The sequence below is a fragment of the Notechis scutatus genome, chromosome 3 (assembly GCF_049901735.1).
Source record: "Notechis scutatus isolate UNSWTSFEM ecotype Mainland chromosome 3, rNotScu1.2, whole genome shotgun sequence".
NCBI classification, from domain to species: domain Eukaryota; kingdom Metazoa; phylum Chordata; class Lepidosauria; order Squamata; family Elapidae; genus Notechis; species Notechis scutatus.
Genome location: NC_142011.1, coordinates 51,878,118 through 51,981,581, shown reverse-complemented (window position 1 = coordinate 51,981,581; position 103,464 = coordinate 51,878,118). Strand labels below are relative to the sequence as shown.

The 103,464-nt window shown below is 38.6% G+C and overlaps 2 protein-coding genes across 4 annotated transcripts; one reads left to right on the top strand and one right to left on the bottom strand.

The window, feature by feature from the left end:
• Window positions 1-21,010: 21,010 nt before the first annotated feature.
• BAK1 (BCL2 antagonist/killer 1) lies at window positions 21,011-51,733 on the bottom strand. 2 transcript variants are annotated; one of them, XM_087959860.1, is made up of 6 exons: window positions 51,527-51,733; window positions 41,953-42,063; window positions 31,594-31,729; window positions 31,370-31,513; window positions 28,646-28,826; window positions 21,011-26,639 (listed from the first exon to the last, which is right to left on the bottom strand). In XM_087959860.1, the coding sequence occupies exons 2-6, from the start codon at window positions 42,029-42,031 to the stop codon at window positions 26,535-26,537; spliced, it is 645 nt and encodes a 214-aa protein (XP_087815986.1). In that variant the 5' UTR covers window positions 42,032-42,063; window positions 51,527-51,733; the 3' UTR covers window positions 21,011-26,534. The 2 variants fall into 2 exon arrangements, with proteins under 2 accessions (XP_087815986.1, XP_026533596.1); XM_026677811.2 differs by lacking the exon at window positions 51,527-51,733 and adding an exon at window positions 51,042-51,476.
• On the top strand, window positions 38,482-80,514 carry LOC113419011 (uncharacterized). Of its 2 annotated transcripts, none has more exons than XM_087959857.1 (7): window positions 38,482-38,706; window positions 61,614-62,039; window positions 63,518-63,630; window positions 64,433-64,530; window positions 72,398-72,525; window positions 75,639-75,735; window positions 78,796-80,514. In XM_087959857.1, the coding sequence occupies exons 1-7, from the start codon at window positions 38,552-38,554 to the stop codon at window positions 78,805-78,807; spliced, it is 1,029 nt and encodes a 342-aa protein (XP_087815983.1). In that variant the 5' UTR covers window positions 38,482-38,551; the 3' UTR covers window positions 78,808-80,514. The 2 variants fall into 2 exon arrangements, with proteins under 2 accessions (XP_087815983.1, XP_087815984.1); XM_087959858.1 differs by lacking the exon at window positions 38,482-38,706 and adding an exon at window positions 60,216-60,293.
• Window positions 80,515-103,464: the final 22,950 nt, after the last annotated feature.

Below are 103,464 nucleotides of genomic sequence, written 5' to 3'. Positions count from 1 at the left end.
AATATACCACAAATGGCTATGTTAGAGAGAACGGGGAACAGTGAAATATCCTGTCTTGTAAAATTAAAAGTAGATTTTTAAAAACAAAAAAAATAATCCAATAAGCCTTTGTAAGCACATTTCAGCCTATCTAGCTCAAGTTTTTTTTTCTAAATGAAATGTTTTATTTTTTTTCTTCAGTTTTTCTGTTTAATTTTCTGTTTAATACTTACAAAATGACTGCCAATGTTCAAGCTTCAGAATTATTTAGCAGAATTTCCACTGTACCAGCACTGATTAACAAGTAGTACCAGGACTTGATTGTTGGGATGTGTAGAACAGTCCTGGTGCATTTGGTAAATTGCATTGCTGGTGTGGGTTTTGTTATAAAAACTGGTAAGAACAAATGCTAGATATATACCAGTAGATAGCAACCATCTATATATATTGCAGCGTAACCCATTCAAGGTCCACATTGGACCATAACTCCCATAATTCTAAGCCAGGTAGCTGGGGATCACGATATTGGTTGTACCAAAAATCTAAAGGGCACTCTTTGATTTTATCTTATTAGGAAAAGTGTTTTTTGTTTATTTTTTAAAAACAATATGAAAAACTTTTGGCACAAAGTTTTTATTGTTTTTTCCCTTCAGTGTTAACTTATGTTTAAATTCCAGTATCCCAAAGCTATGACTGTCACATTTGACATTTTACAGAGGAATTATAGGGATGGGAATCCTGAGCTGCTGAGTGATACTCTTCCCCACCCCTTCTTGTGTCCTTCTGGCCTGCTTTATTTTTGGAAACTCTTGACTGCTGGATTAATCAGGGTCCCATCATTCTTACTGCTTTAACTTTCACTGGAGCCAGCCAAGCCTTGCAGATCAATGTTCAGCTTTAATCTTATCTCTGGAATGTAGATCTGGGCTAGAAGTTTTCTTTCCTCAGCTGCTGCTGAGCTCCTTTTAGGGCAGAACTCGGCATTTGTACAGACCGACCACCAAGGGCTCTGCCATAGAGCAGCCACAGATGTTACGTAGCGATGCTAAGCTTTGCAGATCAAATGGTATATTTCATTCTATACAAACACAAAGCTAAGCTTATTTGCAGACATAAAAGGGTGCACGTGCACGCATACCGCACCCTTCTACCCCTTCCCCCCCCACCCAATCTATTAGAAATAGAAAGAATTGCAAAACAAAATTAGGTGATTCATCTTATGCCTGGTATAAAAAAAAAGAGATTTTGCCCATTGTGTAAGAAAGTATGTTCTCTTCCCCCCAAACCAGAATGGGGAAAGTATAACAAGAAGCAGAATCCTGGATTTTCCTAGCCCAGTTATAATTAAGAAAGTCTCTTGATTGAAGATGTGGAAAACCGTAACATGTCATTGTTAGCCACAGTTTGATCCAATGTGAGGCAACTGTCTATGAAAACCTTAGGGTAGTGGTGGCTCACCTTTTTCGGCTCCCATGCTGAAAATTGTGCACACTCGCGTACACGCACTCACGTGCCAGCACCCAGAAGGCAATGCGTGCGGGGAGGCCCCCACGCCCCTGCGTATGCGTATGCATCTCTGTGCATGTGCATGCGACCCCCCTGTGTGTGTGCACCACGCATCTCTGTGCATGCGTGCATGATCCCCCTGCATGTGCTGCACATCTATGCGCATGCATCTCCCACGCACCCCGGCACATGTGTGCCAGATACCCAACAAGCAGGTCAGGCGCGTGGCATGCACACATGCACAGTAATGCTCTTCCAGGCAACCTCTTGCGTGCCGGCAGAAGTGGCTCTGCCATAGGTTTGCCATCACGGCCTTAGGGAAATTGATGTTCTCAGTATGGCTCTACAAGCCATTTGTTAAAATAGTGGTGATCCTTATGCAAAACTGTCTTCTATAAACTGGCATTCTCTAGATGTGACGGACTTCAATTCCCATAATCCCTTACAAATCATTGGCTATGCTCAATAGGGATTATGAGAGCTGAAGTCTAGATATCTAGAGCTAGAGGATATAGAAACAGCTGATAAAAGTTTTCCCCCCTAGGAAATACATATGAGACAATATACTTAGGTGTTCTATATTCTGAATATGCAGTAACATCCACATTGGATAACTTATCAGCTTTAATAATTAGGAAATTTAATTTATGTTAGGGCTGCTTTGATATATAAATAAATAGAGTTTAAAAAGAATGGTTGCAATAATTTTCTATAACATACCTTTAATGTCCCCATTTTTTAAAAAAATTCATCATTTTTATAAATTCAATTTGACATGAGTCATTTTTTCTATGACAGTTCAAATGTCACCCTGACACACATGTCTGATCCAGTTATGTCCAATATTATTCAGTACTTCTATATTGCCCTGCCAAAATTGTCCTGCAATCTGTCAAGTTTATTTAAAAAATGCAGGGATTCTTATTCTTTTTAATGTTCAAACATATTAAAACAGTAACAATCTTAATTTCTACTACCTATAAGGCTGGTCAATCACAATTTATGATCTAGTCCTAACTCCACCCAGTATGATTAAAGCTAGCTTTTATCTCATTGTCTTATAAATATTGTGCAGCAGTCAAAATTGCCTTGGCTCTATCCATTGACCGCTCTCCTTAAAATTATGTTTTTGTTTAGGATCTTTTGTCGATCAATTGTTTAAGGGATGCTTTGTTGGGTTGTGTGCCTATGTTAGCATTGCTAGATTTCCAGCAACCTACCTAGGTTATTTTCTAATTATAAAGAACTCTAAAGAGCAACAGCCTCACTGGTACAGGATCAGAAAATACTTAGCTGGCCAAAGGCAAAAGTGAAATAAGACACTGTATCATGCAGAGACGAGGTGTGCTCTTTAGAATAAAAGGGACAGCTGGTTATCAAAATAAAACGTATCCCTGGATATGTTGTATGGCAGTAATTCCAAAGCTTCACTGTCCCTTTCTGTGTAACTATTGCAAAACAATAAACAATGAAATAGTAAAGGGGGAGGGAACGTCCTTTGTTTTTCCAGCTTCATAGGCCATAGCATCTCTCTGCCCCACTCCTAATTCTTTGGAATTTTTCCAGGAGTGTCAGGGATAAATTGATAAGATTTCATAGCTGTCTCTACATTTGGTCCCTATTGTAGAACCATGCTCATCATGGAGTAGCAGCAACGTGGGGGGAAAAAAATCAAGGGGAGAGATGCTCATGTCATATGACAGCTTGCATTGTCTTTCTAGAATTAGTTGGATTTTTTCCCCATACTTATCAGCATCCTTAATAAGATTTTCAGAATGCAAGGACACCTGTAGGAGATGACAACATGAGTTAATTCAACATAGTCTATTGCAATAGATATGCTTGAATAATTTAATAGCTAGGTATATTTTATAAATGGGTGTAAACTTAGATAACCCATTTATTTTATGGAAATCAAAGAGTTCTGGGACATAAGTTTTGACTAGGCAATTCTGTGAGACATGAGAATGGGAAGTAGCAATTTACCATTCATCATACTTCCCATTCCTGCTTGTTTGAGATTTCCATAACTAAAGTTTCAGAAAGTAAATGCTATTGCATAGAACATGGGTGTCAAACTCGCTGCGTCATCTTGCCATCACGTGATGTTTCATCACTTGTTTTCCCATTCGTGGAGCTGGGGTGGGCGTGGCCTGCACATGATGCATCTGGCCCACGGGCCGCCAGTTTGACACCCCTGGCATAGAACAAAAAATTACAGATAAATATTACAAGCACATAAGTTTTTAAAAGTTGTTTAAAATATTTCATTTGTACCTCTGTACATGTAACGGTGTATTAAAAGTTTTCCATTCTGTAGACGAAGTAGGTATGAAATAGGCTGTGCTTCCAAGTATGCTTTTGTTCTGGTTATGCTCACTTTCTTCTAGTTCTATGCAAACTTTCTTTTCTTTCTATCTTGCCTACAAAAGATTTCAAATTTTATTCCTGGAATATATCCAAGCCATGTTGGGAAAAGTTCCTGCTTGAAATTCTAATGAGCAAGTGCCTCTCCGTTTAGACCAGTGTTTTTCAACCTTGGCCACTTTAGGATATATGGACTTCAACTCCTAGAATTCCCATAGAGTTGAAATTCACTCATTTTAAAATGGTCAAGGTTGAGAAACACTGCCCTGTGTGTTTGCAAAAGATACCAAAAATAATGTTTTGTCGTAAGGAATAATTGCGTTTTCTTCACGTCACTAGATGGTGCTATATGTTTTTAAACCATAGGCTCATAAAGCACTACAGATACAAAGATGGTGCACCGAAGGATTGTCATACAACCTATCTGCAACTCCTTAAAGCAGCCATTTCTTTTCCTAGGACAATGTGGTGGCCTCTATCTGCAGCTGCAGGCTATTATGGGAGAAGATATGCCTGGATTCAGGAAGACCAAACTGGTATTAGATGTACTTCCCACAACCTCCAAAGCAGATTTTTCCTTCTGATTCAAAGCCCTGCTAAATCGAAGTGCATATGTGTATATGTATATATGTGTACATGTATATATGTGTGTGTTTGTGTATGCATGTGTATGTATGTATGCATGTATATATACACATATACACATCACACACACACACACACACATGTATCCCATAGTTCTACACGCACACATGCACTGCAATCTAAAGACATCCACAATACTGAATAACAATCATAAAAACAGTATAAAAAGAGAAAATGAAGGTGGGAAGGATAAAATCAAGAGAACAACTATTTTTTAAAAAGCTTCCGAAATATCAACAAGGAATGGGCTAATTTGATCTCAACCAAGAGTTTCTTCCACAAAATCAGTACTGCCATGGGAAAACAGTTCCTGTTTGTTTTAGACTCCTGAAACGTTAAAAAATGTGAGATTAGTAAGGTTCTCTGAGCTAATTAACTGGCTGGTCCTGATTGGAATAGTTGGTCCTGCAGTTAGCCAGGTGCCAGCCATAAAAGGGCTTTACAAGTTAACATCAGCTCCTTAAATTGTACCCCGAAACCAATGTAATAAGGTTTGTTATATGCTCCCAATGACAGGTGCCAAAAAAACCCAAAACATGTTAATGCACAGTTTTAGTCAGCTGTCCCATGATCCATGCAATGGTGAAAAATAGCTGAGTTACAAAACAAAATAAAAAAAAAACTTCTGGCAAGGTAATGCCGCTATTAGAACAAGGCACAACCTTTAACTAGCTTTTGAGTTATTTAACTCTTTGTCAGGCTGGCACGAAATAGGAAGTAGGGGAGCAGAGCGTGGTATCAAAGCCCCACATTTGCAGTTTATAATGGAAATGCAGGAGCAACTGTATACGTGTAGGCTTATGCTGCAATCTTATGTTGCCTTGGAATAAAGCTCATGGAATTCAAAGGGATTATTTTAAATAAGCTTAAAGATTCCCTTGGATGCTGAAAAGATTTCAGGGTATATCAAGGGCTTCTGGAGCAAAGAAGGGATAATAAACCTTCTCTTACCTTTTCAAAATACAAAATCTACAGAATCTGACTCCAGCACTGAACTGAATGCCTTTGGTTTAAACAGCAGTATCTCTGTACTGGAAAATTTCTCTCTCTCCCCTCTCCCATTCCTCCCCTCACCTTGTACTAGCAAAAAGGCTATTTTACTGGAAATTACTCCTGATCCATTCCAAATATTTGAATCTCTATGCATTTTATGAGATGGAAACCCAGCTACAGCTTTGTGGTTTACATCACCACCCACTTAAAGTGCTTTGGGAAAATCATGGCTGTCAGAGCAACTGACTTGAAAACTCAGGGCCAAGTTATCTATCCTTCGTACGTGTCCCAATGTTTTCCCTTCTGAAATTGTCCCCCTTCTGCTTTGCCAAGATAATTGAGGTGAGAACATGTGGAAATCAGGGTGCTGGTATTTGGAAGAACAGACTTGCTTAGGATATTGTATCTGTGCTAAAACCTTTTCACTTTTGTGATAACCTTTCTGATAACTTGGGAGTGAGAGAGTAGAGTGGGGAATGTAGAACAGCTTGCCAGCTTTTCTTATGTGTGTCATCATTCCCATGATTGACAACAATTGCTAAATTACAGCCTAGGCACACAATAATCCAGCCCTAAGGTTTGGCCTCCTAGGGAGGGTGTGTCTCCTTTTCAGAGTTTTCTCCGCCCCCTTAAATACTAGATCATGTGCAGTGATTGCAATTAGATGTTTGTTTAGTTGAGCCCACTGAATCTGGCAATATTTTAAAGAAGGTGATCCTTTTCCTGGAATTTCAGACTTGTAAAAAATACTTTTAACCCTTAAGAGATACAGGCTGGATATTCGTGCATTGCATATCCCAAATTACCTTTCCTCTTTTGAGTCTCGATCAATGCATAATATCACAAGAAGTGTATACAGCAGTCTGGCACATGGATAAACCCACACACACCAGGTGAGGTGACAATATTAAAAAAAAAACCTTTCTAGTTCCCAATTCAGTGTATTTATTAATTAATCCAACAGAGAAGAATCTGAACTGATCAATTAAAACAACAGATATTTTATAAAAGGGAATTGATTAAATATATCATGGTTTTCAATCAGTATGAATCAATTTTGGATTACCTTTAGCCAGTGATATCCCAAGACTTCTGGCTTTTATACTTCTTGAAGACAAAGCACTGAAAGGATTTTTTAAAAAATACCTTCCAAGAAGAGAAAGCAAATATAACGCTTAATGTATTGGATTTTCTGATTTAGTGTCTTCCAGATGTTTTATACCATGGCCAAGCATAGTCACAGAACTTTCAGTCTGGAATGAGAATTTAGATATATTTTGATCTGGACATGTCTGAGCACAGAATAGTTCAACAAGTGATCGGTCATAACCTTTGCCCCAGTTCAATCTGCAGAAACCATCTTTATTACCAATGTAATTTAGTCCAAAGATTGTTTATTTATTTTATTTTTAGAGGATAGTTGTTCTTTAGTATGTCATCTTTGAGTTGAGCTCACCTCTTGATGAGTTAGTTTCCTTGGCATAATATAAATGAGGGCTGCTATAGCTTCTGGATTTTTTTTTTAAACTTCCAAGTCAAGCTTACAGCACTGGACTTCCCAGCTAGTCCTTCATCTAAGTACTAGCCAAGAAAGATCCTACTTAACTTTGCAGAACCAGCTAAATGATACTTTATGCGGGTAAACAACTTGAACATTTAGCTGGATAAATGAAGTCCAGTTATTTGCAGTTAGATGTTGAAAATGGATAAAGTATTTCAGTATTTATAGCTAATTATGTGATACATTTCCCCCCCAAGACATACACTGAATTTGGTTCAAGGTTTTGTGCAAAGGTAATATTCCAATCAAACCAAGAGGTCAAAAACACGTGCAGAAAACAATTCCCTGGTTCAGTTGGAAATTATACTTTTGTGTCAGACTCTGGCAAACATGTCTAGGTTTGAAGAAAAATGGGGTGTCTTTGAGAATTCTTCCAATGACACCCTGTGTGTACAGCAAATCTAATTGCTAGAGGAATAAAAAATGATATTTAAAATGAAGCAAGTGTGAGTTTTCCATACTAAGATTGTGAATAAATCAACTCTTCCCATTTACACTGCTGTTTACTGGGTCTTGGTAGAACAATGGCATTGGGCATTGTTGTCTAAGGAAAATAATGTTATCAGAGCCATCATTTCTTCCTGGCTATTCCCTTGGTTAAACTGAGTTATGAAACTTCTCAATGACTCCTCTGCTCTTTCCTGATACATTTAAACAACAACAAAAGTTAGATTTGTTTTTCCTCTGAAAAAGTTTCCACATTTCAGAGCAGACTGAAAGCCTAGCAGATGTCTAGCTAAAGATTTATAATCCAGGCATCAATATTAGCTATAAATTAAAAAAAAGATTCTTACTGGCTTCAGTTTATGAGCTCCAAATATAGGAGTTTGCTTAGTTTAGGAAAAATGGAACTCCTTGGCTGTACGGTGAAACACCTGCTCAGTTGCTGAAGCTATTCAAATCCTTCCACAGCAAATATGAAGAATTGTTGCAGAAAAGCAAGTCAGAACTTGGCGGCTAATATCCTCTTTAAGCCCAACTTCCAAAATAAGCTTTATTCCAGTTAAATGTAACTTAGAACAATGATGCTACAGTATGGCACTGCTGAAATTTTATCTATAGATATTTCAGAGAGAATACAAAACAGCAGAAGAAATTTAAGGATTTAGTGGCTTTCGTACCTTGCTGCTCATTTCTTCGTATTACTAGGATTTGCTTTATATCCCAAAGCTTATTACTCTTTGCCTTGAACAATCATCGAATGACTTAGTAACCATTCTAAACAACCCAAGGCACCTGCAATAAACAGTATCCATCATTCTGAGATTTATAGCAACTAACTCTATCTTCCAAATCCAAGATACAGATAACTGGAGTGGGTATCCTCATTAAGTGAAGGTATTAGTTTCACTGCAGAATCTACCTCTGGGGCAGTAAAACAATGGCAACTTCTCTCAGTCTGATCTTATATATGTTTTGTTAAACATGAGTCCTGCTGCATATTCTGTTTTAGAAAAATTGTCTTAGAATAAGCCCAGAAATGAACAGACCATTTCACCTCATGCTTGCTTACAGTATAGTCCAAGCAATGGCAATATTTATTGGATGAACATCATCTTTTCTTTAGTCTTTCACACCAGATTCCCAAGTAGAAATGTTGCATTGACAGAATCCATGAAGCAAGCTGGTCACCAACCATGGACTGCTAGCAAGATATACACATTTAAGTGAGCCTTCAAGCTTGCTTCCTTTTTCCTTGCAAAGGCAGAATAGAGTTATCCTTTTTATTTTTTCAAGCAGATTATTGAACTGAGGCAGATTTAACAGATAATCAGAGTTGGAAGGGACCTTATAGGTCATCTACTCCAACCCCCTGCCCAAGCGGGAAACCCTACACCATTTCTGACAAATGGCAGTCCAATCGCTTCTTGAAGATCTCAAGTGTTGGCGCTCCCACAACTTCTGAGGGCAAGCTGTTCCATTGGTTGATTGTTCTCACTGTCAGAAAGTTTCTCCTTATTTCCAGGTTAAACCTCTCCTTGTTCAGTTCCCATCCATTATAATACATTATAATACTCCATTATAAGGCATTATAATACTGTATGATGTTCCCAAATGGTTTACAGTTTGTGCTTTTTTTGGGGGGACAAATTTTATTAATTTTTAAAGACATACAAAGCATAAAACATAAGAACATAAAACCTTTTTTCTGAAAGTTATTTGTAAATTCTAAGCAAATAAAACATTTTATACGTCATTAACACATCTCCTTATAGACACATAAATATCCTTTCATATTCCTCATTATTTCTCCCTATACTTTCATTCAATTATATTTCTTTTCTATATTTATCTATTTTATATGTTTTTATTCACTATACTTCTTTTTCCTTTCTGGCTTACTTTATTCTCTTCTATTTTTTATTCTCCATTAGCTCAATCAAAGATAAACACACAGAAACACAAAACATAGAAACATAAAAAACCTCTTTTCTGAAAGTTGCTTAGTCCCGGGTTAAAACTCTTGGTACAGACACAAATTCAAATTCATATTCATTTTGTATATCATTCCATATCTTATTAGCATTTTCAATTTTCTATATAGCTTCTCCACTCTTTTAAATTTTCTTAATTTTATTTTATTTATCTCATCTCAATTCAAGTCATAATATTTATTATTCTTTGTCTGTTCTATTTCCAGCTATCCATTTATCTTTCTTCTTTAAAGAAAAACTTCTCCTGTACCCTAATTGGAGTATGATGCCTTTATCTCTTTCCTCTATATTTATAGTACATAATATAGAATACATAGCTTACATTGGGATTCTGTCTGGTACATTCTAAAATTATACAATATTATCAATACCAATACAAATCTATTCATTAATATTAACATTCATTTATATCTTATACACTTAGCACATTACTTTTCAATTAAATCACATATTTTTATGGGAGCACCTACTTTCCATAGTTATTCCCCCCCACATCACATATTATAAATCATTAATTCATTAAAATGTTCCCCCTTCTCCTACTTCAAATCTCTCATTTCACAAGGAATTTCACTAGGATAACATAGTCTAATCATTAATATTGACAATCATTTATATCTTAAGCATTTTACCCATTTCAATTAAATATCATACCTTTATGGGAACACTTATGCTTTCCAAAGTTATTTCCCCCCCCCACATCACATATCTTAAATCATTGTTTCATTAAAGTATTCCCCCTTTCTTAACAAAAATTTCACTAAATTATACTAAATATTTTATCACGTTTTAAATTGCATATTATTTCCAGTTTTCTAAAGTTATTTCTAAGTACAAATGTAAAAATACAATCTTATGTACCTTTCCAGAATCCTTTTTTCAATAAAGTTTACCCATTATCTCTAAAAGACTTTTGTTTCTTTGCATCTTGCTCCCCACCATTAAGGCTTCTCATCCCTTCCTTTCTCCCTTGCTTATTCTTCTCCTTGTCTTCTTTACCCCCTTGTCTCTCCTCCTCCCTTTTATTCTGCTTTCCTCCTTTCTGTTGTTTTCTAACATAATATCCCCTTTTCACCTCTTTCTTCTCCTTTTTGGCTGTTTTTCCAAATCTCAAAGTCTTCTTTCCTTTTTCTCTTTCTCCTTTCCTTCCCCAACCAAAGTCACTTGTTCATCAAAGATGGCTTCTTCTTTGTCCCAGTCATCCTGTTGCACGTTCAGTTTTACATAAGTACAAACCGCCATTTCTAAAAATTGAAAAAGAGGTGGACTTCCGGTTTGTCGGCTTCGCGAGCGGCAGGGATTTGCGGGCGCGATCCCTGCCGCGCTAGCCGTTTTGGGGCTCCGACCCAGCCGGGTGCGGAGCTAGGCTGCCCTGCAGGGGCAGCTGAAGGTAGGGGATCCGGAGAAGGGTTTGGGGGTGCTGCAGACCCTCCTGGCCGGCAGAACCCCTTTTCCCAGGACGGTGCAGCGGCGGTCCGTAATGGCCGCCACAAAGAAGCTGGCAGCCGGGTAAGAATGCGCAGGAGGAAGTGGAGAAAGTGATTGAGAGGAGAAAGTTTTTCTTGGCTCCTAGGACTCTAAGACATATTTAATAAAATTCCTGAAAAGTATGACTTTCTGAATAATACCTGCCAGAAGAGGAAAAAAGCGGCTGCTTGAAGGTGCTGAAAGGATAGCTTTCCCTCTTTTCCTACGGAATAAATAACTGGATATTAAGAAACCTATTTTTTTAGGTGGAAATTGGTTTTAAGCGATGAGTGGGAAGAGAGAGGATTAAAAAGAAAATATTTGTATGCTAAGATTTGTTGGAGCAGATGCCTTAAGGATTTGAAGACTAGAATATATTGTAACAAGACTTTAAACAGATTTGGACTTTCTTTCTCTTTGATTGATATCACCCCAGAAGGAGAAAGTGAGAACTCTGCCTTGGTTTGGACTGATTGATAACTTTGGGACTGTTTTATCTTTTTTATTTTCTTTTGAATATTCTGGTTGTTGTAAGAAGAAAGAAGGAGAAAAGAAAAGAAAAGATTTATAATGGCTCTTTCTGTTGAGGAACTAAGAAATGGTGTGGAAGAAGCTTTCCTTTTCTTAGAAATGGCGCTTACTAATTATCAACAAAAATTACAACAGATGAAGACAGCAGAGGAACAAGAAAGAAAGGAAGGAGCCATCTTTAATGAATCTCAGAATTTGATCCAGAAAAAAGGAAGAGAGAAAGAAAAGAAAAGAAGAGAAAAGAAGAAAACTAAAGGATTTAAGGACTTAAGATCTAAAAAACATTTAAGAAAGGGAAAAATAAAGTGCAAAACCAATATGATGATTGTAAACAAAGGGGAAAAGAAATACGACAGAGAAGGGAAGCCGGTAAGGCAGAGGCTAGAAGAAGGGGGTAGAAAGGTTTGTTGGGAAAAGAAAGAAAGGGAAAAGGTGGAGAAAAGCTACAACGTTTTGAAATTAAATGGAAAAAAGGAATTTTTAGGGATAATGGATAAAGTATAATTTTTTTTTTTTTTTAAAAAAAAGATTTTGCAAGGTACATAAGATGAGATGGTAGTATTGCAATGGTTTAAGAGTTGATAAGAGATTAAAATGTTAAAATGTTTAAAAATGATTGGTTTTAAAACTTAATAATAGGAGAGGTTTAGAATATTGTTTTAATTAAAGAGTTTAATAAAATTATGGTATTGATGTTATTATAAAATCTTTATTATAGTATTTCTTTTTAATATTTGGATTTATTCTCTAATTATGCACTTAATTGTGTTGGATGTATTAGTTAGATAGAATGTACCAAGCAAAATCTGATTGGGTATTAGATATTATTTTAAAGATTAATTTGATTAACTTAGGGGAGATAGAAAGGCATCATACTCTGTTTAATGATTTCAGGAGAAACTGATTTTCTTTTTTTTTCATAAGGGATGAGACAAAGGGATGATAAAAAATAGACAAAAGATACAAATATAATGATTTAAACTAAGATGATTAATTAAGGTAGAATTAAGAAGTGTGAAATATGTGGAGAAGTTAATATAGAAGGCATAGAATGGTAAATAAAATAAGTAATGATATGTAAGATGAGCATGAATATAATTGAAGTCCATGAAGAGAGAGACACCTGGGTCCAAGTTACTTTCCAAAAAGATATTTTTTTATGTTTTGTGTGTTGTGTGTATATGTCTTTTTGGGGGAGAATTGGTAAAAACTTGTAGAAATATAGAATGAGAATAATGGTAACTAAGTCAGAAAGAAACAGATGAAATAATAATAACGATATTGAATAAGAGTAAAGAGAAGTAAAGAGAAATTGAATAAGAGGTTTTGGTATATTATATGGAAATGGTTTAAAACAGAATCATAATTTATCTGACTTGTTAAATTTACAAGGGAAAAAAGTTTAAACATGTAATGAATAATGATAATTTGTGTGTTTTAAAAATTAATAAAACTTGTTTAAAAAAAAAAAAAAAAATTGAAAAAGAATGCCAAGAACATCCTTCCCTTCTTGCTTTTCTTTTTCATATTTTTGATATACAAGTTTCAATCCATCCACAAGTGCTGCCATTGTATAGAGAAAAAGTTTTTCCAAACAACCACCCAAGTGCTTTCAATCAAAGAGAATTCTCAGAGGTTTCAGAATCAGCAAACAATCCAAACAAGCTGTTTCCCTTAAATACTTTCTCCTTCTTCACTTTCTCTTTCCGGGGCTGAAGTTTAATCACAGAGTTCCATTTAAGATATATCTTTTAGAAGTCTTATTGATGTTTAATAATTCTTTAGAATTTTAGGCAATCTTCTCCTTATTTTCAAACTTGCTCCAATTTTTTTCCCCTCTCCCTTCCCACTCACAGCCAAAAAGATTTTTTTTTCTTTTAAATGTTCAGAAATCCTTATCTCTTCAGCATTCAATTACCTCCAATGTAGATTTTCGGATTTCTCTTATGATTCCATCCGCTGTCACTTTAGGAAGGAGAGTGAAAAGAAAAAAAAATACTTTCCCTTTTAGGATATTCGCCGCTTGTAACTCTCTCTGGAAACAATGTATCCTTAGCAATCTTCAAAATTCCAGGACACTCTCTCTTGCTTTGTCCCGGTCAAAAACAACTTTCAAAGCTCTTCCCACTTTCTCCTCCTGCACAATCTTGTCCGGCTGCAGGTTTCTTCGTGGCGGCCATTACTGACCGCCGCTCCTCCGCCTTGGGAAAAGGGGGTTTTGCCGGGTGGGGAGGGGGTCTGCGACACCCCCAAGCCCCTATCCGGATCCCCCCTGTCTTCAGCTGCCTCTACGGGACAGCTATATCCCCCAGATCCGAGCGGATCGGGGGAACCTTGGCAGGGAACGCGGCAGGGATCGCGCAGTATTGCGAATCCCTGCCGCTGCCGAAGCCTTGCAAACCGGAAGTCCTACAGTTTGTGCTTTTATAAAGAAACCTGCGCCCAGTTGACTGTTCCTGGTGTTTGTTGCTTGGAAAGCTGAATCTAGGAAGGTGACATTGGATTGGAAACATCAGCTAAGCTGGTCCCTGTAGTTATTAAGATCCTGCCCATTTGAAAAATAATTTAGAAAAAGTGCTCTAGACTTTTAGGGCCATCTGTTAGTTGACTTCTAGGATAACCTCTTGCTTATTTCTACTGACAGTGGCTCAGCAATGGCTAAGTAACCGTATATGGTTTGATTTTTTTTAAAAAAATGCTCTGCTTGTATTCCTATGTTTATAGCAGTATCAGCCCTGAATATGCATTTCAAATAGGCCTGTGCTGTAAACAAACTTAGCTGCATAAACATCTGAACAATTGGATTTGCATTTTAATTACTGATGTTCTTTCCTCATAGCCTTCATTAACTATATGCACTTGGGAACACCTCTTCACCAAAGTTAGCACAAGCTACTTGAATACACAATAACAACATTACAGATGTAGGTTAAATGCAAATAAAAGCTAGATATCCATTTCCATTAGGGATTTGCCAGCAATGTACAGAGCATTAAAACTTCTTCACTTTGTCTATTGATAGTTATTTCATTTTTTACGGCCTTAAAGCAGAGCTGATGTGTCCAGATGGAATTTAGCACTATTGCAATTGCAAAGAATTAGTGTGATGTTTTATGATGCTCAAACAGCACTGAATAAAATTATTTGGTGGAAGTCATTTGTTTTAAGGGGCAGATGTTCAACTCACGGGATTACCCAGAATTTTCTGGAAGTGCTATTAACTAACTGCTTTCAGCTGCCTCTTTAAATATAGTAAAACATATGAATTAAATCAAGAACTGGAATTGTGATACTATGTGCCTGTTGCAAAGAGAAGCTTCCAGCAAACATTTTCTTCAAAAATTTATTTACTTATTAGGGCTGTGTATGCTGCCTACATAACTCACAAATTCCACTGGCTGGCAGCAACAACAAAAGAAAATACAGACATCAACGCAAAGAAATAAAATGTCCAGGGTGAAAAATATAAATATAAAACTGAGCAATGAATTAGACACAGATGTCAACATCACATTAATCCCTCATGCTCTCCAGAAGAGCTCAGTTTTAGTTAACTACCATAAAGGGCTAATCTAGTTATGGAGGAGGTTATTCCAAATTACAGGAGGGTTATCAAAAAGCAGCTCCTTTCACTTCACAAAAATGGGGCACCACCAACAGTTTTTTGAAGAGGAACCTCAGAAGAATCGACTCTGCTTGGCAGAGTTCCTACATGTTGTAAAACAACCAGCCATAAATGGCTTTATGGCTAATAACCAGCGCTTTGGATTGTACAGGTAAACTACTAGCTGCCAATGCAGTGCTTACAATGCAGATATGCTTCCAGCAATAAATGTCCATCAAGAGAGCTGCTGCATTCGGAACAATTTGCACCTTCTGGATGATCTTCAAAGGCAGCCCCCGGAGAGAGCATCTAAACTTCAGGGATAAAAGGCAGCATGTGGATGGACGTATGGAGAGATGGAAGTGGAATGGTTTACAAGGACAGAAATGTATGGAGGCAATAGCGAATGGGATTGGTGCTGACTCAATTCAATTTGCTCTTTATTTCCTGCCTTTCTTTTGTTCATGATTTCTTACCCCTTTTCTGCATTTTGCATAATGTTGCTTTCCCTAAAGGGGCATAGATAAGGTGATGGAAATATATGTACATATATATATATATATACTAGTGGGGAGTCAACAGGATGTTTCCATGGTGCAGACAGAGGCATCCTTTGCTTTCCCAGCCACCATCTGACTGCTAGAAGGAAGATTTTTAAAAAGCCCAATTTCTCTTTGGCTTTTCTGCTAATGGATTCTACTAGAAAGTGGCTTCACCAATCAGCACTGCCACATTATCAGTATTTTCCTTGGAGTTTTGATAGTGATTTTTAAAAATATTTTATTTTGTGCAGTACCGCCAGCACTTTTAAGGTCCTAAATAGTTTGGAATGTGGCTTTTTATTTTTAATCTCCAGGTGTCTAATTGAGTTTGGAGCCACCAAGGGAATAACTGTATTGGCCTCCTGTTGTAGGGGATGCTCTACTGCAGTGTTTCTTCAGGTCAGCAACATTAAGCTGTGGGTTTCAACTCCCAGAATTCCACAGCCAGCATGGGGGATTCTTGGAGTTGAAGTCCACTCATCTTAACGTTGCTGAACTTGGGAAACCCTGCTCTAGACTTTCAACTTGGTGCCAAAAGCTAGAAGGGAGGCCCTACCATGAAGAGGCTGGTGCAGGTTAAAATATATAGGAAATAAAAGGAAATAATAAACATTTTGAATTAATCCTGACGGTCCAGAGCCCATATGGATGCTGGAGTGGAAGATTTGTTGCACTTGTGTCAGCTTAAGACGAAGAAAATGAAACAGATTGCAGACCATAAGACACAGGCCAGCTCCTTCTAGCCACCTCTTCCTGTATTTAATCTGAGTTTAAGAATTCCCCTAGTAAAAAAGTGATGCCACTAGAAGCTGTGCAGGATGGAGTCTGAGGGAACTTCCGGCTGTTGATTCTCTTCTCTATGGCCATTGTCCCGCTCATTTTGCTTTTTTAAAAAACAAACACCAGTTTGCATACAAAAGAAATAGATCTACAGACGCTATAGCCATCACTCTTCACACTGCTCTGACTCATCTAGAACAGCATGTTGGGGTGGGTGGGTAATGTGAGGATGCTTTCTGTAGATTTTAGTTCTTCATTTAACACAATTCTTCCACATAGACTAGTGCCTAAACTTCTGGACCTTGGACTTTCTTAGTCAATCTGCCTTTGGATTATGGATTTCCTGTCTGGCTGCTCGTAGTGGGTCAGTTTAGGTAATCATACCTCTTCAGCCCTTATTCTTAACACTGGTACACCACAGGGTTGTCTGTTGAGTCCCTTACTCTATTCTTTATGTGCATGACTGCATTCCCACTCACACTAGTAATACTATTACTAAATTTGCAGATGATACAACAGTGGTGGGACTCATCTCTGGGGGGGATGAGTCTGCCTACCGAGATGAGGTGGACCGGTTGCTTTCATGGTGGGAGACAATAACTTGGTCCTCAACACCAATAAGACCAAGGAGCTTATAGTGGACTATAGAAGGAACAGATCGGACATCTACCCCTTGCTTATCAATGGAGACCGAGTGGACCAATTAGCCACTTTTGCTCCACTGGGTGTTATCATAAAAGAGGACCTGACCTGGGGTGCTCACATTACAGCACTGTCAAAAGGGTCCAGAAGAGATTATACTGAGACTTCTCAGAAAACAACTGAATGAAAAACTGCTGACCTTCTACTGCTGCACCATAGAGTATCTTAACTTACTGCACCTGTGTATGGTTTGCCAATTGCACAGTGGCAGATAGGACAGCACTCCCGAGGGTTAACATCATTGCCCAGATCATCATTGGTTGCCCTCTACCCTCTTCAGAAGAGCTTTATAGCTCCTGTTGCCATAAGAAAGTTCAAAACATTCTCAAAGATCCCTCTCTTCCTAGAAACCCTTTTTTTGAACTATTACCACCTTGCAGACGGTAGAGGATAATAAAAACAAGGACAAATAGGCTGAAAAACAGCTTCTATCCCAGGGCAGTAACTATTGAATTCTACAGAGTAGTGCAATATTAATGCAATATCAGGGGGTTTCAATTCAATGTATAGAATGTGAAGGATGTGTGTTTGTACGTTAGTCATAATGTACACTGAAGATGGTATTTAATTTTGTTGTACGAGGTGCAGTGACAATAAAGTAAATTAAACTAGCTGACATCCATTTTCTTTCTCTCACCCAGGACAGATAACTACGTTGCTTATGAAGCAGAAAATCAGGAGCAAAGTTGGTTCTGGACTGAAATATCCCTACTCCAATGTTGGCTTCGTTGACAAGACCGTATGCGCAAGCTTTTCTTTTATCATCCCCTTGACAATGGGGAGAGCCAATGTTCACATTAGGAGGCTCAGCAGGGTGGACAGCTGCACTTTTTTATGAGGGCTGTCTGTCTTTCATTACAATTTAACCTTTCTCTGAACAAAGGGGGAAAGAACCTATGGCAGCCGGTGCAGCTGGAAGCATTCTTTCTAAGTCTTTATAGGCCACTGGCCAATCTGCCAACAGGCAGGGCATTAAGAATAGATGATGATCTCATAATTCAAGGACTAGATATAAACTAAGAGTGCTAGAAGAACTACATTGCTCCATTCATCCCAGAGGTTGGTAAATTGCAAGGTAGAACTGAAGGACTTCTTGCTAAAAGTTGTATGATGGAAACAATACTCAGTGAAGGGAACATTTTAGAGCACAGACACCCCTTTGGTAACAATACTCTTGTTCAGTATTGTATCAGCAGAAAGTGTATATATTGATTGTCCTCTTTCATTTAGTTATTGGAACTATTTTCACTCAGCTTTAGTGGTTTTCCCATATCAAGTCTATACATTCTTATGGGAGGCTTAAACTTGGGGGCAACTCTTTTGCCCCATTAGCAAGGGATTGCTGCCCTCTTTCCTTATAACTGGAATATCCAACAAGGTGCTTGGCAACAGACAGTCTCTGTCCCATCTGATTTACCCCAACCTATAATTTCAAAATGGAGGTCAATCAAACATCAGTTTCCAACTTCAGCTTTATTTTTTAAGAAACCTTTTAAAGAAGCCTCTGAATTCCACATGTCTAGAGGCATTTTATAATACAATAAATTCTGGAAGGGGTTAGGCAGTTAGGCTTAAAACAAGCACTTTGATACAGCTAATTTGCTCCACGTTTTGTTGAATTACAGTAAAATGCTTGTTTCAAGCCCATTAGAACTATGCACACTGCCTGCCATCTTTGAAGCACTGGCACAAATGCCCTTTTCCACCAGCATTAAGGTTTCAGTGTGGAGAAATGAGTTTTTGACTGAAGGAGCTTCTTCAAATAGGATTGCTGCAGTAATCAATCCTGAAGTGTCTCCTTGACGTGGAGCTGAGCAGTTTTCCATGGCCACAGCAGTTAGGCAGGAGGCAAAGCATTATAAGTATAAAATTGTCTGAAATAAACATTCTGTGGCCAGCCACTTCCAATTGTATGAGCTCTGAAGAAAACATGTTTTAAAATCTGTTTGTTTTCCAAATTATTTTAGAGATAACTTTTTGTTTTAAAAAAACATTCCCTTGGTCAATGTAGTATCTTCTGAAAATTTTAAATTTTGTTCCTAATTTGAAGTATTTTGAGGTTTTAAAAGAGTGTATAAAGTTTTCTTTCCTGCCTGAAAATAGGAGAGATATACTTTACATATTTGGAAAAAATATTTCCAAATGTTTAACATTGTGTAGAGCAGAAGCCCAAACCTCAGGGGCAACAAAATGAAGGCCTTCAGATCCAAAAGAGAGCTATCTGTAGTAAATAGCTGCAATGTCACTGAGACTGAGTGTGTCTATGCATATTCAGACTGCAAAATCCCCTAGAGTTCTTTGAACAGCTGCAGACACGTAGCTAAATAGCTTCCATAGGAATTACTATTATAAGCCAACAATCAAAACCAGTGACTTCTAAATTTTCAGATATTTATACTCTTCTTTTTGTTGTTTTATATGTTCAACTAGATTGCAAACCAAGATAATTAAATATTATAACAAATACATTGATAGTTTTTCAGCAACAGAGTTTGGCAATGGGTAGAGCTGTGGGAAGTCCAGTTTCCATTACTCCCAGTAAGTTTGGCAAATAGTGATGGAAACTGGAGTCCAAGCATTCATTTGGAGGGACAAATATTGTCTTCTTCATACTATGCAAAATTGGGTACAACGTAATTAGGTTTTGGGGGAATGAATCCCGTGCATAAAAGATTAATGATACAATAATATATATTGTATGTATGTATGTATGTATGTATGTATGTGTGTGTGTATGGTATTCAGCTTTGTTCGGGTATTTTCCCACGTCATTATAGTTGTGCTTTTAAAGTTGTAGCAACGTTTCGGCAGAATCTCATCTGCCATCATCAGGCTTCTGTATTGTGTTTGTCTGTGGCCGATATACATATACATATACATACATACATACATATATGCTTGAAACCAAGCTAATTTTTGTTGGCATGCAATGAATGCTCCCCATAAGATGATGACAATCTCCATTTTTTGAAAAGTGTACAATTGTGCATTCCTTCCTCATCAGACTGATAAATAAGCTTGTTGGAATTCATCAGGCCAATTAATCATCGGCAAGAGTTGACAGCAGAGGTGCTCAATTTGCCCCCCCACCTTTTCCCACTTTGGATAATGCTTCCACAGCCTTTCCAAAAGTCCCTGTGAATTGTAATTTTGAATGTGGAAACAAATAATACAAATATTTGCTATATTTAATTAGGTTTAATAACAACTATGCAAAACATTTTTGCTTTGATCCATCCTAAGCTTGTATGCATATGAAGCATCCCACCCTGAGACAGAGCCTTCAGCCAGCTGCTTTTGGTGATGCTGACAAAGAGATCTTTTTGTGAATGGGCTACAGTTTGTACTCAAAATCGAAACAATAAAGAAAACTGCTTAAGGGATTTTTGATTTTAAATTGAATGAAATTGAAATGAATTGAAATACAGCTTGGTGTCCTTGCCTTGCTTTTTGAAATATGGGTCACTGGCGTGCCATTTAAAGGCCAGGAATGGCCCTCAGCTCCAAAAGGGATGCATCCCCTCCTCGCTGTATCAGATTGCAATATCTAAGTACTCCTTTCTATTTTCCATTTCAAACATTATGGCTATATAAGTTAACTGACTTTTTCCTTCATTAACTTCTGGTCATTCCCAATTCCTTTTAACTGTCTGAGCTCATCAGACTGCCAACATGGAAAATACAATCTTACACTTTAGAAACAGAAAAACCGGAAGAAAAAAAACATTGCACATTCAAGCTGCTACATCCAATCCTGGATATAGCATTATTAAGAACTTTTATGGCATACAGTCATAGGTACCTTTCAGAGCACCTACACTTTTCAATAATTTTCTTAAAACCAAGAGAATATTCAAATGTAATTTGGAACTCTGTGCTCAAAGAATAGAGAAGCATATGAATAAGCAAGTTTTATTTGAATGTGTGTGTATAATATATATTTTACAGACCCTGCTGTATAGCACTTATTTTCAACCAACAATGTGCTAGGCACTTCACAACTTGAGCACCTTTTTAAAAAAAAGCACATAAAAGATTCAACTTTCTGGTAAAAACCCAATACATTTCCCTCATGGGTATGGCATACAATGAAATACAATTATGGTATATGATAAGGCACATTTTCTGTATCTCCAGAAATAATAGCAGTCCCTTCCATTGAGGTTTACTTCCCTTTTTTTCTATGATGGAGGTAGAATGTTGGAACCCACCTGTGGTTCTTTTTTTCCTTAAGACATGATTGATTTGATTATCTTCTTTTCCAACAACAGAAATTTTTCTTCTCCTCGATATATGGAGGCCAGATGAAGCATACCTACCAGCTGCCATCCTGTATTTAACCGTATTTCCAAACCTCAACCCAATGCAAGTAGAAAGGATAGTTAAGATCTCAACAACATCCTTCAAAAACTGAATTTATTCCAAAGCCTGTCTTTCTGTAGTTGGGTTTGATTGTACCTATCTGCAGCTCTTCCAGAGATATTTTGTGAGTAAAAAGCTCTTGCTTTCTCTGGCAATTCAAATTTCTAAATAAAATAATGGGAAAAAGGCGATTCTTGCTGCTTAGCAGAAAGGCTAGTACCTATTAAACAGTTTCCCAGCCAGCATGGGAATATTGGGAGTTGAAGTCCACAAATTTTAAAACCTTAGCAAGTTGCAGGGGTGTCAAACTCGTGGCTCATGGGCTGGATGCATCACGTGCTGGCAATGTCCACCCCCATTTTAGCAAAGGGGGGGAAGGCATGATACGTAATGTGATGACAATGTGACACCACAAGTTTGACATCCCTGCACTATTGTGTTTTTTTAATTCCCTTCAGACTCCTGAGGAAAGTGGGAAATACTTTTATATTAAAGACAAAGCAAAGTCATTCGTTATTATATTCCCTTCAAGATTTAACTTAAAAAACAAAACAAAACTATAGCTAAAGGGGAAAAAAAAACCACAATGTACTTCTTCATTGACTGGACAGTTCTTATTTAGTAAACCATTGGTTTTAACTTTCATGAATGTAAATTCAAATATTATCAGGAATGTATATAATGCTTTAGTGAGGCACATGTTCCATGGTTTACATGGAGAATTTAAATCAAATGATGCTATCTTGTCCTCAAAAAACACTTAATGCCAAGTCCATATTTGCTTTTACTGAGGCTTAAATATGTCTTAAATCAACAGGATGACAAAGATCAGGCTCTGTGTTACATGTTTATATGTTAAAATGCTATACTCAGGTTCAGGGGTGGGTTTCTACTGGTTCTGTCCACCTCTGTAAAACTGGTAGCTCTGAAGAGCAGCAGACAAAGAACCGGTTCTATGTCTGCTGATGTTTTTGCCCACCTGTCCACCCAGGCTCTTACCTGACCGTTATTTCCTGATTTTTTTCAATTTCAGCTGCCGTGCGAGGCACAGCTGCAGTTAAAAAAGCAGGAAAAAAGGGCTTTTTAAAAGGCAAAGGCTGCTTCTCTGCACGCAGCATGCTGATGACGATGTACAGGCACGCGGGGCAGCGTGCAGGGAAGCACATCGTAAATCACCGAACCTCGTAAATGACCGAACTGGTAGTTAACCCTGTCGGATCCCACCCCTGCTCAGGTTACTCACATTTTAAACCCAAAATGAAAAATTTATTAACAGACATTGTTGTTCCCTTCCCCTGCCCCCCCCCCAAAAAAACAATACTGTAGTAACTAGCAAAATGACTTCATTTTTAATCTAGGCTGGGAGTCCTGTCACACCTTCACATCTTAATGGGAAAACTCAGTATGATTAGCAATGGCAGGCAATTGTCTCTTAAAGAGAACTTTCTACCACCTCCATGGTTTTTCCTAGTGGATCAGGCAGAGCGGGATGCGGTGTAAGTCAGCCCTTCAGTTCAGATTGGGTAACAGAGCCAACAAGCCTGGCTAGGACATCTTGTGTGCCTTACAACCTGCAGCAGGATTTTCAGCAGGGTCCTGAGACTCCATGACAGTTATACCTATAATGAGATGTTTAAAAGGCCACATGCTGTCTTTTCTTGGGGGACACCTGACAAAGCGATGTCCCAAGCATCCACAGCTAGTAAAGGCAGAAGAAAGCACCATGCTATACAATAAGAGGCAATTGGACTTCTTCTGGCATATTTACCCATGAGCACAGTAGAAATGAGACCCATATTTTATCCAACTTGCAGGGGAGGACTAAAGGTGGACACACAAACATTTTATGCAGCAAGGCAAATGGTGTTCTTTTAAGCATATCTGCAGCTAGGCATTTATTTTATGCAATTATTTGCCTGGAGTCAATTGAGTTCCTTACGTTTCTGGAAAATGTCCTTGGAAGTCATGCCCAACTTTGTTTTGTAAATCTCACTGGGTGTCCTCTTTTTGTTATTTATGCATTTGTGGGGTCACTTTCTCATTGATATAAAGCATTAGCCCAGAAAGTTTTGTCACCTGAGGCAGAAGAGCAAAATTTCCTGTTGCTTTTCTTGCTTGCAAAGTTAAGGATTATCATTCCAAAACTAGCCAAATTATTTTGACATCCAAGGCAAAATAAAAATAAAAAAAAATCCACAACTTCCAGTCTCCCCTGTTGTAAAAACAAAAAATCAGTTCCAGGGACTCTAGGAGGCACCTAAGGTAGCCTCAATCCTGCCTATAGATAAAGTTAGCCTAAAGCAAGAGAACTGTATGGGAACGATGATGGCCTTCACATAAACCTGTCAAAGACAGTAGAATAATGGCAGCAGAGAGAGGGGAAAACTTTGCTGCTTGGTGTAAATGAATCAACAGGAGGACCAGAATCCTAGATCTTGACAAACTCTAGAGCCAATAACAGAGGAAAAAGCATGGCCTGCTACAATGTCTGTAAGCATATATAAGGTGTTAAGGTTAACTGCACCTAGCTAAAAGATTCCCCTCTCCTGATTATGGTAGGGGCCTTGGTTTCCTTTGGATCCAAACCTGAGAGTTCTGAGGTAGATTCACCTACTAAGTGAAGAGGAACCCATTAGGCAAACTTGAGATAGGACCTCGGGAAGAAGTTACTGAGGCAAAATACCCAATTCATTTGCAGCACCGAGGAAGCAAAATTAACTGCAATAGATGCTTCAAGTATTTTGCAGATCCCCATGTTAATCCTAATATTAAAAAATATGATTTTTTTCCCCAATGCCCTTCCAAATTTCTGCTCTGGACTGCTACGTATTAATAGCTGCTTTAGTACTGGTTTTTGGATTACAGATAAAACTGCTCACTGCACTGGTGAAAAATGGAGTAATGACACAAACTGTATTCTGTTTGCTCTGGTTGTAATTATGACCATCGTACATCTCTTACAAGAAACGTCTGCCTGAACCCCTAACTATAAAGTCATCTTATCTTAAGTTACTTTAACTGTTCAAACATGAAGGTCTTTAGAAGGGGTTCTTTTAGAAAGGATTTCTGGAAATAAGATCCCTAAAGATTATGTTCCAGAATTGAAAGCATTGCCAACAAGCTCCAGCAAAAAAATAGGGGACATCCTTTGAAGTAAGCAGGTATAAGATAAACATGGCAGAGTGCCAGTGAGAAATTCATTGTTAGTATAGGAACTTATCAGGCTCATCATTATGAATCTATATATTGCAATCTGCACAAATTGCAATTCAAAAATAATAATATACAATGTATATATTAAGGAGATGTGCACACAAAAATGTCTATTATTAGAATAAGATATGAATACGGATTTTAAGGAAAGCTCAAGAAGAAAAGTGCATTAAAATGAGTATATTATTCTTCTGCCACAAGAGGTTCAAACATTGGCCAAATCCCCAAACACTGATTCATGTAAAAGGAAATAGATATATTTATCTATACTTTATCACAACAATTCTTTTAAGACTATGATCAGGTTCAGATTGATGCTATCTTTAAACTGAAAAATGCTAATGTTTTTCAATATTAAAAATAAATTGACATATGCATTCAGGAAATCTCTGGAGTATCTGTTTTAAAAAAAATCAGAAATATAAAAATATCCATACTATATTCAAATCATCTGCTTAAGAATTTTTGGTAACTGAATGGCAGAAAAAAACTACTCAAGTTTCATTACTGAATTATGGCTTTATAAAGTGTGCAAAGAGAACACAGTTGTATCCAAAATGTCAGTTTTTCCTGATGTAGTAGTAGTTTTATCTTAGACATCAAAATAAGACTTGGCATTAGGAAAAAACTATACAAAGTAAACATTTGGGAGAGTATTGGAAGAAAAATAACAAAATTAGTTTTGGATTTCTTTTAAAAAAAAATAATAACCTCAAGATTAAAAAATAATTATGTTGAACAGAAAATTTCAGCTTTGTACATTTGCCTGCTCCTTCTCCTCTGTGTTCCCATTGAGAAGTTTCATGAAACAGGCAAGGAAGAATTTAGCTAAGCATGATCCAAACAGTGTTAAGCACTTGTATATTCCACCAATTTCAGATGGAAGATTAAGTACATTCCACTGAAATCAATACAAGATTACAGCCTGATTATATGCATATTTACTCAGAAGTGAACCTAACTTCCTAGGAAAGGGCTTTAAAATTTGCTCAACTTGGCTGGATTTTGCCCATTTTTCATTAGGGAAAGCAGATTCCGATTCCCACAACCGCAGGAAATCACATTTTGTCCATCCTTTGGGTAAAAACAGATTTAACGATTGTCAAAAAATGGAACCTGAAGAAATGTTCTCCATTTCTTTGCTGCCCACTCCCAAACACATATTCACCTTTGAGGTGAACCACAATCATACCTAATCCAAAGGGAAATACAGCACCAACTTAGGACAGCAATTATCAAGTGCATGAAAAAGTGCCTATAAAAAATAATGCAGCTATCACATTATTCCCTTTCTCTGGAATATCTAGATATATATTCATATCTAGCATGTATAACCTTGCATGTGATTCACAGATAAATTCAGAGAGCTCTGCAATTAGTCAATTATTTCAGCCCTTGTCCAGCTCGTAGGAGCAAAACTGCTCAAAATTGGTCTGTACAGATCAAGGGACATTCCCCTTGTGGTTTTACTCTTTCTATGGTGATGAGGTTCAGCTGATTGAGAATTCAATTAGTCCTGAGAATGAACTCAAAGAGGTGGTGTTCTTCTTAAAAAGACCTTGCAGTGGGAAGTGCATCTATTTTTCTCATCTGCAATACCATGAGTACCTGCCTGGAGTTTCCCATGAAGATCTGCTGGTCAATGGCGGCTTGATGGAACAAATTCTGCCTCAGGGTTGGTGCCACTCTTCTTTTAACTAAAGTTTTTGCTTTGGAATCACCACGCAGAGGATTAATAAACGGATGTCCTGGTGGAACAGAAGCTGGTAACATGCATTCTTTCCCATTTTGTTGTTTCTTGGATCTTTCTTTTTTATGCAATAAACCAGCAGCATTTTCTTTTCCTGTCAGTCATTGAAGAAACGCCGTAGAACGAATTGGCCCAGCACAATCACGGCGGCTATCATCAACATGTATTTCCAATAAATATTGCTCAAGTCCAGTGCTGCCACCTAGAGACAGAACAGTACCATTATAGATCCAAATCTGTATTAGCCTTCTCCAAACCTGGTGTTACCCAGAAGTGTTGGTTTTAAACACCTAGCACTGTCATCAGCCAGCTCACTGGGAATGGAGGGAATTACAGTCGCCAAAAGAGAAAGCATTAAGTTGGGGAAAGGCGGCTTTAAGATCTTCTCTCAGCATATTCTTTCAAAAGAGTAATTCCGGAAAGGGTCACTAGTATCTGAAGAACTAAAATGCATACACTTGGGTTTTAGAAGGAAGACAACCCTCCCCTGTGCCTTTCTTCACAATTATTCATCAAGGTCCATGTATTATTTACCGTTTGCTTAGCTGCTTTGCATCATGGTTCAGAGGCAGAATGTATGCTTTAGAAACAGAAAATATTAGCCTCAGTATCCCCAGAGAGTTTTAGGAATGCCCTTCCTGGAAATCACTTGGAGCATTTATGAACTGAGTAGCATATAAATTACAGCAAAGTAATCAACCCATCTCCATCAAACAATGCAAAGCTAGAAAGGTCAATTATTTGACCTAGTTGAAAAGATAGCTTCATAGGTTCCAAAGGTCTCTGGTTCAAATTCCTGTCAAGAGCAGCTATGGATTTTCTTTGGCCTCTTCAGTTGAAGGAACCAAGTAGGATGTTAGGCTTCCATAGGGCCCCTAGAAGCACTAGGCTGAGCCCATCATAATAGATTCCAGTTGCCTAAATGGAGAAGTAGACTTTATACAAACTAGAGGCTTACTAGAGGCAACTGCAGAACAAATTGGACCTCTTAGGGTGGAAGTTTTTAATGATGTCTTATTGGCAGCCAGGATGTTGGACTCATGGAGGGGGGCATTGATTTCGCTGATCCCGAAGGAGGATTCGGATCCCCGATATATAAACAATTATAGGCCCATTTCACTTTTAAACACTGACTATAAAATATTCACTTCTATTATAGCAAGTAGACTAAAAAGAATGTTAAACGTGCATATAAATGAAGATCAAAATGGATTTCTCCCGACCAGACAAATTAGGAACAACTTAAGAATAGTACTAGATGTCTTAGAATTTTATGAAGCCCACCCCGAAAAACAAATTGCACTTATGTTTTTAGACGCAGAGAAGGCCTTCGACAATTTAAATTGGCAATTTTTAATCCAAAAAATTTATAATATGAATTTAGGCACCAAATTTGAAAACATTTTAACAACTATTTATGATACACAACAGGCTAATATTATAATAAACGGGGAATATACCCACCCAATAAAAATAGAAAAAGGAGTCAGACAGGGCTGCCCACTCTCACCCCTGCTCTTCATATTATCATTAGAAACATTATTAATGCGAATTAGACAGAACCCAGATATAAAAGGATTAAAGGTTAAGAAAGAAGAATATAAGTTGCAAGCGTTTGCGGACGATATGGTTTTTTTCATTGAGGAACCAATAGAAAGAGGACAAAAATTGATGAATGAATTAGAACAATTTGCAGCAGTAGCAGGCCTCGAAATTAATAGGAAGAAAACTAAATTAATGACTAAAAATTTAACAGAAAAACAGAAAATAGAATTAGAAGAAGTTATGGGAATACAAGTGATAAAGAAAGCTAAATACTTAGGAATATGGTTGACAGCACATTGTAAGACACTTAAGGAAAATAATTATGATAAATTGATGCAACAGGTAAAGAAGGATTTAGAAACATGGGGTAAGCTGCAACTTTCATTATTAGGCAGGATCGCTGCCATTAAAATGAATATTCTTCCAAAATTTCTATATCTATTTCAGACGATCCCAATTAAAGTACACAAAATTTTTTTTTGAAGAACTTAATAAAATAACTGTTAAATTTATTTGGCAAGGGAAAAAAACCTAGAATAAATTTAAAGGCAATGCAGGATATGAAGAGCAGGGGAGGGCTGGCACTTCCAAATTGGGAGTTATATTACGTAATTAATATATTTCAAAGGATACTCAGGTAAGATGGTTCTTCGGTTCACTTACCCATCCTCCTTGCTGAGCAATCCATCGTGCAATGCGATTGTGTAGCACGAATTCAGCCATGTAACGTGCAATTCTTCTCAGGAAGCCAGTTATGCCATGCTGGTATACATGGATTGCCATCCTGTAGCCGAAGCCCAGCAGCGCTATCACACGCCCCCAATTGATGCCGCTTTCAAACAAACTGGGGAAGAGAAGGGTCCGTTGCAAATTAGAGATTTTCGGTTCTTTGCTAGTTCAGGAAATGCATTACACCGAGGTCTTGATCCCAGCAACTTAACGTCTTGTTCATGCTAATGGTTCTAACGGGAAGAAGAACTGCAGCTTGACCCTGGGAAAACACTTCTGCAATTTAAGGAACTGCTGACAGGTGTTATATGTGTAGCTGTGCACTTTCTAAAGCAAAGTTTCTCAAACTTAGCACCTTTATGATGAGTGGACTTGGCTGTGTAAAGTACCTTTTTCCTCTGAATCTGATGGCTTCCCAGACCAATGATAACCATTATCATGATGATTAGATTTTGATTCCAGCTTTTTTACATATAAAACTCAAGGCAATGCACACTAATACTCCTGCCTCTTTTCCTATTACTTGCATAGTAAATCTAGGAAAAAAGAATGAGATGCCACATGTTTCAATCTCTAGGCTTTTTGAAATGGTTTTGAAAACTGGAAGTTAAATACAAAGATTGGTTCTATTTCAGGCCCACAATCCCCTCGTTTTCCAATCCTGAAACACTAGAAAATTCCAACACCAAAATTTGGTGACAAATCACTGAATATAAGCAGCACAAGTTCATACCAATTTCTAAGGGGGAAAACAAAATGACAAGTTGATTTTTTGGAAAAGCTCAACACCCTAAACAAGGAAAGGGGGGGCCTAAAATGATGGAAAAATGTGAAATATGTGTCAAAGTACAGCTCCCCCCCCCTTTTTTTTTAATGTTTTGCCTGTCCACAGGAAAAACAAAGGCCAGTAGCCTTTTGAAAAAGCATCTTTTGGACAACCATGACGTGGATGACTTATGACCTGGATAAATACTTAAATCTGTAGGATCAGCTCTGATCTGGCTATCCCACCCTGGAGGGAAAGAAGCTGGCCTTTCTTTCTGCTACAATGTCCATACAGGCTTATTCTGCCACCATGATATTGGGCAGCATCCTTTTAAAAAAAAATCTGTGCTAGCATGTGGCTATAGATATTTCATTTTTTAACTTTGGTGTATGGTTGGTTAGAAATCCTTAGCTATCTGATGGGGGTGATTCTGATATCCAATTTTAAAAATCAGCTTTATTACATTAGATGTGGCTGAAAACTGAGCAGGCATAGCATGGAGAGTGTTCCCATACATAGCAACTGAAAAAGAGGAAAGAGAAAGCACAGTAAGTGCTGTTTTACCTCAAGGCAGCAAAATGGTGAAACTTGGCTTCCCAAGGAGGGGACAGCAAGAAAAGAGGACAGGAAAGAGAGTTAGGTAATCTTTAGATGGAACAGGAAAACAATGTTTGTGAATGTAAAGATGCATGTATATACATTGTCACTGTTTTCTCCCAGTTGGTGATTTTTACCCTTTGTCATTTCCTTTTAAAAAAAAATAAAAATCAGATGGAAAGGAAAAGAAAGAAACAGAGGGGAAAACTGTGACTAAATCTTTCCTAAGCGGAACACCATAAACCTCCTTACAGCCTCTTGTTTGGGTATCACTGCCATTATAATCTCCAGGTTCATAACGGTTTTCATTGGCTTCATGCTACATCTGATGGCCTAAGAACCTGAAGAGGAATTCTTCTGAATCAGATCAAAGTCCATTTTTAGTCCAGCATACTCTTTCCCATGTTATCTTGTTCCTAAGATAACACATCTGGCAAGCTTACAGGCAGGTCAGTAGTCTACTCTTGCTGCTGTATCCCAGCAACCAGCCCTAAATTAAGATGGTGGCCACTACTCTGTGTGATTGAAGATCCCACCCTCTTTTTCCAATCTGGCTTGGACCCCATCCTGCATGGAGCTTCAGATGAGAGATATACCCTGGGTCTGATTCTGGGGATGGACTGGCTTCATGTAGCTTCAGTGAGGCTGGGAGACAGCTTCTGAAGTCAGAGCACCTTGTCCAAAGCTGATCCTTTCTCTCCATCTTCACAGGGAGAGGTCTGACATATCCTTTCTTCTGTGGGAACCCTTTCCAGAGGCCACAGAATTACAGGAATGCAAATATGTACCTTTTTATAAGATGCCACAAGGCTGGCCTTACATTCAGAAGATTTTTAAAAAATATTTTTAACTGAAGAACCAATTGCCTTTATGCTTCACACAGAAGTAAATCCAAGATCCTGTTATCAAGAGATGCTGTGTGTGACAGAGAAAGTTCTCCAATTCTCCTGAAGGCTCAAAAACCACTTACACAGAACATGTGTTACTCAAAGTGACAGCAGCATACGATTAAATTAGGGGGTGGATTTTGGAACCAAGGTAGTAATGGGCATATTTTTAAAAAACCGTTTGGTATATCTGATTATGAGAACAGCTTGATGGGTGGAAAGCAAACCCCCCCCCCAAAATAAATAAATAAATAAATAAATATCAGTTTAGATTTGTGATTTTGGTCTGCTCCATATTTGTTATTTGTTTGGTTTACATGCCACCAGGAATCCTTGTCATGTACAAGCAGTATAGAGGTTAACATCAACCACAACCTTAAAAAAGACATAAGCATCAAACTCACTTACCTGGAGGCTATTCTGGTGAAGTACTCATATGCATTGTCCTTGGAAGGCTGCAAGGACTTCAGCATCTCAGAGAACTCCTTATCATACCGTGCATTGATGTCATCACCAATGATAGCTAAGCGTCGACCCACCGAATTGTTGATGCTACACAATGAACAAATAAACTGGTTAAATTGGAACTTGGAGGCAGATTAAGTAAACATTTAAGAGCCTGTGGTACTTACCTATTTGGCTCCTGCTGAATTGCAGCAATTTCTGGATCAACTGGCGCATCCCCCTCAGTTTGCTCCTGCTCCTGCTGGTATCGATGGAAAGCATAGCTCCGGAACACCTCCTCAGTCTGTTCAGCTACCAAGTCCTCTGCAGAAGAGATAACAGGGTCCTTCAGCTATTAGCAGCTTCATTTTGAGCAGAGGTAGGTCACAATTATATAAACCCAAGGCCTTCTCCTCTCAGATCAGGCTACTGAATGTCAAGAGCAAAAACACCAACTTTCAGCAGGACATGTTTTGCCTTCTCCAAAACACTGAAAATGTGTCTCTTAAGCCTTTAAAAGAATTATTGTATCTATTTTTCTTCCAACCTCTCCATATCAACTTTTTCCCAAGTAGTCCAGGCCACAGAGATATGGTTTTCCCTTCTTTATTTGCTTATATTATTATAAAAAAACTCTGTGAAGCAGGATAGACATTTCTTCTGCTTGTAAGTCCATTAGATTTAATAACATATTTTCCCAGCTAAAAGTTGCTCTAACCTGCTTATGGACAGAACATCACCTATGAGTAATGTGCCAAGATCATCACTGATCTTGACAGTCAAGTCAGAACTTGAATCTCATTTTCCTGGTCCAAGTATTTTCCAATTAATTTTTTCTAAACATGTTCAGCAACACTGTCTATTGTATCTTAGATGCTGATGGAAAAAGGCAGCTTCTGCTTAAGGATATTAGCAGAGTTTGACTCAAAATTAATCTTTAAGAAATTCAAATTCTAGGTCTTAGCTAATCTGCAACTTGTTTGTTTATCCCAAAGGTCCTTTTCAAAAGGCAACTGAATTTTCTTGTTTTTTTTCCTTGAGAACATTTTGCTTCTCATCCAAGAAGCTTCTTCAGTTCAAGAAAGTCCAGCTGCTTTTTGAAAAGCACTTTTGGGATAACCATGACAGGGATGATTGAATATCTCCATAGACTCAATGTGGGGGCAGGAAGAGCTTTTCCATTGGTTATCTAATGCTGGTCTTTCTTATCCAGTTTTTGTTTTTTAATCACAACAAATATTTACAACAGGTAAGTTATGGCATCCTGAACTATTGTCTTTACAAACAAAGAAGAACTACTGTTACTAAACAGCAAAATAACTATATTCTTCTTCTGCATTATTAAGAGCAAAGAAACTTCTTAAAGAGAACTCAATCAACTTGAATTTATAGAATTTAATATCGGACACCTAGGAAGAGCAGGAAAGAGCACTGGTGAAGCATAAAAACTGAATGGCTTACAATCTTGCTCATGGTAATTTGGTCACCGATATATTAAATAACAGGAAAAAACAGCAAATCATATTAAGCACAATAGTATCTTAATCTTCCACAATATACTAAGCACCACTTTGTCAACAGCAATTCAATCTACCACATCATCCCAAAGGCCCTCTAAAAGCCATAGCTTTCCTGAATGAAACAGTAGTAGGAATATGGTCATTTTGCAAGCAAGCCTTCTTTTTTTAGTTCAAACCTTCTTTTTTTAGTTCAAGCCTTCTTTTTTTAGTTCATCAGATGGTCAGATTTCACTCAAGGAAGGTAGCCTTGAAGGATCTGAAAGTAAGGATTGGGCTCAAATTTTCAATCCCCCTTCTTCTCCATTAGTATACACTTATGGGCTGAATTCTATACACGTGATCTGTAATCTATAACACTCATCACAACATTGTCATAGTCCATACAGGCTGGAATATAACTATGCACAATTAAGAACTCACTAAACAGAGCAGCAATATTGAAGAAGACAATGCAATCTGCAGAAAAAACAGCTGGTAATAGGATTATTTACCCGTTTGCTTTTCCCTCTACACTTCTCTCTCCCATAACTCTTTTTTTTTATCCATTAAAAACATCCAAAAAGATTTTGCTGAGAAATTTTACTCTGGCCTTGAGAAGGAAGTGGGAGAGGTGAAATGACTCAGCCCTGACAAACTGTATGAGAAAACATGAGAAAGAGAATCTCTTGGCTGTGTTGTCCTTAAAAAAGAGGATAACACAGATTCTGTTAACGTATTCTGCAATAATAAAATAGCCTTCCTAGAATCCCTGTGGTGCCTATTTCTTGATCTGATTTACCTTGGGGGGCTGACAGATTTTAATATTTCATATGCTGGATGAGAAGAAATGCAGAAGAGAAGGCAGCACAGAAAGAGATTAACCCTTTGTCATTGGTTACTATTTTTTCCAAACCATGTCTCCCCCCCACCCCCAAGCTATTTTTAGCTGTTTTGGTAAAAGACCTAGGCCTATTGCCAGATTGTGGCCTCTCTACTCCCGAAATGCAAAAGATAATGCCACAGTAGAGAGGGCTGTATGTACTTTCCCCTCTGTTCCCCTATATTTCAATGGAGAATATGATTATGTGTGCTTAATGGACATTATTTTAGACATTTTGCTCCATTATCTTTCTTTTCAGCTAGCAAGTAAAGTCAAGAAATGCAAACTTTTGTTCATCTCATTTCCCCCGCCAAAAAGCAAGATATTTTCTATTGCACTAAACTATTGTAAGGTAATATTCAAAGCAACAAAGATTCTTTCTAGTTGCAGGATCATTATCATAGGCTAAAGTGGGAGCCAGCACAATGCTAGTAAAATGCTGGATTGTGGAAATTCAAGGTAAAATTAAATCTAGCCCTAAAGCTCATTGATGATTTTAGGACAATTGAGCCTAAACTGTCTTCCAAGATTATTATGAAAGTATTGGGGAATGGCTATGTGTCCTGAAAATTCTAAGGACAGAGCAAAAAACCAGAATGCAGTAAAGCAAATGTATTGAAACTAATGATTATCATATATATGCATACTTCCTTGGAGTAAGCTTCAGTCAAGTTCAATTCCTTGTGATTTTAGGTACATATCCATGTTATTTTTCTTAAGCACAGTAAGAGGACAGGGATGGTTTGCTATTGCCTTCTTCCATGATTCCCCCCCCCCCCAATTTAACTTATAGCCTTTGGACAGGAGCATCTGCAGAATTTGATGAAATTGTCAAAATGACAAAACAAATGTAGTGATGGTACCACATAAAAGTTGCTTCTTCCATGAACAATACCACAATGATTAAGGGATGGATCTTGTATCACAATTGCAGTGTCTTTTGTGATCTGTCCTCCTGTCCCATTTGCTCTGGGATCCTCCATCCAAGAGCTAAGTAAGTAGGTGACTCTCCTTATTTCTTGAGCCCAAACATGGTCAGCTAATCACAAGTCTTGTGGCAAGACAGTGGAGTGTTTAGAATGATCTTGAAAATGTCCTCTTCTACAGGACATCACGAATCATTATGAGATGCCATGCACTTTTATGTTTTATATCTAACAAAATTTAAAATCACCAAAGTTTCATGTAGGTCCTGTATGCTCCTGCCATGCTATATACTTCATACTTCACCATATACTTACTATCATTCCAAAAGCCATTTAAAGTCAGAAGCAAGTCGATGCCATAATTCTGTACATATTGGTAATTCTGTACATATTAGTACTGCTGAACTATGGCCAGGGTGGATTATCGTCTACAATGTTTGGGCTGCACATTTGATATTCAGCTTCTAAGTGGGTTTAGGATTAGTATCTTTTTACTAAACGCAGTTAAGACATCTCGTCATATGTTTGTGTCATGTATGGCCACTGCAGGTTAAAATAAAACATTAATTTTCAGAGGGCTGCAAAGGATAATAGCTATAACCTACAACACTGAATGAGGTTTTGTGGTTAGTGCAGAGCCATGTTCTTTAGTTTCCGGTTAGGCATGAGGTTTTTTTTAACCAACCAATCTGCAATCTTATGAAATATTCTGTGCCCCCTTACCAAACCTTCTCCAATTAGATTCTTTTCTCCTTTCCCCTGCAACATGACAGCACTATTACCAACAGCCATTAGGGGAAAAAATCCCCAATTCTCTTTTTGTCTTTACAAAAACATTACTTCCTTTTGCTATGTGAGATTTTTGATATTTTTAAATAAATCACCTTAGTAGGATTTGTATCGTGAAAGGCAAAATAAAACTAGTATCGTGAATAAAAAAATTATACTCAAGAAAGCTGTCGTGCGGTTAACATTTTTTGTACTATGTCGTTGAACCCCTTGCTGGCTTTCCACGCTATTGACCTTTCCAAGCTATTTACAGCCCTCCTCCAACTAATCATATATTTATACAGTATCTATATTATAGCATGAAGATTGGAATTATTTGGGAATGTTTTTCATCTTTCATTTAAAGAAGCCACTTAATTATTTTCAAGAGCTGAACTTTCATTGGAAGGCTAATTAAAATGAGGTACAATGGAGGGCCCTGATATGGCTGAAAAATCAGAAGAAATCAGTGTCTTGCACCCAATCAGCACAAGTTTGGGAAAGGAGAACAGCCGCACAAAGTAAAAGCAAGTAATTGCCTCATATTCTCACTGAAGCATTGCAAAATCACCCACAAGTTACAAGCAAACAATTAAAAGAAATCTTTCCCCCCTGCAACCTAGCTTACTAAGAATACAGTCTCTATTTCTACCATATCTTAGCACAGTACTGTAAATGAATCCTGAAAAATAAGCAAATAGGAAAATAAGCAAAAGAGCATTTTTGAAAATTATACCAGCTTCCTGCTTAAAAAAAAAAACTTGCAGGAGATTTAAAATGTAAAGTGAACTGTCTCTAAAAAAAACCTGCAAAATTGCATTTGGGTCAGGTATTATTAGACACGTTAACAGAACTTTGATTACCAAAAAATCAGGCAGCCTATTATTGTCTACACCGTTTTGCGTTGCCTTAAGACCATTCACCTCCCACAACCCAAAGAGAAACCTGACAGCACAGATTTTATTATTTTACTTAACTTGCCTGAAAAGCTAAACATTTCATCCTCCTCCTCCTTAGGTGATGTCGTGTCCGTCGTGGAAGAAAGACTCGGAGCCAGTGACTTAGTTTCAGCTCTTTATTTGCTCCGAGATCGGCTAGGCTCGTAAGGGAAAAGCGGCGGCTTTTATTCTTTGGCCGCGGCGGCCGCGGCCAATGACACCGCTTTGAATCTCCCGCGATTAGTTTCCACCAATCGCGGGAGATTTGCGGCGGGCCAATCACTGTGGCTCGCTTGGCCAATCAGCTCGCCGTGCGTCTTGTCCAATCACCGCGCGGCGTTTACGAGTATGTAAATGACTGTACAGAACAGGTGACATCATTCTACCAGCATCATGCCACAGCAGCCCTAAAGGCAGTGAGTAAAAAACCCACAAAAAATGCATCTCCCTCCTCATCTTTAAAGGATTCTAATCCAGAACAGAGAAAGATGTAACTTTCAGAAAAAGAGAAAAACACAGCTCCATGCCATTTTGAACCACACTATGTTTATGGCATTATATAATGGCCTTTTTAAACATGCTTTTAAATAGGCTTTCAAGTTTGGATATTAATAGCCTATTCTTCTTGTCTCATACGGCCATTTGAAATTGTTCTACTGTAATTCACTAACAAATTTCAAATAAAACTGGTAGTTTCCTCCTTGATAGTCTTTCGTGCATTAATCTCCTTAAACTACAAAATGTTGTCCCATAAGCAAACAGTGATGAATAATAAGAGGAGTGATAAATAAGTATCTCATGTGCAGGAAGTCAATGTTAGCTCATACAACAGGATTAAAGGAGGATATGGTTATTGTAGCACAAACAGTAAAGAAATGTGGTTGCTGGAATATAATGAAATGATTCCTAATTTGTACCAGAATTACTTCTCTAGTTTTGTAAAATATCGCACATTGCTAACAAACTTTTGTATATTTACATTTTATAATTAGTCATTTGTTTTTCCACCTGTAAAACTTAAAAGGATAAAAAACAATAACTGAATTAGAGTGCTAGAGCAAATTATGTGACATTATCTAAAAATCCTGATCATGCAATGTATTTTTCTCCATATCATATAATTAAGTCTGCTTTGGAACAAGGCTATGTAAGTTAAATATGCTAGATATTCATTCATTCATTCATTCATTCATTCATTCAATCAATTTCTAAAGCTGCCCAACTCAACCAAGTGACTCTAGCTGGAGTCCAGGATATTTAAGGACACAAAATCACAATTGTTTATACAAAGATTAAAATATAAAGTATATTGGTATAGGTGCATTGGAATGTATAATTTACCATGTTTCTCCAACAATATGCCCCCCCCATAGGAAGACCCAGCATGTTTTCTAGGCATAAAATGAAATTAAGCCCCTTCCCCCAAATTTAGGCCTAGTTTAAAACATACAAAATGGGGGGGGGGGAAGGTGGGGGGGGAAACTTGCCATTAGAAGTGCCCCGCGGGCAGCTACGCCTTGCCATCAGCCGCTCCTAACAGCCAATCATGGTGGAGCACAGAGGGCTCCCTTACCCCTCCCTTACCCGGGTCAGCAGGTGGGCCGTGTCGGCGTGGATGTCCGGCTGCTTCTCAGGCCTCCGTAGCTTCCATGGTTCCCACCGGTGCTGGCGCCTCTCTCGCCAGTGTTGTCTCCAACAACAGTGTCTGAGTCGCTCCCATTTTCCCCCCATCCCCGTAACAACAGGAAAAAAAAACATTTTGAGGTACCTGGGAGCGTCGCGCACTGTGTTTTGGTTTAATCCAGAGTGGCTGGGTGGGTGTGAGAAGAGCCAAGCAAATGTCTCTGTGCTGCTACCCTTGGTGCTCCAGCCTCGGGCTCTGCAAGTTTGCAAAAGTCCCGGTGCGCAGCCCATTCCTGCATTCCAAGCGCCCAGGCCGAGCTGCAGCTGTCCCTCTCTCACCAGTGTCGTCTCCAATAACAGCAGCAGCAGCGGGAACCGTGGAAGTTACGGAGGCAGCTCCCCCATCTGAGAAGCTGCTGAAATGCTTCCACGGTTCCCGCCGCTGCTGCTGCTGTTGTTGGAGATGGCGCTGATGAGAGAGGGACAGCTGCAGCTCGGCCTGGGCGCTTGGAATGCAGGAACAGGCTGCGCACCGGGACTTTTGCAAACTTGCAGAGCCCGAGGCTGGAGCACCAAGGGTAGCAGCAGCAGAGACGCTTGCTCGGCTCTTCTCATGCCTACCTGGCCGCTCGGGATTAAACCAAAACGCAGCGCGCGGCGCACCCAGGTACCTCAGAATCTTTTTTTCCCTGTTGTTACAGGGACGGGGGAAAAGCGGGAGCGATTCAGATGCTGTTTTTGGAGACGGTGCTGGTGCACGGGGGATGGGGGGAGAAATTAATTCACCCCCAAAAAGACATCCTAGCTGTTTTTTCGGGGTTCAAAAAAAAAAAAAAAAGGCCTGACTTTATTTTGTGAGAAACACGGTAATAGGGGGCAATCTTGGAAGGAAAATTATTTTTCCAACAGATCAAAGAGAGTCATCCAAGTTGTTTAAACAAAGTTAAATATTCAAAATTTTCAGAATATAAAAGGGCATATTCATATATATATTCTTAATTTTGATCTCAATGCTCAAATATGTCAACAATTATTTTAATTTTGCACTAATTCTGTGTATTTACTTTTTAAAAATTCAGTAAATAAGCCAATGTGATCCCAAAGTCACTGAAAACACCACTATCATTCATTGATTAGGAATTATTCATAATCATACATTGAGCAGGTGTGTTCTTTAGTACATATTTGCGGCCAGATGATTTCCTCTTTTTCATCTATATTTCAGGCACCCTCTGATAATTTTTATTTGCGGTATGTGTTGGATATCCAGGATAAATCTCTCTAAAAGTAAAAAAAATTCCTCCATTATGTGTAAACTTCACTTCCAAATGTCTATGGAGATTCACAGTCATCCAAGTCATGGTTGTCCCACAAGTGCTTTGTCAAAAGGCAACTGGATTTTGTTTTTCCTTGAAGACGTTTTGCTTTTGAAAGGACTTTTGAAAAACCACCTTTGGGACAACTATGACCTGGATGACTGAGAATCTCCATAGACATTTGGAGCAAAACTATGGAAATGTAAGGAAAAACAATGAAAAAGCACCTTTTGAAAAAGCACCTTTGGGCCTTCGCTCACAAATCGTTGCTAGTAGTCATTGATGTTAGGGGTTAATTTTGCGTTGTTTTGCCAAACATATTTTTATTGGTCAATGACTAAAATAAAATTGATGCCTGTCTGTCTGTCATATACTGTGAAGATTCAGATGATGCAAATGAAGGGGTGGCAATGAAAACATACTCTATGCATTAATGCATACAAAATGATACTGCAGAACTCATATCTCAAGGTTATGCAGTGACATAAGAGCCAAGTACCCTAGTAACTAACATTTTACCGCAGCATCTATACAGAAGGTATCCAGTTAAGATTATTATCCCCATGTGGTTGAGGCTAATAGCAAGCACTTTATCTACAGTTTCTTAAAAATTCCACGGTTTTAAGAGATTTGCATTGAGTACATAGCAATTTTTTTCTGTTAAATCTGCACACAAGATATATGGATGGGAAAGTTGATCCAAATAGCCTATAACCTGCCACAAAATTTAAGAAGCTGCCTATAGGTGGGATGAATACAAATGCCAGTCCTAAGTGGTTTAATGTATTAATGAATATATAATAGCAGCATACTAAGTTTTCTTCTAAGACAGAAATTTGTAAAATTATAATCCAAAGTAACCCTGGACTTGATTCTGAACAATATAATGTCCCATGTGTTATTTGTATGTTAGTGACAAAGCTATGCTTAAATTTAATATTTGCACAGTCTTAGGCAACTGCATTCCTGGGATAGGAAATAAGAACCCACAACAAGTTTAATGAGATGTTAAAACACTCCTAGCACAATATTTGACAATTATTTCGGGAAACAACTTGAATCGTCTGCAGAGTCTAACACAGCAGAACCCCTGGCCCCAATCTAAAAGGTTTCATATCCTGGCAATTCACAAATAAGAACAAAAGTCCCCTATGCTCAGAAAACAAATTTACCTGCTGAGACATATTTTAAGACGGAGCTTACACACTGATCAATTTTTTCTAATGACTATTGCATCTATGGGTGAATGATGTTGAAATATGACTGCCAAGATGAAGAAATTATTCAAAATTGTAGCTGAGCTTCCAACAATCTACCAATAATAATTTTGAAATTCTCTCCTTGGAAGCAGGCTTGTCAAATGAGTAAATTATACCACATATTTATTCATTTCTCCTTCATATCAGAATGCAGTATAATGATTTTTTTTTTCTGGGAAAGAAAGAGGTGCCAATAATTCCTGGGCACAGTCATAAAATACTGCACATAGATTATTCCTACCATGACACCAACAACTCCACATTATCAAGAGCTGATGCAGATGTCATTTTATGGTTCCCATATATCAAATGCTGGTAACTGAATGAAACCTCAGTGGAATTCCCCCCACACCCGCCCCCTATAGCTGCTTATCATGTCCAGTAAAAATTGTTCAAAAGTGACAGCCACTAATAAAACACAAAGAATTATTTCTACCTGATGATTACTCATATAGTAGTCCCCTTTATCTCCTTGATACAAAAGCAATACTGATTATATATACAGTTAGTCACTTTGCAATGGCTTGACTTTGGCGCCCTCCAAATAATAGGGATGTTTATTATCAGTCACCTGGCGGGCAGAAAACATGGATAAGACTTTTCTGTGACCAAGGCTTTCAAAGAGACGTGTAACAGGGATAATGGGGTATGTGGGGTTGTCAATCCAACTCTACCAGGAGCCAGAGATGTAACAAATTCTTGGCCTCCATTGCTGCCAACTTTTCTTGTCGGAGTAAGAAACCAGAAGCAAAAAGAGAGAGGAAAGTGCTTTCTCCACTTAAGCAAAAGGTTTGGATGTAGCTTTTTTAAAATTTGAGAATTAAATAATTGGAAAAGCAATCACCACACACTTATTAATTCAAAGAAAGAAAGACAGAAAGTCCTAAACATGCCTGCTCAAAATCTGAATTCAAAAATCCTAAACAAACTTGCTCCAAATTTGAACCTCCCCATATATCAATAATAGGTGTTAGATTTTAGATTTGGGATGGGGCACACTGGAAGCAGGAGGTGAAGATTGTAACTCTTAGTATATTCAGAGATAATTTACTGCAAGAAGTGAAGGGTTGCTCCCCTTCCTATATATTAATCCACCTTCTGCTTAAATCTTGGTGCTTCTGAGCTGGCATTGGCAGGCGTGTTTGATGTACTCTATGCCATGATCTATTTGTTCTTCTGATCCGAGCTGATCTTGCTACATAAATTCCTACAAAAAGCATTAAAATATGATAGAGCTTTATTCTTAGCAAAAGCTGTTGCTACTGCCATGCTACTTAAGAAGCTTGCCAACTGGTTATTCGTCATCAGAGTCAATGGAAGAGCTGCAATCATGTTTACCTGATGTTTCTTGAGATGATCTGCGCCTTTCTCCTGTTCTTCTCCTGTCTGCTGGGTTTCTGCCATTCCATGAAGCCATGCTGGTGCGTGCTTTGGTAGAACTGAGTTAACCTGAAAAAGGTTATGGGACAGACAAAATAGTCCTTATAACTGTTCCAGGATCACAGGCCCAACTCTCGTTTTCATCACTCAAAAGTCTGCCTCATTTTCTTAGAAAAGCAATCCCCCCCCCCATCACTCCTTCCTCCACAAACATCAATCCTTAACTTCCTTAACTTAATTTTTGACACTATCATTCTCATTATTCTCATAGATATACAGCAAAAACAGCTCCCGAAAAGCAGATTGGAAATGAGAACTTCTTAAAAAATACTTGCAATGGTTTGAATTGATTTATTTATTTAGAAAATTTATATTTCCGCCTACTCGCACATGGATACTCAAGGCATCTTACAAGGATATAAAAACACCATATAAAAGAAATAAACATAATAAAATGATAATTGCTGAGACAGTGTTGGATGTCAACAGATAGGTAATATACCTATATATGCAATACCCATACCTTCAATTCTGAGATTGGCAAATTGATATCATAAATAAATATGTCTATATCTGATGAAGTTGTGCAATAAGAGAACATATTTATAAATAAAATATAAGTATAAAGTAATGATTTAGTCATATATTTGTACATTAGGCTTTATATAAAATGTAAGACTTATTATTAAAACTTAATACTTCAAGTCCTAACCAAGAACCTAAGTATTATTATAGTGCCTTTAAAGAGGCAATTCCATGCAGGGTGTTGTTTTTGTAAAATTAGGGTGTTCAGGTCTTATGAACTCAATAATTACAGATATTGAGGAAGTCTTATGTATCTCTTTGAGGGCTCCCATTATGCTTGGTATAAAACAATAGATTTTTTTCTATAAGTGTTTATTATTAAATTAAACATAGTGCAATTCTTTGCTTTCTTGGCCTCTAAAGAGTAGATGAGCCATGGTCCCATTTCTGATACCTGCTTTCTCCCAATTACAGCTTAAATTAGAGACATTTATATCTGAAGTCCACTCAGTTTTAGCCTTTCTTTCAGCAATTTTGGGCTGTTTTTTTTAAAAGTAATGGCCATTTTGATTTTTTGGCAGAAATAGATGTTTGGGAGTGATTTGCTTATCTGCCCAAACCCATGTTTGCCCAAACTCAAGGTAATATGCAGCTGAAGTAAATGCTTATATGACTAAGCAGAGAATCTGGTGCTGCTCTGAAGGGCTGTCTGACAGGCTGGTAAACAGTACTGTTGAAAGAGGAGGGAAAGAAAATGATGATATTCTGGAAGAGTATGATAAACTCACAATTCAGTGGGTATACAACACAATGGTTGGCTGGATGGCCTGCTTATTTATTTCTGATTAATGGAGCCCAAAAATTCTAATCCCCTTAACAATCCCAAAAATCTGCTCTGGACCAAAAAAACCCACTTTATAATCTAATGAGACTCAAGACCCAATTTCTGACTCTATCAGTTGAATATAGATGTTGTTAATTGTTTGGAGGGCCCCTTTTCTTGCTTATGTAAGGAATTATGTGGTTTAGATTTATCAACCTCTGTGTCTTCCTGGGTCTACTTCTGTTTTCACTGTTATTGGTCGTATGCAATGGTTTCCAAGAATCACCTTAGGCATAATTTTGATAAAGAAAGGGTTTCATGATAGAAGGAAGTTGTTGCTCTTTGTATGCAACTACTATAGGAGTTGGAAAAACAGAAGAGGCAAAGGTCTGTTTTATAGGTAGCACTAAGGATCTGTATGACTTGGACAAACTGATAAGCAGTTGCTTATTCCTGGCTTTGCCTTCTGATGCATCTATTTACTTAGGACTGGTTCTGGTTCCTCTTTCATTCCTTCTGCAAAAGAAAACCACTAGAATTGTGCTGAATTAACTCTTTTCCAATTGGAAGGAAAGAGAAGAGGTTGACTAGGAGTAAGGTGGATGAACAAAGGCAACATGTGCATCCTTGGGAAACTTGAAAGAACAGGTTAGGGATAAATTGTCACGGAGAACATCTATCTATGTGGTGCCTAGGACTCAAAATGACTTGATGATACATCAATCAATCAGCTGATGGATGCCCTGAAATTGCTTGTATTTTCATAGGTTTATTTTTACATTTCTAACATGCAGGATAAAAATATTTTTTAAACTTTTACCTTTTTAAATAGAGACTGAACCAAAAAGAAAGTAAAAAAAAAAATACAACTTCAGATAAATTAGGAGAAAAACGAAAAACATTCCTTATAAATATTTGTAATAGTCATTGGACTTCTAATAAATATATATTACAAAATAGATCTACCTTAACAACAAATATTACAGCATCTTCTGATTAGTAAGGAATACTGGATTTTTCAAACCATATAGATCATGTATTTCTGACAAACATTGCTTAACATTTTAAATAATATCACTTTTCCAATTTCTCAATATGATTCTTCTAGCTCCCCCATGTGACATACCCATAATTCTTGATAAACAAATTCCAACATTTTGGTAAATAGTTCAATCTCATATTAACATCCTTAACATTTAGAGAGTTTCCTATAAATTTGCTTATACATATTAACACATTATTCCAAAAAGATATCAATTTATCCCATGACCATATCATATGGGTCAATGAATCCTCAAACATTTTATACTGCACCTCCAAAATAGAAAATCTGATGTCCATATTTTAAAATATACTCCTTGGAGAGTGCAATACACCCTAAATACATTTTAATGATCTGAATGTACTGTAGGGAAAATCTAACAATTCATTTGCTTCTGATACGCCTTATTGTTAAAAGAGGTGGTAGTCTCTTCGAATTCTGGGATAATGTGACCCTCTAACATGACAAATCATATATGGTTGCATAGGAACTGTCCTTCCCATGAATAAAAGATATTATTTCATTGGGCTAGAGTTTGGCAAGAAATATATTGCATACAGTTTTCTAAGGAGATTCTCAGTCATCCAGGTCATGGTTGTCACAAAGGTGCTTTTTCAAACTTTCCTAGTTTTTCCTCAAGGAAATAGAATGATACAATTTTAGAAAGGAAAACAAAGAAAAACACTGACTCTCATTAACACGTGTGTCTGCAGACAACAGATATATTACAACACTAACACCTTCACAGAGGTGCTGGGGCCATGTACTTAGTTTTAAGACATCAAGTGGATTGCCAATATGTGGCAATAGTTTGCCACATGATCAACAGATATCAAAAGTATTACAGTATGTAGAAATGAGACTCTGGTCCATCTCAATGGGGTCAACCCATTTCTATTCACAAATGTGTTAGGTTTCAATAAAATCAAATTACAAAAACCTTAGTAACCTTTTTTTTTAATAGACCAGATTTCAATGCCTAAATGTAAATATTTTCTAAACTAAATAAACATGACAGCATACAAATATTCCTTTCAGATTTATATGCTGTAATTTAAGGACCTCAACACAGAGAAGTCTTGCAGCACTATTAAGAAATGTAAGCAGGTGGACTACTGGTTTGTAAATTTAGCGCCACTTACAATCCAAGCCTGAATCCCATGCCTGAAGCAACATTTTAAAAGATAGTGCAGCCCCCTCTTTAATTTGCTTGGGACTCTGGTCAACAACTACAGTTTGAGAACCTCTGTATAAAGAAATAACTAATCTCTGCAATAGGATCTTAAATTCTAAATAAATAAGGGTTTAGTCTTAAGCTAGAACATTTTTCTTCCCCTTACTTGAATAAATTTCTGAGTCCTTGAAATGTCATAATAATCCATATTTTTGTTCAGAATAATTCACAGATGGTTAAAAGGGAAAAGACATATCTTCTATGAGGGCACTCAGTAATAAATTACTGGCAGTAATGAAATAATCTGCTGAGTCTATTTTATATTTATATGACCGAACTCTTTGCCACACATACAAAAGAATAGGAAATGCCATGAGAATTAGCCCATTTAGCAAATTGTGTCTATCACTGAATGTATGTGTGTGTATAAAATATTTTTTCAAATGTTATTCCTATTTCATTATTTATTTGGTAGAAAAATGTCGCTGCATGTTGGCAACTAATTTTGTACGATGATACAATTGTACAAAATCACCATGGAGACTACAATGAGCCCTTCATACATCAGTGCAATGAAAAACTAAAGCCATTAATAATGGAAACTGATAAATTACCATTGCATCAAGTTATGACAGCGAGACCAATGTTGCCAAGGAATTTCACAGAATTCTAGATCTTTAAGTTTCCTGAAAGGTTTTATTCAAAATAATATTGGGTTGCACTAGGAAGGTAATTTGTGTAGCATGATTTACCACATTATGCCAGGGCTGAGTACGCCAATTTTTCCTCTATTGACTGTTTACTTGATAATTCATTTACAGATACATAATTCACTTGGCTGTTCCTTTTTCTCTTTATTTGCAGAGAGTTCCTGTTGGGGGGAAAACTGTCAATCCTGGATAATATAGCTTGTTGACTGAAGGCAATGAAAAGTGAATGTAATATAAAATGTATTATTTTGTTCACAGCCGCTGCCCATTCAACAATTCTAGTTGATGGAAGCCTTGATGTTCTGCCTCTTGGTCTTATGTAGAGATTCTTTCCAACACTCTGGTTGTTATTTTCCCCCCTAACCACTATTGGTTTTCCCCCTCAAAACTGAATTAATGGTAGAAATTGAATACAAAGTTATACTGGAGAGGCACAAACCAAAAATAGAATTTGTGCCTAGTCTACTACTCAAATGGCAAACTAAGCGAACACAATATTTGAAATTATTGCTAATGAACTGCTTTTAAAAAACCTTAACAGATTTTAAAGAAAAAATAATATAGTCAGCATGTTTTGATACTGTTTGGACACAGATATAATTCTGATGTGTTTATTCAGAAGATGAATATTCCAATATTCCAATACTTTAGATGACATAAAAACATCATCTAAGTCCAGCATTCTAACTAATATAGTGGTCAATTTGTTTTCAATTGGGAAACTTGCTTGTCTGGACTAGTGTGTGGTATCTTCCTTTATTGGTTCCCAGCAAATAGCATTTAAGGCATGATGCTGATGACTGGGAGGACAAGAGGGTTTTCAAAGGAAAGGCATGTTTACAACAGAATGGGACAACTCGCCACAGCCAACTCACCACGACCAACTCGCTGTAGGACAACTCACCGTGGGACAATTAGACAATTCACATTAATTATTTAAAATAAATTAAAAATATTTTAATTTTTGTCATTCACATTTCATTATGTCCCTCCTTTTGCATCCTTTATTTAATTATTCTATTCCACCACTTCTTTGATATATTAGCATAAGTCTTGCTTTGCAGTGGCTTGTCCCATAGCAAGTTGGCCAGAGCGAATTGTCCCGCACGGAGTTGGTCGCAGCAAGTAAGTGTGGTGAGTGGGCTGTAGTGAATTGTCATAGAGTAGACCCTGCTCATCAGAGAACATTGCTTAATGGATGGGACATGAAGAATATCTGTTCTATCAGACTCTGAGAGATAGAAAGTAATGAAGGGAGAGAAGTGATCCCTCAGACCACCTCTCTCTCCTCATTTAATAAGCAGCCATCAAAATTCCTACCTACTAATAGCCTAATCTGCTATGAACCTGCCCAGTCCTGTTGGCTATTGTTACCACTAGCCTCTTAGCCAACTTTTCTTACCAGGCAGGCTCAGACATACCCAGTCTACAGTCGCTCGTTTTTGGACATGGAACTTATTCTTGCTAGAGAGGCAAATAAGATTCTTCTCCAATTTCTAATTAAAGTTATAATTTACAGGAGGAACAAAAAGGCATAGAGATAACACTGGTTCTAAGTGTTGTCTATTCTCTAGAGCAGAAAAGTTAGCTAAAAGCTGCTCTAAGTTTAATATAGTTTTGTGCTTTTCAATCTGATCTCTGGCAATAAAGGGAACAGCTGGATTAAGAACCACAAAAACGATATGAAAAAAGTGTTTTAGGGATCATGCAAACACCACATCTCTCTCCTATTCAAAAGCCAGCATATATTTCTTTAAGATTCCCCCCAGTCAAATAAGTGCAATTCTGAAAGGAGCATCATCTTCAGGATTGTATGGAAGCTTGAAAAATATTGCTCAGCTTTAATGAAGGGCCTATAATACTCAGAATGGTTTCCCATAAAAAGAAACCCCAAGCATATTGCCTCATTCTTTTCTTCCTTCAATTCCCTGCTATAGCTCCCATATTCCATTGTAATGCAACAAAAGACATGCTGCTTTTAATCACCACTTTTTGTTTCACTGGTTACTCCTGCAGTCATTTTCCTCCCTTTGCCCTTTAATTTTCTTGGTGGCGTTTTAGACAGGACAACAATGCGTCCTGCTGCTGGAGAACTAGGTTCAACAATAACCACAACTGCCAAGCACAGATGAAATGATGCTTCACTAAGTCCATGAACACAATTAGCAAATTAATACAGGTAGTCCTCGACTTATGACCACAATTGAGCCCAAAATTTCTGTTGTTAAGTGAGACATTTGTGAAGTGAATTTTTTTCCTATTTTACATCTTTTCTTGCCACAGTTGTTAAGTGAATTGTTGTGCTTGAAAAGTTAGTAACCTGGCTATTAAGTGAATCTGGCTTCCCCATTGTCTTTGCTTGTCAGAAGATTGGAAAAGGAGATCACACAACCCTGGGACACAGCAAAGGTCACAAATATGAACCAGCTGCCAAGCATCCGAATTTTGATCACATGATCATGGGAATGCTACGAAGGTTGTATCTATGAAAAATGATCATGTCACATTTTTCAGTGATGTTGTAACTTTGAACTATCACTAAATGAACTATTGTTAAGTCGAGGACTACCTGTATAACAACAACAACAACAACAACAAAATCACTGAAGTATGCTGCAGTTCCTCCAGGCAACCAACTGGCAACTCCAGGCAATAAATGTTTCTCACATGCAACTGCCAGCCTTGTGAACAGTAATAATCCCAGTGCACATAATACAAGAATCCTCTTGCTTTCTTGGAGTAAACAATCCATTGGGCCTGCTACACACAAAAGAATTTATAGTCTTCCGTGTTAACTTCTTGTACTGCACTCCTCTGACCTTTTATCATAGTAAATCATTTACCGCACATCCTAGTCTTGGTTTGCCTGTAGCAAGGCTACAGAGAAAATCAACTTGACCTAAGACAGATTCTTAAGAAGTCCTATTTGAACTTTACTGTATCAAACATAAAGGCTATTTTGTTAAACAAATTATTCCAGTTGTTACTGGCCCAAATGCCACCATGTGTTTGGGAAAGTTGTCTCTAAACAACTTAATTATACATTCATTTAACCATGGCTAATTAAATAAACAGCTGATTGAGTTTATATATCCCATTCTTTTTACCACATGGTTTAATTTTAGCTTAGTGTCTTTTGTGAACTCAACCAGATTCTCTCAAATCATGAAATATACAGGAGCTAAAGAGTGTATTAAACAGGCAGGTCATTTTGACAAATCATTAAGTTGGCATCTAAATTTGAAGGGGATGGCGATTCTATTTGTTTCTTTATTCTCTTTCACAGTAAATAGCAAAACTAGGATAGGATTGGTTCTTACTTTAATATAAGGCCATCAAGGAATACCAAGGCACAAAACTCACCCCCCCCAAAAAAAAAAAATCTCAGAAGGTACTAAGGGCAAACCACTTCCCTACCGCTACCAATAAAAACCACACTGATAACAAAACACCAAGAATAAATCTCAACTGAGGACTCTACCTCTGGAAACCAAACAATGTTAATTTACAACTGCATGAGGTATTTAACTGCTTCATTCTTGTCACTTTGCAACTACTGTTACTTTTGTGTATTGTTGCTTATTTAGAGGGAAACCAACTACGAAAGTAATTCTTTGCTTTTTTCTCTCTCTCCTTTTATTCTGTCTTCCTGTTCCTCAGCTATCCCCAAATTAAATCTGCAATGGAACATGAAGAGTTGTGACTGATAGATTAAACTGATGAAGTCATTTTTGATAATTATGAAAGTGAAAGTCAAATATCTCTGGACTATCCAAATTAGGGTAGAAGCCACCTAAAGCCACTCCTATGCTATGTACTTTTTTGTGTGTCCTGGATAACACATGGTATTCATATTTGCGTAGGAGAAACAATGATTAATTGTTAGGTAAAGGAGGTTCAGAAAAGCTTCATTTTCTGATACCTAAGCTGAAACAGTACTTTATATTTATAGTGTGAACACAGTCAGATTTAATAATAGTTTAATCTTTAACGGAACAATTCTAGAACCATATTCCTAAAAAATCCACCTTAAACTAATGCAAATACTTTACTAACTTCCAGATACATGAACTTGAACTCCCTGAATTCCCCAACCAGTATGTCTACTGCTGACAATTCTGAGAGTTGAGGTGCATAGATCTGGAAGTTGCCAATGTTCTAAAGCTATATCGTAAGTTAGATTTTGACAAAACATAATTAAACTATCTACTAACAAACTCCATGCAAATACACGAATTGGCAAAACACAATGAAACTTAAGTTAAAGCTAAACTGGCTAGATTCATGCAACCCAATAAGATCCCATCTCATATGCTTCCTGTTGTGCAAACACACACACATATATATATAAATTAAATTCAGGTGAAACAAATGTTAACTCTGGCAACAGAACACTTAATACTTGTGATAACCCGTCTTGCTGTGGACAGTTAAAACTAAAGGGTTTTTTAGTTATCGCAACGTTATCGGAGCAACCCTTACACTTTCCGGTGCTAGTTTTAAATTGGTTTTTGTTACTCCCAAGAAAAGGCAGCAGTACTTCGTGCAGCCCAACATTATAAGGCACAAGAAATAAGGACCAAGTTAAAACCACCGCCAATGGACATTTATAACTCACCTCGAACATTTGTCATTGTTAACAGTACCATCGCTAAGAGGGGGGAAATGACCGTAAGTCCGTTAGGAAAACACGGACACCCCTTCTAAATTTCACGCCCCGGGTCATACGCACATTAATCCGGAATAACTGACACCCCGCAGTTCCCAACTTACAATATCTATCTTTAAAGGACGAGGGCCAGGTTTTTAGCCCCGGCGATGCACCGCAAAGCTCGGAGGGAAGAAGAGGTGGAGAGTTACGTTCTGCTTTGCGGCAATCTCTCGCCTGGAGGCTCGTCCTTCTCCCCGGGTCCTCCCTGCTTGACCCTCCTGCTCCTAGGAAGCACCTCTAGGCCTGCGGCGCACTTTTGCTCAGCCGAGCAGGCGGCGCTTCAGAGCGCAAAGCGTCGCCAGCAGCCTTGCATCCCCAGCTCCGCATCCAGCCGAAGGCCCGAAGAGCCTTCGAAGAACCCCCCACCCCCGTGACGCACCCAGGAAAACCGCCCCCCCCCCACAAGAGAAACAGATGCAATGTTTCTTCCTGCTTCCTTGGACCGGGAAGAGGCAGAAGATCGCGGCTCCTGCACGGCTCGGGCATCCCACAACGTCAGGACCCGCCTTCGCGCGGATTCCCCGCCTTTCCCGGCCGCGGCACTCACCCCGCTTCTTTTCCACGGGCTGCTCAGAAGAAAGTGGACAGGGCCTCGCCCGGCTCCTGCGCCGCTTTCGTTCTCTGCCGCCCGCAATCTTGCGCTGCTGGGCAAGCGAAAGACCCTTTGCTCCGAAAGGAAGGATGAAGTTTAAAAAAATAATAATAAAAATAAAAATAATCATAGATGCAAAGCAGGTGAAAGCCACGGGACTTCTGGCAGCGCCCTCTAGAGGGCGTGTTCTTCGTAGCCGCCGTATGCTGTGCGGGGAAATGGGGTGGGTGGGAAGGAAATCGCTTCCTTTTGCCCTGCGCAAACGGGGCTCGAAAACGTACGTTCGCACACGTGGGAGGCACACCACTGTATCCCCTGGCAGGAGACGGTTATGCAAAGCGCAGAAAAGGGGTTTGAAAAATCCAAAAGGGGAAACTTGCTAAGTCTACACAACAAGGGTCTTCAAACTTGGCAAGTTTGAAGACTTGTGGACTTCAACTCCCAGAATTCCTGAACTAAGCTGGCTGGTGGAGGAATTCTGGGAGTTGAAGTCCACAAGTCTTAAAGCTGTCAAGTTTGAAGACCCCTGCGTATACAATAATACCATTCGTCCTGTGTGTCCAGTTTTGTTTGGCGGGGTGTGGTTAGCGTTGATTCCTGGGCTAGTCCCTTTACTTTGGAAGTGTTTTGTCATTGCCTCCCTCCTAGGGCTGAGAAAGTTGGCTTCATGCCTAAGGTGGGACTAGAACTCAGGGTTTTCTGATTTCTAGCCTGATGCCTTACCCTTCAAACACCACATCTCCCTATCTCTCTGAAAACCATTTTTTGTTCCTTACCACTTTCTACATTGCCTAGTTTCTCACCTTACTTATTAACTCCATTCAGCTGTGTATTTTTGGAAGCTTCCTTTTTTGCCACTCACACACTTTTCTTTCATATATTTCTTTTGTGACTTGATTCTTAATTCATTATTTAAAATGCACTCAGTGTTGCCAGAGTTCAGCTGAAGCCTGTTATTCCCCATGATCTCCAGACATTGGGATAGAGCATCAGGAGCATCACTTAATTCATCAGGGATAAAGATATATTGATACCTCACCTCACCAAGATATTTATTTATTTATTTATTTTTGTCAATTGCTTACAAGATAATAGATATAAGTAAAAACATAGTTATGAATACATGGATACACATAAGAAAAATAAAAAAAATAAAAGAAACAATAGGACAGGGATGGTAGGCACATTGGTGCGCTTATGCACGCCCCCTACAGGCCTCTTAGGAAAGGGGTGAGGTCAATAGAAGACAGTCTAAGGTTAAAGTTTTTGGGGTTTGGGGAAGAAACCACAGAATCAGGTAGAGTATTCCAGACATTGACCACTCTGTTGCTGAAGTCGTATTTCCTGCAATCAAATTTGGTGCGATTAACCTTGAGTTTGTATCTATTGTTTGCTCTTGTGTTGCTATGGTTGAAGCTGAAGTATTCATTGATAGGTAGGACATTGCAATGTATGATTTTATATACTATACTTAGATTGGACCGAAGTCGGCATAGTTCTAGGTTTTCTAGGTCTAGAATTTCGAGTCTGGTGGCATAAGGTATTCTGCAATGAGTAGAGGAGTGGAGAACTCTTCTTGTGAAATATTTCTGAACTTTCTCAACTGTGTTAATATCAGATACGTAATGTGGGTTCCAGACTGATGAGCTGTATTTGAGTATTGGTCTAGCAAATGTTTTGTATGCTCTAGTTATTAGTGTAATATTACCAGAGAAAAAGCTACATAAGATTAGATTAACAACTCTTAACGCCTTTTTGGCTATGTAGTTAGTGGGCTGTAGCACTTAGGTCATTAGAGATGAGCACTCCAAGATCCTTGACAGAGTTTGGATCATAAACAAGGTCTTGACTATTCAGCCTGTATTTTATTTCCTGATTTTTTTTTTTTTGCCAATATGTAAGACAGCGCATTTATTTGTTGAGATTTGAAGTTGCCATTTGTTTGACCATTCTGATACATAGTCAAGGTCTTTTTGAAGGGTAGCAGTATTGCCTGTGATGTTGAATAGCTTTACATCATCAGCAAAGAGAACGCAGTTGCTCTTGATATGATCACAGAGGTCATTTATGTAGAGTATGAAAAGAGTTGGTTCTAGAACTCTGCCTTGGGGGACACCACTGTTGACAGGTACAGAATTTGATAACACGCTCCTAATTGTGACCATTTGTTGTCTGTTTGACAGGAATGCTTCTATCCAATTATGCAGGTGTCCAGAGATACTGTAAGATTTTAGTTTTAGGAGTAGTTTGTCGTATACCACTGAATCAAAGGCTTTACAGAAGTCTATGTAGATTGCGTCTATTGCTTTGCCCTGATCAAGTTGTGTAGTCCATATGTTTTTGCAGTGTAACAGTTGCAGATTACATGATCGTTTTTTCCTGAAACCAAATTGTTTATTAGAGAGTAGGTTGTTTGTCTCTAAGTGGAGGATGATGGATTGGTTAATAATTGATTCCATGAATTTACAGGTGACGCAGCATAAAGAGATTGGTCTGTAATTTTCAACTAGCCTGGGGTCCCCCTTTAGGAAGATGGGGATGACCGTGGCTTGTGACCATTGTTTTGGCAAGGAACTGGTCCTGAAAGATTTTTCAAAGATTATGCTTAGAGGTTCGGCTATGGCAGTGGATAGCTTTTTAAAGAAGTAGGCACATATTCCATCCAGTCCAATAGATAGAGATGGTTTTAGATTGTGTGGTGCTTTTTCAACATTGTCTTCTGTAAAATCGATATGTATTAGATCATTGTAGTTGTCTGTTCAACTAGGAAATACTGGGCATGATCCATTGCTGTTTACAAATACTGAGCCAAAGAATGTGTTAAAGAGGTTGGCTTTAATGGTGTCATCATTGCAGTCTTTACCATTTGGTCCTTTCAGGGGTGGGGGATGGACCTTGAGTCTTTTAGTTTGTTGTTTAAAAAATTGTAGAAAGCGCAGGTGGAATTTGTGCGTAGGTTTTCTTCTTGTTTAATGTGATAATTGAGTTTTTATCAATTATCTGAGCATTCAGTTTTTATCTGGTGGCATAAATTTTTGTATCAGCTTTTGAAGTTGGCAACGTGACCAGATTTGTTTTTCCGCCAAAGTGATTTCTTTTTGAATTGAAGCTTCCTTATTGTTATGGATAATTTGTTTTTTCTGGTTTTGGGAGTTAATGGTACATATAGTTTGATGACTCTTTTGACTTCAAGTAAAAATATGTTGTAATGGTCTTCTACAGTATTACATCCAGAGAATAGAAATTGCCAATCAAGGGATGAGAGATCGTTGTTTATAAGATCATAGTTGCCTTTTTTGAAGTTATATTTGGGGATTCCGTCATTGTGATGATTTTTGTGTGGACGTATGTTGAAACAAAAGTCAATCATGTTGTGGTCACTGTTGGAAAAGGGTTCTTTAATTTGTATTCCGTGAATTGAATTCAAACTATTGCAGAAGATGAGATCGAGGCAGTTGTTAAGTCTAGTGTTGTTGGTTACTAGTTGTTCTAGTCCCAGATTTGTTTCTGCATTGTAGAAGGTTGCATGTGTGGGTTCAGTTGTACATTTGTTAAGGGTCCAGTTAATATGAGGTAGATTGAAATCACCAAGAAAGATAAAAGTGTGTGGGCAGGATGTTAGTAGTGTATTTAGCTTGTTTGCATGTTCAATGTCATAATCAGGGGTTCTGTAACATAGTAAGAACCGAAATGTGATATTTAAGGACAGTTCACAGACGATGGTCTCAGAATATTAAGGCAGAAGAATAGTTCATGTAGATGTTAAATAAAGAGGTCACTAGAGTTTCCTCGTGAGAAATGGTGAGTTAAGATATCTCTGTGATGGCTAGGAACAAAGAACTGGCAAGTAGATTGGTTGCACAGAAACTTCCTGGACAAAGAGAGGATGGGAAATTGCCCTCTTGTGCTCTATATCAGGGGTCGCCAACTTTTTGGAGCTCAGGGGCCACCAAACTCATAATTTTAAATCCCACGGATAAGAGACCCTGGGAAAATCCCCCAAAAAAGTCTGCGGGAAAATTCCCCACCCTGTTTTCCTACTGATCAATCATTCTTTATTTGGGATCGCAGGATGCTGTCTCCAGCTCCATTCTCAGGGGGTTGGGGAGAGAGAGAGGGGGGAGGGAGGGAGGGAGGGAGGGAGGGAGGAGAGAGAGAGAGAGAGAGAGAGAGAGAGAGAGAGAGAGAGAGAGAATGAGTTTTGGTTTCATGCAAGGAAAGCAGCAGAAGCAGCAAAAGTCTTTCTTTCTCTCCCCCAAGCTCTGCCAGAAATGAGTCTTTGTGAGACTTGTCGCGCCGGTGCAGCCTCTTGGAGCAGGATGCCTTGCAGGGTCCCAAAGACACATTTCTGGCGGAGTTTGGGGGAGAGAAAGAAAACCTTTTGCTGCTTTCCTTGCGTGCAGCCAAAAGCAGAAGTGGAAAGAAACAGAAAGAGGCAGCCCAGTGGCCAATCGAGGGGCGTGGGGCAAGCTTCCCCCCTCTACCCTTTCCCCCTCCCCTCACTACCTTGTGTTTTCGCAATGCAAGGGACGCAAGCCTTTTGTTCCCGCAGGCCATGTGGGCGACGCAGCCTTGTGTTCCCATGCAGCTGGATTAATTGCTTTGAGGGGTGCTTTGGGGGGGGGGAACATTTCTCTGCAGACCACCAAAATTTTCTCGTGGACCACCAGTGGTCTCCAACCCACTGGTTGGCGACCACTGCTCTATATGGCTGCTCCTTGCAAGGAGCTTGCAAGACAGGACAGCGGTTTCCCATGGGTTTGAATGTCAGGTGGCAAAGGAAACCCTCATGCTTTCAACCATGATGAAGTCTAGTCTTGTCTTAGGCATGAAAGCTGGCTGGTGATTTTGGGCCAATCACTCTCTCTCAGCCCAATCCACTACACAGGATTGTATGTGTGTATGTTCACTACTCAAAGGTGGGATAGAAATGTAACAGATTAAATAAAATTGTATAAAATGGGATATACAGGTAGTCCTCAACTTACGACTACAGTTGAGCCCAACATTTCTGTTGTTAATTTGTGTTGTGTTGCCTCATTTTACAAGTTTTCTTGCCAGAGTTGTTAAGTGAATCACTGCAGTTATTACATTAGTAACATGGTCGTTGAGTGAATCCGGCTTCCCCGTTGCCTTTGATTGTCAGAAGATCAGAAAAGTTGATCATGTAACCCTGGCACTTTGCAACCATCACAAATATGAGCCGGTTGCCAAGCATCTGAATTTTGATCACGTGACCATGGGGATGCTACAATGGTGGTAAAGTGTGAAAAATGGTCATAAGTCACTTTTTTCCTGTGCAGTTGCAACTTTCCGTGGTCACTATATGAACTGTTGTAAGTCAAGGATTACCTGTAATACAAATGGCAGAGAAACCTGTATGTAAGCGGTTGAAAGGAAACATTTTAAAATCATGCATAATTGCCTGCATTTGGTAGCTGACATGCACACTTTTTTGACTGTATCTGATAGTTTGCATTTGACAGTTCTGCAACAGCTCTCCTCCCCCCCCCAAAAAAAAGACAGAGAGAGAGAACAGCAAAGCACTGTAAATGGTGAATCTTAATCCTGTGACAATTTCTATAAGAGCATAAAACATCTGCAACATACAATAATAAAAAAACACAATCATATATCGGAATGGGCCTCCTTGAAAGAAAATTGGACTAGAGTTTGATGGAAGCATTTTTTAATATTTCAGTTAATGTACCCAAATAATAATATGGAAGTTGTTGAAGATAATTATCACAAATGATATTTCAATCTAGATATAAGGTTTTTTAGTATTTCTATGGAGCTATTTTTGTTCTAAAAAATGAATGAGTGTGATGCAGTTAGCTGTTGACATATTCTTTATTTTCTATCTGATGAAAGTTGTTCTAATTCAAAGGTTGAAAGACATTTCAAATCATGCAGGGGCCTGGACAAAGCATCCATCAGGCGTTCCCTAGATCAAACACATCTTTATTATGTGCCATCTGACAGCAGAAATGTTTCTGCTGACTGCCATATAATTCTTGTGACACTATGCAAACTGCATACATAAACCTTTTTGGAACACAGAAGTCTATGACAAAAGATTCTGGTAACATGCTGGAGCTAAAAAATATTTAACATGCCTTAAAATTTAATTAAAATCATAACTTAAAATTTAATGGGCTCTGCATCAGATGCACAATAATTTTGTAACCAAATAAAAATAGCAAAGAATAGCATTAGAATAAGAATAGAATAGAATAGAATAGAATAGAATAGAATAGAATAGAATAGAATAGAATAGAATTCTTTATTGGCGTGTGATTGGACACACAAGGAATTTGTCTTGGTGCAAATGCTCTCAGTGTACATAAAAGAAAAGATACATTTGTCAGAGTCAAGAATCATAAGGTGCAACACTTAATAAAATCATACTAGGAAACAGTCAATATAAATCATAAGGATACAAACAACAGAGTTACAGTCATACAGTCACAAGTTGAGGATGTGATAAGATGATGAGAAGATTAATAGTAATGTAGTGGTATTTGAACCTTTTTCCAGTGTTGAGGGAATTATTTGTTTAGCAGAGTGATGGCATTCGGGAAAAAACTGTCCTTGTGTCTAGTGGTTCTGGTGTGCAGTGCTCTATAGCGGGAAGGAGTTGAAACAGTTTATGTCCGGGATGTGAGGGGTCTGTAAATATTTTCACAGCCCTCTTTTTGTCTCGTGCAGTATATAGTCCTCGATTGAAGGACTTGGGTTGAGTTCCTGATGATGTCATGGATTAATTCCTGCAATTTTTGTGGTGAGAGGATGGAAGTCACAGCTTTCTTTGGTGGTGGGGAGTATTGGCTTCCCAGTCTTGCCTGTAGCCATGGAATTACTTTGTCATTTCCTATTTGTGTACTTATTAGGTCCATCAGTGCTTAGCCTCTCAGGCCAAACAAAGGTTCTTTCCATTGCCATTGTGTTAGTAGCAACGATGACTGCAAGTGAACCAGTGAATTCCAGACTTCTGGACTTGCAGTTGTAATTGCTAATGTAACTAAACAATGATATAGCTAGTCCTTATGACCACAACTGAGCCCAAAATTTCTGTTGGTATGACAATTGAGTTTTGCCCTATTTTACGACCTTTCTTGCCACAGTTGTTAAGTGAATCACTGCAGTTTTAAGTTAGCAAGATGGTTGTTAAGTGAATCTGCCTTCCCCTTGACTGTGCTTCTCTGAAGTCGTAAACGGGACCCCAGGACACTGCAACTGTCATAAATACAAGCCAGTTGCCAAGTGTCTGAATTTTGATCACATGGCCATGGGGATCCTGCAGTGGTCATAAGTGTGGACACTTTTTAGTGCCATTGAACAGTCATTAAATGAATGGTTGTAAGTTGAGGACTACAAATGGCAGCTTCTTTGGGTTCAAAAGCTAGACAGTGATGAACCTAATACATATCTAGCCCTATCCCACATCTTCCAGTGAGAATTGCTATATTATTTATCATAAATAACCTGTGGTTGATGATACAGTGGCCTGTTAAAATCTAAGTGCAAAGTGTCTGAATACTTAATTTTCATTGCATTTGCAATGTAGGCACTAAAAGAAAAGAATGTTTAGACTAGAAGTCTGATTTAGTTTTAAGTACACTGAGATACTATGTTCTCCTGTTTATTAAGAGCTCTCAAATATTAGCCTGAAAATTTAAGGTCTTGCTAGTTCGAGGATCTGTTTTGTTCACAACAATATTAGCTTTGCTGCAATTACCAGAAAATAGCTAATGGAAATGCTACTGAATGGACCTGGATACGATTTGTTAAAAAAAAAGAAGAAGAATTGCCGTAAATTAAAACTGATTTAATTTGGAGAGAGAGTAGAGGGTCAAGAGTATTTAATTACACTTGAAATTTAAAAAAAACTCAATCTAGATAAAGCAGAGGCATTCATGTAGGGATAACTTGATAGGGCTGCATGCCCACCAAATGTGAGTTTGCACCTCCAGAAGTCAGCACTCTTTTGGCATATCAAGAGAGTGAGTTTAATGTGCTTACCTTCAGTCTCTAAAACAGCACAAAGACTGCCAGTATAAATTTGCTCTGCCTGATAGATGGTCTTTTCTCTGCTTTGGGAATAAACAAAGCAAGAACTGTTGTTATAACAGTTTCCGGGAATGAGAGCACTCACAATGCATCTATTGGTGTCTGCTTTGCCTCTCCCAACAATAGTGCACTCCCAGCAGCCAGCCATGCAAGAAAAACCAGTCAGTTGCGATCCTTCATAAACAAAGTGGTGGGGCAGGGCCATGTTAATAGCTCCAAACCGCTTTGTGTTCTTGGGTTTTTTTTTGCCATTGCTTATATAGACTGTAGTTTGATATTACAGTCTGATAGTATTGTGAGCTGCCTTACAATACTTGAAAAGTGTTGCCTTACAATACTTGAGAAGTGCCACACATTCATACAAGTACGCATATGTTCATATGTATACACACAAAGACACAGAAAGTTTCTTCCTGTAAAAGTACACTGCTTATCCCAGAAGATATTGACATTTTGCTAGTAGAGCACATGCTTTACATCTGAAGGTTCTTGGCTCAGTCTGTAGTAAAGGTAAAGGTTTCCCTCACACATACGTGCTAGTAGTTTCCGGCTCTAGGGGGCAGTGCTCATCTCCGTTACAAAGCCGAAGAATCAGCACTGTCCGAAGATGTCTCCGTGTTCATGTGGCCGGCATGACTAAACGCCGAAGGTGCACAGAATGCTGTTACCTTCCCACCAAAGTGGTCCCTATTTTTCTACTTGCATTTTTACATACTTTCAAACTGCTAGGTTGGCAGAAGCTGGGACAAGTAACGGGAGCTCACTCCGTTACTCAGTGCTAGGGATTCGAACCGCTGAACTGCCAACCTGCTCAGTGTCTTAGCCACTGAGGCACCGCGTCCAGTCTAGTACTTCTATTGAAAAGAGTTGAACAATGTGAGACATGACATTTCTCTTTAAGATTCTGGAGAGGTTGCTGGTGTTTTAGGCTTCATTATTATCATTTTGAAAGATGATATTAGTACTTTTAACATGGCAGTTTAACCTTTTTTTAAAATCTTCAAGAGAGCAGTTTTTTATTTCTCAGCCAAGACCATGTCTTTTGCTATGCAAGAACTTGCCTTTTCAGCACTAAACAACAGAGTCTATTCTGAAAGTCCTTGAATACACTTGTAAGTTTAAAGAAGATACAAACTCAGCTGAGAAAGAGTAATGTAGCCCATAATTTTGCCACTTGCCACATTTTCTATTGTTCAAATCTCACATGTAATCAATGTCTTTCTTTATCTGATTCCCTTGTTTTCTCATGTATCACATAAACTGAATATATGAATCCTTTATTTCTGTGCCCTCTAAAAAGAATTGACTCCCCCCCCCTTAATAAATGCTCTTTGCTTTGCCTGAATTTGCTGATTTGCTGATTCATATTTTTAGGTGGGCAAGAAGCACCAAGAAAAGTATCTTTCTCAAATTCAGGGATCAAGTTCTTATCGGCATAAGCTTATGGTGCCTGAGCTTCGCAACAACACTGGCAGACAATAAAAGGCAATACTGGGATATTTGGATGAATGATGCATCCCACTGTTGGGCTGCATTATAGCTATCCTGTTATCTCCTATAGAAGATCATTATTCAAATGTTACTAATTACCAAGAGATCAATAATTTAGGTCCACGACACAGCTGTTTATGTGGAAACCTTCCTCATTATAGAATTTCTGAGTATTAGATTATGACTTCTTCTCTCAACGGTCTTGTTTTTAGGGAAGAAAACAGTTCAATACACCTGGAAGCCACTAATCTACGAAAGTGTAATGGGAGGGATAGACATCTGATCTAAGATGCTGAAATCCAGGAAGTCCCCATTCTTAGACCCCACCCCCTTTAGAGAACTTTAGAATTCCTAGAGGATTCTGAGCAGTTGGGTTTTCAGTTTGAAGCCCCGCTTTCAATCTGTTGAGTGGAGCAGCCATCTTGCCCCATAACTGTCTCACAATGGAAACTCTTACAGCCTCCTCTGTTTCCAACAGGGCCTGGGTGCTTCAGTTCTTCCGAAACCTATTTGGAGGCAGCAGGCATGTGACCCAAGAAGGGGAAAAACCTACGGCAGGTGTGAAAGAGAAAGATGACATCAAAAGTGAGCTCTTGGACTGTGCCCTGTCTGACACTGAAGTAGCCATCCCAAACCAAGAGCCTCCCATTCCCAAGATGACTTCGAGTGAAATCTGCCCAATGGTAATAAGTAGCCATACTGAGGAGCTCCCCCTGATGAAGGAAGCAACTCTTGGAGACACTTCCCTTAAGGATGAGAACAAAGTCTCTGCTTTATTTAACTCAACCAGGATGGACCTAGGAGACACAGAGTCCTTTGCTGAATCTATGCTAAGTAACAATGAAAGAGTTTCTGCTGCAGGAGAGGAGGGCCACAATTCCAGTGATAGAGGAACACTAGGAAAGTAAGTATTGTACCACCAATGTTGTGGCTACAAAGCATAATGTGAATCAACATTTCTGATTGGCCTCACATTAAGTAGACTACTACTTTCCATGGTGTACAATCTGAGACTGGCTCTTTCCCATGTTATCAGGGACAAGTAAAAGTGATTCTCTTTTTGGACTGACTGGCATAGTTCACTTAAGCCTTGTGCCATTCATGCCAGAATGTGAACAGAGAATTAGATAATAAACCAACAGGGATTTGTATTAATTAGCTTCTAGTTGTATTACCTTAGGAATTAGTTAGCGGTCAAGTTGTTCCTATTTTTATTTGGCTATGATTGGCTAAGACAATAGGTTTCCTTATTAACTTTCCTTTAGATAGACTATCATACACTGAATTGGTGGCATGAGGGTCTTCAGCTAACTAAAGCCCATGGTATGAGGCTCTGTACTATCCAGAAAGACATGCACGGAAGGAAGAGCAGAGTTGGCAGCCTGCCAATGTTTCACAGTAGCCACTTGTTATCATTTTGACTTGCTGCCAGGAGTGAAGGATGCAAAGTCAGAGAAAAATCCAGCAGAACTAGACTTAGCACAGGGGGACATATGTAGGCTCTAAAACAGGATATAAATTTAATTAATACATAATAATAGTAACTTTGTTCATGGGAGAGCTGCTCTTACTGAGAAATATGCAGAAGTGAATGTTGGCATTTGTCAGAGTTCATGTGGCAACATTGCACAAATTTGCTTGTCTCTGAGCTGCTGCTCTTAGATGAGCTTTTTCACAGAAAGGCCTAGTCTGTTTCATCCTATGGTGCCCCAATTCTTGGAACACTGATGCAAAAACAGAGAATATTCATTTCACAGAAGAAAGGCCCTTGGAACACACTCCAAACAATTATCTCTCTCTCTCTCTCTCTCTCGCGCACACACACACACACAAAAGGGGGGGATCCTAAGGATTTTTCTGAAATAAAATGTGACAAAGTTAATTTGGGTTCCACAAACTAAATCTTTTGCGGGGCTTTTGTGTGAGAATTAGTAGTAATTAGGAATTAGTAGAATTAGTTATCCTGCGAAGGTAGCTTTGAGTATTATGGTTTACATAAACAATGACACCAGGACTAATGCTTTATGTAAGCTTTTCTGAGTGAAGAGTTTTCCACACTCTATAATTATAATCATGGGGACTGAGTCACTGGGCTGATTAGCAGAAAGATTAATAGCTTAATTTATACAGTCAAATAAGGAATATAGTGTCTGGATACGTGTGATCCCAGCAAATCCAATTCATTCTCCTTCCCCACTCCAAGCAACACTGCTATCAATATTGCTGGTTTTATTCACTCCGGCTATGTCTGTGTTTATGTTTATGAGGTACCACGAATAGGCCAAATAAACAAAGGATTTGGCCATAAGTATTAAGGTGGGAAGAGAAATACCTATCCCCAAGATAGGTAAAGAATCAAGTGCAATCATGTTTTGGATTTAGGCATGAAATCACCCCAATTATATGTGCAGAAGATGGAGTCTCATTGGCTGCTGGATCCATGACAGATATTAAGGATTGTAATGCTGAAGATGAAACAGAACATCTGCTGAAAGGTGAAAAATGAAGGAGGGTTCTTCTGATCTATTTTTCAAATAGCTATTGTTAATCCTATTGCCCTAATCTCCTGTGATACATGAATACCGAGAGTTTAAAGTTGAAGAAACCGGGAGACATGTTATACTATATTGTACCGTGCTAGAAGGGCCATTAAAATGGGTAAAAAATGAACTATTGGGAGCACTACACTCCATCTGACTATATTGGCTGGTTCTCTTGGAAATAAGAGAATCCTATTCTTGTGTAATTTGAAGAAGGATACACTATACTTTCCTAGAATTAGAAGGAATCTTGTAACACTTTTTCTCATCAACACATGTAATTAAAAAGCATACTGTATGCTTTTAGATGCTCACAAAAGTTTGTTCATTTTAATAAAATGTGTTAGTCGGAAAAGGTGCTACCAATTTGTGATTTTTGGGCTACTGTAGATGGCTGTTCTATAATATCTATTTTACTTCCTATCTAATCCTCCCCCTCAGGGCCCTTTCTTTCCTCTTCTTAATTGAACGGAGTTGGAGCAAAAGGCAAGGGGTGAGAGAGCTGCATGTAGGTTTGGTCAATTGTTGGAGAATCCAAAGACACTCCCAGTTCATGTGCAAATGTCCTGCTGTTCTGGGCATGTGAGCAGTTTCTCACTTTAAATTGCTTCTTATTTTTGCCTGTTTTCTTTGCACCACACAAGTAAATAGAGCCAAATACATGATACTTTTATTGTCTAGAGTAAGCGAAGGAGGCAAAACCTGGGAAAACACTGGCTGTTGAAAGCTGTTGTGATGTGGCTTTTCTTTTCTGTAGAAGATGTACAAAAAGAACCTGCAAAATCGGAGCTCTCTCCCTGGAACAGACTCATCAATATGTACAAGCAGCGCCGGAGGCTTCCTGCTTCTAAAATGGTAATTATGAGATAGTAAGAAGCTTTTAGAAAGGTGTTTTCTTTCTCTCCCCTTGCTTGTCTTTTTGCTGCTGCTGCAAGAGACATTTTTTATATTAGCAAATATAATTCCATTCAGGAAGGTAAGAAAGCCACAGCAAAAGCAAAACCCTGGAGGCTTACACACACCCCACAATTCCAAGAAAAATTGTTTGAGAACATAAGCAATGTATTCCATCAAAGAGGTAGAATTTTAGACTTGGAAAGTACCTTAGAGATCATCTGGTTTTCACGGCTACAGTGTGAGTGTCTTCTATTGGCGGAAACATGGAACCCGACATCCAACCTCTGTTTGAAGACCTCCTTAAAGAAATCACATGTTTTCTTAGGTTCTCCAAGAAATATACAGATTTAATAAGATGCTGATAGGTCATCTTACCCTGTCACCTCTACTCAAAGTATTTTCCTGGAATCAGAAACACTATGTTGTTGTGTTATTATTACTAGTATTTCTACTAGAATTCCTACTGTTAGTAGTTCTATTATTTCTACTCTGATGTGCAATAAAAGGAAAGATCTTCAAGAAGAGCACAGTGGGGAGCATGAGTCTGTGTGTCTGTGCTCTTGCACATATAAATATATGCATATATTTTGGTATATACAGTATAATAATAATACTTTATTTGCAGTCACAGACTTTTTGGTATATGAATATGTTGGAATTTGACAGGGAAGATCCAGGTTCAAGTCTTCAGTCAACCACAGAGCTCACAGCATGATTTGAATTGAAGTGCGCTCTCTCTCTCTCTCTCAACATTATATAGGTTGGTGATTGGTGGGGAATGAGGGAGCCCTCCCTCCCTCCCTCCCTCCTTCCCGCCTTGAGCTCTAAGAAAAATGGTAGGACATAAATGCAGAAATAATCTTAACAACTTGGATGGTGTTGTGAATCAATAAAAGTGAATAACCTAAATGTAAATTAGGGGTTGAAAACCTGCACATTTGATTGGTCCTTATACAACACTTGGGATTGGGCCAGAACCAGTCCCTGATTGGTTACTTTTGGGACTGTCCTTATTGGTCAGTATTTGGAACCTGTTGCGCAGTTCCATTGGTTAATAAGGCAGCAGCTAACCCTATAAAAGGGTTACTGCTGCCCATAGCATTGCTCTGTTCCATTCTGATTCCTGTTATTATTAAAGAGTTGAAGTCACTGGTCAGATGTCTGGTCTCCTCATTCTCCAAACTTAACACTGGCGACGAAGGTGGGATTCGGAGACCGAAGAGCTGACTAACCTACAGAGCAACCTACAGAGCACGTGGTCAAACACGCACCATCAACGGCAACATGGCCAGCGGTGCCATACCACCCGCTCCATTCAATCCAGAGACCGAAGACTGGGAGGCCTACATGGATCGGTTCCAGATGTTTCTGGAAACTAACAATTTGAAAGATGCAACAACCGGCAAAAAAAGAGCTATCTTTCTAACGCATTGTGGGCCAACCGTGTTTAAAATGGCAAAGTCGCTTGCCAAGCCAGCAGAGGTAAAAGAAATGGACTGGGACGTCCTCGAGCCGTTACTACGGGCTCACTACGCGCCCTCCGTACCGACCCTAGTAAGAAGACACGAATATTACCAGAGGGATCAACGGAAGGGCGAAAGCCTTGCCAATTACATCGCGGACCTCCGGAACCTAGGAGGCCTCTGCGGGTTCGCTGACCTGGAAGAAGCCCTCCGGGACCGTTTGGTTCTGGGCCTAGAAGACGGTGCTATCCAGAGCAAAATTATGGCTAAGGGGACATCAGCCTCACCGATGCCCTTAAAGAAGCCTCAGCAGCAGAGGCGACAAAGAAGTCAGCAGCCCAAATGCGCCGCACCAACGCACCGCTACGTAAACTCGCCACTGATACCTCGCCTCGCTCAGAGAGACACCCGGTATCAACTCACCACGAAGACCTAGAGTCCCCGTCCGACAGCGATGAGGAAGAGGTCAACCGACTTGAACAGAGAGAGAGCAGTCCTCACAACACTCATTTCGACCGTGTGCCGGCTGTGGAGCGAATCACCCACGATCCGGCTGCAAATTCCTTGGCGCACTTTGCCGCCATTGCGGAGATGCGGTCACATCGTAAAGGTTTGCAAAAGCAAACAGAACTCCAAACCCGACAGGCGAATTCCAGTCTTCCGGATTCTTCGGCACACACCGAGAAAAAGTGAACCACTCCTACAGAAACAAGCCGTCCACCACTTCCACCAGGCGTGAGGAAACCAGGCGGGAAGAGACCCACCAAACAATCACCATAGGCCACGCTACATCCCTTGATGCCGGGAAAATCCGAGTAAAGGTCGCCATCGAAAACAAACCTTGCGTGATGGAGGTAGACTCGGGATCTTCCCTATCGATGGTGTCGTGGAAAACGCTCCAACAGCTCCTTCCAACGATTCGCCGCCAAGACCTTAACCCTCAAAGGGTTATACTCAAAGACTATCAGGGCAACCGAATCCCGTCGTCGGGTCCCGCAGATTCCAGGTCTCATTCAAGGACCGCACCGTCGCACTACCACTGACTGTCGTGGATTGCGACAGGCCTAGTCTTCTAGGCCTCCAATGGTTCAGGCCGCTCGGAATCACTGTAGCGAGTCCACAAGGCCGAAAGCGTCGATTGGGAGGAAGACCTCGCGCAGAATTCAAAGACGTTTTCGCGAACGGACTAGGCAAGTATAAGGGGACCCCAATCTCGTTTAACTTGAACCCTGAAATAGCACCCATCCGCCTTAAGCGGCGTCGGTGCCGTTAAAGCAAAGCCTAAAATCGACGAACAACTCGATAAGCTGATAGCGCAGGGCGTACTGGAACCCACCGACCACGCCCGTTGGGAAACCCCATAGTGACGCCAATCAAGCCTGATGGGTCCCTAAGAATTTGCGGAGACTACCGGGCCACATTAAACCACGCACTGCAGCAAAGTGCTTATCCAGTACCGGTAGTGCAGCACTTACTCCATTCTCTGGGCGGCGGAAAAGTTTTCGCCAAACTAGATTTAGCCCAGGCATATCAACAATTGCCTGTAGACCCAACCACAGCCGAGGCACAAACGATCGTAACACATAGGGCGCCTTTAAATGCAACCGGCTCCAATTCGGAGTAAGCGTCGCCCCTGGAATCTTCCAGAGTTTAATGGAAAGGTTGTTACAAGGGATAAAAGGCGTTGTCCCATATTTCGACGATGTACTCATCGCCGCACCTAACAAAGACACCCTAGAAAAACGACTCAGAGAGGTTTTACGAAGATTCCAAAATGCAGGCCTCAGAGTAAAAAAGATAAATGCCACTTATGTACCGAAAAAGTAGAATTTTTGGGATACCTCCTGGACAGCCAAGGAATTCATCCCACCGAAGACAAATTACGGGCAATTAAAAGGCACCCACTCCGAGGAACAAGGCAGACCTACAGGCGTTCCTTGGACTTATCAATTTCTATAATGTATTTTTACCCCACAAAGCAACAGTAGCTGAACCATTGCATAGACTATTAGACAAAAAAGCAACGTGGGTTTGGGGACAAAGGGAACAACATGCTTTCCAACAAATAAAGAAATTGCTAACTTCTGATTCAGTACTTATGCAGTACAACGAGACTCTGCCGCTTACTATCACGTGTGATGCATCGCCTTTTGGGGTTGGGGCAATTCTGGCCCACGTGTTACCAAACGGAGCGGAAGCCCCCATCGCGTTTTTTCGCGAACCTTAGCTAAAGCTGAACGCAATTATAGTCAGCTGGACAAAGAAGCTTTAGCTATTGTTGCTGCAGTTAAAAGATTTCACGAATATGTTTATGGCTGTGCCTTTACAATAATCACTGATCATAAACCGTTACTGGGGATCATTGCGGGTAATAAACCAACCCGTATATATTGTCCCCCAGAATGACCCGTTGGTCTGAATTCCTGGCGGCCTACAACTACACTTTGCAGCACCGCCCGGGGAAATCGATTCTCCACGCCGATGCATTGAGCAGAACACCGCTCCCAGACGCTGTTGTGGATCCAGCCCCAACCCTCTCAACACTACAGATTGAATCTCTACAGGCACCACCCTTGACGGCTAGAGACATTGCTTTTGAAACGAAACGCGTGACCCAGTTTTGCAACACATACTACGCTGGGTTGAACGGGGTGGCCGACGGACCAAATTGCACCTGAATGGGCGCCCTTCAAAGCCCGCCAAACCGAGCTGTTTTCCCAAAAAGGCTGTATCTTGTGGGGCGATCGAGTCGTAATCCCTGCCAAATTGCAACAGACTGTGCTGGCGGTATTGCATGAGGGACATCCGGGTATTGTGCGGATGAAATCACTCGCACGCAGCTACGCTTGGTGGCCGGGAATCGACAAAAGAATCGAGGCCTGGGTCGCTACGTGCCAACGCTGCCAGGGCGCCAGCAACGCCCCACCGAAAGCAAGCCCAACCGAATGGGAACGCCGAGGGGACCGTGGTCCCGTATTCATATTGACTTTGCGGGCCTACCAAAGGTCACACTTTACTGATTACTGTCGACGCCTATTCCAACTGGCTCGAGATTCATCGAATGCACACAACTACAACCGACTCAGTTATTAATAAATTAAACAGACTCTTTGCCACGCACGGGTTTCCGGACGTGTTGGTCTCGGACAATGGCCCGCAGTTCACTGCATTGCCCTTTGAACAATATCTGGCTGATCGGGGCATCCACCATGCGCTGACCTTGCCCGCGCACCCTGCGGCGAATGGACGTGCAGAACGCATGGTACAATTTGTGAAAAAGACCCTGCATAAAATGGAATTTGGCAACATCGACAAGAAAATCAATCGAATCCTCTTATTGCAGCACATCACGCCTCACAGCGTGACCAACAAAACACCCGCTGAACTTCTCATGGGGCGGAAAATACGATCGCACCTGGACCGACTCCACCCCGCTTTCGCACCAGAAAAACCTATCGGCTCCAGCAGCAAATGCCGGGAATTTAAGGTAGGCGATTTAATCTTTGCCAAAAACTTTTCCGGCGACCCATTATGGATACCCGCAACCGTTACCCACCTCACCGGGCCTAGATCTTACCGCTTGATAACAGACGATGGGAGGGTGTGGAAACGCCACATAGACCAACTCCGATCGAGATTATCACCCAGCGGCCATGACCTTCCCAGTTCAACAACTCAAGGGGGAGGGAGTATCGAGGGAATTGACTTTGATACAACTAATAGCGGGTCAACGGGAGCCCTACAGCCCAGCGAAGCACCGGGCGTGAAGCGGGAGGGAGTTGATGTCGCCAGGGAACTTTAATACAGGGGAAAACGAACTGCAAAACCCCGAAGAAACACGCAGCAGCAGAGACATCCACAGTGAATGCAGCACGGAATCACCGTGCAGCGAAATAGAAATTAACAATGGTCATCCAAACGCTCCACCGGAACCGGACGTTGGACAAAACCCAGTGGAGCCTCGAAAATCTTCCAGGCAGACCAAACGGCCTGCCTATCTTGAGGATTTTATCACAGCTCCCCTCAAACGGAACCCAAGGGGGAGGGGTGTTGTGAATCAATAAAAGTGAATAACCTAAATGTAAATTAGGGGTTGAAAACCTGCACATTTGATTGGTCCTTATACAACACTTGGGATTGGGCCAGAACCAGTCCCTGATTGGTTACTTTTGGGACTGTCCTTATTGGTCAGTAGTTGGAACCTGTTGCGCAGTTCCATTGGTTAATAAGGCAGCAGCTAACCCTATAAAAGGGTTACTGCTGCCCATAGCATTGCTCTGTTCCATTCTGATTCCTGTTATTATTAAAGAGTTGAAGTCACTGGTCAGATGTCTGGTCTCCTCATTCTCCAAACTTAACAGATGGGGTACATTAGTCTTCTCCGGAATGTCTTTTATTTAAGAAAGTCCATTTGGGGTGATCTGAGATTATATAAAAATCCATCGCAAAGAAGCAGTAGTTATAGTTGTAATACTTTTGTGCTTAGTAACATGGTAAAGCAGATGTCTATGAGGTATTTAGATTCTTAAAATATAGAAAGGCTAAGTAAACGATGACAGGATTTGTACTCTATATTCCCAGTTTCATAGTTACTGCCATGCTTCAGCTTTCATTCATTCTACAAATTGCTCAAAGGAAAAAAAAATCACCTGTGAGGTGTATGAGACATTTTTAAGGAAACAAATGACATAATGAAATCGGCTAGAAATCTAATCTTTAGGGATTTCTTTTCTGATGGTAACCTTTGCAGTTGTAGTTTTTGACAAAGAGGATGGAGCTTCATACATTGGAGAGAGCAAATCTTTTAACATGCTTTTGCAATACATTCACAGCTGATTTAATGCCTTCAAACATTGCCTTAATTGTACTACAAACTGAATGAGAGGAAATGGCCTCTGCCATAGTTAGGAGTACCTGTTTCTGTCAGCAAAAATTATAGCTCTGCAATAGAAAGACAGATTTAAATGTGTCAAGCTGCATGGTACATCCAAGGCAGAAAAAGTATTCTCCTAAACAGCTATTTCTAAATAACATTGCTGTTGAAGCCATTGTTTAAGTTTTAGTTTAGTCTTCAGGGTGGTTGTTGTTGTTTTTTCATTGATTCTTCACTTTCTTTACCTTTTAGAAGTTTCCCATTTAATGTTTGTGTGGCTGATTAGATATAACCTGATTTACAAGCCTGCTATGTGTCTGCTTCTGATATCAGAACAGCACAATCGTCTTTTCCACAAAAGCTTAACAGCTTTGCCTTTGGGGGCTTCACTTTGGAAAAATAAAAATAAGGTTTCACCTTATTACAGCAATCTACTACATTAGATGTAAGGAATGTTTTAAAGCACACTTTAAAATGTACTTTGTAAGAGTATTAATAGTAGTTATTATTTTGACTAAATATTTAGTTTTCTAAATGAAACAAAAAGAAAGTCTTGTATTATAAATGGTTATGAATGAAGTTTCTTCATCTTTCTAGGTAGATCTATCTATCCCTTTGTCTTCTGGAGTATAATAATTCTGCTGTAGATTTGAATGTTCTGCTGGATTTATAGCCTCTGTTGTTGATATTTGATACACATTTACATGAAAGCTCTATTTTTGCTCTGTGAGTGAAAAGCTCTAAATGTGGGTTGTTAAAGAATGTCTAAAACAGGAGTGTCAAACTCAATTTCATTGACGGCCGCATCAGGGTTGTGTTTGACCTCGAGGGGCTGGGATGGGTGTGACCAGGGTGGGCATGGCCAGCTTGATATCACTCATGTGGGGGCGCCTGTGGTGGCCTGAGCACTTTGCCAGCAAAATGGGCTCCCGATCTCTGTTTTCGGCTGGGACGGCCTCCTGCAACTCTCTGCCAGCAAAAACAGAGCTTGGGACAGCTGCACACGGCTGGTCCTTCACTGTTTCCAGGTCAGCCCCACAGGCCAGTTCTAAGTCCCCCCCCACAGGCCAGATTCAGCCCACAGGCCTTGAGTTTGACACCCCTGGTCTAAAAGATTTGCAGATTCCACTGGGGTTACCCATCCAGGTAAATCTGGAAGGGGATGTGAGGGGCATGATTTATACATATTATGTATGTACATTCAATGTAATCTTAGGTCTTTTGGGTAATATCATTTTTGGTAACATTAAACAGTAAAAAGTAATGAGGTCATATGATCCTATATGAAACCAAACACTGAAAATTATTTGAAATGAAAAGTGAATTCTTGGGTGTCTGAATATTAGTTGACTATATTTAAACATTTTTTATTAATAGAAAATAACTTTCACCGTGTAAAGGCAAAAACATTACTTTTTTTTAATTCAATTAATACAGTGGGTAATTTCAAATAATTCCTTATCTGTGTTCTGCCTGCATTGTTTTGTAGTCCAATATTCAGGTTATTCCAACGCAACCAGTAACTGAAGACGAAGCCACACTGGATCTTATGATATATGACATTGCAAACCCCAGTGCTGCCCCATCAAGTTCCCCTAAGGCTTTTTGCATCTTAGAGTAAGTATATTTTGAGGGATACCTCTCATTCTTTGGAGACTTGGGGAGGGACAGGCCCTGAAAGTCACTGCAGTCACCGTCTGCAGTGTTATACCCCATAACCTAAATTACAGAATGTAAAAATAGGGATGTGTAAACAAAAGTTATGGATCATGCTCACTATAGATAATGATAGTCTAATGATTCTGAAAAGAACTATGTTAAGAAAATTGACCCTGGTAAACAATGTACAGATTTCAGTTAGTGTGGTATAAAAATCTGACAGATCTGTGGGGATAGATTTAGCAAAAAGAAGGTCACCTTTTCTTTCTCACTGTTTTCCTGTTGTACTATATACAATATATAAAGAGTTTAAGAACCTACTAACAGATACAAATCTTTGTTTTTAATTACTATATTGTGCAGAGAAAAGAGATCTTTAACGCCATGAATCCATGTCCTTTTCTACACCCTTAATTCTTACCTCTATTATAACTTTTCAGGGTCAAAAAACACAATTCCCTTTCATCATCCGTGGTGCACAGTGGTTAGAACACACTATTGCAGGCTAACTCTGCCAATTACCAGGGATTTAATCCTAACTGCCTCAAGGCCTTATTCTTTGATAAAATGAAGACCCAGATTGTTGGGGACGATATGCTGACATTGTATCCCACCCAAAGAGCGCTGTAAAGGACTATGGAGTGGAATATATGTTATGTATTGTAGATAATTGTTGGTTTTATCTTGGTTAGTTGTGGGAGTGGGAAATGCTCTCTCCTGATTGGCTGTTGGCTGATTAGTTCCCATAAAAGGAGTGATGTCAGCCAGGGAGTTTTAAGTTGCCTCACAGGCAGTATTTGATTAAAGAGCTGTAGAATTTTACTCTGGCCTCATCTCCATTCTTTGCCCAGAATTTAACAATATAAGTCTAAGTGCTATTGCTATTGCTATCATTTCTCTGTCTCCTTCACTGGTCACCCCACATCTTGGAGGCCACTGATTATGCTTAGCAATTTATTTTCTTTTTAATTCACAGAGTAATATGTTTCAAAGTGTATTTTCATTCCAGAGGAAGTGGTGTCTCAGTTTACTGCTTGTTTAACAGGAAAGGAGCTGAGGACAGAGTGGATGTTTCTAAACAAATTCAGCGTAGCTACTTCAGTATCTGCTGGATAAAAGTCATTGAATAAAGTCAATACCATCTATAAGGCAAAAGCAAAACCAATGTTAATTCTATGAATAATCTGCATTTTAATTACATAAATATTAGGTGCAATAGAAATTGGAAGAGGCAAATTTATATTTCAGCTTGCCAGGATTCTGATAAGTATGTCCTTGTATGTCTAAGAAAATTTTCTAGAAATTCATAATGTATGTGTGCGAGAGAGAAAGAGAGAGGGAAAGACAGAATAAAACAGTGACAACTTAATAGACTTATTCCCCAAAGAGAGCTTTTAAACTTTTCACTAAGTGGATTGAAGATAAAAAGCATATTTGAATTTGGAGCACAGGTAGCATCTGGGGATAATACTATGTTTGACCACTTGGTGTCACTGTCCAATTTAAAATAATTTTACTGAAGCTTATTTTCAATAATACCAATCACAAATTTTAGTAAATAAAGCACAATAAGTACAATACTGTAGTAATTTTTAAAGGGCAGGAGAAAGATGGAAAGACAACAATTTTTTAAAAAGTCCAAGGCAGAAACAAATGGTGGGGAATATTATGTTTCAAACAAAACAACTTTGAAAATCTTTGCTTGAAAAATTTCTTCATCCTTATGTTGGAAACCTCCCAGAAATATTGACAAACAACAATATATAAAAAATGTATTCCTATGAAGTAAGTATGGAGGTATTTTATCTGTGTTACATAATAATTATTTAGCCAAATACAATAGATATGGTCAAGAACATATTTATCTTTAATATGAGTAATTTCCCTAAAGGAAATCAACCCTGACTGTTCTTTGAAAGGACAGATACTGAAGTTGAAGCTCAAATACTTTAGCCACCTAATTAAAAGAGAGAAGACTCTGGAAAAGGTTGAAGGCAAATGGAGAAGGCAGAGGATGAGATGGTTAGATAGTGTCATCAACGCAGGGAGCTTGAGTTTGGATAGACTGGGGGATCACAGGGGAGCCTGGCATGCCATGGGATCACATAGAGTTGGACACAACTTAGTGACTGAACAACAAACAGTACAGGGATGATCTAATGTCATGTTCATAATGGTGTCGCATTATTTTATATTTACATATATATTTATACAATATTGATAACATGCCGGCTGCAAATGTGTTAATAATAGAAAGCCAAACCTCCATATGAATTAATATTTTGAGTTTCCTTTTCAGAAAAAAATGGGATCATAAAGCAACCGTTATTAAACATTCTCTGCACCATGGTACAAAATCTGTGTTGCATTATCCTAATGTTAAGATTACAGAAAACTTACTTCATGATGTTTAAATTGACCCTCAGCTGGTTAATTGACCAAACCTAGTGTGCATACGTCCCTTTACTTCCTATTTGCTTATATTCCACCTGTAGCTGCATAGTTTCTTGGTGTGATAGATTAGAAATACAGCCACAGGAACACACAAACAAATAATGTGAGGTGTGATGAGCTATCTTAAGCTCTCATTATTCTTCTGTTTCAGTGATTTTTATGTGGGCATTGAGGACCTGCTAATAAGATACAATATGGAAAAATCTATATAGAATTCTGATTATTGATCTTTAGGAAGCAGTTCAATAGATTCTTCTGAAGGTTTTCTGATGTTTTACAGCTGGTTTAAAATTAAATACTTTTATCTTAAGCCTATAGGACAGAAGTCTTGAAAGCAGAAAATTGTTCAAAACATGTTGAACAGAGTCGCCTTGTGGTGAGGTGGGTGGCAAATAAACGTAATACTAATAGTAATATTGTAGAAGCTATTTGCAGCATTTAGATTTAGAGGCAAGATTGAAACTGGATTGAAAGTACTATGGAACTCCTAGTAATCCTAAGAAAGACCCTTCTCTTTCCAATTTAAAAAAGCAAGCATTTGCTAGGTTGTGGCAATTCTAAATTTGCTTCTAATATGTTGCTTCTTTTTGTCTTCCCTTGCTTCATTTCCAATCAAGACTGCCTGAAAATGAAATTAGGGAAATGGCTGATGATCGTGAGATAGCATGTCAAGATACAGGATCAAATGGCAGTGGTAGCCTGAAGGATTTTCAGGTGCAGTGTTTACTCAAGTACTGTAGATTTTTATTTGGGAAATTAACAAAATGGCTGCAATATTTCATACATTGGTATGGTCATCTTTTCAGAGAACATCTGAGCTTTGGAATCAAGATATAGTAACTGTCAAGACCTGATTGGCTGCACACAACATCCTGCCTAATTTGAGATGTTGAAAACTAATTTAAGTAGAAAGACATCATATGTCGGAGATGCAGACACATACTGATTCAGCAATTCTAAAAGTAGAATTGTGTGGTATTCTGTAACTGAATTTCCTTCCTCTTTTCCCTATATTTTGAACTATCATTTGAAACTGATGAGAAAATAAAATAGACATTTAATCTTAGTGAAAATCTACCTTTGGAGGCACTAGCCCTCTTCATATATCACGCTAAGCCAAAAGCAAACTAGCCATGTTAAATTTAGCACAATACCAAAAAATAAATAAATCCACTGTGGTTTAGCATAATACAGAGAGAAATCCATTGACTTGGTCAACAAATTATGTTTTTAAAATATCCTGGCTTGGTGTCATGTGAGAAGACAGTTTTATTTCCAATCCAGACTTGGTATATTGGTTACAATATGATTCCCCCCTCCATCTTTATATCTGATGGCTGAGCTCAGAATGAGACTATGTCTTTTGGAATATTACTTATGCAATATATGACTACTAAGTTCCTAATCAATTTTCCAGTGTTTCTTGAGAGCACCAGGCTGTCATATGGCTTCAACTAAGCAAAAATTCCAAATATCTACAGTGAACAAAGGGTGGCAGAAAACACAAAGACAGCAACTGCCTCTTCCATATGCAGAAAAAATGTTTGGAATGTAATAGCATACAATAGTGCCTGCTACTCAGCATGTGTATGTATTTATAATTTACCACCCTACACAAACACATCCTTGTGATTATTCCGTTTCTTTTTTACTTTATTTTATCCCATTTTCTGTTTTTCTCTTTGCAAAGTATAATTGTTCAAGGATGGTGATGCATTTTATTTTCTGCTCAAGAACAATCTAACCATGAAGCTCTATGAGTTTTTTTTGTGTGTGTGTGTCTGAAATTAAAGGATTAGAAGGGCTGGAAGAAAGAGCAAAATTATTACCATCTCTTTGAATTCTTATACTTGCTACCCTTGGAGTCCATTGGAGTCCATTGTGGAGGAGGATAAATTTAAACAAACAAACAAACAAACAAACAACCATTATCCAAATTGGAAACAAACTATTTCTTGATCATCATAAAAAGCAGCTGCCTTTTGAAATTCTTCAAAACGCAATGGCTGCTGGCAGTTAGCTAGAGCCAATGAAGACAGTGAGGCCTGTTCATGAGGCATTCTTTGCTTGTGCTATTCAGGTGGCAGTATAGCCTGGGCCTGCTGCAGTTCTGTAGGGTGCAGGGCAGGGGTGGGATCTGACTGGTGTAACTACCGGTTCGGTGATTTTACATTTTGCGCTGCGTGTGTGTGTATATTGTCATCATCTAGCTGCCTGGACAGCTGAGCAGCGCTGCGCGTGGGTGCACAGCAGTTGAAAAAGCACTTTTTTCCTGCTTTTTCAACCGCAGCTGTGTTGCGCAAAGCAGCTGCGGTTGAAAACGCAGGAAATAAAGATCAGGTAAGAGCCCAGGTGGGATGGGGGGCCAAAACAGCAGCAGACATAGAACCGGTTCTATGTATGCTCTCTGTTTGCTGCTTTTCAGAGCAACCAGTTCTACAGAAGTGGACAGAACTGGTAAAATCCCACCCCTGGTGCAGGGTGTTCCCTTTAACCAGGGATGGGATTCAAATTTTTTAACAACTGGTTCTGTGGGCATGGCTTAGTTGGTGGGCATGGCTTGGTGGTCATGTGACTGGGTGGATGTGGCTTGGTGGTCATGTTATTGACTGGGCATGGCCAACTCAATATCACTCACATCGAGGCACGCATCTCCTTGCCTGGCCTCTCATGACTGTGGGGATGCTGCAATAGTCGTAAGTGTGGAAAATGGTCATAAGTCACTTTTTTCAGTGCCATTGTAACTTGGAATGGTCACTCCACACAAGCAAAGTACCAGCAAAGGAGGGGGAAAAAACTCCAGAGACATTCCTAAGACAGGAAGTCTAGTCCTGCCAAGAATGTAATAAGGGTTAACGGAGAGGCAGTTTCTGTAAGCAACACCAGAATGTTTCCTTCCTGCCTTCCTTACAGGATTAGGCCAGTAATTTCTTCCAACAACCGGTTCTCCGAACTGCTTAGAATGTTAACAACCAGTTCTAGCGAATAGGTGCGAACTGGTAGAATCCCACCCCTGCCTTTAACTGCTATAATTTAGTAATTGCACTAGAAATTGGAGACTGAGCAAGCAACATTTTGTATAGTTGTCAGAAACATAGATTCTGCATCTCCTTAAAGTACAATGGTTTGGTTATGAGATCAGCTAATTAATCTTTATCAGGCTAGTATTCTCTCTTTATTTGGGTCTGTAGTTTTTAAAATTTCCAGCCACAGTGGTCAGTGGCTGGAATTGTAAACCAGTATATGACCACTCATTTGGAGAAAATTATGAAAATCTTAGGTAAATGACCCATAGCTAATAGTAGCACTGTATAAACTTGCTTTTAAACTATAGAGTTCTTTTTTTCTAGCATTAGAGGATGGGGTCTGATAGCCTATTTAAATTATGATGCCTAAGCAATGCATATTGGGCACATTGTGGAATGTCAAAAGGTTGGCTTTTAGTCACCCACCACTGTCTTTTTGCATGGTACCGAGCCAGGATATTTTAGAACATGCTTTGTTGAACAAGTCTGTTGAATTGCTCCTAGTGTTTTCTGCCAGAAGTGCTACTGCAAAGGCTCATTCACATAAGAGAAGGACCATTTGAGAAGCCCCATCTCAAAACAGTAATTGGCCTTATCCTTGGCAAGGCCCTACAGTGCCTCTTGGGCTCAACTGTTTCTCAAGAGTGGTTAGATACCAAGGAGAACATTGTAACAAATGTAAGAATGTGACAACAGAAAGCTGACTACTTCTGTATGGTAACATTCTGTTTTCTCTTATTAATTTTAGAGCATGTTGTGAAATGCTGCTGGAGTCAACTTGAGTCTGACAGCTTTACCCTTCTTCTCAACTTTACACAGGGAAGATCTACTGGAAAAAGTATTTTCTATCCAATAGGACATTTCAAATTTTTGTGTATTTTTCTTTTTTCTTAATGGAACAAATAGCTGCTCATTACCTATGTTCTCTTATTTTCTGTGGAATAAGTCTGTTAATATTAGCAGATATGTTTTAGCATATGGTTTGGACAGATAAATTGTTCTATCCCCCCCTCTCTCAAACTCCATTGCTTCTCTTTCTTTCTCCTCCTAGAATACAGTTTTACAATGAATTTATATTTTTGTGTTGAGCATTTATCCTGGCACTGTGACACTTAGCTCATTCACAAGACACATGATGCACTTCCCCAATTGTCCATTTTCCTGTCAATATTCTGAGTTTGGATTGGGGTTTTTTTTTTTTTGCCTGTGTTTATAGCAGTTGTTTGGGATAATCACAATTTCTAAACACAACTAAGTAAAATATTTTACTATTCATCCTACAAAGAGTGGTTTTAAGGTCCAGCTGCATGGAATTGATAGAGAAGCAAAATTACCTGGCTTGTGTATTTAGGAATGAAGCTGGGAAAGTTATACCTTATTGGAACATCATAGGGAGTATGGTGCTGATAATGGGAGGAAAAAATAAAGAGAGACACTAAGTAAACCTTTTACCTGATGTATCATGACTTGAAATGTTTAGTTTTATATGAAACTGTACACCATGATCTCAGTTATTTGGGGGAGAAAGAACTAATGGGCAGGACATTACTATATATTTTTTAAAGCTACAGTACTTCACAAGCACAGAAATGAAATCTGACTCTGTGCATAGCAGCCAGTTTTTAAAATTTGTTAAACATCATTTTTGCATAGACTTCTCTGTTCACAAATAGGTTGAAACAAACCTGGCAGAACCTTGCAGGGTTCTACATTGACAGAACAAAAATCTCATATTTTATGCCCTTGCATCTCTAGAAATTGGCAAGTGCCTTAAAGTCACACATTAAACACAATGGATCCTCTACTGCATTCAGTAGAAATGTCTCCTCAACAGCCATTGTGCCTTGAAAAAAATATCCTCACTGAAATAACACATACAGGAAATGGGTTTCAATGAACATTTTATCACAGCTGAGGTGACATTTGTCACAAAGATTCATCACAAGGGGCAAATAGTTATAACTCTTTCTCTGAAAAACATGGCTGAAGAAGATGTAATATGGTTTCCTATTTTTTAAAGCATTCTCCCCTTGGATGAGAAGAAAAAAAAAATACCTACCATGTCCTGAAAGATATTACTCCTTACTCCTGATTTCTTTTAAATTAAGGAAGGCATATACTGCTTGATGTAGAGACATAGATTCCTTTATACAGATATTAAAAACACAGTGTTGTCATGCACATGCCATTTCAATTTTGGAATTTCAACTTCAAAATTTTCATTGTAATCTTGACTTTTTAAAGGTAAATTTTGACCTCAAACGCTGAATAAGCTTTGTGCAACTCTAAGCATTGTTTCTTGTTGTTTCTTTTCAGTATGAAGTGCTCCAAGGTGTTTTTTAGTATCAGTAATATTTGTTAGAAACCAATATTGAAATAAATAATTGAAAACAGAATTGAAATAATATATTGGAAGATAGAAAATTTTAATATTCCACAAATGCATATTAAAATGTACAGGAAAGAATGTATTCTTTCTTTTAGTATTAACGACTTTGATCAGGCATTTGGGACTGTTGACAGTAGACAGTCTTTTGCAATATTATATATTACAAATAGCTGCTGTCAAAGTTTATATGCAGAATTTTTTTTTTAATTCTTGAAATGTCAGGAATGTCTTTTATATTCTCTTTTCAATCACACAGCAGACTTAGGTCACAAAATGTATCTCTCAACTTTTCTTTATCTGGATTTCTGGCTTTTTAATCATTAGCTGTGAGACTTAGGCCAAAACTGTTCTACCAGCCTAAACCCTTTGTGGATATTGAAAGTTTACGAAAGGAAACACGCTGTCATCCTGTGTTAAGATCAAGTTTTCAGCTTATTTGCTCCCTCCTAGGGATTTCTGGATACAAGTTAATTATTATTGTGCAAGTTCTATTGGTTATGTTTTAGAAGGATAAGTAGCTCTATTCAAAATTTTAAATGTCTGAAAGCAACAGTGTGGCAAATCTTTCCTGTACTAATTGTCCCATAAAGTAACTAGATATAGCCCATTTCCTAAAATATATATTTTCAGACGTTACTTTGTCTGTTAGATTTGTGCAAAAGTCTGTAGGGTTAGAAGAATCTCCTAGAGAACAAGCCTTCTGAATCCAAATCAGAGCCACACAACAATTTATGGAGTGATTTTGAGCTATTCAGGGGGACAAGTAATAGTCTTGTACCTAACAGTGGCATTTTGAACAGAATTAAAGGACTATCTTTTAGAACATGGAACACAATTCTTCACTGTTATTCCAAAACACAGGAAAAAAACACAATGGGTTTAAATTCCAACAGATTTCAGCTGAACACAAGGAAGAATTTCCTAACCTACAAATTGTACAACAATGGAAGAGACTGCCTTTGGAGATGGTGGATTTTCCTTTGTTGGAAGGTTTAAACAAAAACTGAATAGTCGTATGTTATAGATGCTGTAGAACTGGATTCTTGCACTTGTTAGGGGATCGGGGAAGATGCTATCCAAGGTCCCTTCTAATCATTTCCTGATTCTATGATTGTAAATGTAATATGATAGAGGTTGGAAACATTGGTTTGAACGTGTAAGTATTTTCTGAAGTGATCTTTGACTTGATGGAGTATGCCAAGGTAAAACTAACATTTTACAGCATTTTTTTTCCTGTTTTCTTCCCAAAAATGTTCACACATGACACATTACGAAGGGAATTGTAACCAGACAATTACAGATTCAGATTCAAGAATGAACTATCCAAGAAACTATCACCAGGAGTCAAGCTCACCTGAAGACTGCTTTTTTACTTGAGGAAATGGGAATTAAGTCCTGTAACCTCAGTGAAGCATACTTCTAAATAGATATATACACAATTGTTCTGTCAGAAGTGAATTTAACCTTAGCACACAAAGAACTGAAGAAGCTTTTTGGATGAGAAATGAAATATTTCTGAAAGGACCCCCCCACCACCAAAAAAGTCCAAAATTCCAATTGCCTTTTGGAAAAAGCACCTTTGGGACAGCTATGATGTGGAAGATTGAGAATCCGCATAGACACATAAAATACAAAGAAGTCTTTAGCCAGGATCTTTTCATTGTCTACATTTCTCAATCTTAAACTTGCTATTTGCAAAATTAATAATTTCTGTTCCTCTTAATTTTTTTAATGTGAGAACTTCCCATTGCTTTATCATAATTGGTAATCATTAGAACGTTCTTCCCCTCACATTTCATAAGCAATTCTATATTGGTATGTTTGTGTATGCACATGCACACACCCAAACACAGCCAGAGAATATTATATCAACAAAAAATATAGCTATTTATGTTGTCTCTTGACTTTATATAAACTGACTGAAGGTGAATCAAAGATACATTTACCAAGGCAAGCATTGGACTTAATTATTTCCACAGATGCTATAATTGTGTGTGTTTTAATGTGGCAAACCTTACTCCCTGGATGTTAAAATGTGTGATTCCAGCTACCAAAAATGAATTATTATTTTTTGGCATATTACACAATGCATTTGAGGCCCTTATATTTATCACAGAATTTGTGAAGTAGCTGTCCACTTGATAATTTCTCAAGCGTGAATCATTATTCATTGAGTCAGTATTACCACGTCATGTCTACACCAAGCAAAGGCATAATTTGTAGGAGCAAGCGGAGGCATACTTTACCACAAAGTCAGTTTTCCAGGAGTACGTCATTCTGTTCTGTTATAAATTCACATAATCCTAAAGTACACCATGCTAACCAGCCAAATCTGTTCAGACAATCATAGCATCTCTCCCTCTTTCTTCCTGAATTAATGGGCAGCAAACTGGCTTCTCACATTGATTCTGGACATCATAACATCATCAAATATTTTAATGCCCATTTTTGTAAGGTGTGTATATTCCTTCTGCATGTGTTTCATAGCTGGAAGTTTTGCTAAGCTAATTCTTTTACAGGCAGAGAATTCAATTATTTATCCACATCCTTTGTTCTTGGAGAGTTTAATCGTACTCTTAACTTTTTTGATCTTGGTTTTTCTCAATATAATCCTTGTTGCTCTACACATTTATATTAGTAATATTTATTTTTAAACACACTATAGAATAAAATATTGTTTAAAATCTAAAGAACAAATATGAGATTAATTGGTTTTGGTTTAATTCAAATGGTAATACATATGTCCATTGGATAAAAACTAATCAATTTACATAACCATATGCATAATAAGCTGCGGTTCAAACACAGTTTAACTTTAATTGAATTATAGTGATAATAGAAAAGCTGCAATTTTTTTAGTCATTGTGAGAAAATAATATTTATGGCTGCTTGCTACTGTGAGATGAACTGAAGTGGTAGATTTTTCCCCCCTGCTGCCCAAAAGAGATCATAGATATGAAGCAAAACAACTTTAGAAGAACATGCCGATACACTTTAGAAGTCAGGTCAATGAAGCCGTTGCAATGCATACGTGATTACAAACTCAAGCAATAAAATGCAAATAACAGAGCAATCAGTTCAAGGCTTGTATTTCCAAGCAGACATACTGGATGTCTATATTCAGATGGCAGCTGCTCTATCAGCACTCCTTTTCTTGTAAACCCCATGGTTTTGAAGCACCTACATTCTCAGTGTTACCTGCCACATAAACTCTCACTTCAGATTTTCGTTCCCAGCAGCAAGAAATGTTCATGCACACGAATCCACCTTTTGCAAAATAATGAATTTGCATGGATTTTTCTTTGGTTTAAAAAAAATGTATGGTCAAAATGTGTGGAATTTTAGCAACAGCTGTGGTAATGAAAAGTATTCCAAAGAAAAGCTGTATCAATCTGACATATTCAACATAGGTGAATTTCAAAGGCATTTCCATACCTCAAAATTTTAAATAGTGCACAATTGTCTAAAAAATCTTACTAGGCTGTCCGTTAGATGAGTAATCAAGTAGGTGTTTTCTCTCATTTGACAATAATGTGATACATTTGACAACAATGATATAATAATAATTTGACAATAAACAGATGTCTTATCCCTCAGGTAACTGTCTCCCTTAGATCACAACATCCTCACTGCAGCAACAGGACATTTGCAAATGTCTCTGAGTAGCCATATTTCCTACTGCTTGATTCCTCCACCTGGGCTGGTCTGTTTCTCCATCTTTTACCTCTCTAGACCTTGATTAGTCTCCAACTGATTCACTGTGCTATTTCTTCGCAGAAGGAACTAGTCAGCCTCTCTTGTTCTGCCATTTCAAATGAACTATCAATCAATTTTCTGAATTGTTTGCATGGCCAGCTGCCCTCTCCTTTTGCTACCTGTAGGGTATGGAGTCCCTGCTGGGGAAAGTGCCGAAGGGGAAAAGGCTCATGTTTTCACTTTTTAAAAAAATTTCTTGCTCACAAGTGAATACCCTTTTGGTCTTTCTTGACTTAAAGCTTTGATTTTTATTCTATTAGGATACTTCTTCCTGGACTGGGTGCTCTTTTGCCTCTGTCTTCCATTCCTAGCCATTGTTGTTTTGGTAGCAACAGTCACTGAACAATCAACAGATGCAGATTGCTTCCCTTCACACACATATAAAACAAGACAAGCTTCCCCTTCCCTCCTTTAGGGATGACAAAAATGCACCAAACTCTTCTCACCCCCCAATAATTGATTTATATTGAGGTTTCTCATTTGAAAGCAGACTATATGCTGGAATTTGTGTGTTGTATCGTTAACTTCATTAATCAGAGCTCTGAGAAATGTGTTTGGATTTAACTGTTTGCTTCCAAATTACTACAAAGAAATATAATTCCTAATCTGTATAATTTTCACATTCTTGATTATTTTTGGGAGAGGCTTCTTCCCTTGCAAAATCCTCAGTTCTAATTTCCTTAGTAACTCCAAGTTGTCTAATAAGAAGCATTTTATCTCCCCATTAATCCCAATCTCTGTTTACTTTGCCATGTCTGATCATTTGTTTTCAATTTATATTCTAGTGGCTTGCCCAGTCAGTGTTGGTGTGAGTGGTCTTGGTGAGGTTTTTTTTTTTTGGTTGGGTTGTTTATTGTTGGCTTCTTTGGCAATTCTGTGATTGGGGTGTTGTTTACTTCTTGATTGTTGGTCTAATATTAATCTTGGTATTAATCTATGCTCTTCTGTGTGTTTATTACTGGTGGGAAGGTGTTTTGGTCTTTTTATTTCTTTTTTGGCTTGTTGATTGTCTCTTTTGCACAATATGTAAATGTTGTTTATGTCTACGTGTCAACTAATGACTGATTTGTCAGAGTTCCAAGATTCCAGGAACGTTGTAGCACTTTTGGACTTGGATTGGTCTAGGATGGTCAGTTGATTAAGTCTGTCCGCATCAGTGGTGGGATTCAATTTTTTTTACTACCAGTTCTGTGGGCGTGGCTTGGTGGGCGTGGCAGGGGAAGGATACTGTAAAATCTCCAGTCAGAGATGGTATTTGCCAGTTGTCCAAACTACTCAAAATTTCCGCTACTGATTCTCCAGAACTGGTCAGAACCTGCTGAATACCACCTCTGGTCCACATGTTGCGAAAAGAATATAAATTGAAAGCAAAACCTATTTCCTACTAGCACTGGTGATGTTACCTAGTCTGGATAATGAAATGTCTGCAAGAAAACAACCAAACTCAGAAAGCATCCAGAACCCCTCATTTTACAAAAGTCTGTCCCTGAACATGGATTTGGAAATTATAGTGTGCAAGACACAGTTGTCAACTAAATACAAACTAGGTGGATATGATGATCCTCTCTCTGTCAAGGACCTTGGGGTTCTCATATCAAATGGCCTAAGCACCAGAGCTCACTGTAACAGCATTGCCAAAAAGGCATTAAGAGTTGTAAATCTAATCTTACGAAGCTTCTCCTCCAGAAATATCGAATTACTAACTAGAGCATACAAAACTTTTGCCAGACCAATACTTGAATACAGCTCATCAGTCTGGAATCCGCACTGCATATTGGACATTAATACAATTGAGTGAGTCCAGAAGTATTTCACGAGAAGAGTACTACATTCCTCTGCTCGCAACAGAATACCCTATATCACTAGGCTTGAGATTTTGGGCTTGGACAACCTCTAACTACGCTGCCTATGGTTAGACTTAAGTGTAGCACACAAAATTATCTGCTACAATGTCCTACCAGTCAATGACTACTTCAACTTCAACCACAACAATACAAGAGCACACAACAGATACAAACTCAATGCAAACTTGACTGCAGAAAGTACGACTTCAGCAATAGAGTGGTCAATGCCTGGAATGCATTACCTGACTCTGTTGTTACATCCTCTAACCCCCACTCCTTTAACCTCAAACTATCCACTATTGACCTCACCCCATTCCTAAGAGGTCTGAAAGGGGCATGCATAAGTGCACCATCGTGCCTACCGTCCCTGTCCTATTGTCCCCATTTATTTGTACCTATTTCCTGTATTCTTACTCATGTTTATACTTATACCTATTATCTTGTGATTGACAAATCAAATCAAATCAATAAATAAATAAACCTACCAGTAGATGAGTGCCATTATTGCAGCATAATATTGATACTGCATGAATCACATTGATTGCCATTTTGTTTTGGGATCCATTGACTGTATAGCCCTTTAGGATTTAGGTTAAACTCAAGAGAACCTTTTATTTGGAATTTATGCCTGCTGAGTTGTTAACTTTGCTTACCTTGTTCTTCCCTTCTTTTCCTTTTGTCAAATATATTTTCTTTTATATTAAGAGAAATGGCTTTATAGGTTTAAAAATAAGTTACAGAAACTTTCTCAAAACTGAACCCTTGCAATGCTACTACCTCTTGGATTGTCAGGAGTCTTACAAGATTCATTAAGTTTTGTATTTCTGGACTTAAGGCTGAAATATTTGAAAAAACTTCCTTTTCCATTTTTATTTTCTAGAGTTGAGTGGAAAGGACTGGTTCTTGGCAGAATTCCAATGGTGGACAGAGTAGGGTGTGTCCACAGGCTCAGTTTGACTTATAGCAGCTTGCTGGAATGATGATTGCTTCTTTCAAAAGAGCTCTAGGAAGATATCTGCTAATAGAATAAAATACTTATTTCCCTTTAATCTATAATTATTCTATATCCAGAGCTAACATTCTATTTCTGTAGAACCTTTTAAATATTTCATATATGAAAATAAATCCTACAAGGAAAAAAGAAGTTAAGTACCTTAATGCAATGTCAGCTGTATAGATTTAAATTCCACAATAATATAGAGATTTGCTGTTAAATGTTCCCTTATATATACTGGGAACTTTTTCTAGTATGATACTTGGTCTTCAATCCACTCAGAAATTATACACTTCCATTTGATATTTTAGTTTATATTGCTTTAGAATTAATTGTGAAAGTTGATTTTTTTAAAAAATATATTAGACTTTGACCAAAATGTCCAAGATCCAAACACACCAGTCAGCCAGTCACAATCACTTTCTAATGACCTCAAACTATTGTGACGTCAGTCACATTCTTCAGGCCATTTTGCTCACAGTTATTGTGGTAAGGATAGAACTAGGGGCGACCCTCTTTGAACTCTCAGAGAAAAGGTTGGGTACAGGTGCTATGATGATGATGATGATGATTAAAGTAATTCCAGCCAAACTACACCCTATAATTGAATAGTGTCAAATTTCTTAACAAATATTTTTTGTATCAACTGAAATGAAAGGTGGTGAATCGAATACTATATTACTTTCAATGGATTTTTTTTGTGAAAAAGTATTTTGATTCTGTAAGTAATATTCATCATATTTCCAATTTTATACGGTAGATTATGACTGCAAACAGAGGGTCATTTTCTGTTGAGGGTATTCTTTCATGGTTTATAACTCCACCAGAACTTCTTGATCAACTCACGGAGAACAGCTCGGAAGGCTTCACTGTAATCTCTTATGGTGCAATGCCAATTATAATGCTCAGTATGTGAGGATGTAACATTGTCTAGCTCCTGTTTATGACTATAATGGGCTTTTTAAATAACAGTTTCTTATAGTAAGGTCAGACATCAGACCATGCTTAGTTGATTTACTAGAGGATATAGTCCTCAGAATTAAACAGAAGCTGGCTGGATTCACAATCATAGTTTCCCCTTCCTCCCAAACCTCATACTAAAGAACTAATTTGTTATTAATCAAGATCTAATTAATATGTTTCCATTTGATTAATACATTAGGTATGTCATAAATAATTTTACTTTTGATTCAAAACTAGAAGATATTGTTGGAGAGTGAAACCTGTTCTATAGCATCTATTAAGAACAGATAGAAAAGGGGTAGTTGTATCAAAATACAAAACAGGAATGTAGTCTGATGCTGAAGGTGGAATATGTATGTATGTATGTATGTATGTATGTATGTATGTATGCATGCATGCATGCATGCATGCATGCATGTATCAGTGGTGGGATTCATTTTTTTTTACTACCAGTTCTGTGGGCATGGCTTGGTGGGTGTGGCAGGGGAAAGATAATGTAAAATCTCCAGTCAGAGGTGCTATTTGCCGGTTCTCTGAATACTCAAAATTTCTGCTACCGGTTCTCCAGAACTGGTCAGAACCTGCTGAATACCACCTCTGGTATGTATGTATATATATGTATACACATATGTATACACACATATATATGCACATACATACCACACACAAACACACACAATTTGTTTTCCTGCTTTAGAAAAAGACATATACATACTGTATAAGAAAAGAGATAAAAAAAACCTCTCCTTCTCTGTGTTTTGTGGCTATTCATAGATGCTTTGGATTATATTCTTCTATTCTTCTACTGAAAGTTCTTTTCTGTTGGAAAATAAATGAAGCAGAGGTAGGATTCAATTTATTTATTTTTACTACCGGTTCAGTGGGCTTGGTTTGGTGGGTGTGGCATAGCTTGGTGGGGTGGCTTGGTGGGCATGGCAGGGGAAGGTTACTGCAAAATCCCCATTCCCTCCCCACCCCACTTACCTGCTTTCCAGCTCCGTTCTCCTCTGCAGGGCAACTGGGACTCGGGAGGCAGAGAATAGGGGTGGGGCCAGTCAGAGGTGGCATTTTCTGGTTCTCCAAACAACTCAAAATTTCCATAACCAGTTCTCCAGAACGGATCAGAACCTGCTGAATACCACCTCTGAAATGAAGGTCTTTTATATATTATAATGTCCAATGACTATACAAGGCTTTACTGCTGCTGTTGTTGTATAGCACAATGCTGTACACAAGTTAGAAAATAGTCTTCAGTTATGATTTCTCAGCACATGAATGTCCAATAATAGAACTCTTGCTGAAACTCTTACTACTTTCACCTTACAGGTTTTACTTCAGTTTGTATATTTTAGTATCTTTCATGCTGAAATGCTATAAAATGTAAAGCAGATTTGAGGCAACGATAAAGAGAGAGTTGGTAGATTTATTATCTGTATAATCTCTCTCCTTTGGTCTAAAAATGTTCTAAAGAATAAAATGCAAAAATACTGTGATGATCCCAAGTGATAAAGAAATAGCACTTCCCCAGTTTAACGCTTTTAGCACAAATTCCAATGTTTTATGCCTTAAGGAAAAGAAATTGATTTCTTGTGGGAGCCAGTAGAAACACTGTTTCCTCACTTATTAATAGAGAGACCTATTACATTTTGGAGACGCTTGTCCAGCTAATAGTTACAACAGAGGGGAAAAAAATCAACATGGTTACGCTTTATTGTTACGGCAAAAAGGCTAATGTGGTTTCTGGCTGCATTAAGAGAATCCATATTTACAAACCGCAGGAAATAATAGTTCACTCTACACTTTGAAATAATTGTGTTTTCTTCCGGGCATAGCAGAAATTGGAATAGGCTTAGGGCTGGCAGAAATTGGCATATAGAAGATAATTCTTACGAGAAACATATATTAAAGCAATTGAACTTGTTTAGCTTGGAGGGGGATAAAAGTGAAATATGGTAACCTCTGAAGACTCTAACATAGAAGACTGCAATACTGGGGGTTTAATTTACACAGGAATTATGGTATCACCATTGGTATCCACAAGCTCCAATTCATCCTTCCAATGTAATTTCACCTGCAGAAAACTATTTCTCCTGAACTGATTTAATAATGATTGTTTTGGATAATCACAAGACATCCAAGTGCTGCCAACTACCACAGCATTGTTCTTACAACATGTTTTGTTTGGCTACTGCATTAACCCAGAGTCCAGGCTGAAATAATATTTGGGACCATAAAACCAACCCAAAGGTCCGAGTTCACACAATGCACTAAGCCAGAAAAAGAGGTCTGTCTACCAAAGGTGAAAATAAACAAATGTGGCATTTTATGCAAATGCTGACTTTCAATACAGATAGTCCTTGAATTATGACCACGTTTGAGCCCAAAATTTATGTTGCTAAGTGAAACACTTGTTCATTGAGTTTGCCCCATTCTACGACCTTTCTTGCCACAGTTGTTAAGTGAGTTCACTGTAGTTGTTAAATTCAGCCAAATTGTTGTTAAGTGAATCTGGCTTCCCTCTTGACTTTGTTCACAAAAGGGGAATGTCATAAATATGAGTCAATTACCAAGAGCCTGAATTTTGGTCACATAACCATGGGGATGCTACAATGGTCACAAAATGTGAAAAACTGGTCATGTCACTTTCAGGGCCGTTGTAACTTTGAACGGTCACTAAATGAACTCTTGTAAGTCGAGGACTACTTGTATATGCAGTAGCAATTGGAGCCTGCAACTGCATTCTATGGGTCATCAAAAACCCGTTGGCTTCTCTAGACCCTGCCCCTAGTCTTTGCATAGTTAGAGTCATGTTATGTTGCATGGCTTTATATATGTTTATTGAACAGAAATGATCACATAGATCAGGGGCATCAAACTCAATTTCATTGAAGGCCGCATCAGGGTTGTGTTTGACTTTGGGGGGCTGGGGTGGGCATGGCCAAGGTGGGCGAGGGCAGCTCGACGTCACTCATAATGGAGCCACCTGTTGTGGCCTGAGCACTCTGCCAGTAAAAATGCGCTCCCGAGCTCTGTTTTTTGCTGCAAGGGCCTCCAGCAAAAACGGGGCTCCCGAGCTCCACTTTCACTGGCAGAGCCGCTGTGGGCCAGTCCTTCACTGTTTTCAGGGCAGCCCCAGGGGCCAGATCTAAGCACCCCATGGGCTGGATCCAGCCCCTGAGCCTTGAGTTTGACAACCCTGATATAGATAGGATTCTAGCACGGAACATGCCTTGTTCTACACAATAGCACACTTTATGCAGAGTTCTATTGATACAGGTTTTTTGAGGGTGGGATTAGGTCCTAGAAGGACGTTCTGCCCTCATTTATTTAATTTCAGATGCATTTATATGTGACAAAGCAAACAGTTTGAAATGTGATCTTCTATAATGAAAATATTTTCCTGTGCTTGCATGCGTGCGCGCACGCACACACACATACATGCATGTGCATGTATATGTATACTTATATGCAAGCCACCTCAGTATTTCAATAGCTGCAAGAAATTAATGAAATGTTTCATATCCTTTTGCTGAGGTGATCAGTGATCAGAACACCTGCATCCTTGCCCTATTTTTCAATATCTAGTTTACCATCTAGGTGAGAACAAGATATTCTGGCTTTTCAGCGGAAGAGAAAATATTTAATGGCTGCAATCTGAACATTTCCAGCTTTGGTTTTTTTAAAGATGCTGTTTAACCTATGAACATTACCCCCTCCTCCTTCAGTTGTTGTTGGAGGCACACAGAAAGTAACTCTGCAATTTATTGCATAGCTTGGTAATAATTGTCAGGAATTAGCTCTGGAAGGATTTATAGAAAACTTGTTTTCTTTTGACACTAAAATATATTTTCATTGACTCTTTTGTGTTCTGAACATTCAGATAAGAAACACCATGCACTCTTGGCAGGGGGCAGAGGGATTCTGAATGCTGAGGTAATTGCAGTCGCAATTATGTGCATATTATTTCAGAAAGTTGGCTTAACATGTTCATAATGAAACAGAGGATAGAAATCTTTGGAAGGAAGAAATAAAACTGGATGTCATTCTTACACAACTGTGTAATTCTAATTCCCAACAACTCTGGAGGTCCCAAATAGCTTACCCATTAAAAATGGTTTGTTATAAGTATATCTATAATATTGCAGTGGATGAAAACGATTTCCATGCAATTGTTACTTTATAGGCAGCCATAGCTATCTCATTTGGATGCAAGGATAAAACCAGAATTTTGATTGAACCACCATCAGTAAAATCATTCTAGTGTTTAATCACTCCTGTTTGCGGGAAGAGTTAAGAGTTAAACAACATGCATTGGTACTGTAATACTGTTATATTGAGTATATTGGAGCAAAAAAAAAAAATTGGACAAAAATCTGTGATTGAAAATGGATAATGAGAACTGCTAGCCATACTCGACAGGTCTTGCAATAAAGCATGAGCAATGAGGTTGACTCAACAAAAGAGATGCTTTATTTATTTATAAAACCCACATTTCCAAGGTTGTTAAAACTGTTATGAACTAACAAAAACCATTTAATAAAACTTATTAACCTCATGTTAAGCAGGCTTGAAAACCTGCACTTTGGATTGGCCCTCGGATAGCGAACTGGGATTGGTCCTCACGGAGCAACCTGATTGGCTATTAGTTTAACATCTTTCATTGGGCAAAAGTTAAGCATGTGGACACAGGTCATTGGTTAACAGGTCAGTAGCTAGCTCTATAAAAGGGCTACTGCTGCCCAAGGTTTTTGCTCTCTGTTTCTGATCCTTAATAAAGAGTTGAAGTTCACTAAGTCACTGACTCGTCTCAGTTACTTGCACCCATGCCCAGAATATAACAAAAACTATACTTCAAATAGAAACAGAAAGCAGAGCTACTTGAAGGTGCTTCCATATTTCTTCTTATGAATGGCACAATAAGCTCATTGACATTTTAAAATGAGTTAAAAGATAAAGTAAAGCAATAAAACTGGTTAGGGTGGGCTGGGACTGAATTGACATCAAATGAGATCTTATTTTAATCTACAATAACAAATACTTCATTAAGCTGTGTGAGGAGGCCATCTTTACTAATCCATGGTAGACACAGAGTTAAATTGTTTCAGAAATATGTTCAATTAGTCCCTTAATATTGATGGCATTTAGCCATTCTAAATAGCTAGGAACTTTCCCACAACCAATTAATATATTTCTTACAAAGAAGCTACAGGTACAAAAAACTTAGCCTAGCTTTACACATCATTCTAAACTATTATGCAATTGATTGGGGCTTACTGTAGTGGGTGAACTCAGCCACTGTAGCTTGCTGTTATGTATAAACCAGATCTCTATGGTGTACTGAGCATGCAATGCTTAAAAAAACCTGTCTTAGCTGGTAGTGCAAACTATGTGCACTTTTTGTAAAATGTAAGCAATTATCTCTGCATGTTTTCTATAGTTCTTGCTGCCAATAGAGTTCCTAGGGAATCTGAGTAGGTACTCTCAAGCCCGGTGCAGTCTAACCCAGAGAGGGCTGAATTTTTCACCCCCATGCCAATGAAGCAGGCTATGGTTTCCAGTAGCTGCTGGTTAATGCTTGCCAGCTTCCCCTGGCCTTGATCCTTTTCTACCAAGCCAAGATCTCTGTGTCACTGCCAGTTTGTCCAGGATCTGGACTAGCACCTGTTAATTGTTCCACTATTCTTTGCTATAATTGAACCCCCACTCATTCTTACTCTCATATTAAAAGCCCAAATTTCCCAAGGGAAAGTTGGAAAAGTACTTGCAAAACACCCAGAGATATGCCAATAGAGTGAGTAAATGTATTTTTAAAACAGAATACACTGACTTCATTAATTTATTTCTATTTTACAATAGAAAGCATTGGGCTTCATTGTTATTTTATTAATATACTGTTGACTTAAAACAAAAATAAACAATAAAGACCACAGGACAAAATCAACAGCCTACAGCAGGGCTGTCAAACGTGTGGTCCACGGGCCGCATGCGTCATGTGCTGGCCACACCTCCACCTGGTTTAGCAAAGGGGAAAATGTCCACATAAGACACATGACGCTGCCATGATGACGCAAGTCATCATGACACCCCTGGCCTATAGAATAGCCTCAATCACATAGTTATCAAAATGCTTTTCAAATTAAAATTGAACTGATTGGAAAACTAAAAAATATCTAGCACCGAAAAAGGCTGTTAACGATGGTTCATTAGGTGATCCATTCCAGACAGGGTGTCCCCCTACCCATTTTAACAATCATCTTATTATGGCATTTTAAAAGGTTCAGTTTTAACTTTTTTTGATATACCAGGATTGAAAAGCAAGAGATTAATATAGTAACATATATCAACTTATATATACAACGGTTTAATAAAGAAACAGAAAAATGGAGTACTAATCAAGAAAATCCACACTTCAAAACTCATTTCAAAAAAGTACCCCCAGATGTATTTCAGAAGATAATCTTATGATATGGGTAAGTATATAAAGCTTAATATACTTTAAATTTAAATTGCAATTGCTTTGCAGATGGCAAAGCATTGTTATAATAGCAATGCTAACTAACAATCTTGCTGTTTACATTGGAATAATTATAAATTTGGGTTTATTTTCAAGGCAGTTCCATGTATTTCAGTGTTCCAAAAGAGAAATTTCCAGGGCACAAATAGTTATCAATTATATTTCATCACTAGAGTTTTAATATATATTTCAGTCTAATTTAGCATTTCGCAACCTCAAGCAACTTTAAGATATGTGAACTTCAACTCCAGAATTTCCCAGCCAGCATGCCATAAAATGACACAAAGATGAATCACGAGTCTTCTAAAACTGGATTGGCTCATCCTCCCCCTATTTCCAAGATCTGGCTATTTCTTCAATAAAATATTATAACGTCATTTATCCAAAAGCGTTACTTAATATCATGCATACGTAGTTAGAATATTTTTTTTTTGCCTTTTTACTTCACAGGGCCTTCAAAGGTATTCTCAGACCCCAATAGTTTCATATCGTGGTGATGCAACACAAAACTCATACAGCAGGGGTCCTCAAACTTGGCAAGAATTCTGGGAGTTGAAGTCCACAAGTCTTAAAGTTGCCAAGTTTGGAGACCTCTGGCATACAGGATCAAAACACATCCGTAAAATGGGCAGGGCATGAACATTGTTTCACCATTTCTCTCTCCCCCCCCCCCCCCCACAAATTCCCACATATGCCTGTGCAAATACGAGTGCTTAAATATAGAGCTGGATCTGAGCCCCCAGTATTTTTTATATTTAGATTTCCTGTATATGCTACCTTTTCTTGGGCTTTTTATATGGTTTTTGTTTCTAGGCTGATTTCAGTGTTTGCCGTTTTTAGCTCCCTCCCCTCTTTTTCCCCATGCAAATAGGCTCACAATCCTTTATCTGACTTATTTGTGTCTATCAATAGCAGGCAGGTGCCCTTGCATGGATACCATGTTTGTAACAGCACGCACATTTTTATGTTATCTCTGACACAATAGATTGCCCTTATGACCATCAGATTGCAGAGGCCTAGGCTGCCAACTCCTCATAAAGATTCTTAAAGACTGTGGAATGGGTAGGAACTTGGACAAATAAAAATGCATCCCAGCGAATGTGAAGGGCTTGGGCAGGAAAGCTGTTGGAATGGGAGGTTCCTGCATCACATCCTTTCACCTAGTAACCTACTCAGAAACTGCCCTGTTTCCTAAAGATTAGCAAGTGAATGACAAATACAGCCTTCCCCAAATAGAGACTGGCTCTATTGCAACTGTTCAGTTGGCTCGGAAGGAAGAACATCAGGCTAAAGCACACTAGGTCTTCTCTATAGTTTGGTGCCATTCCAGATCACCTCTTCCTGACTATTGGTTCTCTGGATTTTTCTCCCGATTGTATCACCATAAGCTCTCTTTGCCTTCGGTCGAAACATTGAGCCAATTGGGTCAGTCAGTTGCTCTTCTATCCGACAGCAGGCATATGAATTCCTAATACCCTTGTCACTTCCTTCCTCACTGTGTATTAACCACAACATTTCCCTGTCATATAAAGCTTGTGCATTCCAATGAATAATGGAAAGGGCATATTCTACATCTGTGGTCACTTTAAGGTTAATCGCTAGCTTCATAGGAAGGGAAGCAAGACTTGTTTTCTCCTTCGCAAAAGTTAACACTGACCTGAAGTCTGTTTTGGATTGTGATCATCTAGCTCCAAAGGTAGTGTGTCCATTGCACACAATACATAAGCTACACAGAGATGTGGCAAATTGAACTCTAACCTGTACTACCTACCTTGTGACACCCTGTCTGGAGCTGCCATTCTATTCAGTCTAAGGCCTGCAGATCTTTGCAAGAAGTTTGGTGCCCCAACCAGCTGCCCCTTAAAATACATCATGGGGTAGCTCTACAGCTAGCTGCTGTGGCCATTACAGGTAATCCTTATTTAGCAGCTGTCTTGTTTAGTGACTGCTCGTAGTTACAATAGCGACAAAAAAGTAACTCTGTGACCAATTGTCACAATTACAACCTTCACAGGCCTGTAAAGCAAAGGAAAGCTGAAGTGAGATTTTAAAAAAGCACAGTTGCAGTTTTACTTAGTGAAAACTTCGTTTATAAACCGGTCCCCACTGTGGTTGCTAAATAAGGACAACCTGTACATGGAACCAGACTTCCTCCCAAATAGGGGCACTGCCTTTATCAAGTATCATGCATAGTGCCCTGTAGAAAACTGTTTTGCTCCTGCTGCTAACACCCAAACTGTCTCCCGAGCACTAAGGGGTTGGATCCCACAAAAATAACACCATTGTGCTGAAACTGTCTTTGCCTCTCTGGAGGGAGTCTTCTCTAAACCCAAATAAACAGGTTTTTTCCCCCAATTAACAGAACTTTTTGGGGGGTGGACCTAAGACTCTCTTTTCCAGTGCAGTAGACCAGGTCACTTGAAGTTTTGTATAGCAATAGCAATAGGAGTTAAGACTTATATACCCAGGGGTGGGATTCAAATTTTTAACAACCAGTTCTGTGGGTGTGGCTTGGTGGTCATGTCACCGGGTGGCCATGGCTTGGTGGTCATGTGATTGGCTGGGCGTGGCCAACTCAACATCACTCATATCGAGGCACCCATCTCCTCGCCTGGCCTCTCATGACTGTGGGGATGCTGCAACAGTCGTAAGTGTGAAAAATGGTCATAAGTCACTTTTTTCAGTGCCATTGTAACTTTGAATGGTTACTCCACACAAGCAAAGTACCAGCAAATGAGGGGGAAAAAACTCCAGAGACATTCCTGAGACAGGAAGTCTAGTCCTGCCAATAATGTAATAAGGGTTAACGGAGAGGCAGTTTCTGTAAGCAACACCAGAATGTTTCCTTCCTGCCTTCCTTACAGGATTAGGCCAGTAATTTCTTCTAACAGCTGGTTCTCCGAACTGCTTAGAATGTTAACAACCGGTTCTAGTGAATAGGTGCGAACCTGTAGAATCCCACCCCTGTATATACCCCTTCACAGTGCTTTACAGTCCTTTCTAAGCGGTTTACAGAGTCACCATATTGCCCCCAACAATCTGGGTTCTTCATTTTACCGACCTTGGAAGGATGGAAGGCTGAGTCAACCTTGAGCTGGTCAGGATCGAACTGCTGGCAGTGGGCAGAATTAGCCTGCATACTGCGCCACCTACAGTAGACCAGGTGATTTGCTGTTTTGCATGTGCCTACCCAGTTTCTTAACAATTTCACACTTTGGGAAACATTTTGCTGATTGGTTTTAGCAAAACTGTCATTCATAGCAAATGGAAAATTGTGTTGCAGTAAAATAAAACATGTCATAAACTCAGTGGCTGCTCTGTCGTTGTATATAGTCTATTGTTGTAGGTACTGTATGTTTTACCAAGTGTCAGTGCAATGATCAGGTACCCAGGCAACTGGATCTTTTGAACCCAGAAACAATGAATACTCCAATAAATAAAGGGATTTTGCACTCTATTATTAGCTCAAGCAAACAGATTGAAAAGCATAACATAAAAAAGCATACATGCTTGATGTGGTTAAAGATCAAGCTTTAGAATTTATTTTTGATTGTAATTGTATGATAAGGCTTTAAAGATTTGTTTATAAGTGAGGAGAAATTTCTTCTGCTTTGTGTGTTAGAGAAAATGATACATTTAGATTATAAAATTGAAATTTTAAATTAAGATTAAAATATACTTGTTAATATTTCTAGTAGACTTTGATTGATCAGGACTGAATGGTGTATTTTTGTGATGCGAATGGTAAGGGATGAGATATGGGAAGAAGAGGGGCTTTAAAAAAAAAGGTACTAGAGAAGTATCAAGTTAGCCAAATTGTTTATATTTGTCTGGAGGGAGGAGGGAGTCATTTTTAAATATCTTTTCTCTATCTTTTTTAAAAAACTTTTTTTCTTTACGTTTATGTTTGTCTGTTTGTATTATAGATTTTTTATTTTTGTATTTGTAAACTTTAATAAAATTATTTTAAAAAATAATGATGGTGGCTACAATGATGCAATTGAAGCTTATATGTGGTGGAGCTGAGCATTGGTGGTGCAGTGGTTAGAATGCAGCATTGCAGGCTAACTCAGCATTCCCACTGCTAGGAGTTCAATCCAGACCGGCTCAAGGTTGACTCAGCCTTCCATCCTTCTGAGGTCAGTAAAATGAGGGCCCAGATAGTTGGGAGTGATATGCTGTCTCTGTAACCACTTAGAAAGGGCTGTAAAGTACTGCTAAACAGCTCATCATCATCATCAAAGGGCATTTTAATTTTTCTTTATTGATCCAATGCTTGATAAGTGCCTGTATGTCCTTTACATCACAAATCCCCACCATGCATTTTAGTATGGCCCTATAAATCCCATTCTCCACAAAGTCTAAGGAACCAATTTTAATTTCATAATGCTTTGCTTGGATTTTCCAATGATTTGCTTGAGTGTAATAAGATTGTTGAAAACAAAGTCCTGTTCTAGATAAGCAAATTAGGGCCTTTTCACACAGTAGAAGAAAACTAAACCAACATAATGTTTGCTGTCCCCATTGCTGGACCCAATCCTGCCTCAATTGCCTATGTTCTTTTTTTAAATTATTAATAAATTTTTCATTTTTAATATAATCATTCCATCTTCAGTTGAACAGTGTGTTGTCTGAGTACAAATATCTTTGTTAAGCAATAATAAAAATTACAACATCCTTCATTACATATTAATTCTGCAATATTTAACAGAGTAAAGTTCCACATATTAATTATACAATGTTAACATAGTGATATTCAGCATACTAGTCATAATATTTACTTATCTCTTTTGACATATCTTCTTTATTTTGTTTCCCTATTTCTAATTTCCATTTTTTATTATTTAACCATTGGTAAAATAGATCCCATATCATATCAGTTTGCTCTTTCTCCTTAATTTCCAGCGTTAATCTACTCATTTCCTCACATTCTAATATTTTCCTAATCACATTCTCATCTGTAGATATCTCTTCACTCTTCCAGCTTTGTGCAAATACAATTCTGGCAGCATCAGCTGCCTATATGTTCCAATTCACTGCTAAAATCGTGTGATCACATGTGCCAGGGCATCCTATGGTCACAAGCCACAGTCATCCCCATCTTCAAAAAGGGAGACCCAAGCCTAGTTGAAAATTACAGACCAATCTCCTTATGCTGCGTCACCTGTAAAGTCATGGAATCAATTATTAACCAATCCATCATCCTCCACTTAGAGACAAACAACCTACTCTCCAATAAACAATTTGGTTTCAGAAAAAAACTATCCTGTAATCTGCAATTCTTACACTGCAAAAACATATGGACGACACAACTCGACCAGGGCAAAGCAATAGACGCAATCTACATAGACTTCTGTAAAGCCTTTGATTCAGTGGTACACGACAAACTACTCCTAAAAATAAAATCCTATGGTATCTCTGGACAACTGCATAACTGGATAGAAGCATTCCTGGCAAACAGACAACAAATGGTCAAAATTGGGAGCGTCCTATCAAATTCTGTACCTGTCAATAGTGGTGTCCCCCAAGGCAGTGTTCTAGGACCAACTCTCTTCATACTCTACATAAATGACCTCTGTGATCATATTAAGAGCAATTGCATTCTTTTCGCTGATGATGTAAAGCTGTTCAATACCACAGACAATACTGCTACCCTACAAAAAGATCTTGACTATGTATCAGAATGGTCTAACAAATGGCAACTTCAAATCTCAACAAATAAATGCTCTGTCTTACATATTGGCAAAAAAAAAATCAGAAAATAAAATACAAGCTGAATAGTCAAGAACTTGTTGATGACCCAAGCTCTGTAAAGGACCTTGGAATACTCACCTCTAATGATCTAAGTGCTAGAGCCCACTGCAACTACATAGCCAAAAAGGCATTAAGAGTTGTTAACCTAATCCTACCTAGCTTTTTCTCTGGTAATATCACACTACTAACCAGAGCATACAAAACATTTGCTAGACCAATACTCGAATACAGTTCATCAGTCTGGAACCCACATTACGTATCTGATATTAGCACAATTGAGAAAGTCCAGAAATATTTCACAAGAAGAGTTCTCCACTCCTCTACTCGTTGTAGAATACCTTATGCCACCAGACTTGAAATTCTAGAACTAGAAAACCTTGAATTACGTGCCGTCTTCGGTCTGATTTAAGCATGGTATATAAAATCATACATTGCAATGTCCTACCTGTCAATGAATACTTCAGCTTCAACCATAACAACACAAGAGCACACAATAGATACAAACTCAAAGTTAACCGCACCAAACTTGATTGCAGGAAATACGACTTCAGCAATAGAGTGGTCAATGTCTGGAATACTCTACCCGACTCTGTAGTTTCTTCCCCAAACCCCAAAAACTTTAACCTTAGACTGTCTACTATTGATCTCACCCCTTTCCTAAGAGGTCTGTAGGGGGCGTCCATAAGCACACCAACGTGCCTACCGTCCCTGTCCTATTGTTTCTTTTATTTTTCTTATATGTATGCATGTATTCATAACTATGTTTTTACTTATACCTATTATCTTGTAAGCAATTGACAAAAATAAATAAATAAATAAAATAAATAATTGCTTGAGTCCTCAGTTTTTCTGATCTTCTTTAGCATGTCATCAGGATGTGAAGAAATAGCCACCAATCCTGGCATTGCAGGGGCAGTAAGTCTACAGGTTTAACTGTAGGAATTTTCTCATCACCACATCTTCCCAGGCCCTACCTGAGCTGAAATTTGTTAGGGTTTTTTTAAGAGCATCAGGGTCATTAAGCTGAGTCATAAACAGCGTTTTTACTTAGAATTTCCCCTCCCTTCCGTTCCTTTCTTGATTGAAGCAACACATGCAGACTTCTGTTTTCTGCTGTATTCGGAAGGCAATGGGGTGCTTCAAAGTTCAGCTGGAAGGTCAAGGGGACTAGGAATAAAATCCAGAGCTTCTCTTTTGTGTCTTTTCCTGCATAGCACAATTTTTGCTGAGACTTCTCTTTTGTAGAGACATGTCAAGCATTATTCAGGAAGTACAAATACAGTAAGATAAAGAACTATTGATGAATCTTTTTGTTTTGTTTTGTTTCTTTCTCTCTCGTTTTTTAAAAGTTACATTTTATTATCCTAAATATCTTCTTCTAGGGGGAGGGTAAATATAGCATGAAGAATTCTACAGAAGGCCCATCTTTCTTAGACTACATTGTACTTTCGAGCAAATGCTGAATTCACTGGAGTGGGAGAAAATTTGTCTCAGAAGCCAAGAATTTCTTCTTTTATATATTTTTTTCTCCCCAGATAATTCTTTCTCTCTCTCTCAGATTTGGCTAGGAAGACAAAGAGCTCAGTGTTTCATATGTTCCTTTTAACAGAGATTTGTTTTCACTTTCACATTGTTGGTGGTTTAATCTCCAGATGTTTTTTGGTATTGATTAGCTTAATACCAGATGATATGTAATGCAGAAAGTCATTGTTACATGCAGATTAGTGCCCTGATATTTCAATCAGCAAAAGTTATTGTATTTTTCAGGTAATAGAAATATCTGAAATTTTTATTTACTTTGCACTTAGAACAAAGCACAAAGTATATTGGAGTTGGTTTTGAAAAAGGTATTCCAGGGGCACTTCAAAATGGAAATAACAGTCCCATTAAACTCCATGTAAACAATAATGCCCATTTTACCTGATCTTTTGAAAAGTATGTAGTGACTCAGTGATGACTGCTTCTATAGAATGTCCATCGTTATCTATCACCCACTGCAGCCATAATGCTATTTGTCTCACTAAAGCTTAACAAAAAGCTTAACCAAAGAATATGATAGTTGGGAAGAAAAAGCTGGAATGGAAATTATCTAAATTAGGATTTCAGCTACATTTTTACTATGGGTAACAAACAGGATTCAGATCTTCTAAAATCTTCTCCCATTTCAGGGTGATATAAAGAAAAGGAAAGAATCTACAACATTGCAACTATCTTTGGTCCAATTTATAAGAGATGTTTGATTTAAAACATGATGGGCAATCTTTGAATGACTTGGGAAGGTGATGGTCACAGTGGGAAGATAATAATTTATTTATTTTTTAAATTTATTTATTTGATTTGTCAATTGCTTACAAGATAATGGGTATAAGTATAAGCATAGTTATGAATACATGAAATGGATACATATAAGAAAAATAAAAATAAACAATAGGACAGGGATGATAGGCACATTGGTGGGCTTATGCACGCCCCCTACAGACCTCTTAGGAAAGGGGTGAGGCCAATAGTATACAGTCTAAGGTTAAAGTTTTTGGGTTTGGGGGAAGAAACCACAGAGTCAGGTAGAGTATTCCAGACATTGACTACTCTGTTGCTGAAGTCATATTTCCTGCAATCAAGTTTGGTGCGGTTAATCTTGAGTTTGTATCTATTGTTTGCTCTGTATTGTTCTGGTTGAAGCTGAAGTATTCATTGACAGGTAGGACATTGCAATGTCTGATTTTATATATATAATGCAAATGAGGAGAGTTAGGCTGTACTTTTTCTATTTTGAGGGGATTTTCAGGAAAAAGAGGTGGAGTTGAGTTAACTTCTTTCTTTGTAGTCACAAAGAGTGCATACTACAGATTTTCAACTTCATATAGCGGGAAACATATTGTTGACTATCAGCAGCTATATTATATCACCAAATCTTGGTGTCTATGGAGATTCTCAGTCATTCAGGTCATGATTACCCCAAAGGTGCTTTTCAGGAGGCAACTGGAGTTTCTGGTTTTTCTTTGAAGATGTTTCACTTCTCATCCAAGAAGGTTTTTTAGCTCTGACTGTATGGTGAGGAATGGAAGGATTTATACTCCTTGCAGGCAACTGGTCATTTGCATTTTTATCAGGTCGTTAAGGTCACCTGGAGGTTTATCTGTGTCATCAAGGTCACCTGAGTGGTGCATATTGGTGTGGAGCCTTCTTGGAACTGTTGAAAGGAC

Coding starts and splice junctions, on each gene's coding strand:
- LOC113419011 (XM_087959857.1), top strand. CDS start 38,552: ATGCAGGAACAGGCTGCGCACCGGGACTTTTGCAAACTTGCAGAGCCC. Junction 62,040..63,517: donor GATAGAGGAACACTAGGAAA/GTAAGTATTGTA, acceptor TTTTGGATTTAG/GCATGAAATCACCCCAATTA. Junction 63,631..64,432: donor AACAGAACATCTGCTGAAAG/GTGAAAAATGAA, acceptor TCTTTTCTGTAG/AAGATGTACAAAAAGAACCT.
- BAK1 (XM_087959860.1), bottom strand. CDS start 42,031: ATGGCTTCATGGAATGGCAGAAACCCAGCAGACAGGAGAAGAACAGGA. Junction 31,730..41,952: donor ATCATCTCAAGAAACATCAG/GTAAACATGATT, acceptor TCTCTTCTGCAG/AGGACTTGGTAGCTGAACAG. Junction 28,827..31,369: donor TTCACCAGAATAGCCTCCAG/GTAAGTGAGTTT, acceptor TCTCTTCCCCAG/TTTGTTTGAAAGCGGCATCA.